The following is a 107,625-nucleotide window of genomic DNA, read 5'->3' as shown; positions in this document are numbered from 1 at the left end:
TCCCACGTTCAGGAGAGGGAAACCGTTACATGATTGCGTGGACGCATTTACGTGTTTGGTTGATCCTACTCTTGGTACTATGTTCCAAATTACTATCAAATGCCTTCAGTCAGTATTTGGAACGTTTGATCCATATAGGGTGCTAGCTTCTGATAACACTCCGAAGTTCACCTTTGCTGTTTTTTGAAATTTCTGTTTGCAGTCTGGTATTACAACATCGGCGTATTATCCAAATCATTGGCCCGCTGGACGAGTCAACTTGCGAGCGGCCCTCATTGCCTTTCAGCACAGTGATCGCACCGTAACCACCAGTGATCGTTATCTTGTTAGGGTATGCTTTCAATACAGCTTTGCACGTGGCACAAGAACGAACATTGGCCGCCATGGTGCTCGCTTTTATGCAAAACACCCGTTTACCTAATTTATGGACGCTCAATGACCTCCTTCATGAGAAAGTTGACGCTGCGCAAATTCGGTCAAGCCGGAAGCGCGCGAATAATAATCTGAAGCTCGCCGATGGGAAGCTATGATGTTGGCAGGTTGCTGATCTCATTACGTTCGGGGGACACGTTCTGGATTAAGAAATTTGGGGCTATCAGCCGGGGGAAATAGAAGGCGACAGGAAATTACAGCACAGATTGGAAGGGCCGGTGCACATTTTGCGCTTCATGACGCCAGTGCTCTTGCTCGTTGAAAATCCTAAGACCAGAGGAAATTTTCGAGTCCCCACTTCCAAAACTAAACCCTTTAAAGAGTGTGGTCCTTCCTAATAGGCACTGAGATGTTTGTTAGTCTTGTGCTGAAGGTAGTTAGTTCCGACATGGTCACAATTTTACGTTACAAGACGAACCTCTTAAGATGTTGTAAGTAATTGGTGAATTGATTTTTGAAGGCCCCTTGAAAGATTGGAGGGGGAGGTCGTTCCAACATGGTGAAATAACATTCTATGCTGGTGATGTGGTAAACGGTGTAACCACATTACTAATAATATGTACAAATTTCAGAGTTCTTTCTTCTTCTTCGCGGGCCTGTGTGTCTAAGGAGAGGTGAGGGGAGGAGGGTGTGACAGTTCATAACTATGTTATTGGCAGAACACTTAGAAAATGTAAAAGATCTACTAAAGATTCTGCCTACACTACGATTGTCCGTCCTCTTTTGGAGTACTGCTGCTCGGTCTGGGATCCTTGCCAGACAGAATAAACGGAGCATATTGAGAAAGTTCAAAGAAGAGCAGCAAGTTTTGTATTATAGTGAAATACGGGAGGCAGTGTCACTGACATGATACAGGATTTGAGGTGGACATCATTAAAACATAGGCGTTTTTCATTGCGGCGGAATCTTCTCACCAAAATCACCAACTTTCTCCTCCGAAGTCGAAAATATTTAGTTGACGTCGACCTGCATTGGGAGAAACGACCATCATAATAAAATGATGAGCATCAGCATACCCGTAACAGGTCAGAATTGTCTGGCATATCCTGTCGGTGTTGCTGATGTGCAGGAGCTTGCCCATGTTGCAACTTGTGAGTGCACATTAGCTTGCCACAGGTGGTTATGCCCTAGCTAGCAATGTCTTTGGCCACATATGCTTCCACCCATGTTTGTGATCGTAGTTTCCCAGAGTAAGGATGAAAGGGTTGTTTGAATCTCTTTAGTTCCTGTATAGTCGTGTGATGAGTTTTTTGAATACTGCCTTGAGAGTTTCAAGGTGTTATTCATTGTGAATATGTCCGCCCCGGTAGCTGAGTGGTCAGCGTGACAGACTGTCAATCCTAAGGGCCCGGGTTCGATTCCCGACTGGGTCGGAAATTTTCTCCGCTCAGGGACTGGGTGTTGTGTTGTCCTAATCATCATCATTTCATCCCCATCGACGCGCAGGTCGCCGAAGTGGCGTCAAATCGAAAGACCTGCACCAGGCGAACGGTCTACCCGACGGGAGGCCCTAGCCACACGACATTTCCATTTATTGTGAATATTCATGACATGAGTGGAGCATTGCTAATGATGTGTAGCACTTTGTTCTGTGTGATCTGCAGGTGGTGCAGATGTGTAACAGCTGCATATCCTCAGGCAGGAGCTGCGTGTGTCATCAGAGGCCTAATCAGTCTCATATATATGGACCTCAACACCCTCCGATTTAGTGTGCTTTCCCTGTTGAGCACTGGAGTAGAATTGTCCGAGCATTGCTTGCACTCTGTCGGCAATGTAATCTGGGTGGTCCCCCCCCATTTAAATTTCTAGTCCAGCCAGACACCGAGGTATCAGACTTTCTCTCAGAAAGACCTTACCACAAATTCGAAATCGGCTTTTCGCGGATGATGCTGTAGTATACAGAGAAGTTGAAGCATTAGAAAATTGCAGCGAAATGCAGGAAGATCTGCAGCGGATAGGCACTTGGTGCAGGGGGTGGCAACTGACCCTTTACGTAGACAAATGTAACGTATTGCGAATACATAGAAAGAAGGATCCTTTATTGTATGATTATATGATTGCGGAACAATGGTAGCAGTTACTTCTGTAAAATATCTGGGAGTATACGGTCGGAACGATTTGAAGTGAAATGATCATATAAAATTAATTATTGGTAAGGCGGGTGCCAGGTTGAGATTCATTGGGAGAGTCCTTAGAAAATGGAGTCCATCAACAAAGGAAGTGGCTTACAAAATACTCGTTCGACCTATACTTGAGTATTGCTCATCAGTGTGGGATCCGTACCAGGTCGGGTTTTGACAGAGGAGATAGAGGAGATCCAAAGAAGAGCTGCGCGTTTCGTCGCAGTGTTATTTGGTAAGCGTGATAGCGTTACGGAGATGTTTAGCAAGAGAGGCGCTCTGCATCGAGGTGTAGCTTGCTCGCCAGGTTTCGAGAGGGTGCGTTTCTGGATGAGGTATCGAATATATTGATTCCCCCTATTTATACCTCCCGAGGAGATCACGAATGTAAAATTAGAGAGATTCGAGCGCGCACGGAGGCTTTCCGGCAGTCGTTCTCCCCGCGAACCATACGCGACTGGAACAGGAAAGGGAGGCAATGACAGTGGCACATAAAGTGCCCTCCGCCACACACTTGAGGAGTATAAATGTAGATGTAGATATAAATGTAGATCCTGTGTGGTCAGCAAGTGAACACGGCAGACAGAACTTGGACTGCATGGGCACTTCTCGCTGGATGTGCCAATCTGACACGACCTGGTAGTCGTTAACGGATCCTCCACCCACGATATGATGTCAGAACCTGAGCCTGGACTGTTCTTTTTTTCTCTGTATAATGTTTGACTTCCTGGAAAATTGTACAGTGGCAAGCTGTACCGGGTTACTGACACTTGCGTTTAATCACACAAGATGAATGCGTCCACTACACACTGTGGTCATTTACCATTAGCTGACGCTGAGAGACTCTTGTTATCTTGTGCTGCCTGTTGGATGGCTGTCACTGTGTGTTAATCCAAGAACATTCAGCAGTGTTAGTTGCTTCGTATATTAATTTTGATCGCTGAGCCCTTTTATTTAAACTGAGGTTCTGTCGCATTTAACGTGGGGGCCAATTTCAAGTGACTGGTGTATTTGTGTACTTGTTATTTAAACTTTTTGAGAGTGATATGTACTGTTATTGTTTAAAGACCGTGTGAGCGTAAAATTATCTCCTAAATTTGCGCGACTTAATAAGTAATGGACTTGCGTATTGTTTTAAACGGTTGTACATTTCGGGAGCCATTTTAAATGTTCATTGTAAGATTATAAAACTCTCTCTCACCTTTTAATTGGCTTTTTGTGTTTAATAATAGTTGGTTCTTTGTTGAATGTTATTAAGCACACCTCCCGAATCCGGAATCACGTCTCTTCTACCGTCGCATGTTTCGTTCTGAAAGGCACCTTTTAGTCGGTTCTTTTATTTCATTACAGGTTACCCTGCCTTCTGTGAATTATAATATTTATTTTATTATCTTTGAGGTCCTGCACTATCCAGTTCCAACGAATAGGGTGGGGCAGCAAAGACAAGCCACCTGAAATAAATGTAGGCTGTATAGTCGCGGTTTTCACCAAACTATCCCGCTATCCCGGACAATATGGCGAAATTAGCGATATTCGCAAGTAATTTTTATCGTTTATAGTCTTCAAATAGCGACTCTAGCTTCGTTTTTTATTTATTTTTTATAGAGCTGTATAGTTCCTTTTGTGGTATTTGAAAGAAGCTTCTAAAAGAACTTCAACAACGTAACATGTGTGGGGCTTGGTCAACTAGTATGAAGATAACAGCACCACAGACCACTGCCGCGCCATGAAAAGTTCCACAAACGTCTTCCCCATAATACCAAATGTAAGCAGTACGTAACTCAGGCATGGTTCTTACCTTTCCTCTGCGCTTGAAGCCCATTAGTCAGTGTTTCACTGTTGGAGCAGTCAGATAACTTGCTCGTTAAGCTGTTTAGACGTTCAAGACGTATAAGACAGTGAATGTAGTTCATGGTACATGTCTCTAAACTATTAGAGCAGTGATGTTGTTGTATGCTGAAGAGTTTCCATATCGTACCAAGCACTCACTATCTGACTTCGCAAGCATTATAAAGAAATTATTTAAATGAAAGTTCTGCCATTTGACTATAAGGATTGTTCATTCTATTGTTTAGTCGTGAATTCGGCATTTGCCGTTTTCATGTACAATAATGTTAAGCATCATTAGGGTTCCATAAGCGAAGTCATCGTCAAAATACACTGTAAGACAAAAAGAAGCGATGCATCACGCAGGAACTACCCGAGTGGGAAGAAAAACTGCATAGGATTTTTTAACATTTTCTTACAGGTTTTGACCTCCCAAAAACAGGAAAAATATTTAAAAAATTCTATCACATAGGTTTTTATGTATATTGCAGTATTTATTTTCATTAGTAATAAAGCCATGTGTTTTTTTAAATTTAATAATTATTAAAAATTATACCAATTATAATTGATAAAATAAACTTAAATTACAGAATTTGCAATGTTAACTATTCTTTATTACCACTTGCGGGTTTTACCGTGAACTCCTGGACGCCAGAAGCTAATGCAAACAATCTTATTGTTCAGTTTTATCGTGTTACGACAAGTCAAATGACGTATCTCGCATGAAATGAAGAGAAAATCTCAGTACACATATTGCTATTCAAGTGAACAGTGCTTTTTGTTATATCTGTGGTGAATACACTATTAAAAGTCAACAGAGGAACATAAGTGATTTTGTGAGGACAGTTTATTTTGCTTACTTTAAATTAAAACTTGGTGATTAAGATAAACCATGGGCTCTGCATAACGTGTGTAGAAGATGTGAAGAAGATCTTTGTTTGTCGTTTAAGGTTAAGAAAAATGTGTTTCGATTTGGAATTCCTATGATACGGTGTGAGCAGAAAAACCATATCACTGATTGCTACATTTGTTCAGTTGACGTAAAGGGATTCAATTCAAAAAACAAAAGAAGCAAAAGTTATCCTAACCTTGACTCAGCTGTACGTCCACTGCCCCATAGCTCTGAAATACCTATTCCACAGCCACCTTCCAGTTTGGATGAATACCCGAGTGAGTTGGAGGACGAAGTTACGTTACATCCTCAGGGTGAATCAAGCTCAGATTTCTCTTTAGTCGAAGATGAAAGGCTTCAGCTATTTTCCCAAAGTAAGCTCAATGATCTAGAAAGAGATTTAGGTCTTCAAAAGTTACAGCCGAACTGTTGGGTTCCAGATTAAAAAGTAAAAGCTGTCTGAAGCAAAGCTGAAAGAGGGAGTTTTCACTGGCCCTGACATAAGAAAACTTTTAACTGACACCCTCTTTGTGGAAAGTATGAATGAGAAGGAAGAAACAGCTTGGGTATCGTTCAAGGATGTAGTGCGAACGTTTTTGGGAAATACTAAGGATCCTGACTACAAAATCATTGTTCAATAGATATTAGCAGCATACGAAGCTCAAGGCTGCAAGATGAGCTTGAAGGTCCATTTTTTACACTCCCACATAGATAGTTTTCCTGAGAACCTGGGAGCTTACAGTTAAGAACAGGAGGAGCGGTTTACCACAATGTCTGTGATACTGAGAGACGGTACCAAGGAAGATGGGATGTAACTATGTTTGCTGACCACTGTTGGATGCTTAAGCGGGAAACTAAAGATGGAAATCGGAAAAGGACTCGGCGAAGTATCAAGGAAAAGAACAGATTTCATAAAAAACATGAATAAGTATAATATAGTTACTATATGTCTGAAAATAATGTTTCATTGCTTGTAAAAAAATATTACGTATAAACGAGTGCTTTTGCCAAGTTTTTGTGTTTCAATTTGAAAAAAAAAAAATCCTTACGTGACATCAATTCTGAGATCAGCGCATTCTAAAACATATAATTCAGTAAAAATATCTCATGCAGCTGACAAAATTTTTTGCAGACCTGTGAAATCGATAGCTGTGATACACAAGTACAACAAACAAATGATTAGAATATGATAAAATTGAATGATTTGTTAAAGAGAAACAGCTCCACAATTTGAGCAAGTCATGCATAAATCCACATCTAACCCTTACGCAAGCCTCTATTCAGCTGGGGATTGATTGATGGAGTTATTGTGGATACCCTTCTGAGGTATATCATGTCACATTCTTTCCAATTGGTGCGTTAGATCGTCAGAATCATGAACTGGTTGGAGGGCCCTGCTCATAATGCTCCAAACGTTCTCAATTGTGGCGAGATCTGGCGACCTTGCTGGCCAAGATCCGATTGGGCAACCACGGAGACAAACAGTAGAACTATTGTCGTATGAGGGCGAACGTTACTTTGTTGAAATGTAAGCTCAGGATACCTGGCCATGAAGGGCAACATAACGGGACTAGAATATCGCCGACGTACCGCTGTACTGTAAAGGTGCTCTGTATGGCAAAGAAAGAGGTTCTGCTATGAAAAAAAAAATGGCGTCCCAGGCAATGAGGGCGACAGTCAGACTGGTATATCACTACAGTCTGAGGTGTCTCCAGGCACATCTTGGTTCGTCGTCGCGGCTCAGTTCGAAATGGGACTCATCACTAGAAACAGATCTACTCCAGTCAATGAGATTCAAACCCTAATGCCTATCTGGAGACGTCCTGGACAGTAGTAGACCAACGCGTTACAGAATGAGATTTTCACTCTGCAGCGGAGTGTGCGCTGATATGAAACTTCCTGGCAGATTAAAACTGTGTGCCGGACCGAGACTCGAACTCGGATCCTTTGCCTTTCGCGGGCAAGTGCTCTGCCACCTGAGCTACCCAAGCACGACTCCTTCCAAACTTTACAGAAGCTCTCCTGCAGGAGAGCTTCTGTAAAGTTTGGAGACGAGGTACTGGCAGAAGTAAAGCTGTGAGGAGGGGGCGTGAGTCGTGCTTGGGTAGCTCAGGTGGTAGAGCATCTGCCCGCGAAAGGCAAAGGTCCCGAGTTCGAGTCTCCGTCCGGAACACAATTTTAATCTGCCAGGAAGTTTCAGACTAACGCGTTATCGACTTACTCAGTTTGTGAAGCTCTTTCTGTTGAATAAATCATTCAATTTTTCTAAAACTGTTATCATTTGTTTGTCCTATATGTATTATATCACATCTAGCGATTTCCGTACAATTCAGATTATTCCTTCGTGGCGCATAGTTTTCTTTTCTTTCTTTTTTTTTTTTTTTTTTTTTTTTTTTGGAGTGTATTATCTTGTATTCTTGCTTTATTCTTCATTTAAATGTGCCACGCTACGTGAGCCATCATTTTTCTTGCCACGTAGCTCATTACGGTATTTACTGTTACTTTGATAAACTGGCGCTCAACTGCAGAGTAGGAAGCGAGAATTGTAACCAATAACCAACAGCAACTCTATATATGCTAGCTAAATATCAGGAACTGGACGCCAATATCTGAGTTGTGGTTGCCGTGCTTCACTGGTCTATTATGATAATATGTACGGCAGTAAGTTAATAGTTTATTAAATGATCTTTCAGCTAGTTAACTATTTCTGCCTTCTGAATTTATACTTGCATACCCGAGGAGACTGTCCCGTTGCGCAGCTGGACGCAATAAGCGTAAAAATAACTCATCTTCGAAGTAATCTGTTACTTTCTTGGAACTATTTATTGCCCTAATCCATACTATATTAGATATGAGGACACAGCCTTTCCATAGCACTGATTTTATGTAAGTATGCTGCGTGTGATGACTTTGCATGTATATTCAAGATAGACAGCGTTACTAACTTTGACCTCTTCGACATTACATAGCCTACGAGTGTTTCTGTTCTGCCTATCCTTGACGTTCCTCACTTCCTTTTGAAAGAAGTCCATACTTCCCCAACGCACAGTAAGCTCACAAAACGATTTGTTGCGATAGAAAAAGCATCTGACCTTTTAAATGAGCCAAGATGTTTGAAGTTATCAAAAAGAGTTAGAGACGAGTAACATACAGTAAGCAAAAGAAACAAGAGGGAATAATAAGAATGTAAGACCAAGGGAAAAGTGCCCGCGTGCTCGCATCAAAAATGGCGTAAGACAAAGGCGCAGCATTTATCCTCTAGATATCAAACAGTACATCGAAGAAGTGCAGCAGCAGTAAAAGAAATATTCAGAAGTGGCATTAAAATTCGGGGGGGGGGGGGGGATATTAGCGACAAGAGTCGTTAACGAAACTGCTACTACACATATCTTCTGATAAACCTTCCGGGATGTAAGGTCGTGGTCCATGAAACACTTCAGCTCCTAACGTTTCGTCCAGAGCTGCGCTGGACATCTTCAGAGGGGTGTTTCTCCTCCGGTGAGTCTTGCCGACTGACCCGTCAGTCGGCAAGACTCACCGGAGGAGAAACACCCCTCTGAAGATGTCCAGCGCAGCTCTGGACGAAACGTTAGGAGCTGAAGAGTTTCATGGACCACGACCTTACATCCCGGAAGGTTTACCAGAAGATATGTCATCCGGTCGTGAAAGCTTTCATACTATGCTACTGCACACTTTGAGTACAAGAAAGAATTACAAGAACTATAGTAAGGAAAAAAGACTACTGAGCAAAGAGCAAAGAATATTCATTACGACTAATCCAAAGAAAGACGAAAGAAATGAGCAGCAAAAAAACAAAAACAAAAAAAAAGAAAAAAAAAAGAATTAGCTACGAACTCGACCTCAAAGTTTTACAAAAGTTCGAAACATAGCGCGTATTTCAATGCGAGATGCTTTTAATAATTTCCACAACGAAATTCTGTCTCGAAATCTGGCAGAAAATCCAAAGAGATTCTGATCATACGTAAAGCACACCAGTGGCAAGACGCAGTCAATACCTTCACTGAGCGATAACAACGGTGAAGTCACTGATGACAGTGCCGCTAAAGCAGAATTATTAAACACTGTTTTCCGAAACTCCTTCACCAAAGAAGACGAAGTAAACATTCCTGAATTCCAATCAAGAGCAACTGCCAAGATGAGAAACATAGAAGTAAATATCCTTGGTGTAACAAAGCAGCTTAAATCACTCAATAAAGGCAAGGCGTCCGGTCCAGATTGTATACCAGTCAAGGTTCCTCTCAGAGTATGCTGATACAATAGCTCCATATTTAGCAATTACATACAACCACTCGCTCACAGAAAGATCCGTACCTAAAGACTGGAAAATTGCTCAAGTCACACCAGTACCCAAAAAGGGAAGTAGGAGTAATCCGCTGAATTACAGGCCTATATCACTAACGTCGATTTGCAGTAGGGGTTTGGAGCATACACTGTGTTCGCACATTATGAAGTACCTCGAAGAAAAAGATTTATTGACACATAGTCAGCACGGATTCAGAAAATATCGTTCTTGTGAAACACAACTAGCTCTTTATACTCATGAAGAAATAAGTGATATCGACAGGTGATGTCAAATTGATTTCATATTTTTAGGTTTCCAGAAGGCTTTCGATACCTTTCCTCACAAGCGTTCTAACCAAACTGCGTGCCTAAGGAGTATTGCCTCAGTTGTGCGACTGCATTCCTGATTTCCTGTCAGAAAGGTCGCAGTTCGCAGTAACAGACGGAAAGTCATCGAGTAAAACAGAAGTAATATCCGGCGTTCCCCAAGGAAGTGTTGTAGGCCCTCTGTTGTTTCCGATATATATTAACGACATAGGAGACAATCTGAGTAGCCGTCTTAGGTTGTTTGCAGATGATGCTGTCATTTACCGTCTTGTAACGTCATCAGATGACCAAAACGAATTGCAAAATGATTTCGATTAGATATCTGTATGGTGCAAAAAGTGGCAATTGACCCTAAACAAGGAAAAGTGTGAAGTTATTCACATGAGTACTAAAAGAGCTAAATTTTGATTACGTGATAAGTCACACAAATCTGAAGGCTGTAAATTCAGCTAAATACTTAGGGATTACAATTAGAAATAACCTAAATTGGGAAGATCACAAAGTTAATATTGTGGATAGAGCAAACCAAAGACTGCGATTCATTGGCAGAACACTTAGAAGATGCAACAGGTATACTAAAGATAGTGCTTACACCATGCTTGTCCGCCCTATTCTGGAGTATTGCTGTGCGGTGTGGGATCCGCATCAGGTGGGACTGACGGATGACATCGAAAAAGTACAAAGAAGGGCAGCTCGTTTTGTATTATCGCGAAATAGGGAAGATAGTGTCACAGATATGATACATGAATTGGAGTGGCAATCATTAAAACAAAGGCCTTTTTCCTTGCGACGGTATCTTCTCATGAAATTTTAATCACCAGTTTTCTCCTCCGACTGCGAAAACATTCTGTTTCCACCCACATACATAGGGAGAAATGATCATCACGATAAAATAAGAGAAATCAGGGCTCGCACAGAAAAAATTAAGTGCTCGTTTTTCCGCTTGCCCTTCAAGAGCGAAACGCTAGAGAGACAGCTTGAAGGTGGTTCATTGAACCCTCTGCCAGGCACTTTATTGTGAATAGCAGAGTAATCACGTAGATGTAGATGTAGAAAAGGAGGACTACGTAGGAGATTAACTGAAGGAATCCCACCACCTAGAAAAAAAAAAGCTTAACGTTCGAAGAAAAGAGGGCGTTCGAAACAGGTTAGCAAAGGCAAAAAAGAGCATTCCTCTCAAAAGAAAACCAGAAAAGTACAGAATCCGTGCGATAGAGATATGGTGTCACAAAATGATTCTGAAAATTAAGTTGACAGATGAGGTTATCGGTAGAATCGATGAGGAAAGGAATACGGCAAGAACGCTAATTGCCGGCCGGAGTGGCCGTGCGGTGCTAGGCGCTACAGTCTGGAAACGGGCGACCGCTACGGTCGCAGATTGGAATCCTGCCTCGGGCATGAATGTATGTGATGTCCTTAGGTTAGTTAGGTTTAAGTAGTTCTAAGTTCTAGGCGACTGATGACCTCAGAAGTTAAGTCGCATAGTGCTCAGAGCCATTTGAACCATTTTGAAGAACGCTAATTACAAGAAGAGACACGGTTACAGGATATGTGTTCCATGATAAAAGAAAGTCTTACAGGTTACATACTGTAGGGGAATATTGACACCGGATCGCATGCATCTGTGTGTGCTGTTCTCAGATTAAGTGGCTGGCACGGAAAAGGAAATCATGGTGGATGTAATTTGTCAATAAATAAATAAATAAAAGAAAGAACATAAAAAATAAAAACAAGAAACACTGAGTCTTTCTTTTAAATAGTTCCTTAAATACTGTTTCTCCATTAGAGATCTTTTGGAGTAATCTTATAACACTTACTGTTGTTTGTTGTTGTTGTGGTCTTCAGTCCAGAGACTGGTTTGATGCAGCTCTCCATGCTACTCTATCTTGTGCAAGCTTCTTCATCTCCCAGTACTTACTGCAACCTACGTCCTTCTGAATCTGCTTAGTGTATTCATCTCTTGGTCTCCCTCTGTGATTTTTACCCTCCACGCTGCCCTCCAATGCTAAATTTGTGATCCCTTGATGCCTCAGAACAAGCCCTACCAACCGGTCCCTTCTTCTTGTCAAGTTGTGCCACAAACTCCTCCCCAGTCCTATTCAACACCTCCTTATTAGTTATGTGATCTACCCATCTAATCTTCAGCATTCTTCTGTAGCACCATATTTCGAAAGCTTCTATTCTCTTCTTGTCCAACCTATTTATCGTCCATGTTTCACTTCCATACATGGCTACTGCAGAATTCTTTATTCGCATACTTCAGTACAAAATTTTCGGCTTTCATCTTGGGATTCGGGAGAAAATGCAAAAACGTGCGCATGCCCTTTTGTTGTTTAGGAATAACTGCGTATGATGGACAAATAAATATTTATTTTTCGTACATTACATCTTTTTCAAAGAAAAAAACATTTTTTGCGGAATTCTTCATCCGTCAGACTTCATGAAGGAGGAGTTGAGTAGCGACCTGCAAACAGCACAGTGCGTGTTTGCTGGTCCAGTATAAGGAACACGAACGGGTGGTCTGCCTTGAAGATGATGGGGGGGTCGGGTGCAGGAACGGACAGTGAGTAGCCGACCATCACGACAGCTGGAAATACAGAAAATACACGAGAATGTAATACAAAGTATTATTTTATATCCAATCTTATGTGCTATTGTACACCTACAAGTAGAAGTATGAAAATAAATTTAACACATTTAGTGGTACGTCCTGAAACAATAGTATGAGCGTCTGGAAACCACAGATAATAAAATTTTATGACATCAGTAAATCAGATTAGGATTTCACTACGCGTTCATAACCGTCGGTTCCGCAATTTTTGGCAAGTACACAATGTTCAATGATTTCTCACGCCGATACTGTTGCATCCAGACATCCACTGATTGCGCTAGCTAGTTGACGCAATACACAATGCAAACTGAACAAGCTAGTCTATAATACGGGTATCATTTTCCAACAAAGACCCTCCAATGACACAGATATCCACATCTCAACTATTCTCATGTGAATACTGTGGCGACTTAGAGGCGTTGTTTGTACAAAATCATTAGCGACTAAATTAATAACACTCTGCGCCAACTGTGTACTGCTGCGTAGAAAATTAACACCACGCTACGCTTGGTTTTCTCTGCCCTAAGCGTATTACAAGTTGAAAAGCTCTTCAACACAGATGCTTTTCGCGTCTATTGACAGAGCATCACAAGTGGTAATATCATAATCACTACGAGTAAATGATTATTTTCGTTCTTTCAGTATTTGTAGACTGAATGACAGATTTGCTTGAAGATGACTTTATTGACAGTACTGCCAGCATTCTGTGTTCCTTGTTACAAGTTCTGGTGACAACTTCTTCTCATTTCGTGTTAGCTGACTTGATTTGCTCCACTCACCGAGCCCGCTTTCTGGCGTATGGTTCCTATGCGCAGTAGACTACTTTGATTTGAAACTTTATTGTTAGTAGGTTACCAAGTCTCTCTGAGGATGTTCACATTTTGCAGTCAGTACTGTGTTGTTATCTTTTCATCTTGTTCCTCTATTTTGGTACTAGTGCCAGTGACAGTTTTTTGTTGTTTTTTGTTCTTGCGATCTTCAGTTCGAAGAATGGCTTCACGCAGCGCTCCATGCTACCCTATCCTGTGCAAGTCTCTTCATCTCCGAATAACTAATGCAACTTACATCCTTCTGAATCTGCTTACTGTATTCATCTCTTGGTCTCTCTCTAAAATTTTTACCCCTCCACAATTCCCTACAGTACTAAATTGGTGATACGTTGATGCCTCAGAATGTGTTCTGTCAACCGATCCCCTCTTCTAGTCAGGCTGAGTAACAAATTTCTTTTCTCCCCAGTTCTGTTCAGTACCAGCTCAGTAGTTATGTGATCTACCTATCCAGTGTTCAGCATTCTTCTCTAGCACCACATTTAAAAAGCTTCCATCTCCTTCTTGTCTAAACTGTTTATCATCCATATTTCACTTCCATACGTGGTTACACTTCATAAAAATTCTTTTAGAAAATACTTCCTAAAACTTAATTCTAAATTCGATGTTAATAAATTTCTCTTTTTCAGAAACCCTTTACTTGCCATTCCTAATCTACGTTTTATATCCTTTTCTACTTCACCCTCCATAATTACAAACTGCAAAACTCAAGTACTACTTTGCCTCATTTGTTAATAAAATTCCCTTAGAATCACCCGATTTACTTCGTCTACATTCCGTTACCCTTGTTTTGTTTTTATTGATGCTGATGATATTCTCCTTTCAACACACTGTCCATTCCATTTAGCTGCTCTTCCAAGTCCTTAGGTGTCTCTGAAAGAATTACCATTTCATAGGCAAACCTCAAAGTTTTATTTCTTCTACCTGAACTTCAAATCCTACTCCAGTTTTTTTTTTTTCGCTTTACTTCCTGCTCAAGGTGCAGGTTGAATAGCATCGCGGATAGTCTACAACCCTGTCTCACTCCTTTCTCAACAACTGCTTCCCTTTCATGTGCCTCGACTCCTATACCTACCTTGTTTTTGTGCAAGTTGTAAATAGCCTTAACTCCTTGTATTTTACCTTACTGCTTTCAGAATTTCAAAGAAAGTATGCTAGTCAACACTGTCAAAACCTTTCTCTATGTCTACAAACGCTATAAACATAGATTTCTCTTTCCTCAACCTAAGATAAGTTATAGGGTCATTAGTGCCTTGCATATTGCTACATTTTTCTAGAATCAAATTCACCTTCCCTGTGGTCGGCTTCTAACAGTTTGTCTATTCCTCTGTAAATAATCTATGTTAGTGTTTTGGAACCAAGACTTGTTAAACTGGTACTTCTGTAGAAAAATATTTTGAGAGTCTATAATGATCAAAAGACGTGTTGCCTACTCATGATGTTTATTCTCTAACAACTGGAAAATTAAAAAAATATTAATCCTGTCTGGTGAATGAGCTTTTCAGCTTTCGGTGTACTTAAGGTAGACACGAAAATAAATGTTCCATTGTTGGTTTTGCTGTATTTGTTTGCAGTCAGAATATCTGAATTATTAGAAACTATGCTCTAGTGCCTAAATCTAGTTACAGAAATGGGAACAAAAGTCTGTGGCATATACTTTTAGTATGCTGACCTAAGGAACCACTTCGTTGAGATGCAGCCTATAGTACCATGTGAGTCCATTCAAGGAAGACATCGGCTGATATTCTTCTTGCTGCTAGTATATCTGAACATTGGCGACAATGTAGAATAAGTTGGGAAACACTGTGATCGACAAGTTACTTCCTCGATGCGCGGAATTGACCTGCTAAATTTACTTGACTTTTTGTGTAGTTTCCATTGAATAATCTTCGTGATTTTTCTCTTAAGGTATGGCATAGGGTCATCAGTTTCTGGTTATAACTCCAGGAAATTCGTTCTTCACCGAAATTGCAACTAACCTCGTCTTTCATGTTACGATTTATCTCTCATAGTCACCACCTGGGCAGAAGTAGAGATAAATACTTCATCTCTTCGCTAGCTCTGAGAATAGGTGGCCATCTGTAAAGTGAAAGCTGGTTTGCGTCTCGGTTCCAGTCTTGATGAAGGAGAAAGTTTTAGCAGTTCACATCTAAAATCATTAGGAAATCTTAAGAAAACTTATCTATCAAAACTTGTCTTGTTCCTCCCAGTAGCTCACAGTTCAAAAATGTTCAAATGTGTGTGAAATCTTATGGGACTTAACTGCTAAGGTCATCAGTCCCCAAGCTTACACACTACTCAACCCAAATTATTCTAAGGACAATGAGCCGTGTCACGGCTGAGCTCATTTGATTTACCCGCGAGATTATTTCACTTGTTTTCGCCGCAGCGATAGGGGGCGTGATCGCTGAGCGCTGTTGGCCCTGGTGCGCGAAGCAACAGTTTTGGAAGGACGGCTCGGTCGGTATATGGCGACAGGACGGAAGCGGCGGGGAGTCAACTGGTGCCTGCCGATCAAGGACTGCGATGAGCGTGGCTGTTTGCGAGCATGTGGGGAGGACGGAATGCTCGCTTGCTTAGCGTGGTTCTCCATGACCAGCTGTTGTTTGTTGGGCCTAGCACTCGAGTGTAACAGGAAACTGCATTGGTGTGGTTCTCGTCACCTGGCTAAGGCCGAAATTTTCATATACTTTTATTATATTTCATGATCATTACTTTATTATGTGGTTGGTACTTGTAGCCAACATTTTGTGATTTGAAATGCTTCAGAGAATATCATCATGTGCCAGGTGTTTACTGTGAATAGTTCTTAATTTGTTTCATAGTCTATGGCACGGTATCCACTATCATCGATCATTTTATGAAAGTTCTGTCCAAATTATTATTACATTAGACTTCGTTAAAATTGGTGCGTTTAAATTGCAAATTTCTTAATTCTACTAATATTGTTTGGGATAAACCCATCTATTCCGTGATATTGCCATATTTGTGTATTAAGTTGTGTTTCTGCTCGAGACTGACTGAATTAATTTTGGAACACGTGGGGGCGAGTATTTTAATGAAAATTTGCTAGTTAACACAACCGTCGTGAAATTGAAAACTTTACAGTGTTTACTCATGTCACCTGTCGTTAATGTTACTTCTGTTTTGTAGCTTACTTAACTGATATAAAATAATTTAGAAAATTTGTGCATTTGGCACGAAAAGTGAACTGATATCACATGAGAGGAAAATAAGTGACATTTGTGTAGGGTTTACGTAAGCTTAAGTGAAATCTGGAGGTAAAAAAAAAAAATCCTGATTATCATTGCCACATTTTCTTTTTAAGCAGGCAGTAGGGAATTTGTTGCACTCTTGCCAAATTGGATTTTTTAAAGGTTTGGTTTACATGTAGTACGAATCACAAGTTCAATATTTTTCTGGTGTAGTTGTTAGTATTTGTACATGTTGCACTATTGTACGATATAATATACCTTTTACTAACAGTACCTTTATGTAATGGTTCAGAGTGGGGTTGCATGTTCTTCTATAGAATGTTTTAAAATTTTTTTTATTGCTAAAATTTCCTTTTAAACTGTTACTTGTATTAACTTACATGTAAAACCAATTACTGTTAAATAATAAATTTGTGTCAACAAGGCTTGGACCAAATAAATGTGCCTACACCTTCCCCATCCTGGCTCTGCTACCGTCTGTACATCACAGACAAACACACACACACACCCATGCCCGAGGGAGGACTCGAACCTCCGCCGGGACCAGTCGCACAGTCCATGACTGCAGCGCCTAAGACCGCTCGGCTAATCCCGCGCGGCAGCTCGTAGTATAAGGGCGACAAACTAACGATACTGAACATTGGATAACATCTCTTTCCACTTCTAAAAGATAAAATAAACTCCGTCCGAACAGGTCCAAGACACTAACGGTAGTGAGCGACCGTCATGTCAGTCTCAGTTAAAGACATCACTGGATGTGGATGTGGAGGGCGTGTGGTCAGCACACCACTCTCCCAGCCGTTGTCAGTATTCGTGACTGGAGCCGCTACTTCTCAATCAAGTAGTTTCTCAATCTGCCTCACAAAGGCTGACTGCTGCCCACTTGCCAACAGCGCTCGGCAGACCGGACGGTCACCCATCCAAGGGTTAGCCATGCCTGACAGTGCTTAACATAGGTGAGAGTATTATTTTTGAAATGCCACATTACCACACTACTTGAGTATGAAGGAGGTCAGTAAGTAAACACACAGTTTCGAAGACCAAAGTGATTAATATCTTACTAACTCACCGCAATAAAGTCACGGTTCAGTTACAAACGCTTCACGTTTTATTAAAACATTGAGGTAAGTTGTATTTTTATTAGTGCAGTGCACATTGCAATAGAGATTTCCATTAATTTATTCAACACAACCCAAAACATCGGTGAGAAATTAATCATCAACAATATATTCTCTTACATTATCCAAAATCGTCTGGCAAAGCTCAGGTAGTTTACCAATTCCATGCCTGTAGAGATCGACCTCTTTGAGTCAGAGGCGTCATCTAACCAAATATGAAGCGTATTTTCGTCTGGAAACCAATTTTCTTGACGGTTGTTAGATAAGGACTGGGAAAAGTAAACATCTGACGGCATAAGATCAGAATAACACGTGCGTGAGGAATGACTTTGCACACATAATCCCGAGTAGTTTTGTTAATGAAATCAGCAGGGTTCATTATCGTGCAGTAGCAACATGCACTGTAGGTCTGTCAGTTGATTTATCTCATTACGGCCAAAAGGTGTACCTGTTATTCGCAACAAATACCAGATACGACACTCATATAGAGGTGTTTGTAGTGCACAGTACCCTTGTTGAGACATCACATGCAAAATTTTGTGTTGAAAAACTGATATTTGTTCAAGTAAATGTCTCTTGTAAGATCTCAGTCGTTAATTTATTTTTACGACCGTAAGATTAAGGCATACTCGTCCCCAGTAACAGCATTCCATATGAATCCTCAATGACGAAACTGAGGATGCTCAAGCAAACTAACTCGTGCAATGCTAAGTACCGTCTCCCATGAAATGCACAGTGGTTTGCAGAGTATTTATTTAGATGGAGACGCAGTGAAAAGCTCAGAAAGTTTCTTCGACACATAATACTGAAACGTCCTGTCCTATGGCTTCCACAAAATGCAGCAGCTCAAGATCAAACCAGATTCTTGATGCTACATCACGTCAGATAGCCTTCCATCTTTTAGCAGCTTCCATATACAATGCAGTGATGAAGCATGTGGCTTGATCAATTTTTATTTTGTACTGATGGTCGAACTCTCGCATCAGTCTGCAGACTGGGTAGACTTCTTACGTCACTGTTTGGCAACGCTAACTTTGTAAAGCCATACCTCATGGAATAACGATAAAACGTTAAAAATGACAATTGCTTAGGTGACGTAAAAGAAGCATTCGAAGCTAATAACTGATTCAGCAACTTCGATAGTTAATGAGTGTGAAATTTTGCAAATCAGGTTTTTTGCGCGATGCGAGATTGGGCGAGTAATGTCGCAGATAATGGTGATGTACAGGTATACAGATATTTTGTCTGATTCTTGTGCCAGTAACTAGTTGCTTTAAAAAGCTGCTGCTATCGCGATGAAGGCGGTTGCGTCGTCTCTTGAGCATCCTCAAGTATTTGACCTAGAGACACGACGCTACCTGGGCATGTGACGTTTTGACTTGCGAAACAAACATCCACAACAGACACACTATCTTTTTTCTAGCCTGACGAATGTAGTAGTAGTAGTAGTAGTAGTTTACAGTAGTGGATAGTCAGTTGACGGAATCGTCACATAGTCCTATGATTAGTAACTTGGAACAGAGATCATAATTCATTTGTCAGTGGTGAAAGGTTAGAATGCTCATAAAGTGATGCATATTGGAACCGTCTTAATAACCGTGGTAGGAAGAATTTCGTTGACGACGACGTAACACTGCACGTGGAGTTATGCCAAAGAAGTGTTTCCAATTTACTTACCAGTTGCCGCTGCTGCTTCTGTGCCTTCTTCATTGACTTCTATGAAAGCCTTGTGCAGAACTTTGGAAACTACCAGTGGCTCATCACTAATACCACTCAAATTTGCCCTGCTGGCATCGAACATGTCAGTCACACCAAGCTGAAATTGGAATCAGAAAGATGTTATAAGCGAATTTTTAACTATGTTTAAGATAAAAGACGCCATATTTTATTTCAGTACTAGCAACTAACACTAAATAAGAATGAAGAAACACAACATGGATTAGGTATTATTCTGCTCTTCAATATTTCAAGATTGTTATCAGTGTAAATAGAGCACAATACCCCACATCCATTTTGAAATAAAGGCTCTGTAGAGCAATCGAGTGATCACACAACACTTCCTTTTGGTGTAAATCAAACTGGCAGTCAGCTATGCCATATCATCTTACTGAAGCAGCTGAGGGGAAAAAAAAACAAAGCTTTCTCACGTTACGAAGATGATTGGTATCGTGGAGTGTTAGTACAGGACGTTTTCCGGCCTTTAAGTGTGGAAATAAGAGAGGTTAAAAAAGAGATGTGGGGGAATGAGACGTAAGATGGTAGAGACGAGGGCATGCTGAAAGGTAATGCCTCCGAATTTATTATTCTGTTCCCAGTATCGCTTGAGTTATTACGTATCATGCACATTATTCGGTGGACTTTCCTGTTTCGCTGATGTAAGTTCCAACCTTCTGCCTCTCGAGGGCTCTGAATTGTAGCGCGTAACGTGGAGGTGGTAACTTAATGATATCGGTGCGTGAGGAACAGTGTGCTGTAATAGAGTTTGCGAAAGCACAAATTCGTAGAGTTCGTCCACACATGGAGCGCCTTCTCCTTCAGCATTACAAGCCAGATTACATAAGAGCGCTGTTACATCTGCTGCAATCAGAGGCATTGGTTTCGCTGTCACCTATCATCCGCAATACAGTCCCAACTTGGCTCCATCCGACTTTCATCTATTTCCAGAAATTAAAGAACGCCTTCGAGGTATTCACTTTGAGGTTGATGAATCGTTGCAAGCAGAGGCGAGAATGTAGCTCCCTCAAAAATGTCAAACATTCTACAGTGACGGTATCAACAAATTGGTCTCTCTTTGGAAGAAATGTGTTTGTCGTCAAGGTAATTATCTTGAGAAATAAATATGTAGATATCACTGACATAGATGTAGAATGTCAATAAAGTTCGTTTTATTTAAAAAGCTTGGAGTTTTCACACAAAAAAATTGGAGCCGTTATTTTTCAACACGTCCCCGGAGAAGCCTGTGGGGCTATAAAGATAGCAGGACCTTGAAAAACATTGAAGAGTGTAAGAAGAGTTGTGAAGGAAGGGTCGTATATAAAAGTTATGGGCATTACAGAAGGGGAAAACCGCTTCCAGACACTGTCAACGGAAGAGAGAACTGGCTGTAAGGATACAGAACTGAGTTTCAAGACTGGATTATCTGCAGACCCAACAACTACAGTAACTAAGTTTTTGGTTCCAGCATCAGGATTTCCAGTTATTTTTTGGGAACAAATAGTGCCACTATTCTTATACGTACCCACCACCTGGTGGCAATTTCTGTTAAGTTTTGTAACACCGTCTTTCTGTCAGATGAGTAGGGATGCTGACGGCTGACACATGTGACTCCATACGTCGTCTGAAGACTTTTGTTTTTGGTAAAATGGAAATGAGCGTATGGCATTGTTAGCCAGGAGACCCCAGTCGGGGAAGTTCGGCCGCCAAGTGCCAGTCTTATTTCATTCGACGCCACGTTGGGATACCTGCGCGCCGGTGATGAGGATGAAATGATGATGAAGACAACAACACACTGTCCACGAGCGGAGAAAAATCTCCAACCCTGCCTTTTTTTTCATTCTGTTCGGTATTGTTCGTTTCGCTTGGTCTTGGCAGACGTCACAAGACATCCGTTCAAGTTGATCGCTGATTCCTTTACTCAGTTTTTTTTTTTTTTTATTACAGAGGGCGAGCAGTCCTTTGACCGACACGCTGATCTACCGTGCTGGCGAGGCCTGGAATCGAACCCAGGCCAGCTTGCATGGGAGGCAAGCACTCTACCACCTGGCTATGCAGGCGGGCTCTTTTTGGTATCCTACTTTTTGAGCATTCTTTGTAATACCTTGTGGAAATTATTATCGTCAATTACGCTTGTACTAATAGCTGTACTTTTCTATAGCAGTTGTTCCGGCGATAGGCTGTGCCTCGAATGAGTCAAGAAACAAGGGTTTCTGAATAGCAAGTAAACAGTTATTATATGAATGAGTGATGTCTGTTCTTCGGACATGCCCGAAAGAACGACATAAGGTCACGATGCAGCTAACGTCTATAGTTCCCTCCTTTTGATATCTTTATCCACTTAGCACTTCCAATTTACATAACATGGCCGGTTATTTTGGCGACCTATTCAGCAGTGACAAATTTCCTCAAGTATACGTCATGGCCGCGGGCCTCCTGCGCGACTTCATGTCTCACTTTCAATTAATGGCTGGCTCTGAGCACTATGGGACTCAACTGCTGAGGTCATTAGTCTCCTAGAACTTAGAAATAGTTAAACCTAACTAACCTAAGGACATCACAAACATCCTTGCCCGAGGCAGGATTCGAACCTGCGACCGTAGCGGTCTTGCGGTTCCAGACTGCAGCGCCTTTAACCGCACGGCCACTTCGGCCGGCTCACTTTAAATTATCTGACAGGTCACGGCCCCTATGCTACTTGTATGTACAAAATCAAGAGACAGATGAACGATAGTAGCGGCTGCGGCTTTCTAGCCACTCCAGGCCGTCAAGCATTAAGGACGCAGGATCCCAAAACAGCGCCATGGATCTGGCCCATCTTGGACTTCACTGAAGCCACAATATCCAGAAAAGCTGCAAACCGCCCTTCTTATTTTATTGCTTTTGTTAGTGAATATCACTGATTAGAAAAATTAGGCATCGGAAATTGTCGAATAGCCAGATATAGAGGGCGAACTTACTCCCATTGCACATGTGCCAATAATTATAGTTGTGACAGTGGGCCTACGACGCACGCCTTATCTGTTTTCCCATACTTTACTATAGTTCCGTGCTTTCCGAGATACTCTAATAGCAATAATGAGGTTGTAACCTGTGAATACGTTTGTGTGACATAGTTAATTTTATTCAACTTTAAATTCATACAATAGGTCCCTACTGGTTCTGATTGCACTCACTCTACATATGCCGTGCGCTCATTTTTCACGAACTGGTATGTGTTTACCATGGACGGTTCAATACTGTACAATCTCCTTTTCATTACGTAACAATTACCTAGATATGAAATTTAAGCCTGACTTCAAAATTATCACTTTTATACATTCAGGATCTGCTGTACAATCATGCTCTGGTTCTACTGACTATATTCGGCAATATCACAAAACAAATTCACTTTTTAATGCGAGATGCGCGGAAAACTAGCTCCAGGGACTTGTCCCGCTCTGCTCGACTGTCTTACTTCTTCGCGTCGGAAGATCTCCAGGCGCGTCTCTCCCTTCTAGAACGATGGGGCATCACCGTCGCGATGACGCTGCGCTTTAGCTATAGAGCGTGAGGGAAGATTGGATACTCCACGTTTAGGATCAAAATACGTACGCTTACAAGACCAAGGAAGGCTTCGCGCGACATTCAGCCACACGTCGGCATGCTGCCATCCCGGCTAGACAATAAATACGAGGGCGATTCAGAAAGTAACCTCCGATTGATCACAGTGCGGGTTGTGGGGGGAGTAGCGACCCCATCTGGGCGTTCACGCACTCAACAGGTCAGTCGGCATCAAGCCATGGTCGAGTGAACGTCGTACCTGCGCTAGTTTAGTTTTTGTGGCAGTTTGAAATGTGTGCTGCAATAGAAAACCCCGCCAAATGTGAAGTGCGTGCTGTCATAAGGTTTTTTACAGCCAAAGGATATTCTGCAGCAGCTATTCATTGTGAGCTTTGTGCCGTGTACGGACCAAGAGTTATGAGTGAAGGAGTTGTCCGTGAATGGGTACGTTTATTTAAAAGTGGACGAGAAAACGTTCATGATGAAGAGAGGAGTGGTAGACCATCATTGGTGACTGACGAACTCGTTCAGACAGTTGATGCAAAAGTTCGCGAAAATCGACGTTTCTCAATGTCGGAGTTATCTACTGGTTTTCCACAGATTTCTAAGACTCTCTTGTACGAGATAGTGACAGCAAGATTGGGCTACTGTAAGTTCTGTGCACGATGGGTGCCCAAAATTCTTACCGACCACCACAAAACTCAAAGAATGTCCTCTGCATTAGACTTTCTGTCACGTTATGAGGACGAAGGAGAACCATTGTTAAACAGAATCGTGACCGGTGACGAAACCTGGATTAAGTACGTGAACCCTGAGACAAAAGAACAATCAGAGATGTGGGCACATTCAAATTCGCCTACCAAACCAAGAAAAGCCTCGCAAGATTTTTCTGCCAGAAAACTGATGGCAACGGTGTTTTGGGATGCCAAAGGGGTGTTGTTGGTTGAATTCATGGAACGTGGTATGACCATTAATCAAGACGTGTACTGTGAAACAATGAAAAAGTTACGACGGGCTATACAGAACAAACGCCGTGGTATGCTGAATTCCGGTATCGTTTCTTTGCACGATAACGCCCGTCCTCACTCTGCTCGCAGAACAACGGCCCTTCTTGAGTCCTTCAAGTGGGACGTTATCAACCATCCACCTTACAGCCCAGACCTGGCGCCAAGTGATTATCACCTCTTCATGCATTTGAAGAAATGGCTCGGGTCACAGCGGTTTGATGACGACGAAGAGCTCAAAGATGCGGTCACAGGCTGGCTCCAGGCACAAGCGGGTGATTTTTATGCAGAAGGAATTTCAAAGCTTGTGAAGAGATACGATAAGTGCCTCAATCGCTATGGAGACTATGTAGAAAAATAGTGCAAAGATGTAGTTCTAAGATGTATATATTAAAATATTTTTATTTAACTTGGTGTATTTTTTTAAATCAACCGGAGGTTACTTTCTGAACGGCCCTCGTAGATGCAGAGAAGACAACTTAAATCTACAATTTACATTGCGTTTGTGCAAGCGATCACAGAACTGTGAATTCTGAGACGTTACAAACTATTGTGGAACCGCTTGTTACAGCAATGTAGCTGATGCGCTGCACTATACCCAAGGAATGCAGTAGGCAATGGCTGCAGACCAGAGGTAGGTAGCAAGTGGGCGGATCCAATAGCAGAAACAACCATCCACATATGAGATGCACTCTAGCAAACGAGCAAATATGAGTAGAATCTTTGAATATATCAGTAACTGGGAAGTTGGCTAAAGGAATTTATTCCAGTGGTCTAGCATAGTCGCCACGGTAGCTCAGCATGTTTGGCCAGAGGGTTAACTTCTCTCTGTATTAAAAATAACTCAGTGAATGGATCAACGATGAACTTGAACCGGGGTCATGGGACGTCCACTCCGAAAAAATGCAACGAACGATAAGAAACAAAATGAGACAAAAAAAGCGGCAGAGTCTTTGACTAGTAATCAAAACGTTCTCAGTCCCGGGTTTGTCCCCAGTCACCCCTTAAATTTAGAATAAGAATCACCATTGGCAGCCGAAGACTTCCGGTGTAAGAATTCACCCTCATTCTGTCAACGGTTTGTTCAGGAAGGGCGGTGTAGCGGACACAGACTCAGGTTACTTTCTTGTCCCTTGGGTGGGACGTTTCCCATAAGGGGCAGAAGAATCAGCAATGATCAGCATAAGGATGAAGAAGGCTATGGGAACCATTGCAGTAAAGCGACGTAATACGTATCCACAGGACATGTGGCCTGTAATTGAAAAACTGTCAGGATTAACTCTTCATTGGCAAAAGATTCTGGAATAGTCCCCCATTCGGATCTCCGGGAGGGAACAGCCAAGGGGGAGATTACCTTGAGAAAACGATTCAATAACGAACGAAAGGATAACGTGCTACGAGTCGGGGCGTGGAATGTCGAAAGTTTGGAAGTGGTAGGGAAACCAGAAAATCTGAAAAGCTTAATGCTAAGGCACAATCTAGATATAGTGAGGAGCAGTGACATGAAACGGAAAGAAGTCAAGGCTTACTGGTCAGATGAGTATACGGTAATATCAACAGCAAAAGAAAACGTTATAATGGGATTAGGATTCGTTCTGAATAGGAAGGTACGTCAGACAGTGTGTTATGGTGAACAGTTTAGTGATAGTTTTTCTCACCAGAAACGACAGCAAACCAGCACCAACAGCGATAGTTCAGGTCTACATGCCGACGTCGCAAACTGAAGATGAGGAGACAGAGAAAGTATACAAGGATATTGAACAGGTAATGGAAAAGGAGATGGAAGCGGAGATGGAAATCTAGTAGTCTTGGGCGACTGGAATGCGGATGCTGGGGAAGTAGTAGAAGAAAGGGTTACTGGAGAATATGGGTTTGGTTCTAGGAATGAAATGAAATGAAATGAAGAAATTGATGAAATGTATGATGAGATAAAAGAAATTATTCAGGTAGTGAAGGGAGACGAAAATTTAATAGTCATGGGTGACTGGAATTCGAGAGTAGGAGAAGGGAGAGAAGGAAACATAGTAGGTGAATGTGGATTGGGGCTAAGAAATGAAAGAGGAAGCTGCCTGGTAGAAGTTAGTGCAGAGCATAACTTAATCATAGCTAACACTTGGTTCAAGAATCATGAAAGAAGGTTGTATACGTGGAAGAAACCTGGAGATACTAGAAAGTATCAGATAGATTATATAATGGTAAGACAGAGATTTAGGAACCAGGTTTTAAATTGTAATACATTTCCAGGGGCAGATGTGGACTCTGACCACAATCTATTGGTTATGAACTGTAGATTAAAACTGAAGAAATTGCAAAAAGTTGGGAATTTAATGAGATGGGACCTGGATAAACTGAAAGAACCAGAGGTTGTACAGAGTTTCAGGGAGAGCATAAGGGAACAATTGACAGGACTGGGAGAAAGAAGTACAGTAGAAGAAGAATGGGTGGCTCTGAGGGATGAAGTAGTGAAGGCCGCAGAGGATCAAATTGGTAAAAAGACGAGGGCTAGTAGAACTCCTTGGGTAACAGAAGAAATATTGAACTTAATCGATGAAAGGAGAAAATATAAAAATGCAGTAAATGAAGCAGGCAAAAAGGAATACAAACGTCTCAAAAATGAGATCGACAGGAAGTGCAAAATGGCTAAGCAGGGATGGCTAGAGGACAAATGTAAGGATGTAGAGGCTTATCTCACTAGGGGTAAGATAGACACCGCCTACAGAAAAGTTAAAGAGACCTTTGGAGAAAAGAGAACCACTTGTATGAATATCAAGAGCTCAGATGGAAACCCAGTTCTAAACAAAGAAGGGTAAGCAGAAAGGTGGAAGGAGCATACAGAGGGTCTATACAAGGGCGATGTACTTGAGGACAATATTATGCAAATGGAAGAAGATGTAGATGAAGGTGAAATGGGAGATACGATACTGCGTGAAGAGTTTGACAGCGCACTGAAAGACCTAAGTCCAAACAAGGCCCTGGGAGTAGACATTAACTCTACCATCTGGTGAGCAAGATGTATGAGACAGGCGAAATACCCTCAGACTTCAAGAAGAATATAATAATTCCAATCCCAAAGAAAGCAGGTGTTGACAGATGCGAAAATTACCAAACTATCAGTTTAATAAGTCACAGCTGCAAAATACTGACGCGAATTCTTTACAGACGAATGGAAAAACTGATAGAAGCCGACCTCAGGGAAGATCAGTTTGGATTCCGTAGAAATGTTGGAACACGTGAGGCAATACTGACCCTACGACTTATCTTAGAAGCTAGATTAAGGAAAGGCAAACCTACGTTTCTAGCATTTGTAGACTTAGAGAAAACTTTTGACAATGTTGACTGGAATACTCTCTTTCAAATTCTGAAGGTGGCAGGGGTAAAATACAGGGAGCGAAAGGCTATTTACAATTTGTACAGAAAGCAGATGGCAGTCATATGAGTCGAGGGATATGAAAGGGAAGCAATGGTTGGGAAGGGAGTGAGACAGGGTTGTAGCCTATCCCCGATGTTATTCAATCTGTATATTGAGCAAGCAATAAAGGAATCTCAAGAAAAGTTCGGAGTAGGTATTAAAATACATGGAGAAGAAATAAAAACTTTGAGGTTCGCCGATGACATTGTAATTCTGTCAGAGACAGCAAATGACTTGGAAGAGCAGTTGAATGGAATGGACATTCTCTTGAAAGGAGGGTATAAGATGAACATCAACAAAAGCAAAACGAGGATAATGGAATGTAGTCGAATTAAATCAGGTGATGCTGCGGGAATTAGATTAGGAAATGAGACACTTATAGTAGTAACGGAGTTTTGTTATTTGGGGAGCAAAATAACTGATGATGGCCGAAGTAGAGAGAATATAAAATGTAGACTGGCAATGGGTAGGAAAGCGTTTCTGAAGAAGAGAAATTTGTTAACATCGAGTATAGATTTAAATGTCAGGAAGTCGTTTCTGAAAGTATTTGTATGGAGTGTAGCCATGTATGGAAGTGAAATGTGGACGATAAGTAGTTTAGACAAGAAGAGAATAGAAACTTTCGAAATGTGGTGCTACAGAAGAATGATGAAGATTAGATGGGTAGATCACATAACTAATGAGGAGGTATTGAACAGAATTGGGGAGAAGAGGAGTTTGTGGCACAACTTGTGTAGAAGAATGGATCGGTTGGTAGGACATGTTCTGAGACATCGAGGGATCACCAATTTAATATCGGAGGGCAGCGTGGAGGGTAAAAATCGTATAGGGAGACCAAGACATGAATACACCAAGCAGATTCAGAAGGATGTAGGCTGCAGTAGGTACTGGGAGATGAAGAGGCTTGCACAGGATAGAGTAGTATGGAGAGCTACATCAAACCAGTCACAGGACTGAAGACCACAACAGCAACAACAACTACGTATGAGAGAAAAGAGAGGCTAAATAAGTTCTGGAATAAATTTCAGCTAGTAACTGCGAACGCTCTGTTCAAGAATCGCAAGAGGAGGAAATATACCTGGAAAAAGCCGAGAGATACGGGAAGATTTCAGTTACTTTACTTCGTGGTCATACAAGGATTCGAAAGTCATATATTGGACTGTAAGACGTATCCGGGAGCAGATATAGACTCAGATCACAATGTAGCAGTGGTGAAGAGTAGGCAGAAGTTTGAGAGATTGTATTGTATTGTATTGTATGTTAACCGGGGACCTAGAAACGACGGAGAGGCTCCGTCGCCGCCACAGCCGCAGTGGTCCACAACCCCACGACGGCTACCGCAGTCCACTTCACCCCTCCGCCACCCTACACCGAACCCAGGGTTATTGTGCGGTTCAGCCCGCGGTGGACCCCCCAGGGAACGTCTCACACCAGACGAGTGTAGCCCTATGTTTGGGTGGTAGAGTAATGGTGTTGTACGCGTACGTGGAGAACTTGTTTGCGCAGCAATCGGCTACATAGTGTAACTGAGGCGGAATAAGGGGAACCAACCCGTATTCGCCGAGGCAGATGGAAAACCGCCTAAAAACCATCCACAGACTGGCCATTTCACCTGACCTCGACACAAATCCACTGGGCGGATTCGTGCCGGGTACCAGGCGCTCCTTCCCGCCTGGAAAGCCGTGCATTAGACCGCATGGCCAACCGAGCGGGCTTAAGAGATTACTCAGGAAGAATCAATACACAAAGAAGTGCTTACGGAAATACTAAGGAATGAAAAGAAACGGTTGATGTTCGCTAAGGCTATAGGTACTGCAGTAAGGAATGGCTTAGAAGGCAGTACAGCTGATATCTCTAAAAAGGGCAATCACAGAATTTGGAACGAAAAACATAGGTACAAAGAAGGTAACTGCGAAGGAACTGCTGGCAACAGAAGAAGTAGTTCAGTTGATTAATGAAAGAAGTGAGTACAAAGAAATTCGGGAATACAGAAATACAAGTAGCTGAGGGATGAAACAAACAGGAAAGGTGAAGAAATCTAAAAAGAAATGATTTTCGGAGGGACTGACTCAGTATACAGAAAATTAAAAAAAGCCTTGAATGAAATTAAAATAAAGGGTGGTAACATTAAGAGTGCAACGGATTTCCACTTTTAAATGCAGAGGGGAGAGTGGATCTACATTTACGAGGGCATTTTGAAAAGTAAAGATACGATGGCTTGCAGTCCTTAAGTAGAACATTTATTTCGAAAACGTCAGTTACATCTTATTAACTGGATTATTTGTTATTTTTCAACATAATCACCCCTGTTATCCAAACATTTGTTAAGTTGGTGCACAAACTTTTGTATCGCACAGTCATAGAAGGTTGCTGCCTGTTGTCGGAACCACATTTCAACTTCAACTTTGATCTCCTCATCGTCGTGGAATGATTTTCCACCAAGATGTCACTTCAGGTAACAGAAGACGTGGAAGTCGGTGGGCGCAAGGTCCGGACTGTATGGCGGATGGCCAATACATCCCATGTGAATCTTTTGAGTAGTGCTTTGGCTACGAATGCTGTGTGAGGTCGAGTGTTGTCATAAAGCAAGAGGACTCCACTTGTCAGCATTCTCCTGTGTTTGTTTTGAATTGCCCTTCGAAGACGTTTCAAAGTCTGGCAATATCCAGCAGCATTAATTGTCGTTCCAGGAGGCATAAATTCCAACAGAAGAATGCCTAGTCCGTCCCAAAAAACAGAAGCCATGATTTTCTTCGCTGAAATCGGCGTTTTGCATTTCTTGGCTTTTGGTGAATTCGAATGGCGCCAATGTATTGACTGTTGCTTGGATTTGGGTGTATCGTGATAAACCCACGTCTCATCACCTGTCACAATGTGATCAAAGAACTCATCACCTGCTTCAGCATAGCGTGTGAGGAAGTCGAGTGCAAAGTCCATTCTTTTCTTTTTGTGTTCTTCCGTTAACAGCTTTGGAACCCAGCGCGCACACAATTTCCTGTACCCTAACTTCACAGTCACAACATCATAAAGAGTTGTCATTGACACGCCCGGTATGATCTGATGCAATTTTTTCAATGTGAGACGTCTATTCACACGAATTGCTTCCTCCGTTCTCCGAAGAAAGGCATCAGAGACCACAGATCGCCGACCTGTTCTTTGTTCGTCATGAACATCGATACTACCTTCAGAGAAATGACGACACCATTTCGTTACATTTTGTCGATTCATAATGTTCCCATAAACAGAAACAATTTCTTTGTGAATATCAGCTGGTCGCTGACCTTTCGCATGAAGAAAACGTATGACGGAGCGCACTTCGCATTTGGAGGGATTCTGAATTGGTGCAGACATTTTAAACACGACCTACTCCAACCAGAAGCAACGTTCAACTTCCGAACGACCGTGAGGAGAAAGCTACCGGTTCAAGGTTAACACCAGTGTTGCCAACTTGCTCGCCAAAACTCTTCTGTTCCTCTGGCGTACGGTGTATCTTTACTTTCCGAAATACCCTCGTACATCTACATCTACATGTATATAGATACTCCACAAGCCACCCTAAGGTGTGCGGCGGAGGGTACCCCTTACCTTTAGTAGTTACTTCCCTTCTTGTTCCACTCGAAAACAGAGCGAGAGAGAAACGACTGTCTGTACGCCTCCGCATGAGCCCTAATTTGTCGTATCTTACTGTCGTGGTCCTTACGCGCGATGTATGTTGACGACAGTAAAATCATTCGGCAGTCAGCTCCAAAAGCCGGTTCTCTAAATTTTCTCAATAGTGTTTCTAGAAAAGAACGTCGCCTTCACTCCAGGGATTCCCATTTGAGTACTCGAAGCATCTCTGTAACACTTACATGTTGTTCGAACCTACCAGTAACAAATCTAGCCGCCCGCCTCTGAATTGCTTCGACGTCTTCCTTCAGTCCGAACTGGTACGTATTCCAAACACTCAAGCAGAACTCACGAATAGGTCGCATCAGTGTCCTATATGCTGTCTCCTCTACTAGTAAGCCACCGGTTCCTAAAATTCTCCCAATAACCCGAAATCGACCGTTTGCCTTCCCTACCACAGCTTTCATATCCTCGTTCCACCTCATATCGCTTTTCAACGTTATGCCCAGATGGAAAGAGTACATTGAAGGCCTCTGTGAGGGGGAAGATTTGTCTGAAGAGACAGTAGCAGATTTAGAGAAGCTAGGGGATCCAGTATTTGAATCAGAAAGTAAAAGAGCTTTCGAATACTTAAGATTTAATAAAGTTGAATGGATAGATAGCGTTCCATCAGAAGTTCTAAAATCATTTGGGAAAATGGCAACAACACGACTATTCACGTTGTAGTGTCGAATGTATGAGTCTGGTGATGTACCATCTGACTTTCGGAAAAAAAATATCTTCAACACAGTTCCGAAAATTTTAAGAGCTGTCGCGTACGGAAAGTCGCGCACAATCAGCTTAACAGCTCATGCATCCAAGTTGCTGATAAGAATAATATGCAGAAGAACTGGAAAGAAAACTGAGAATCAGATAGATGACGATCAGTTTTGCTTCAGGAAAGATGAATATAGCACAGAGGCACTTTTGATGTTGCGGTTGATAATGGAAGCAAGAATAAATAAAAATTAAGATGCGTTCATAGGATTTGCCGACCTGGTAAAAGTATTTGACAGTGTCAAATCGTGCAAGATGTTCGAAATCACGAGGAAAGTAGGAATAAGCTATAGGGAGAGACGGGTAATATACAACGTGTACAGTAACCATAGGGGAATAATAAGAGTGGAAGACCAAGAACGAAGAGCTCGCATTAAAAATGGTGTATGGGAGGGAGGTACACTTTCGTCCCTACTGTGCAATCTATACATCGAAAAAACAATGATGGAAATAAAACATGGTTCAGGAGTGGAATTAAAATTCCAGTTGAAAGGATATCAATGACTCGATTCGCTGACGACATTGCTTTACAGAATATGGAGTGATAGTAAGTCGAAGAAAGACAAAAGTAAAGAGAAGCAGCAGAAATTAGAGCAGCAAGAAACTTGACATCAGGTTCATAGTAGATGAAGTTAAGGAATTCTACTACTTGCAAAATAACGAATAACTAATGGAGATGGAGGACATCAAAAGCAGACGTGCTGCCGGAAAGGAAGTTCTTCCTCAAATTAAGGCTTGTGTTTGAGGAAGAACTTTCTGAGAATGTATGTTTGGAGCACAACATTGTATAGTAGTGAAACATGGACGGTGGGAAAACCGGTACAGAAGAGAATCGAAGCATTTGAGATCAGGTGCTATAGACTAAATGTTGAAAATTAGTTTGATTGATAAGGAATGAAGGGGTTCTGCGCTGAAGCGAAGAGGAAAGAAGTGCATGGTAAACGTTGACAAGAAGGAGGGATAGAACGATACATTAGGGAATAATTTCCATGCTGTAGAGGAAGACAGACACTGGAATACTGGAATACATTCAGTAAATAATAACTGTGGATGTAGACTTCAAGTTTAAATAAATAAATAAACACTTTATGCAGGTATTCTATTAGAGAGTTACAGGTTAGTGTCGACATAGCTTGGAACGTTTGCTTCACCTGACAGCGTGAGTCATCTGAAATACTGTTAGTAATTTAAATTACTTCTGTATTCACTTACTGCTTGTAACGTTGCTGAAAGCTCCTTTTCATACTCCAGTTTGAATTTTGGCAAAAACACAACCACCTCCCGTTTGCTCATTCCGGATAGAATTTCTTGAAGGTTTATGTTGACAAGTTTCTTCTCAAGATTCGGAAGGCCGTTTTGCTGTCTGGGCAGTATTATCATCATACTCACCCTCTCCCCCTGTTTCGTGAAAAAGAAAATTAGCGAATCTCAAATGTTACTTGGCTCACAAGAATTGTGCTTCGTATGAAGATCACACAATTCCGCACTAATACTGCGCCGTCGAAAGCTCACAACTCCACACAAGGCACAGAAGCGGGAACGCCTTTTAGATAACACACATTTAAGATAATACATTCAATGAGCAAAATAGAGATGGGAAAAATTAAACTCTGAGACGGAGTGTAGACTTCATGATATCAAAACGAAGTTAATTTTTCCACTTCCGTAGTCTCTGTTTTTGTTTTTCACCAACAATGCAACAATGACCTTACATTTATCTCCGGAAGAGAAATTTTGTCATCCGTTTCTCACACGTGAAAGGATCGTAATTAGTTATAGGAACTCATAGAAGATTTATTCCTTTGTAATAGTATTCTATAGCTTGTAACTTAGCGAACAGTTATTATAGGTAAATGTTTAGTGCAATACCTTGTATGGGAGAAGCAAAACCTGAGATTCCAGTTGAGGTACGTCAGAGTATTTGAACTGTTCCTTAATATTCATCATGTCCACATCTTTTGTTGATCCTGGGGCAACATGAAATGGTGTTGGTATGGTTAACTCTTTGTTAAACGTCTTTAACCAATCACCCTTGAAGTAAATGGCATTCACCAACACCATCTGGGTCAGCTGACTCAGAACACCTGAAATAGAATTCGCCTGCTTATGAAAGTGCTATTTCACTAAGATTACTAATGCGATATTTATTTCGTTCCCTGGTCAGCTGTATCTGTACTGGAGCTTTTGACTAAAAATTGTCTATTCGGCTGGAGCACTGTTAAAGCTGTCTCACTAAACTTCCTTTATTTGAAATAACGGAGCTATTATTCAGCTGTAAAATGTTAAACGCCAGTACTCAACCATGTACCGTTCTAAATACGTCACGCTAATTGCCTTTCAGAAGAAAGATCAGTAAGATTATTTACTATATAATTAACTGCAACGTCAACGGTAATTTAGGTGATGTGGTTATGGTTTACGCTACTCATGCGCGTCTTTTTCTCTCATATGACTACAATACAAATATATTTCCTCACGCAAATGACAACTGTTGTAGTGTCTGCGATATTCGCTGAAAAATGACTTTCTAGTAATATATTTACTGACGTAACGATTTCCGTTATCCAGCTAGAGAATCGAAAGGTGAGGGTTACGTCTTAGCTACCTCATTGTCAAACAGATCAAAAACCTTACGGTGGATATCAGAATGGACTCGCATTCGTCAGGAGGAGTTCAAATCCCCGGACGTCCTGATGTAGGAATCCATCACGACATCGTTCCACTGAGAAACATCGTACTACAGGTCCTTATTCCAAGTGCTGAACGAACGTGTAATGAAATAAGTTAAGAGTTTGCATCCCCAGTAAAAATGTTATTTGGACTCGTTATTCTTTGTCTCGAGTGGCGATTGTGAGGGGGAAGGGGGGGGGGGAGTATCATAGCATCTAGCTACGATGTCTAGCTGTGTGAGGTTATACATGAGTGCAGTAATATTTAATTCAGCGGAAAAATACTCTTATCGGAGCAGAAAAAATTCTAATACGTTCCTGTTTATTTTAAAAGAGTCTGACTTAAAAGTGGTATACCAGCTGCCTCATTTTAGCTTCCTCAGCACCTTTAAAAATTTACCCAAAAATTTTGGCATGCGAACATATTCGAGCTTTTTCTTAAAATGCAACTAACCTCAAGTATTGCCCAATTAAGTCCTAGTAGTCAAAGCTTGGAATGACAAATTATCTAAATTTAAGGCTATCCGGTGGTGGATTAGGTTGTCTCTTGAAATGATTGCTACACCTCCCCCTCTTACATCATCTCGGTCAGCTCTATCTGTACTGGAGCTTTTGACTAAAAATTGTCTATTCGGCTGGAGCACTGTTAAAGCTGTCTCACTAAACTTCCTTTATTTGAAATAACGGAGCTATTATTCCGCTGTAAAATGTTAAACGACGTTAAACTGTATTAGCTGGTCATCAGTCGACGATTTCCTTAATTTCGTATTTCTTCTGTCCAGTTAAGCATTAAATTCACAGCTTTCAGCCCAAAATATCACTGAACGACACCATTTGAACGTGACTTAGTTCCCATAACCGTAACGTATATAAGTGATACTAGCTTTGGGGCACTGTTCCTTAGAGCGTTGATCGCCACATAGACAGCAACGATATTGCGACATTGCCAGTAACGTAAACACTGGAAACATTGTTTAACTGCTGGAACTTATGGAGTTACTTCACAGTGCGTGCTATACATGTCAAAATTGCTGCAGAAGGACTGAAGAGTTCAACGTCAGGACACATGCCTGCAAATTTATAACGAGTTATACGCCGTTCTGGGTGACACGTTTCGTCTTTCACATTAATTTGATGACGCGAACGTCGGGTGACATTACTTCCATACTTGTGCCTCAGAAAGTCCAGTACAGACACATCTGATTACTTCCTTTTAAACAGCTTCTTCTTGTTGATGTGGTCTTTTGTAATGACTCGTTTGATGCAGCTCTCGACGCTACTCAATTCCGTGCAAGCCTCTTCATCTCAGAGTAACTCTTGCATCCAACATCATTCTGAATCTGCTTACTGTATTCATCTATTGGTCTCCCTCTACGATTTATACCCCCATTCTTCCCTACAATACTAATTAGGTGATCCCTTGATGTCTCAGAAAGTGTGCTCTCAACCGATCCCTCGTTCCAGTCATATTGTACCAGAAATTTCTTTTTTGCTCTGTTCTGTTCAGCACCTCTTCTTTAGTTGTGTGATCTCCCCATTTAACCATCAGCATTCTTCTGTAGCTCCACATTCCAAAATTTCTATTCTCTTCTTATCTAGACTGTTTGTTTCCCATGTTTCACTTCCATACATTGCTACACTCCTCACAAACACTCTGAAAAATGACTTTCTAGCACTTAAATCTATATTCGATGCCAACAAATTTCTCTTCTTCACAAACGCTTTTCTTTCCTTTGCCAATCTACATTTTATATCCTCTCTCCTTCGGCCATCATCAGTTATTTTACTGCCCAAACAGCTAAACTCATCTGTCTCGTTTCGTAATCTAATTCCCCCAGCATCACTCGACTTAATTCGACTACATTCCATTATCCTCGTTTTGCTTTTGTTAATGTTCATCTTATATCCTCCTTTCAAGACACTGTCCATTCCGTTCAATTGCTCTTCCAAGCCCTTTGCTCTCACTGCCAAATTACAATGTCATCGGCGAACGTCAAAGATTTTATTTCTTCTCCATGGATTTTAATACCTACTCCGAGTTTTTCTTTTGTTTCCTTTACTGCTTTCCCTGGTCTTTAATTCTTTTACTGCTGTTTCAGTGTACACACTGAATAACATCGAGGATAGGCTACAAACCTGTCTCACTCTCTTCTCAACCACTGCTTCCCTTTCATTCCCCTCGAGTCTTATAACTGCCATTGTACTTTTACCTTTCCTCAAACTATCTTCTAACAGAAGTCGTAGGTCAATATTGCCCCGTGTGCTCCTACATTTCTCTGGAATCCAAATTGATTTTGCCCGAGGTCTTCTTCTACGAGTTTTTCCGTTCTTCGGTAGAGAACCTGTGTCAGTATTTTCAACATTGACTTGTTGTTGTTGTTGTGGTCTTCAGTCCAGAGACTGGTTTGATGCAGTTCTCCATGCTAGTCTATCCTGTGCAAGCTTCTTCATCATCGCCCAGGACCTACTGCAACCTACATCCTTATGAATCTGTTAAGTGTACTCATTCCTTGGTCTCCCTCTACGATTTTTACCCTCCACGCTGCCCTCCAATACTAAATTGGTGATCCCTTGATGCCTCAGAATATGCCCTACCAACCGATCCCTTCTTCTAGTCAAGTTGTGCCACAAATTTCTCTTCTCTCCAATTCTATCCAATACCTCCTCATTAGTTATGTGATCTACCCATCTAATCTTCAGCATTCTTGTGTAGCACCAGATTTCGAAAGCTTCTATTCTCTTTTTGTCCAAACTATTTATCGTCCATGTTCCACTTCCATACACTCCATACAAATACTTTCAGAAACGACTTCCTGACACTTAAATCTACACTCGATGTTAACAAATTTCTCTTCTTCAGAAACGCTTTCCTTGCCATTGTCAGTCTACATTTTATATCCTCTCTACTTCGACCATCATCAGTTATTTTGCTCCACAAATACGAGTAGCAAAACTCCTTTGTTACTTTAAGTGTCTCATTTCCTAATCTAATTCCCTCAGCATCACCCGACTTAATTCGACTACATTCCATTATCCTCGTTTTGCTTTTGTTGATGTTCATCTTATATCCTCCTTTCCAGACATTGTCTATTCCGTTCAACTGCTCTTCCAGGTCCTTTGCTGTCTTTGACAGAATTACAATGTCATCGGCGAACCTCAAAGTTTTTATTTCTTCTCCATGGATTTTAATACCTACACCGTATCCTACTTTGACTTATTAAACTGATATTTTGGTAATATTCACACTTGTCAGCACCTACTTTCTTTGGAATTAGAAGTACGACATCCTTCTTAAGGTCTGAGGGTATTTCGCCTGTCTCATATATCTTGCACACCAGACGGAAGAGTTTTGTCGTGACTGGCTCTCCCAAGGTTACCAGTGTGTCTGACTGTATGTTGTCTACTCCCGGAGCCTTGTTTCGACATAGGTCTTTCACTGATCTGCAAAATTCTTCTCGCAGTAACATGTCTCCCATCTCCTCTACTGACATCTGACTGTTCTAAGTAATCTGCAGTTGGCGGGTTTCCACTGATCATAATTTTTACCATTTTTTCGGTTATTCTGTCTGGTAATGGCAGTAGTGGAAAACACACTGCCTGCTTTCGACATAAATTGACTGATTGTGTAGGGGAACGATAAAGTGTTGGAGATACGGCTAAAGCTGGGGTCAGTACGAATGCCGTTCATATCACATCTTTTCTGTGTGGAAGGTTAGGCGCCGCCGCCGCTGAATCGACAGAGCTGCCCGATAGCGCTATCTGGCAGCCTTGTGAGTGCCTGTCGTTGTCATATTGTCGTTGTCATATGACTTAATGTGTAACATTTGTCATTATACATTACTACTAATTTTTAAATAGGCAAATTGCTACAAAGTGGAACTGGTCAATATTGAAAGTGAGTGTTCTAATGCACACTATGGTTAGTAAAGCGGTTATTGCATAGTGTAAGTAGCGTTTGACAGGAGGGGGAGGATCTAATACAAACTATTGTTTGCCAGTCTGTAATTTTAGTTATTTAACGTGAGAGTTGGTTAAACAAATTTGTACAGTTCTTGTGATAGGATAAAATAATGTACGTGGGGACGGTTACTATAGAGAATGCATAAGCGTGAGTTAGAAGGGGATGGAGAGTGTAAATCGGTTGTGTACTTTTCCTAACACGTATCTGGCAAGGTTACCATACCGCACAGCAGTACCCTAGGGGTAGATAGATGAAATGGAAAGTGTTACGTCTTGCAGTATATGGCTGATCTTATTATACTAATCTGTACGTGTTTGTACCGAAGTCTAGATTGCTCATAGTGCTTTGTCGAAATTTTGTCTTAGTTCTATTCGAAAAGAAAAGTGGTATCTCCCAACGTTAAAACTTGGCCGGAATTAAATCGTTTGTTACTTTCGTTCTTCTGTACAATTGCCGGGCGCAATGAACTGTTTGCACTTTAAAGACATCGGAGCTGATACTTTGATAAACGTATGCCACTAAATTTCCTCCGTTAGTATGGGTTTGGGTGTGTACATGTAAAAAACACAAGGAAGTTGCTTGTTGTTGCTGGTACACCCTACCCTTGGCCTTGGGGTATCCACGACATAGTACACACAAACGTAGAGTAACTGGGCTAGGAGTTTACAGCTGCATTGCGAATACAACCCTATTTAGAAGGTATGCATGAAAGGTGATGCTACCACAAGTGCTACCATCTTGGCTCTTTAGACTATAAGGACCATACGTGACACTACTGCCATTCTGACGTTACGTCTACTGGCGGGAATTCTGTCAGCCTATAGTTTTTTGTTAAATTTTACACATACAGGGTGTTACAAAAAGGTACGGCCAAACTTTCAGGAAACATTCCTCACACACAAATAAAGAAAAGATGTTATGTGGATATGCGTCCGCAAACGCTTAATTTCCATGTTAGAGCTCATTTTAGTTTCGTCAGTATGTACCGTACTTCCTCGATTCACCGCCAGTTGGCCCAATTCAAGGAAGGTAATGTTAACTTCGGTGCTTGTGTTGACATGCGACTCATTGCTCTACAGTACCAGCATCAAGCACATCAGTACGTAGCATCAGCAGGTTACTGTTCATCACGAACGTGGTTTTGCAGTCAGTGCAATGTTTACAAATGCGGAGTTGGCAGATGCCCATTTGATGTAAGGATTAGCACGGGGCAATAACCGTGGCGCGGTACGTTTGTATCGAGACAGATTTCCAGAACGAAGGTGTCCCGACAGGAAGACGTTCGAAGCAATTGATCGGCGTCTTAGGGTGCACGGAACATTCCAGCCTATGACTCGCGACTGGGGAAGACCTAGAACGACGAGGACACCTGCAATGGACAAGGCAATTCTTCGTGCAGTTGACGATAACCCTAATGTCAGCATCAGAGAAGTTGCTGCTGTACAAGGTAACGTTGACCACGTCACTGTATGGCAGAACCAGTTGTTTCCGTACCATGTACAGCGTGTGCAGGCACTATCAGCAGCTAATTGGCCTCCACGGGTACACTTCTGCGAATGGTTCATCCAACAATGTGTCAATCCTCATTTCAGTGCACATGTTCTCTTTACGGATGAGGCTTCATTCCAACGTGATCAAATTGTAAATTTTCACAATCAACATGTGTGGGCTGACGAGAATACGCACGCAATTGTGCAATCACGTCATCAACACAGATTTTCTGTGAAGGTTTGGGCAGGCATTGTTGGTGATATCTTGATTGGGCCCCATGTTCTTCCACCTACGCTCAATGGAGCACGTTATCATGATTTCATACGGGATACTCTACCTGTGCTGCTAAAACATGTACCTTTACAAGTACGACACAACATGTGGTTCATGCACGATGGAGCTCCCGCACATTTCAGTCGAAGTGTTCGTACGCTTCTCAACAACAGATTCGGTGACCGATGGATTGCTAGAGGCGGACCAATTCCATGGCCTCCACGCTCTCCTGACCTCAACCCTCTTGACTTTCATTTATGGAGACATTTGAGAGCTCTTGTATACGCAACCCCGGTACCAAATGTAGAGACTCTTCGTGCTCGTATCGTGGACGGCTGTGATACAATGCGCCATTCTCCAGGGCTGCATCAGCGCATCAGGGATTCCATGCGACGGAGGGTGGATGCATGTATCCTCGCTAACGGAGGACATTTTGAACATTTCCTATAACAAAGTGTTTGAAGCCACGCTGGTACGTTTTGTTGCTGTGTGTTTCCATTCCATGATTAATGTGATTTGAAGAGATGTAATAAAATGAGCTCTAACATGGAAAGTAAGCGTTTCCGGACACATGTCCACATAACATATTTTCTTTCGTTGTGTGTGAGGAATGTTTCCTGAAAGTTTGGCCGTACCTTTTTGTAACACCCTGTATAAGCAAGTGGTAGGAGATTGTTAGCAAAGATGACATAGATATTACGTAGTACTGTCGAACTTATATGCAGACTTCGTTTGTCATGGAGTAGGATTCTAGACCAAATCATTAAGGCTCGTTTCGCGTAGTAAAGTCCAGCAAAACACCTATAAATTACATTATGTGGGATGGGAACACTACTATCTGCTGACGTTTTGTATGTGTTACAAATATAAGATGAAAACTATGAACCGGGTGTTTTACTATATTTCATATGTTTAGGAGTCATGTCATACAGGATGCAGACAGTTAAAGAGCGGTTACTGATAGTGTGGATTACTGCAGTGCTGATGGAGTGAGTTTGATTGAGGGGTTGTTAATTGCTAATTTAGTCATGTTACACAGCCCAAGTGTGTTGGAAGGAAAGTGTAAAAGTGTATGTAGAACAGGAAAATACGCCCCCCCCCCCCCCACACACACACATACACATGTACACCCACTCGCACATAAATCACATCGGAAAAATCTAGGACGTTAGAGCTAAAATGTGTATTGAACAAAAAACAATTACTCTTTAGGACTGTATCCGAGGTTTTTTTTTTTTTACCTGCGGAATAGTTATTGGTGGAGTGTTTAACTACGTGAAAAACGATTTCGCAGTCAGCCAACTTACTGGGTCATATCCTTACTACGTAGCCTATTGGCTCAAGACTGGGAAATATGTTTGTTTGTGGCGTCATAGTGGCAACCATGGTTAGCATCAGCTCCACCTCCCCAGAGGACACAGTCATAATAATTACATGGGAAGAAAAACGAAGAAATGTAGGCAGTAATATACGATCCATTGACCTAGCGCTCTTGAAACTAATCGCTTAACACTTTTTCCCTTCCTCGCTTTCCTGGTTGTACAGGAACTCATAAAGAAGTTACCACCACTCTGACACTAAAAACAAAAATAGCTGAACAACTTCAGACGCTGGCCTCTAACTACGCCTATCCCAACAGTTCCATCTAAACTAAGAAAGGAGGAAAAGAAAGAAGGGAGATGTTAACAAATGTATATAACAGGGAAAGTTTTCTTTATTTTTTTATCGTTATTATTTCTTCCCTTCGCGTATGTGGGGCGTTCTTGAAAGCTGCCCGTACCCGTGGAGAAATCCGTGCGCATCTTCTCCAATTAAACGGGAATACAGTTGGTGATCGTAATATCAAAAGATCAACAATAGTGCAGCAGATCAACTGCTTATTGCAGGGACATTCCAATTGCACTGTTGTTCTAAACTGTTTTGAGGCCCACTGCTAACTTACTATTCCTTAAAATACAAAAGTAATTTTTTTACCTGTTTGGTTTTGTTAAATTCGCAAGTTATTAAGACTTAATATTTGTCCAGCACCTATATATCAATTCTGTGGTTGTTCTAATTTTCATTCAACACTGCCTCAACTAAGAATTTTAAATTTTTGTTCTCCCCTTTGTTTGAACTTGTAATGTCATTAACTGTTTTACAATCCTTCCAATTCTTTCGGCCAAATTAGCCCTTTTTCAGTTGTGATTATCTCCCTAAAAAAGTAAATCCAAATTATGAGAAATGTTGAATGATCTCATAACCGGAGCTTATCATTGCACGAGGAGTTACAGTCGTTGTCCTAGTTCTGGGGATTTCATGCACAAGCTGCAGTCGGTCGACAATCGTGGCTAACTCTCCACAAGGCGAATGACGCAGCAGCTGATCTTTGCGTGGAGGGTGGAATTAAAATCACCACCCAGCACCAGTTCAGGTAAGGCGATGAACGCAGAGCGTTCCTTTCGCCTTCCCGATCCTGAAGGTGTGTAGATGTTACTAATTCGGACACCAAAGAGTGTGACACCCTCGCCCCTCGCATCTGGAAGATACTGGACGTCGTCGATGGGCAACCTTTCACAGATCATGATCGTCACACCGCTATTGGTATCTGACGCCTGGGAAACGAAAAGGATGTACCCAAACAGGTTAAGAAAACTAATGGTATGCACTTCTCGTAAGAGGGCCATGTCTAAGTCATCCGCTCGAAGTGTATCATGGAGCATTGACAGTTTATGTGGGGCATGAATAGAATTAACATTGATAACAGCTAGGTGGAATGTCTGTTCCGGTACTCCTACTGTCGCGACATGGGGTCTACGAGTGGCATCCAGCCATGGCAGACTGCATAAGATGGTCGAAGCCACGGTAGTTACTGTGATGAGGTAGCGGGTGGCACAACTTACGAAATGCACCCGCCCACGACATTCACAGGCCAGGCCATCCCGATTCCTCCACCATATCGCCCGCCTAAGAAACGGAAGCAGCACCAGTGCATCGTCCACGGGTAGGATCGTCAGGGTACTGTCGCATGTCCAGAGACAGCTTATTAACAGAGGACGGAGGCGCCGGAGAGGAAGGCGTCACAGGCTGCAGAGGACAAACCATTGAAAAAGTTGAGGAAGGAGGTACGCTCAGCAACAGGTCTTCAGAGGTCGAGGCATTTTCTGAAGTCCATCGACGACGTGATCATTAGCGAGGAAGTACAATTTCAGACTGAGGAAGGAAATGGGCTGTGCCCTTTCAAATGGACCGTCCAGGGATTCACCGTCGGCGATTTAAGGGGTTAGGGAAAAACATAAATTTGGATGATAGGACAGGAATTTCAATCGTCGTTCTCTCTGATAAGGGTCACCTGTGTTACTATTGCCAAACCTTACTCGGTACCAATTTTGTGACATGGCTAAGCACTTCCTAAGAAACACAACTGAAATCGTTCGTTCTTAAGCGGAAGAAATAGTCAAATGGCTCTGAGCACTATGCGACTTAACTTCCGAGGTCATCAGTCGCCTAGAACTTACAACTAATTGAACATAACTAACCTAAGGACATCACACACATCCATGCCCGAGGCAGGTTTCGAACCTGAGACCGTAGCGGTTGCTCGGTTCCAGACTGTAGGAGAAATAGTCGCTTGTATAAGTAAGTACGTGCGTACCCCAAGGGAACCCTGTTGTTGTTGTTGTTGTGGTCTTCAGTCCTGAGACTGGTTTGATACAGCTCTCCATGCTACTTTTATCCTGTGCAAGCTTCTTCATCTCCCAGTAATTACTGCAACCCACATCCTTCTGAATCTGCTTAGCGTATTCATCTCTTGGTCTCCCTCTACGATTTTTACCCTCCACGCTGCCCTCCAATGCTAAATTTGTGATCCCTTGATGCCTCAGAACATGTCCTACCAACCGGTCCCTTCTTCTTGTCAAGTTGTGCCACAAATTTTTCTTCACTCCAATTCTATTCAATACCTCCTCATTAGTTATGTGATCTACCCATCTAATCTTCAGCATTCTTCTGTAGTATCAGATTTCGAACGCTTCTATTCTCTTTTTGTCCAAACTATTTATCGTCCATGTTTCACTTCCATCCATGGCTACACTCCATACAAATACTTTCAGAAACGACTTCCTGACACTTAAATCTATACTCGATGTTAACAAATTTGTCCTCTTCATAAACGCTTTACTTGCCATTGCCAGTCTACATTTTATATCCTCTCTACTTTGACCATCATCAGTTATTTTGCTCCCCAAATAGCAAAACTCCTTTACTACTTTGTCTCATTTCCTTATCTAATTCCCTCAGCATCACCCGACTTAATTCGACTACATTCGATTATCCTCGTTTTGCTTTTGTTGATGTTCATCTTATATCCTCCTTTCAAGACACTGTCCATTCCGTTCAACTGCTCTTCCAAGTCCTTTGCTGTCTCTGACAGAATTACAATGTCATCGGCGAACCTCAAAGTTTTTAGTTCTTCTCCATGGATTTTAATACCTACTCCGAGTTTTTCTCTTGTTTCCTTTACTGCTTGCTCAATATACAGATTGAATAACATCGGGGAGAGGCTACAACCTTGTCTCACTCCCTTCCCAACCACTGCTTCCCTTTCATGTCCGTCGACTCTTATAACTGCCATCTGGTTTCTGTACAAATTGTAAATAGCCTTTCGCTCCCTGCATTTTACCCGTGCCACCTTCAGAATTCGAAAGAGAGTATTCCAGTCAACATTGTCAAAAGCTTTCTCTGTCTACAAATGCTAGAAACGTCGGTTTGCCTTTCCTTAATGTTTCTTCTAAGATAAGTCGTAAGGTCAGTATTGCCTCTCGTGTTCCAACATTTCTACGAAAGCCAAACTGATCTTCCCCGAGGTCAGCTTCTACCAGATTTTCCATTCGGCTGTATAGAATTCGTGTTAGTATTTTGCAGTTGTGGCTTATTAAACTGATAGTTCGGTAATTTTCACATCTATCAGCACCTTCTTACTTTGGGATTGGAATTATTATATTCTTCTTGAAGTCTGAGGGTATTTCGCCTGTCTCATACGTCTTGCGCACTAGATGGTAGAGTTTTGTCAGGACTGGCTCTCCCAAGGTTGTCAATAGTTCTAATGGAATGTTGTCTCCTCCCAGGGCCTTGTTTCGACTTAGGTTTTTCAGTGCGCTGTCAAACTCTTCGCACAGTATCGTATCTCCCATTTCATCTTCATCTACATCTTCTTCCATTTCCATAATATTGTCCTCAAGTACATCGCCCTTGTATAGACCCTCTATATACTTCTTCCACCTTTCTGCTTTCCCCTCTTTACTTAGAACTGGGTTTCCATCTGAGCTCTTGATATTCATACAAGTGGTTCTCTTCTCTCCAAAGGTCTCTTTAATTTTCCTGTAGGCAGTATCTATCTTACCCCTAGTGAGATAAGCCTCTACATCCTTACATTTGTCATCTAGCTATCCCTGCTTAGCCATTTTGCACTTCCTGTCGATCTCATTTTTGAGACGTTTGTATTCCTTTTTGCCTGCTTCATTTACTGCATTTTTATATTTTCTCCTTTCATCAACTACATTCAATATTTCTTCTGTTATCCAAGGATTTCTACTAGCCCTCGTCCTTTTACATACTTGATCCTCTGCTGCCTTCACTACTTCATCCCTCAGAGCTACCCATTCTTCTTCTACTGTATTTCTTTCCCCCAGTCCTGTCAATTGTTCCCTTATGCTCTCCCTGAAACTCTGTACAACCTCTGGTTCTTTCAGTTTATCCAGGTCCCATCTCCTTAAATTCCCACCTTTTTGCAGTTTCTTCAGTTTTAATCTACAGTTCATAACCAATAGATTGTGGCCAGAGTTCATATCTGCCCCTGGAAATGTCTTACAATTAAAAAACCTGATTCCTAAATCTCTGTCTTACCATTATGTAATCTATCTGATACCTTCTAGTATCTTGTAGGCTTTTACAATTCAGTTGATTCACAAGTTCGCGGCGTTTCTCCGTAAGTTTAATAAACACAACAGATTCACATATTGTCATAAAAAGTATTTTCTCCTTCACTATTTATAATAGTCGGCCAACCCTGGGGTAACTCGCAAGATCAGGCGAATAAGGTGGATGTGGAATGACTTCCCAACCTAACTGTAGTACAGTGTTTTATGTCAGTGTAGCAGAATGCGGAAGAGCGTTATCGTGGAGTAGTGTCACTTCACACCGTCTTCCTGATCTTTGTTCTTCGACTGCGTCTGCAAGACGTCTCACTTGTTGACAGTACATGTCAGCAGTGATGGTTACACCTCGGGAAAGAAGCTCGTAGTACACCACACCGTCGTTGTTCAATCAGATAAATAACATTATCTTACTTGGATGCGCGAAGGTATTTGTACGACGAGTTGCTGCTTTGTTTGGCCTCAACTATTCCTTCCTTTCCTTGAGTCAGCATAAAGACACCATTTTTGGTCACCAGTAACGTTACAAGATAAGGATGGTCCGTGTTATTCACGTGCAAATTGATGACGAGCGACCAGATATGCACATACGTCCACCCGCTGATCGCTGTGATTTTGGCTTAGAGCACATGGTACTCATTCACGCGATCTTTGAACCTTCTCCATTGCATGCAAATGTCGCATGGTGGTAGAATGATGACAGTGAATCACATTTTGAGTACACAGACGTGAATCATTGTGTATTAATGCGTTTAAACGATCTTGACCAAACACCGAAGATCGTTTCTGGCTTGTAGAGTCACTAATGTCAAAATAATACTCTCTAAAGCGAGAAATCATTTTCTTGCAATCCCCTTACACGGACCACTCTGCTGAACTCAAACAGGCCTATGTCGGAAATGTTCCGATTTCTCCACGTGGCAGTCCATTTTCTTGCGTCCACAGCTCCACTCACTATCTACAATTAAATAACTGACAATATATAAACTCAAATAAACAGTGACAATCGATAAATAAACCGAAATACCAATATTGAAAACATAAACACTACGAACTAAAGATACGAACCTAATATTTATGACGTGTATGCAGAGTAGTCAGAAACAGTCCGAAAAGCTTTTAAGGGTGTTACAGGGGAGGTTTCGCTGAGAGATTATTGCTACGAAAAAAATTCGATACGTTGCGCCGTTTCCGAATTATTTTGCGTTCAGATTAGCCAATCAGGTCGCGCGCGTAAACTCAAGCACGTGTACAGGCTAAAATGCGGTAATTGACAGACATTTCTGTGTCTGTGAGCTACCACGTGTTGAAATGCTCACTACCAATTAAAATGTTCCTACTTCGGAAGTGATTGATTTAAGCTAGGTGAACAAAAACTTTTTTGTTTGTTTGACGAAACCAAACGGAGAACATTTTTGGAGACACAGCTTCTGCCATACTGCTCTGACTGTTTCTAATCACACCGTATAAATGATCTAGTACAAAACGTGGCTAAGTACGTAAGGCTTACGCCCTTTCTTACAAGAAATTCTAAAATTGTAGCGAAGTGAAGACACAGTTTGGCAGTCCATAATTGGTGTCGAGTCTGGCAGCTTAGACTCAACTTAGACGTCTAACATATTGCATGTAACTTAGGAAATATTATAGACCCACAAAATCGAACACGAGTTTTGGAAATAGCACCAAAGTTGCTGCAACACTACACACTTTTCACGCAGATTCTGTCACTTAAAATTTCATAAAAAATTCACCTGTTATTTTGATAAGGTGGCAGACAGGTTTGTGGAAATTATTGTGTACTCGAGCAGGGTTGCTGCCTTTCAGACAAATGTCATATGGTACAAAGAAACTCTTAACACCAACATAAATTACATTAGTAGTAGCCTTCAGAAATCTTAATTGTGTTATAAAATACGGATTTAAATTTCGGTTTGTGACATCAAATCATTTAAACTGGTGGGGCGAGGAGTACCTTTAAATAGATTTTAGAGAGACGTCGAGTGTTACTTGACAGTGAATTAAATCTGTAGTAAGTATGGTAGACCTGATATATAATTCAGTTTTGAGAATGCCAACAAATTATGGGTCTGCAACAGTACATAAATATGTCCGATGTCAGTCGTGAGAATCTTTGTTGTTTGGGAAATAAAAATTGAGCCATGAAGACATGTTCTAATGTATCAATATTTACACTATACATAGTCACAGAAACGTGAAAATAAAACTGGGCTTCGGGACCAGAGACCTGAAATTGAATGCAGCTTTTAAACTCATAACATCTCATTGATGAAATCCAAAAGTCGGATTCGTGACACGCTATACTGAATTGTGGATGGTACTCTTTCTGCATCGACTCCATAAATAGCGCTAGAAGCTCCATTACTTACGATACGTCATGTCATGACAGATGACAGTCACCGAAAGCCTATTGCACGAAAGCAGCTAGGACTGAAATATATGGGAATCAGACTACATTGTAAAGGATAGACAGAAACGGAGTAAATATGGCACTTAGTTGAAGCAAATTCAGATGCTAGACATATTTATAGCTTGGATGCTATGGAAATATAATTCATTTACGAAACACGTTGTTTCCAAAATCTCGTTAGCAAATACCTGAGTGTTGCTTTATATCTCGTGTGTTTGGGAACCTTACAAGGTTGGATTACAAGAACTGACAAAGACAATACAACGAAAAGAGAAAATTTCGGAACGAATTCGTTCACAAAGCACGAGTGCGTCACGGAGATAGTCGTGCAACTCCTGTAGAAGACGCTGGAAGACAGCATTGCGTCACGAATAGGTTTATTTGCAATATCCCTAGAACGCAGGAGTAGCAAGCAACACTGATTCTTTCTACATCCATCTCGTGGAGTTTTCATGATGGCGAAACAGTTAAAATTTAACTCATATGACTGCTTACTGACAATGAGTCTTACCACTCGCCATTCGCAAATGCACGTCAGAGGGCAGAAGTAGAAGTGGCACCGAAACTGCCATGCAGCGTAAGGTCTCTTATGGATTAGGCTAAAACAGTCTGGTAACCACACTAATGTACTGTACTTATGGTTGTAAGCTGAAAAGTGCCCATTAACAACTGGTCAGTAACCGGAAGCAGTTCATTCCCATAAATTATCTTGGAGTAGGCATTAGGAGTGATTTAAAAGGGAATGACCATATATTTATTTATTTATTTATGCATTTATTTTACCTGGCAAGATTAAGGCCTTCAGGCCCTCTCTTACAACTAACCAGGCATACTCAAATTCAACAAATTTCAGTGTCTACAGAAAATTAGGACATATAACATGTTATACAGTATTAATGTTAAAGAGAAAAAAAATAGAGATTATAAAAGTAGTACAATGATAATTATAACAATCAAAAAATAATTATAACAATCAAGAATAATAAAAATAATAATAATAATGATAATAAACAACTACAGAGGCATTTCACTTTTACCAGTTACCTACAAAATTCTATCTGCATGTCTCCTAAAGAGGGCACAAGAACAACTAGAACATACAATTTCAGACTACCAAGCAGGCTTTCGTCCTAATAGATCATGCCCGGAACAGATATTCAACCTTAAAACTATTTTAAAGATTAAAGCAATCAGGTCAAAACCAATAATCTGCACATTCGTTGATTTCAAAAAGGCATACGATTCCATAGACAGACAGTCTCTATGTCACATTCTCGAAGAACGAGGCCTAGACACTAAAACCCGAAAACTAATTGAACAAACACTAACAGAAACCAAATCAAAAATTAAATTCAGAGGGGAAATTTCGGAACCATTCTCAATTAAAACAGGAGTAAGACAAGGAGATGGGATCTCACCACTATTATTCAATATAGTTTTGGACAAAGTTATGAAAGAGTGGGAAGTAACACTAAGGAAACAAAGCTTTTGGAAGCCAATTGAACTAGGAAGAGGTAAAGGAAAATTGAACATCCCTTATTTAGCGTTTGCAGATGACTTGGCAATTATAACTGACAGTGAAGAAACAGCAGTAAAACAAATTGAGACACTTAAAGAATGTGCTGAAAAGGTTGGCCTGCAAATCTCCTTTGAGAAGACAGAATTCATCTGCTCAAAATTAGATATTTCGAAACTAAAAACAAAGTATGGTGAAATAACTAGAGTCAAGCACTTTAAGTATCTCGGTGAAGTTATTGAACCAACAGGACTTGAGAAAATAGCACAAAAAAACCGATTACAGAAAATCAAGAAAGCATTCGGACTTATTCAAAACATATATAACAAGAAATGTCTATCAAAAGGCACTAAAATCAGACACTACAACACAGTCATCAAACCAACAGTCACATATGCAAGTGAAACACTCTCCCTGAATAGAAAATTAGATTTACACGAAATTAAGAAAGTAGAGAGAAAAATTATTAGAAAAATCCTAGGACCACGATACACACAAGATGGATACAGGCTGCAGACTACCGAGACAACCGAAAAAATATCAAACATCGAGGCAGATATCAGGAAGAGGCGGATGAAGTTTTATGGACATATAGACAGATTACCTGGAAACAGGTTAACTAAACGTCTATTGGACTATATGACATCACTTAAGGCAACAATACCCTGGGTAACTGAAGTTAAGAAGGATTTGAAAAAGGCAAAAATTGACATAACAAACACATCAGACCGGGATACATTCAGAAGAAAAATCGACAAGTGGAAGTTTACTCCAGAGACGGAATCTAAGCCTTTCCGACCAAAGTGGACCGAAGAAAGGAAGAAGGCCTTTGGGGAGGCAATGAAGAAATACTGGGAAAATAAGAAGAACATTAAGAAATGTTAATCACCTGCTTATCGTTCTCCCATGGGGACATTCGCTAATAATAATAATAATAATGATAATAATAATAATAATAATAATGACTATGTATATGAAAGTAAACATATTTTTCTTTTATGAGTGTCAGTCCTATTGCTAGTTGGGAATTTTCTCGTTATATTCTTGCAGCTTGTGAGTTATTCTCATCAAGCAGAGACATAAGACGATGGAATGGGGTGAAAGAGATATAGAAGAGGTAGATAGGTTAGAGGAAGGGAAATAGAATGGTAAAATTCGAAGCTATGATGGAGAGGAGAAAGAAAAAGATGAGGGGGGCACAACAATGGTGGCTATACCGTCCCTAATATGTAAGTCTTAAGTTCCCTCTTGAATGTTGAGTGGTTTTGGATAAGACGCAGATCACAGGGGAGCGCGTTCCATAGTCGTATGGCTGAGATGGAGAATGACACGGAGAAAGATTTTGTGTTATGTAAAGGTACAGCCAAGATGCTAGACGTATCCGATCTGGTATTGCGGTAGTGGAATGATGATATGTGTTTAATGTGAGAAGATAAGTATTGGGGGCACCAGTGGCTAAGAAATCGATGAAGTAAGCACATCGTGTGGAGATCGCGTGCCTTATGTGGGCGTATCCAACCTAGCTGGGAGTATGAAGGACTGATATGATCATACAACCGTATGTTGCATACGTATCTAACACAAGCATTCATCACTAGTTCGAGGCATCTCGAATTTTCATTATTTGTGCCATGTTGAACTACATCACAGTAGTAAAGATTAGGCAAGACTAGTGTTTGGACTAATTTTTGTTTAACATGGGTTGGAAATATTTTTCTAAATTTTTGAATTGCATGTAGGGAGGAGAGCGATTTCCGGCAAGCTGTGACTGTTTGTTCTTCCCAGTTTAGGTGTTCATCCAAGATTATTCCAAGGTCTTTTACTGTTTTTTGGTATGGTAGTTGGGTACCATTGAGGAGTATTTGAGGGACTGTTTCGCGAAAGTACCGACTGATTAACTTTGGATGAGATATAAGTATGACCTGGGATTTCTTGGGGTTTAGTTTCAGACCTAGGTTCTGTGCCCATCGAGAAACAGAGCAAAGATCTGCGTTCATACTCGCTACTGCGTCAGCAATGTTCTTGGGGCTTGCACTTATGTACAGTTGGATGTCGTCGGCATATAGATGGTAGTTGCAGGAGTGAATCACTGAAGAAATATCATTAATGTACAGTCAGAATTGTAATGGACCAAGGACGGAGCCTTGGGGAACTCCAGAGCGCACGTTTTTCCATGATGACTTTTCCGACCCACAAATGACTTGTTGACTTCTGTTTTTGAGGTAGCTGTCGAACCAGTGTATTGCACTGTTTGAGAAATTCAGCTGCTTCATTTTAATTAGTAATATATCAAAGTCAACTGTATCAAAAGCCTTGCTAAAGTCAAGCAGTGTTAGGATGGTAGCTTCACGTCTGTCCATAGCATGTTTAATGTCATCAGTTACTTTGATTAATGCAGTTGCTGTGCTATGGTGCTTTCGAAAGCCTGACTGATATTTGTCGTGGATGTTATGAGTTTTGAGGTAATCCGTCAGCTGCTCATGGACGATGTATTCTAGGGCTTTAGATATTGCAGGTAGTATGCTGATCGGCCTGTAGTCACCTGGCGACTTAGGGTCGTCAGTCTTGGGTATAGGTTGAATTAAGCTTTGCTTCCACTCAGTAGGATATGTACTTCTGACAAGAGACAGGTTGAAGATGTCTGTGATAACTGGAGTAATAGTGTTTACGACGTTCTTAATCATGCCAATGTTCACTCCATCATTTCCTACTGCCTCGGAAGAGATTCTCATAATTGCCTTGTGTACTGTGCCGGTAGTGACATGTTTTAGGAAAAACTTGTCTCTCGAGAGATTGATATCTTGGGGCTGGTAATTTGTCGCTGCGTGGCAGTTTACGGCTGTTGAGAAGAAATCGTTTAATTCCTCTGCAGACGCTTGATAAACAGCGTCAGATCTTCGCTTCCCTATACCAAAACTGCGCAGCTTTATCCACAGTGCAGCAGGTTTTGATATGCCGCATACGACAGAGCGGGCATGTCTGATTTTGGCATTCCTCACGCTTTGCTTGGTTCTGTTTCGGAGTTTCCTGTAAGCTTCATACGCCTCGGGAGTTGGGTTACGCTTGAAGGCCCTATGTGCAGCATCACGTTTATTCGTTTATTCGTCGGTAAAGCATGAGATTCATTGGGAGAATCCTAAGGAAATGCAGTCCGAAAACAAAGTAAGTAGGTTACAGTACAGTTGGTCGCCCACTGCTTGAATACTGCTCACCGGTGTGGGATCCGTACCAGATAGGGTTGATAGAAGATGTAGAGAAGATCCAACGGAGAGCAGCGTGCTTCGTTACAGTATCATTTAGTAATCGCGAAAGCGTTACGGAGTTGATAGATAAACTCCAGTGAAAGACTGCAAGAGAGACGCTCAGTAGCTCGGTACAGGCTTTTGTTGAAGTTCCGAGAACATACCATCACCGAGGAGTCAAGCAGTATATTGTTCCTTCCTACGTGTATTTCGCGAAGAGACCATGAGGATAAAATCAGAGATATTAGAGCCCACACAGAGGCATACCAACAATCTTTCTTTCCACGAACAATACGAGACTGGAATAGAAGGGAGTACTCAAGGTACCCTCCGCCTTACACCGTCAGGTGGCTTGCGGAGTATGGATGTAGATGTACATGTAGAACAAAGCTAGGGAACACTGAAATTTTTTCAGTGTCATGCTAAGTGTGAATAGTGATCGGATGTGAAAAATTACTTACCACGAGGGATTAGATTTTTTATCTTCTGATTTGTCTTATTTTCTACCCAGTCATTTATTATTTTCCGTGCTTGTTCTTCTTGTGAAAAATCCACTACTTCTGCTCCAGCCTTGAGTTTAACAGCGGAATTGTTAAATTCTTCCTTAACGTCAAAGCCATTTTTAATAAATATTCTGTTAGCTATGCTAAGCAGCACGTCATTGTTTTCCTGAAATACAAAAAAAAAGAAACACTTGTTAAAAGCTGAAGTACTAAATGGTATTAGCTATAATTTTTATTTTTGCTTAATAAGGGTCGAGATGAAGCATTACATTTTTCATTATATCGTATGACAGTGTTTTCGTCGTCACAGTCCTGATGTAAAGGAAGAAAGCTTAAATGGAATAAAATCGAAGTTTGAAGACAATGTGTCACGTTGTTTACTTCCACAGAGCATGATAATTAATTAGTTAATTGGTTACATGTTCCCCAAATAATTTGAACGATTCTGTCATCGAAATGACGTGCAACGAGTCAATTTACAGGATATGTTTGCACGATTACTGTTAACGTCAACGAACACATTACTATTTTTTAGTCCTACTCATGCAACTATACTCAAAATTTATTTATTTTTCTTTTTTCATTACGGGCTACCAGATTTGAAGTAAAAATTCATGAATGGAATAGAAGTTACCCAGGTGAAACGGTTTTAAATTAGACTTATGACGTGGTTCGCTACCTGTCAGATATCTTATCTTATTGGGCAAACGATAAATTTTTTTTACTGCATATTGAACTCCTTTCTGGATTACTGATAGCTATAATAATGGGTAATAAAGGTAATTTTCCCATCTAGTACTGTAGGTATGTAGACCACTGTTCTTCTCAAATTGTGATGGATTATTTATTTCGAATTTCAGTAGGGAGTATATGTATTGCGACGACGCAGTTAAAATGTCTAGCTCCTTGAAAAGTTACCTATACGACGGCCGTGGTTGAACATCACATTTTATTCTTCCTGCTCGCTTTTGTGTAATCAATACTTTCTTTCTAAGTGGTGAGTTCCTCATAAAATTATTCCGTATGACATTACTGAGTGGAAATATGCAAAATATGTCAGGAGGTTGATATGTTTGTTGACAAGATTATCAATTGTAAGAAGAGCAACAGTAGCTGGACTTAATTGTTTTAGAAGTTCAGTAATGTGCTTGTTCCAGTTCAAGCTATCTACCCTATTTACTGACTCCTGCTCAGGTGCTACATCAATTGTTGCTATGACTCTGTTTGTTGTAAAGAACTGAATTGACGTGTTTTTTCAAAATTTAGAGAGAGTCCATTTTCTGAGAACCACTTAATAATTCATTGGAAAATATTATTCACCAACTCCTTTATTGCTTTCTCTCTAATGGAATTATACCACTAGTACATGCTGATCTAATGTCAGCGCAATACTATTTTCGTCCAGTTTTCCCTCTATCTGTTACTATAATTTGTACCAGTCAAAGGCAATCATATGCAGTGTTTTCTTTACCGTGCACAGTCGAAATTATTTTATCTGCTTAAGCATGTCGTATTCAAACGAAAACTTCGCCTTTTATCGAATGAAGAGTCTGTACCGTTTAAAACAGAACAGGCGCTTTTTATTGTTTCGGACTGACTTTCTGGCAGCCGGTGATAAGTGAACCATTGTTTCCTTTAAAGCTGTCTCAATTTCAAAATCTAACAGCCTTGGTGTATTTTCCAGAATATTGCATCTTTTTTGTGGTATTCTAGCTTTTAAAATACTGGTTCGGTACAGAATTTGTCTTACTCTGTTAAATTAATTGTTCAGGTACTTAATGAGTGACTAATTAGGCGGTTTTGAAACATTCAGAATGTATTTCCTGCTGGTGATTTCATTGGATTTCGATGGAAAAACAAAAGCAGTATGTTAGAGAGTAACAATACTCTAGTGGTACTGGCTACAGGAGGGACTGTATACTTGTCGTAAAGAACACTTTGAAGCGTCAGAAATTGCAGAGACCATGTCTTCAATTACTTGCACACAAGAGTAGAAAATATCGCTTTATAAGCTATAAACACTTTTTGTTTATATATTACCATCGCCAAATGAAACCATCGTCGCCACCCCCAGCACTCACCTGACTGCGGTACAATTTGCGCAACGATTGATAACGGAGTACAGCTACGCCGTTAAGTAACTACTATAGCCACCTTATAACTTCCGCAAAAGCAGTCACGTTGTATGACCAACCAAAGCCCATGAAATGCGGCGGGTATGAATCTAGCAGCAAAAGAACCGAGATTTTGTGTGTTCCTCAAGGTAATTAAATTCACCGTCAGTGTTCTTTGATCCATTCCTATATCGATAAGACGTAACGGATACCTGTGTTGAGCGACATTTTAAATACAGATAACGAGTTTCTAGTGACAGAAGTTCAAAGAGACATTGTTGCCATAGACACGGAATTTCGTCAAAAATATAACTTTAGAGAGTCTGATAACGATATTTACCTGTAGGCGCGTCATTATTTCACTGGATCCATCCTCCGTCACGTTTCTGTCTTCAGGTAGACGAAGACCCCTCGCTATCTGCTTGGCTGTATCTCCACGAGCACCCAGAAACACAAGTGCTAGGATCACTTGTATACTGATAGGCGAGAAGAATACATTATCTGTTCCATTTGCTAAATCCTGAAATTGAATATTTAGCTCCTTTAAAGCGTTAGTCAGGGATTCTAAAATTTTCCTGAAACACAATCACAGAAATGTTTAAAAAATCCATATACTCCTTAAGGTTACATCACGAAGTTTAGCTAAAAATACAATAACTAGGACCTAAAAATCTAGTTGCTTTACTATAATTTAGTTAGGACGAATAAATTGCTGAACTCTGGGACGTGAAGGTACGTTAGTGGACTTGGGAACGGAATCAAGCAAAATCAAATGCGAGACGTGAGCTTTGCAAGAAGTGTGACAAAAAATCGTAGACGAAACAGAAATAAAGTCGAGACAGATGTTTTCTACTGAGGAACAGAGATGCGAGGAAATTCATGTGCAGGCTATATTGAAATGAGGGAATTAGAAACAACATGGATGATTTAATTTTATCCACTGCCGTCAGTGTTTCTTCCGCGATGTTATTACTTTCGTTAAATAAGGCAAACCGCGTTCAGTCTCAAATTGTGATTTTATTTCAGTGCACGATGCATTTCGAACCCTGAGGCCTCATATTCAGGTACTTGATAAGTCCACATCATTTTTCAAATTTTGTTTAATAACCGTCCTGGTAATATAACATACGCGTAATCACAAAGAGACACACTGTGAGTACACGTTATCACAAAACTATGACAATATTGAAAAATTACTTAATGTTTACAGTACAGGCTACACTGTATAGTGTATAGATGCACATAAATATGACAACTCATCTGTACTTCAAAATCATGTAACAAATGTTAGAGACAGTAAGTTATCAATGTTGTCTTAGTTTTGCAAAAACTCGTATTCAGTTTGTCATTTTTCATAACCCCTAAGTAGTCTTAAGAAAACAACCTTCGCTGAAACTAAAAGCAAGGGCGGTATCATTAAGAGTAAATGGGAATGCCACTGTTAATTGCAGAGGAGAAAACGAAAAGGGGGAAATAGTACATTGAAGACGTCTATGAGAGGAGGTCTAATGACGTGATAGAAGAAGAAACAGACGTCGATAGAGGGTAGATAAGGGATCCAGCATTACAATCAGAATTAAAACATTTCTGGAAGTCTTACAATAAAATAAGGCAGAAGCGATAGATAACATTCCATCACAATTTCTAGAATCATTGGGCGAAGAGGGCATAGAAGGAGTATTCATGTTGATGTGTAGAATGTATGAATCTGTCGATATACAATTTGACTTTCGGAAAAGCATCATCCACACAATTCCGAAGAACAGTCCTGTATCCAAGTTGGTGACAGGAATAATATACAGCAGAGTGGAACAGAGAATTCAGGATGTGATCGATGACGATCAGTTTGGTTTTAGGAAAGGTAAGGGTACCAGGCAGGGAATTCTGTCGTTCCGGTTGATAATGCAAGCGAAACTAGAGGAAAACCAAGAAACGTTCAAAGGATTTGTCGATCTGGAAAAAACGTTCGACAGTGTCAAATGGTACAAGATGTTGGATCTTCTGGGAAAAGTAGTGTTAACCTATAGAGCAAGACGGGTAATATACAATATGTACAAGATCCAATTGGGAATAATAAGAGTGGAAGATGAAGAACGAAGCGCACGGATTGCACAGAGCATAGGACAGGGATGTAGTATTTCGCCCCTACTAGTCAATCTGTAGATCGAAGAAGCAATGGAAGAAGTAAAAATTCAAAGTCGAATTAAAGGTGAAAGGGTATCAGTGAGGAGTTAAACGTGAACATTCGCTGACGACATTGCTATCCTCATCGAAAGTGAAGAAGAGTTACAGGATCTACTGAATGGAGCGAACAGCTTAATGAGTACATAATAGGGATAGAGTAAATCGAAGAAAGACAGAAGTAATACGAAGCAGCAGAAATGAGAACAGTGATAAACCTAACTTCAGGATTGGTGATCACAGAGTAGATGAAGTAAAGAAATTCTGCTATCTAGGCAGCAGGACATGAAAAGCAGACTATCACTGGAAAATAGAGAAGTCTACTAATATTAAATTATTAATTAATATAATTAATAATATTAATTATAATTAGTATTATTAATTGGAGGAGGATATTTCTGAGAATGTACGTTTGGTGCACAGTATTGTATGGTAGTGAAACATGAACTCTGGGAAAACTAGAAAAGAAGAAAAGCGAAGCATTTGACATTTGGTGCTATAGAAGAATGTAGAAAAGTACGTGTACTGATAAGGTAAGGAATGAGAAGGTTCTGCAGAGAAGTGGCGAGGAAAGGAATATAGGGAAAACACTGACAAGAAGAAGGGACTGGATGATAGGATATACGTTAAGACATCAAGGAATAGCTTCCATGGCACTAGAGGGAGGTATAGTGGAGAAAAACTGAAGAGAAAGACAGAGATTTGAATACATCCAGCAAATAAGTGAGGATCCAGCAAATAATTGAGGCCGAAGGTTGGAAGTGTTGCTCCTAGATGTAGAGGTTGACACAGGAGAGGATTCGTGGTGGGCCACATCAAATCAGCCAGACGACTTGTGGCTCGGAATAAATAAATAAGTGAAATAAAAAAAAATCTTAACAGAATGAGTGTTAGCCTAGATTCAAAAATTGATGTACAATTATCAAGTACCTGAAGATGAGATCACGGAGCTCGCAGTGCATCGTGCATTGAAATAAAATCGTGATTTATGCCCGAAGGCGGTTTGGTTTTTGTTTTATGAACATTCGGGGTATGAGATAGTCTCATACAGAACAGTAACACTTCAAAAATTGAATATTTTCCATGGAAGTTATCCACGTCCATGCCCACCTTCTGTTAGGTAAATACCTCCACGAAGAGCTACACAATCTCATGCCTGACACGTAATCTCACTACAGTGTCTTAATAGTGTGACTTCACTGAAATATCAGGGTGAGAAATAAACAGTGGTCCTATAGTGGTAAAATTTTAGCGTATGATAGTAGAAAGCACAAAGGTTATACTTAATGGAATTTGCTCGGTAGAAACAGGTGTTCTGCATTAACATATTCTTACAGAAAAAAATCAAATAAACTATATAAGAATCGGATTAAATTAGTAATGAAACCGCTACATTATATATATGAGTACAGGAATTATACTCTTTGTTACAGTGTATTTCAAATTTTGAATTTCTAAAGAAGAAGTATAAAAATAGACAAGACTAGAAAGAATTGTTATAATAATTTATTTAGTACAATTATAGTAATTTATTTAATTATACGTGGCCATAACATATTAAATCAAGCAACACGATCTGCTTCTTGGAAAGCAAAGTGAATACATATGTATACGAGAGGAGTAATTGTTTAAGAATAAGTACTTAGGCACCTACCTTAAGATTTATCAGAAACGAATGAAATGAAATTCTCGTGTGCAAAACGGCAATTATTAAGGAGAATATGAGAGCTTCAAGTGAACCATCATACGGATATGACAGAATAAGCTCAAAATTTTCGGACATAAGGCGTTCTGATGAAGTGCATAGGCAAGCAAAAAATAGTTCCAGTAACTTCATCTCAGTATTTTACGTAATATTCACAATTATCACCCACCGAATGAAAAAAGTCGATTTTAAAGAAATATGGAGAAAGGTTCTCTTACTAAATTGATCGACAAACGGACCATTTCCATTTCGAGAAAAAAGTTAGAGAACGGAGTGATCAATGAACTGGAAGAGGGAACTCATCTTCTTTTGAGATAAATTTGATTTAGTGTCAATAAATTGGTAACAGTCCTTGATAAAGTCACTAATACAGCATATGTTAGTATGCTCATGAATATACTGTACTGCACAATGATGCTCCAGTTTCCATTAACATTGGATATACAGGGTGATCCATTGATAACGACCGAGTCAAATATCTCACGAAATAGGCATCAAACGAAAAAACTACAAAGAAGGAAACTCGTCTAGCTTGAAGGGGGAAACTAGATGGCGCTACTGTTGGCCCGGTAGATGGCGTTGCCATAGGTCAAACGGATATCAACTGCGTTTTTTAAAATAGGAACCCTCATTTTTATTACATATTCGTGTAGTACGTACAGAAATATGAATGTTTTAGTTGGACCACTTTTTTCGATTTGTGATAGACGGCGCTGTAATAGTCACAAACGTATAGGTACGTGGTATCACGTAACATTCCGCCAGTGCGGACGGTATTTGCTTCGTGATACATTACCCGTGTTAAAATGGACCGTTTACCAATTGCGGAAAAGGTCGATATCGTGTTAATGTATGGGTATTGTGATCAAAATGCCCAACGGGCGTGTGCTATGTATGCTGCTCGGTATTCTGGAAGACATTATCCAAGTGTCCGGACCGTTCGCCGGATAGTTACGTTATTTAAGGAAACAGGAAGTGTTGAGCCACACGTGAAACGTCAACCACGACCTGCAACAAATGATGATGCCCAAGTAGGTGTTTAAGCTACTGTCGCGGCTAATCCGCACATCAGTAGCAGAGAAATTGCGCGAGAATCGGGAATCTCAAAAACGTCTGTGTTGAGAATGCTACATCAACATCGACTGCAACCGAACCATATTTCTATGCACCAGGAATTACATGGTGACGACTTTGAACGTCGTCTACAGTTCTGTCACTGGGCACAAGAGAATTTACGGGACGATGACAGATTTTTTGCACGCGTTCTATCGATGGCAATCTAAATGGTGCAATGTATGCTGAGGTCCCACGTAATGTTCTACCGATGTTACTACAAGATGTTTCACGGCATGACAGAATGGCGATGTACTTCCAACATGATGGATGTCCGGCACATAGCTCGTGTGCGGTAGAAGCGGTGTTGAATAGCATATTTAATGTCAGGTGGATTGGTTGTCGAAGCACCACACTATGGCCCGCACGTTCACCGGATCTGGCGTCCCCGGATTTCTTTCTGTGGGGAAAGTTGAAGGATATTTGCTATCGTGATCCACCGACGACGCCTGACTACATGCGTCAGCGCATTGTCAATGCATGTGCGAACATTATGGAAGGCGAACCACTCGCTGTTGAGAGGAATGTCGTTACACGTATTGCCAAATGCATTGACGTTGACGGACGTCTTTTTGAGCATTTATTGCATTAATGTGGTATTTACAGGTAATCACGCTTTAACAGCATGCGTTCTTACAAGGGAACCTCCCCATCGCACCCCCCTCAGATTTAGTTATAAGTTGGCACAGTGGATAGGCCTTGAAAAACTGAACACAGATCAATCGAGAAAACAGGAAGAAGTTGTGTGGAAGGATGAAAAAAATAAGCAAAATATACAAACCGAGTAGTCTATGCACAAGATATGCAACAACAAGGAGAAGACCATGGTTCAAGTCTTCCTTCGAGTGAAAAATTTAATTTTTTATTTTCAGACAGTTATTATCTGTCCGTCCGTCCGTCTGATGCGATCACTTTTTTGGGAGTGATTATCATATCCACAAGAAAACCTAAATCGGGCAAGGTAGAAGAATCTTTCTACCCATTCGTCAAGTGTACAAGTTAGGCGGGTCGACAACATATGCCGTCACCAGTGTCGTATAGAATATATCAGACCTGTTTTCCTGTGGAGGAATCGGTTGACCCATGACCTTGCGATCAAACTTTTTCGGTTCCCATTGGAGCGGCACGTCCTTTCCTATACTAATCGCACGGTTTAGTGGTGCGGTCACAAAACACAGACACTAAACTTATTACAGCGAACAGAGACGTCAGTGAACGAACGGACAGATAATAATTGTCTGAAAATAAAAAATTAAACTTTTCACTCGAGGGATGACTTGAACCAAGGACCTTCCGATCCGCAGCTGCTCACGCTTACCACGGGACCACGGCGCTCCTTAACACATACTCTCCTTGATGTTGCTTGCCTTGCACATGGACAACTCAGTTTGTATATTTTGTTTGTTTTTTTCATTCTTCCACACAACTTCTTCCTGTTTTCTCGATTGACCTGTGTTCAGTTTTTCAAGGCCTATCCACTGTGCCAACTTATAACTAAATCTTAGGGGGGGGTGCGATGGGGAGGTTCCCTTGTTGGAAATGATAAGTTCACATAGGTACATGTATCATATTGGAACAACCGAAATAAAATGTTCAAACGTAGCTACGTTCTGTATTTTAATTTAAAAAAACCTACCTGTGCCAACTGTTCATCTAAAATTGTGAGCCATATGTTTGTGACTATTACAGCGCCATTTATCACAAAGCGAAAAAAGTGGTCCAACTAAAACATTCATATTTGTTTACGTACTACACGAATATGTGATAAAAAATGGGGGTTACTATTTAAAAAAACGCAGTTGATATCCGTTTGACCTATGGCACCGCTATCTAGTGGAGCGGGCCAACGATAGCGCCATCTGGTTTCCCCCTTCAAGATGGACAAGTTTAGTTCTTTGTAGTTTTTTCGTTTGACGCTTATTTGGTGAGATATTTGGTCCGATCACGATCAATGGACCACCCTGTATACAATGAGGTGAACAGCGATATGCACATATACAGATGGCGATAGTATCGCGTACACAAGGAAATAAAGGGCAGTACATTGGAGGAGCTGTCATTTACACTCATGTAATTTATTCGAAAAGGCTTCCGATTTGAATATGGCCCTACTACGGGCATTAATAAACTTTCAATGCGGAATGGTAGTTGGAGCTAGACCCATGGGACGTTCCATTTCCGAAATCGTTAGGTAATTCAATATTCCAAGATCCACAGTGTCAAGGATGTGCCGAGAACACCAAATTACAGGCACGACCTCTCACCACAGACAATGCAGTGGCCGACGGCCTTCGCGTGACGACCGACAGCAGCGGCGTTTGCGTGGAGTTGTCAGTACTAACAGACAATCAACAGTGCTTGAAATCACCTCAGATCAATACGGAACGTACGACGAAAGTATCCGTTAGGACAAAGCGGGAAAATCTGGCGTTAGTGGGCTGTGGCAGCAGATCACCGATGTCAGTGCCTTTGCTGACAGCACAACATCGACCGCAGCTCCTCTCCAGGACTAGATGACTGGAAAATCGCTCCCTGGCCAGATGAGTCCCGATTTCAGTTCGTGAGAGCTGATGGTAGGTTTCGAGTGTGGCGCAGACCCCACGAAGCCACTGACGAAAATTCTCAACAAGCTGGTGGAGGCTCCATAATGGTGTGGGCTGTATTTACAAGGAACACTGCCTGGAAATGGTTATGTTAAAGTACTTGGAGACCATTTCCAGCCATTCATCGACTCCCTGTTTCGAAACAACAAAGGACTTTATACTACGCGCCAAGTCATTGGGCCACAATCGTTCACCGAGCGAGGTGGCGCAGTGGTTAGCACACTGGACTCGCATTCGGGAGGACGACGGTTCAATCCCGTCTCCGGCCATCCTGGTTTAGGTTTTCCGTGGTTTCCCTAAATCGCTTCAGGCAAATGCCGGGATGGTTCCTTTGAAAAGGCACGGCCGACTTCCTTCCCCATCCCTCCCTCATCCGAGCTTGCGCTCCGTCTCTAATGACCTCGTTGTCGACGGGACGTTAAACACTAATCTCCTCCTCCTCCACAATCGTTCGCGAATCGTTTGAGGAACGTTCTGGACAATTCGAGCGAATGGTTTGGCCACCCAGATCGCCCGACATGAATCCCATCGAACATTTGTGGAATCTAACCGAGATGTCAATTCGTGCACAAAGTGTACACCGGCAAGTTTTGGCCGTTACAGACGGCTTTAGAGGCAGCATGGCTCGGCATGTCTTCAGGGGACTTCCAACCACTTACTGAGTCCATGCCATGACGGGTTGTTGCATTACGCCTGAAAAAAGCAAGACCGACACGATATTAAGGGGTATCCCATGACTTTTGTCACTTCAGTCAACATCGTAGATGTTTGAGACATGAAAAGGTCTCTGGAACCATATAGTTTTATTTGGTTCAATTAAACTTCCTATCAACTGGAAATCCGGAACGGAGTTTCGCAAGGAGATTTTAAGTCTCAAAAACCAATCTCAACATTCCCCCAATGCAGTTTGCAGATCCCTGATTATCAATAAGCACCCTAATTTTGGTCATGAAATTGTACCATTTCCCATTTTGAAACTCGTACATAATTTTTAATGATCAGCAGAGGATTTAAACACAGCGTGTTTGAAAATATCCCTGAAAATCAATGATACGAAAAACAGAATCAAGTATAACCTATTTAATGAAAAGGAAATGGGGGAAATTAAAGATGGTGTTCTGGAGACAATTGTGGAGAATTGTTTTGTGGTGACGGAGGAATGTTGGATGGGCAGCAAAATAAAAGGAATATAGTGAAAGTTAAAGTGCATGTTAAAGTGCGTATTCAAAACTGTGTTTCTGATGCATGTGAAAACTGTACTTGCAGTTCTGACGTAAGGCATTTCGACATGGACTGTTAGTGTGAAAAGCATTCGCAAACTGAGGTTTACTCAAATAGTAATGGATAAATACATGTTGAGAAAGAGAGGAGGAAGGGAGATTGTACCCGACGACAAGTAAGTCATTAAAGATGAAGCCCAAGCTCAGATGGAGGAAGGATGGGAAGGGAATCGGCCGGGACCTTTCAAAGGAACCATTCCGGCATTTACCTTAAGTGATTTGGGGAAATTACGGTAAACCTAAATCTGGGGTTTCGGACGGGGATTTAAAACGGGGTTTATACCATATGTGAGTCGAATGTGGCAACCACTGTTCATCCTCACTCGGTGCCTGTTGAGAACTACTTGAGAAAATAACCAAGTGGGTCAAGGCGCAGACACGACTGGAAGACGTTATTACGACTAACGGGAGTGAAGTGGTGTTGGCAGGGCCTGAAGCCAGGTTAATGGTTTATGCTGACAGATAAGAAAAGAACCAAGGCATAGCCTAACTGAAGATGAGTGGATGATATTAGAGAACATGGAGACAGGAACATAATTCATGGAAAAGTATAGAGGAGACATTCCATCAGTTGATGTTCAGTAACGATAAATTAGAATGACAACTTTTTATTAATTTATTTCCTCATGAATTACACAGAATATTTTACTTTGGATATGTCGCGGAACACCTTTTTATGTCACAAAAACTTACCTTGTAGAGGTCGAATGTAAATAAGGAGTTTGCTTGCGATATCGTCTGCAGCGCGACGTTAGTTTCTCCATCGGCCATCTTTATGTTTATCTGCACAGAGGAAGATTGTTACAAGAACTGCAGTCTGTGAGAGAAGAACGAGAAATTATCGTGTCTATCATGTCAAGAGATCACAGTAAAACATCAGACAGGGAACTAAGTTATACGTTTGCAGGTCCGTTGCAGTCTCTGTAGCCGATGTCGCTAGCTCACCCGCGTGCGGTGGCGCTCCAGTCATAGAGAAAAGTTTAGAATTCTGGTGGTGAAAGGAAATTTCATAGCAAATCATTGGGCGGAAAGTGGAGGAGAGGCGGTCTTTATCTTGACGCTATCTGCTCTTAACGCCAGAGAATGAAATTTAAGCTTTGCGTATAATGGAATGACACCACTCAATAAACGATTTTTAATGGAATTAGTTCATAAACGACTAACCATCATTTTCTTTGAAGGTGTATTATAACTTTCCCTCCCTAATTACCCAACTAGGCATAAAATAATATAAATTTGGCAAAGTGCTCTGCATTCAGGCCGACTGAGACGCAACAGTAAAAGTCAAACAAAAGGCAAGGAATGACTTTATTGACTTTCGGAATATATCCATCATCAGAAAGCTACAAAAAATCAGATACAAAAATATTTTACGAAACATAGTAATGGACAGCTATAGAACTCCACTTCAATCGAAATCACCTGACGCTAAATTATACTACATGTACTCGGAAATTTGGCGTTTCAAGATGTATCTGAAACAAACCCTTGAATTCTAACTACACAGTGGAAGCTATAAGGAACGCTCTTCCTTAATTTCGTATCGAGTTGAAGAAATGTGGGATTTCTCCAGCTTTCTTTTTGTGCTCGAATATGCAAACAGATCCGTATGAATCCAAAACTACTAGTGCTTCAGTCACAAATAAAGCTCCATAAAAGTTATTTATTAATGTGTCCAATCATAGATGGACTCCAAGATCCAAATTATGAATTTATGACATTGGGAGTGTATCACGATTTTAATATATGGCGATCTGACAAACCCCGATATAGTTGTCAATCCTCACACAACATAAGAAAAAAAATTATGTAACTGATCCTAACTGGTTAATGTTCGTAAATGACCTGTTCGGGATCAGAGGGACAAAGATTAATCCCAGTTAGATAAGAATAGTAGGTTTCTATCAAGACATTTATTTCAAAAATCAGCGGAATTGAAAAACAGAATCTGTACAATTACAGCGTTCGGTTAACTGTACTGGTCGACTAAGTTAAAAATTAACACAACACTTATCCTCTATGCAAAAATCCCGTCCCCCGTTTTCATGACAGGAATAGTTAAATGGTTGATACTGTCTAGCCTCTTTATTAGTAAAAACCGCCACCCTGACTGGCGCTGACAAGAAGAGAGCTCACACAACAATCTAGCGGAACTGAAAACATTTATCACTACCGTTTTCTGTTTCTCTAGGCGTGGAACAATATATCATCATAAATAGTGGAGTGGACAGCATGTCTGTCACGTCGATCTGTGGAAGGCTGAAGTCGTCGTGGAGATGAAGTATGATGTTATAGCGTCCCCAATGAAATAATAAGAAAAGGCTTAAAAAACAGTATTTATAAAGAAGAGACATTTAAAAATTGAATAATATACATTTTTCTCATGTATCCGTATTATAATAATTTCTCTGTGTAAGTTTCGAGGGCAAAGTAATATAACAAAATGATCTAAAGAGACAAGATACGTTCTTTTGTTAATTTTTTAGTCGTCTTCACTTCTCTTGTCTTGATAGCGTGTAAGACGGACATCTTGCGAGAGCTGCCAAATGTAAGCATATTTGTACTAATTAAGCAGATAATATATTTATTTAATATCATTGTTCACTTTTATTTTGTAAGAGGTGATCCCGATTTCATGTCCGACTTCCTTGAATTAACCTGCATTCGAGTAATTTACAGTGCAACAATCGCAGCGGCCGATGCAGCCAACGACGCCATTACGTGGCGACATTAACTTATAAAAATGAGCGGAAGCGAAAAACTCGCCCGCTATGAACATAATATACATTTTTGTTCTACAGCCGCCCGACGTTGCAGAAAATACGTAGCTTCAGGATTCTTATTTTCAGTAAAACAGCCGAGAGCCAGAGCCAGGACTCCGACTACAATGCAATGGTTAACGGAGGTAAGAAAAAAATAGTCTCGCGCATGTGTGGGCCGCAATTATAATTAATAACTAAAGATTTTTTGCTTTAAAGTGAACTGACTAGCCGAGGAAATTAATATGAAAAGTTTATTCCATTGTTCAACATATTTGCTCATGTTTTAAGATTCAGCGACACTTAACGTTCATTAGCGTAACAATTTCCACTGAAGATTAATATTGTTAAAAAAGAGAACTTCATAAAAGCATTTAATTGTAAATCAAAATTGAATGAAATCATTTTGATTAAGGCCCACCACGTAAGTCGTCAACAATCACCATTACCAATCAATTTCTGTAGTAAATAATAAATTAAATTACGACGGCCGACGGACGCGAGAAAGTGCAGATGTGAAATAATTACACAGAGGACGTGAACTGCATCCACAAACTTCTACAATCGAAGTTACTAATCTACAAAGTCCGTTCATGAGTCATGACAGTGTGTTTGCAAACTTACCACGAGCAGACACTCGCCTCAAGTGAGCGGACGTACGTGGGAACTTCAGAATGCCTGAAGCCCCACGGAGAACCAAAATGATTTCAAGCGACCCAATCACAACTTTCTCTGACTAAGTTTGAAAGTGATGGCTGGACGCTTTGTCAGCGATGTATCTAAGAAGCTATATGCTCTCGAGCAACATGTGTCGGCTGGACACCCACCGCAGAGATCCCACAATACTTTCTGCCTCGATATTAGCAAATCTTGGTTCACTAATGCGGAGTCCTGACCAAGCCAATGACGCCCTTCGTTACAACCTGATTTCCTCTCACACTTTGTAGACATGAAACCGCTGACCAACCCCGAGTTGTTCATAAAGAGTGATCTAGAAGCTTCCCGAACAATTGAAAGCACTATGTGCCCGAAAAGGCGTCCCGTATAAAGCAGCAGTACAGTGCTTTGCATTCTGCGTAGCAAGAATTCTTAACCGTTGACTCTGTGTGGCGACAGGAGACACATTCCAGTGCAGTTGAAAACACTGCAGGCAATACTCGTTTGATCGTTTTCTTTACTGCACCCTTTCAACTTTCGCCCGCACCCCTGATAACTGGAGACGATGCTCGCTGGGCCGTTCCACAGGACAGGTTTGCGGCAGGCTGTAAAATTCCGCCATTTGGACACTGAAAAACAACTCCCATCTCACCCCCGACCTGCTCGAAGTCCGTAGCTTTCTCAGCCTCCATTGCCGTCCAATCAAGTGCACAAATTAGTTTTGTAAAGCACGCTGTACTACAGTTGTTAGTGTGAGGCTGTCCATTATCAACCAATACCATTAATAAACTGATAATCTCACCTAAGCTTCGATCACAAATGTTATAAATAAGTTAATCTAATCGACCAAATTAATTATATTAATTGATCATATAAGGAGTCAAAATACCGCCCCCTTACAAAATTAGCAGTTTTTGCAATGCTAAGCTCAAAGCTGCATTCACCTTTGAGGAAACATCGCCCATCAAAAACAGTTACAAGATATCGATGTTAAAAGAAACTAAAATTTCGCATGCGACAGTAATGGCATCCCTGGGTATCACCAGTTTGTAAACTAGTGTTCCAAAGAAAGAGACTCTGACTGGATCTTCTTAAGCGTATGAAACTGACAGTAGAAGCTACTGATTGGATTTTTTGCGTATAACGCTAGCCTTTAACTGTTTCACTTTCAATGGTAAGGCTTATCTTCAAAAGGATGGCTTGGCAATGGGTTGATACCTTTCTGGCCTTTTGGTTGACATTTCATTAATTAACTAGGAAGGAAATTCTTTGCGAATAATAGGGTAGTGTAGCATCAACGTGGCAGACATGCCCTTCATTCGAGTATTTATGGTGATATGTGCTACGACTTGAGACATAGACAACCGTAATGATGCAGGTTTTAGTCAGAAAGGGGCTACACAGTATCAACCATTTAACTGGGCCTGTCATGCAAAACGGCGGACGCGATGGGTGATTCTTCGATTTGCAAAGAATTACGTAAACTATTGAAATGTTGCATTTGTTACGCACAATGCTAGTTTTTAATTGTTTTCTGTTTTGCAAAGAATTATGGCAGTGTCTGCTAATATTTTTGTGGCACTTAGAGGAACAGATTTAGGACTTAGCAGGCTCGTTCAGTCTATTGCATTCAACAATATGCTTCACTTTAGAGTTCGAACCAAACAGAAGCCTTAACTACTTATACACGAATGTTAATAGCCAATATATTTGTTTCTCGTTAGATGTTTTCAGAAAACCATCCTCCACTGATGTAATTATTAATGAGGACTCTTGCCGCTCGCGCACGCATAAGCGTGCTTTTTTCCTGTCAGTATTCATCACGTTAGCTAAACTTAAGCTTAGTATGCCTTAAAAAATTGATATAATCACACCAATAGGTCTGAAAAATGGTTACACTGGAAGTCCTATACAGAGCATCTGTGAATCGGTTTTCAATAGAAGGAAAAATCTATTCATGGTCCTCCCGAGAGTCCGCCTACATTTCCATCTATATCTTATAGGGGTCATTTCTGTGGACGAATTGACAATGCGTTTAAATAAGCCGATATACAAATTGGGTTCCACACGTACAAGAAACTTATGACGGTTTTCTGCATGACTGTTGACAAAAAGTAGAATAAATTTACAGAGTCGCGAATGTATAAAATCATTTGTGGATCCTGTAATTGCGTTTGTATTGAGCAGACAGGGCGTGACTTACTAACTAGATTCAGGGAACACTTAATAAAAATACTACCGCTGTGGGTTGTCATTTCAGTCATAAGAAGTATCGTGTAGATACGATTGAAAAATCTCTAACAATCTTACACACAGAGCCAAAAGCTTAGACCTAAACTTTTTGGAAAAAATTGTGATTTATAAGCATATTACTGTCAACCAATACGCAGTCTTGAATAAAGAGTTCCGCCCCCACAGGAAACCGTTCTTTAGTATTTTCCAGGATTTGTTATCAGTGTGTCTGTGTGGTACCAACGTTTGATTCTGATAATCGATCCTTTTTCCGTTTAATTTTCTTATAATGCACTTCCCTTGTTCTTCTTCTCTTCTTCCCTTCCTCCCTTCCTTTTATCCCTCCTCTCATTTGTACTGCCCAGGTTTATACTTTATGGATGGGATGCACGCTTACATTTTGTACTTTATACTTTCAGTTTATAACTTCTGTAAAGGTTCGTGAGACGCTATGATTTTAAAGTTTGACGGTACATGGCATCGAGTAACGTTTCCTGTATTTCATAAAATACTAGTTTCCTCCTCTTCTTCCTCGCACTGCCCCCTCCCTCTCCCCCACTAATTTCTATCGCCTGTGTTTTATATTTTACGGGTTGAGATATACGATTACACTATGTACTTCAGACTTTGAGTTTATAGTTTTTGTAAAGGGTCAAAGACGCTGCTATTTTAACGTTTGACATCATATGGAACCAGGTCATATTTCCTCGTTTTGTATGGAGATAACATGTAATCGCCCACGACTGATTTTGGTTATACGAAGTATTTCCCATGTTTCATTAAAAAATTGGTTGTACTCGTTAGCACAAAATTCTTCTATTTGATGTAAGTGCAGTGGCGCATATTTGATACTTTCTGGTACCGTATTTGGGTATGACAGACGGACTCTTCTACTTTTAACGAAAATACAGTATTCCCCTTCACCTGTCTTACTAACTTTATTTAAATTTGTGGCATATGTTTGTATTGATATTTTGTCTTTTAATTTTACTTCGCGTGTCGTAAGGCATAGTTGTTGTGGTTGTACGTAGCTTTTGACGATTTGTTAGACCACGTAATACTCTTGAATTTAAACAAATATTTGGTGCAACCCTTTATCACTGAAAATTCGTCACTACAATTTGTAAAGAAAATATTTCTATTGTAATAAGTTGGTTCACAGCCATTAGACACACGGCATGATAAATGCACATTACTTGATGATCTTTGGTCTCACTATACGTTTTGTAATGCCACAAGGTGGAAAAAAGTTTTCTTCGTCCGCACCAGGTGATTTCACTGAAAGTGGAGTGCTGAAACTATCCATTACTACATATAAATATTTTTGGATTTATTTTTTGTAAATATCTGATGATGGATAAATTCCGAAATGCGTCATATTTGAAGTAAAGTCATTTCTTGCCCGATGTCTTTTTACCATTGCGACCAAATCAGCCTGACTGCAGGATTACTGATTATTACAATAATTATCGCCTGCATCCTGCATGACTTTATGTCACACCTAAATTACGTCAGTTTTTGCTACAAGATATGGCTTTTCGACAGTGTATAACATGGAATGACATTATGAATAAAATTTTAAGAACTAGAATAGTAAATTCTGAGCAGATTTTCGTTTCACAGTACTGTCACGAAATGTACTACAAAAAAAAGTGGATGCTTCAGATAGTCTTATTTACATCGTGAAGGCTTGTTCACGTAGCTTCGCTTGCGTACGCATATGTTTCACACACTTTGTACACATCTTTCATACATATTTGTAGTTACTTTCGCCCTACTGTTTTATCTGAATCCTGAGGAAACGTAGTTCTGTCTAGGTAAGATGTGTTCAAAAAATTCGTGGCAAGTGTCTGATGCTCCACGGTATTACGATATGTGACTTCTGAGAGGTAGTTAAATATGTTTGCGTTATTCAGCCGTGTGGCATGAGCATTGGCACCGAAACACTCAGACAAACGTGTTGGCTTAAACTGTAGCGTTCATAATCGAAACTTGGCTGACGCAATGAGCAACACAAGTAAGAGACCGTTACATATCCAAGCCAACTAAATACACGAAAGAAATGCCGAGAGGTAGTTCTTGAACATTTTTTCAAGTCACCCCTTCTGATTGCCACCCCACCTCTACGGGCAATAAGCGTATCTTGTTCCTACAGTATTTTTATACACATACTGAGTCATGTACATGGCATATTTGATAGAAATCGCTCCAGGCGTTCCTTAATTGTGCTTTTATTCCACCCATTTTCCGCCCTCAACCATAGGGTTGATAAGTGTGTCTTACTGTCACAATATTTTTCTCTTTTTTCTAGATACGTATGATATGTGTGCCAAGTTTGGCAGAAATTGCTTCAGGCGCCGCCTTACTCCGAAAACTATGATTTTGATACTAATATTGTTCCTTCTCGAATCCTTTTACGTGCGATGGCTTCTCACCGCATATGTCCATGCGTGCCAATAGAGATGATAAGAGTATATTATCCTAACTGTATTTTTATAGAAATAATTACATTATACAAATAATGAGTATTGCATATAGAAAATGTGGGTGACTATACTCTACTTACGCTTCTGATGCGAAAAATTTTCACTCACGACCCCTGTCTACACTACTTGCCATTAAAATTGCTACACCAAGAAGAAATGCAGATGATAAACAGGTATTCATTCAAATGGTTCAAATGGCTCTGAGCACTATGGGACTCAACTTCTGAGGTCATTAGTCCCCTAGAACTTAGAACTAGTTAAACCTAACTAACCTAAGGACATCACAAACATCCATGCCCGAGGCAGGATTCGAACCTGCTACCGTAGCGGTTTTGCGGTTCCAGACTGCAGCGCCTTTAACCGCACGGCCACTTCGGCCGGCAAACAGGTATTCATTGGAAAAGTATATTATACTAGAACAGACATGTGGTAACACTTTCACGCAATTTGGGTGCAAAGATCCTCAGAAATCAGTACCCAGAACAACCATCTCTGGCCCTAAGAACGGCCTTGATACGCCTGGGCATTGAGTCAAACAGAGCTTGGATGGCGTGTACAGGTACAGCTGCTAATGCAGCTTAACACGATTCCACAGTTCATTAAGAGTAATGACTGGCGTATTGTGACGAGCCAGTTGCTCGGCCACCATTGACCAGACGTTTTCTAATTGGTGAGAGATCTGGAGAATGTGCTGACCAGGACAGCAGTCGAACATTTTCTGTATTCAGAAAGGCCCGTACAGGACCTGCAACATGCGGTCGTGCATTATCCTGCTGAAATGTAGGGTTTCGCAGGGATCGAATGAAGGATAGAGCCACGGGTCGTAACACATCTGAAATGTAGCGTCCACTGTTCAAAGTGCCGCCAGTGCGAACAAGAGGGGACCAAGACGTGTAACCAATGGCACCCCATACCATCATGCGGGTGATACGCCAGTATGGCGATGACGAATACACGCCTCCAATGTGCATTCATCGCGATGTCGCCAAACACGGATGCGACCATCATGATGCTTTAAACAGAGTCTGGATTCATCCGAAAAAATGACGTTTTGCCATTCGCGCACCCAGGTTCGTCGTTGAGTACACCATCGCAGGCGCTCTTGTCTGTGATGCAGCGTCAAGGGTAACCGCAGCCAAGTTCTCCGAGCTGATAGTCCATGCTCTTGCAAACGTCGTCGAACTGTTCGTGCAGATGGTTGTTGTCTTGAAAACGTCCCCATGTGTTAACTCAGGGATCGAGACGTGGCTGCACGATCCGTTACAGCCATGCGAATAAGATGCATGTGATCTCGACTGCTAGTGATACGAGGCCGTTGGGATCCAGCACGGCGTTCCGTATTACCCTCCTGAACCCACCGATTCCATACTCTGCTAACAGGCATTGGATCTCGACCAACTCGAGCAGCAATGTCGTGATACGATAAACCGCAATCGCGATAGGCTACAATCCGACGTTTATCAAAGTCGGAAACGTGATGGTACGCTTTTCTCCTCCTTACACGAGGCATCACAACAACGTTTCACCAGGCAACGCCGGTCAACTGCTGTTTGTGTATGAGAAATCGGTTGGAAACTTTCCTGATGTCAGCACGTTGTAGGTGTCGCCACCGGCGCCAACCTTGTGTGAATGTTCTGAAAAGCTAATCATTTGCATATCACAGCATCTTCTTCCTGTCGGTTAAATCTCGCGTCTGTATCACGTCTTCTTCGTGGTGTAGCAATTTTAATGGCCAGTAGGGTATTACGGGAGATAGGTAGATTGTAACTGGCAGATGTATCTAGTTTGGTTGAAGTCGACGCAGTGGTTTAGAATGTGAGGAAATTGTACACAAACATACAACGGTTTTTGCACATATGTCGATATATGTAACAGATAATAGTAAATGAAGCAGGATTTTAAAAATTTTGTGTTGCAACTATTTCTAGCCCGGAATCCTGTTGTGTACTACAGACCCCGGTGAATAGCATGACATACGTGAGTAAATGACAGAAGAGAAGCTAAAGCAGAAGCATCGATGGAAACCATACGTATTCTTGGAAAATGTTTTAATTTAGAAATGCGTTACACACCGTAAAATGAAACATTGTTTTGATTATGAATGAACTGTTATTTTAACATTATGACAGGTGTCATTGCACTAACAGACTTTCGACACTTAGTAAGCGCACAGTATTAAGATTTTCTGCGTGAATGTAAAATTGGAAAATTGGAAATTTGTGGTAAGATCCTATGGGACCAAACTGCTGAGGTCATCGGTCCCTAAGCTTACACACTACTTAATCTGACAAACTAAATTACGCTAAAGACAACACACACACCGATCCCCGAGGTAGGACTCGAACCTCCGACGGAGGGAGCCGCGCGAACCGTGACAAGGTGCCCAAGACCGAGCGGCTACCACACGCGGCTGTGGATGTAAACTGGTACGAGAGTCATACAACAACAGAAAAAGAATGTTATTAAAGGCTGTATTACGTGAATGCAATACAACATTTGTCGATTTTTCTACGTAATCCCCCTTAAGTTTCATACACTTGTACCAGCGATGGACAGGCTTCTGAATCCCACGTGCAAAGCGTTCTTGGTGGGGGCGTGTGAGTAACCAGTTATGCAATGCTGCCTGGACTTCCTCATCATTAGTCTCACATTCTTTGTTAATCTATGCCATTCTTTTCTTTTGTTTTGTACCTTTTGTAGTCTTCTTCTGATGTACGTCGCCGACGCAAGACGCGAATCGATTTGATGTCTGCTGAATGAAAAACATTTAACGTAAAATTATTGTACTATTATGTTCGTTTGCTGGTAAAAAACAAATAGAACCAAATGCGTTAAAACTATTTATAATTAATTATTGAAAAATCACTTTCTCTTCTAATTACACTCCTGGAAATGGAAAAAAGAACACATTGACACCGGTGTGTCAGACCCACCATACTTGCTCCGGACACTGCGAGAGGGCTGTACAAGCAATGATCACACGCACGGCACAGCGGACACACCAGGAACCGCGGTGTAGGCCGTCGAATGGCGCTAGCTGCGCAGCATTTGTGCACCGCCGCCGTCAGTGTTAGCCAGTTTGCCGTGGCATACGGAGCTCCATCGCAGTCTTTAACACTGGTAGCATTCCGCGACAGCGTGGACGTGAACCGTATGTGCAGTTGACGGACTTTGAGCGAGGGCGTATAGTGGGCATGCGGGAGGCCGGGTGGACGTACCGCCGAATTGCTCAACACGTGGGGCGTGAGGTCTCCACAGTACATCGATGTTGTCGCCAGTGGTCGGCGGAAGGTGCACGTGCCCGTCGACCTGGGACCGGACCGCAGCGACGCACGGATGCACGCCAAGACCGTAGGATCCTACGCAGTGCCGTAGGGGACCACACCGCCTCTTCCCAGCAAATTAGGGACACTGTTGCTCCTGGGGTATCGGCGAGGACCATTCGCAACCGTCTCCATGAAGCTGGGCTACGGTCCCGCACACCGTTAGGCCGTCTTCCGCTCACGCCCCAACATCGTGCAGCCCGCCTCCAGTGGTGTCGCGACAGGCGTGAATGGAGGGACGAATGGAGACGTGTCGACTTCAGCGATGAGAGTCGCTTCTGCCTTGGTGCCAATGATGGTCGTATGCGTGTTTGGCGCCGTGCAGGTGAGCGCCACAATCAGGACTGCATACGACTGAGGCACACAGGGCCAACACCCGGCATCATGGTGTGGGGAGCGATCTCCTACACTGGCCGTACACCACTGGTGATCGTCGAGGGGACACTGAATAGTGCACGGTACATCCAAACCGTCATCGAACCCATCGTTCTACCATTCCTAGACCGGCAAGGGAACTTGCTGTTCCAACAGGACAATGCACGTCCGCATGTATCCCGTGCCACCCAACGTGCTCTAGAAGGTGTAAGTCAACTACCCTGGCCAGCAAGATCTCCGGATCTGTCCCCCATTGAGCATGTTTGGGACTGGATGAAGCGTCGTCTCACGCGGTCTGCACGTCCAGCACGAACGCTGGTCCAACTGAGGTGCCAGGTGGAAATGGCATGGCAAGCCGTTCCACAGGACTACATCCAGCATCTCTACGATCGTCTCCATGGGAGAATAGCAGCCTGCATTGCTGCGAAAGGTGGATATACACTGTACTAGTGCCGACATTGTGCATGCTCTGTTGCCTGTGTCTATGTGCCTGTGGTTCTGTCAGTGCGATCATGTGATGTATCTGACCCCAGGAATGTGTCAATAAAGTTTCCCCTTCCTGGGACAATGAATTCACGGTGTTCTTATTTCAATTTACAGGAGTGTATAATTTTGTATTAATTGTTTTATCGTAGCTGCTAGAAGCGCAGCCATTGTTAGTTGCGATTATATAGCAACTTCGTCTGTACTTTTGGTCGAAATATCAAGGGTTTGTGTTTAACTAATTTGCAAAACAGTATTAATAATTTTTTGATGGCATCAATTTAAATGATTAATTATTTATTGAGCAAAGGAAAATCTTAATTAAAAAAGAAATCCTCTAGCTTTTGTTTGCCGCCATCTTAACTTTTATCTCACCGGCAAATTTAAATTACTTGAAACTGCAAACAATATTCCGATGTGTAAGAAATAAATGTGCACCGGTGGTACTGAACTCTATTTATAAAAGAAAAAAAATTAATCGAATCAGACTGCATTTTCTAAGAACAGTGCTGACGGTATTTATTGTTGAACACGATTTCATTGCTGATGCATGAGGCCAAAATTAAACTACGCACGAATCACGGAGAAAAATATTTCTGCTAGCATACGTCAGTGTTGTGTGCGGGTGGTGTTCTGTGGTTCCTTTTCATGATCAATTTGCTAAGAATAATTAAATCCGTCGAAGACAAAAATTATAAAAGCTCTGATGTACGATCTGTAATTTCAGTGATATGAACACAACTTACAGTCAACATTATTACAATTCGTCAGGTGGAATTCTTGTGCAATTTGAACAAAATAAGTATCCGGAAGAAGTTGTATGAATATTGCATTATACGTGTGTATAATATTGTCAGTATCATTTACAAAATCAAATCAATGCAACTGATAAATAACAGAGTGAATTCAAACCGCAGAATACCATAGAGTATCATATCATCCATATTCACTGCATTTGCCCATGTTGATGATACGCTAAACCGCCACACACCAAACTTTCATCTCCCGTTGCAGTAGGGTGAGGAAGTGCCTTCCCTTCCGCCTCGTACTGTCGCAGAAGCACCCTGCGCACATCCATGCGTCTTTCATTTTTCATATCAAGTGTTTTGGAACTCATCTCGCCCACAGTTTCTTGAATATCAGTACGTCACGAATAATATGTCGAACACTAATGTTCATCGTTACTGTAAAATCACTAATCGTAATATGCCTGTTTTCCTGTATCAACTCACAAACTCTCGCAATGTTGTTCTCCGTGACTACACAGAGCGTTCTGGTCGTGTCGAATCTTCAACACTCGTTACATCCCTCGTGCACTTGGTTTTGACTACAGCAACTTTCACCATTTTGCACTGACATCTGACGGTGAATTTCGATCAGCTAACAGAGATGTAATGGCACTCCGCTCAATGTGCGATTTGTGCTTTTACCAGGGGGGGGGGGGGATGTCTTAGGGGGTTAGTATAATTACATATGTTACTAGCTTGGACCGTGCCGTTACCCATGGTTAAACATTTATTTATAAGTAGATGTTAAGGCCGAAACTCACTATTCGCGCGTATGCACTATCAGAAAAGCCATCCCTTGTTATATCTTTAAAAGTACATTATAGGTAAAGCTTGTTTACAAAATCATCTACATACAGGTATACTACGGGAATCCAAATGTAAAGGCACATTTGTGAAAAGCTGTACTTATTCTGATGATAGAAAACTGAAACATGAGTTATTTTTCTACGTAACCTCCCTGGACTTCAATGCAGTTTTCACGACGTTTTACGAGTTTTTTTTATTTCATCCGAAAAAAATTTTTTCGGTTGCATTTGTAACCAATTTTGCACCGCAGCAATGACGTCTTCATCACTTTCAAATCTTCTCCCCTGTAGTGCTTCCGTTAAGGGTCCAAACATGTGAAAATCACTTGGAGCCAGGTGTGTACTGTATGGTGGATGTTCCAGCACCTCGAATCTCCAACTCCTTTATTGCGTCGGCTGTCCGTTTGGCAGAATGTGGGCGAGCATTATCTTGCTGCAGGATGACACCTCTTCACAGTTTTCCACGACGTTTGGATCTGTTTGCAGGTTTCAATTTCGTACGCAGCACATCACATCCACCATACAATACAGATCTGGCTCTAAAGCCTCGTTTACGCTGGGGCGACGTCTTGCAACATTGTGGCATGCTACGGAAATGTGGCGTGCGTCGTCTTGTAGCATGCTACAGCAGGCAACATCTTGCGGCGTACGTTGCATGCGGCAGGTTAATTTATACCAAAGCAACAGAATTTGTGCCACACGTGTGTCGGTCTTGCAGTATAAAGGATGATAAAGTATCGCAGCGGCGGCCTACTTGGTACTTGCACATGCAGCTAACAACGGAAATGAAAACCAAAGGAAAAGAAAACGATGGTGGAAGAGAAGAGTATTTAAAGAAGGTCCACGAAACAGTATCCTAGGAACTAGAAGCAGACGATGGTGCGTGATTTAGTAAAGTGTGCTTTCGTCCCAGGAGCGTTAGTCCGCGCCATACCGTTGCCAAAAGGTGACCTAATGGTGAATGTTCGCACAGGTACCTGGCCGGTCACCATCCTGTGTCAGGGCCCGGGGTGGGACTTTCAGCCCCCAGCTCACCCAACTCTGCGGTACGACTGCTGCGGCATGACTGCCACACTACTTCCCTCGTAAACTCGCAAGTAAACGGATGACGCACCTTAGACGAAAGTAACAATGACAACATGTGAATGATGATTTAGTTCTAAATGTTTTGAAATGCTTAACTACTACATAACACTTTTTGAAAATTAATAAGCAAACATATTAATAGTATTAATAGTAAGACTGTATTAAAAACCTTCAGTGTTCGGCTCCACAAATTTAAATTATATGTAAAGTTTTACTCCAGTGTGTGGGAAATAAACATCCCAGGTTGGGATGCATAAACTACAGCCAGAGGAGGGGATGGTCTGATGCAGAGGGGGGGGGAAATTCCCCCCCTCCCATCCCCCCTGCAAATCGCACACTGACTCCGCTACTCCACGTTGGTGCAAACCGGCGAGGATGCCGCCATCTTCTTTAACTGATTCCCGGCACCCCGTTCGTGAGGCTGGCATGCCAGGCCCACCGATAAGAAATCTAGGAGACTACACAAAAAAAGAAAAATATCATAAACGTTGTCGAAGTTTTATATTTTCATAACGTCTTTTCCGCTGGCTTACCAGGGCCATAGATAACAGTTCTAGGAGACCACACAAAAAAGAAAAAAAATCATACTTTGTCGAAGTTTTATATCTTTTTAACATGTTTTCCGCTTATTTAGTGAACGAACCTTTTACATGCCGCTGGTCGCTTGCGCCGTTACAGAAACTGGTTGAGTTTGTAAAACTAGCAGCATTAAGCAGGATTATAAACTATAAGCAAGGACGTAAGTATATCGCAAACTATAGCTGCTCCTAGGCATAATGTGCGATCAATTTTTGAGAGTGACAAGTAAAATATGGAAAATAAAAGTATTTAGTTGGGTGTTATAGGATAGGTATTACTCTACATGTAACTCAGCCGAGATTTTCTCTTCGCACTAGAGAACAATAGGCAGGAGTTAAGGCTCCATAACATTTTTAACTTAATGTTGTCGTTAACTATGTGCCAGGGTACTCGATTTCTGAAGACAAGCTACTCACATACAACACATCTGATTCGTACATATCGATGGCAGGCAACGATGTGCTCCATTCAGTTGGTACCTTGTGCCTACACTATGTACGCTAGTGGCCTGCAGTACGTACCTCGACGCGCTCACGGTGATCCTATGTCTGCGCTGCCGCGGAACTCAATTGCAGTCCGTCTACAGCGCTGTAGTATTTTAAACCGCCGGCTACAGCTCATCTTGTTTTTTTTTTTTTTTTTTTTTTTTTTTTTTTTTGTTGTGGAAGTGACATATGCCCTCTTTCCTGACCGCAAACGGCAGTAGGCTTGTGACGCAACCGAGTCCTTGAAATCCCCGCTAATGACGCGATGCGGGTTGCGGGTCTCCCGGGGCCGCGCAGCACGACTCCAGATAATACGCGGCAACACTCCTGCTCCAGGACGTCCCACTTGCAACGGCGTAGTAACTTAAACGTATTGCTATTTTTTTGTACTTATCACTAAACGCGCAAAGCAGGAAACTCCATCTTTTCTGTATAATCTGCACGTTGACATACCCGCCCGTCACTCCAGGCCAATGTGCACGGAGTTCGGAAATTCCTGTTACAGACTTCTAGGATTTGCAGAGGGGAGTGAGTACATAATATTTTGAATAGACATGCATGTCCGGAACTGCAGCCGTTTGAAACTAGGTTTACTAGGTAAGTATGCAACGGGGCGGGGGCAGAATTACGACGGATCAGCTGATGTCATATGACGTCTATCTTACATCTCTCACCTGGTTCGAGACTCATGCATGTGTCTGTCAGTGTAAGAGCAACATGGTTGTGTACACGTTTGCAGAACACAGTGCAGTGACTTGATCCTTCTGAAAGGGGAAGCTCACAGTAATGGAAGAGCGGTTCATGGTTCATCGCCTTTATCAAGATCGTTCTTCGACTCCTTTTCGCCACAATTACGCAACGGCTTCAAGAAAGGGCACCTTCACCGTCAGCAGGCGTGACTTTCGTGCTCCGCCACACACCCGAACTGGAATAGCCCGTACTGCATCACGCTGAAGAGAACCTGTCAAAGAGTGCACGAGCGATTTCTTTCGCTGTTAATGAGTGGAACAGAAAAACAAATGACGTATTGGGTCACGCCTAAACAATTACATTTAAAAGTGGCTGCCTTACCAACATGTTTTCTAATAGTTCTAGCACGGGAACCGTACATTCCCGGACACGGGTTACAATTCAGAATATTATTTACTCACTTCCCTCTACAAGTCATACAAGTTTCTAACCGGAATTTCGGAACACCCTGTAAAAGCACTTCACTAGCCTTAAACTCTGTTTTTAATTTAACGATCTTCAAAGAAAAAGAAACAGCCCGTCAGCTATTTAACTCATCAAAATTATTTTATTCCTCCTAGTAAAGAAATGAACATTTACTTTTTACGCCCGTGCAGTGACGAACTAACCGAAGACAGTATTCTGTTGTTTCTCAGGTTGTTTAAGATCTAAAATATTTTATGATCGCTATCATGAGTCAGATACACAGGTAGATTAGGAATCTATTGAAACGGCAGGAAATATTACTAACACAGTACCGACATTAAACTCGACCGATTACATTACGTTTCCTCCAGACGTAGTGATATCGCAGTTTGAAGAAATGTTGACACCTACTCTCGTAACTCAACATGCAGAGTGCAATCTGACGATAGGGAGATGAAACAGACTTAGATCGTATCTGCATACAGAATTAAGGGATAGTAACGCGAGTCAGGGTTTTCCGGCGGGTTTCCACTCGGTTAGGCTAATGCAAGGCTGTCTCCAAAAATGTCTCAAAAATCACGATACACAAACAGCTAAAATACGATAACACAGTGGAATCAGTACACTGGTAGTTTAACTGACTCTGGTAGCAAGAAGTGCATCAAGATAGCAAGTTCAGAAAGGGCAATCACAGAAGTTGGAAAAACACACAGATAAAAGAAAGGTAACTGCAAAGAAACGATGGTAACAGAAGAAATGAATAAAGGAGGTACAAAAATGCACAGTGAAATTCAGGGGTGCAGAAATACAAGTCACTTAGGAATGAAATAAATAGGAACTGCAGGGAAGCAACGGCGAAATGGCTGCAGGACAAATGTGGAGAAATCAAACAGAAATGATTATCGAAAGGACTGACTGAGTACACACAATACTCAAAACAATCTTCTGTAAAATTAAAGGCAAGGGCGTTAACATTAAAAGTGCAATGGGAATTCCATTTTTAAATGCAGAGGTGAGAGCTGATAGGTGGGGAGAGTACATCAAAGGCCTCTGTGAGTGGGAGGACTGATCTGATGACGTGATAGAAGAACAAACAACAGCAAGAAGAAACAACAGTCGAAAGAAAATGATAGGTGATCCCTTATGAGAATCAGAATTTAAAAGAGCTTTAGAAGACTTAAGACCAAATAAGACAGAAAGGATTGATAATATCTCATCGGAATTTCTAAAATCATTAGGGCAAATGGCACAAAACGACTATTTACGTCGGTGTGTGGAATGAACGAGAGTGGCGATATACCACATGATTTTCGTAAAAACATCTTCCACACAATTCTGAAGGTTGCAGGAGCCGACAAGTGCGAGAATTAGCGCTCAATCACCTTAACAGCTCATGCAACAAGTTGTTAACAAGAATAATATACAGAAGAATGGAAAAGAAAATTGGAGATGTGTTAGATAATAAGCAGTTTGGCCTTAGGAAAGGTAACGGCACCAGGGAGGGAGTTCTAACGTTACAGCTGATAATAATGGGAGTAAGACTGAAGAAAACTCAAAGCCCATTCGTAGCATTCTGTGATAAATTAGGATAAGCTGTAGGGAAAGATGGACGATTTATAATATGTACAAGAACCTAAGACTGGAAGACTAAGAACGAAGTGCTATGGTTAAGGAATAACTGCTCGTTGCACCATTTTGACATGGTTTCCACATGTTCGGAAATACCATTTTTCGCTATGTTACGAAGATCTGAAAATGGGTCTCTGCTCGAAACTAGTCATCGAGTGAATAATAAAAGAAAAAACGAAAGAAAAGAAGAAAAGTAAAATTTGCAACTTTGGACTGACTTTTCATTTTACTGATTAACAGAACTTACTGACCCACAGCTATACCAGTAAGCTGGAAGTTCGTAAAAATAAGATTAACCAAAGTCAGCGGCGGGTACAGTTTCAAAGCTGTTTCTCGAGTTCTTGCGTTGTGGTCGTAATTTACTTCCTGGGAGTTGCAGACTGAAAGTTCCTTTATGCTATCGGAATATTCCTATGACAGTTACCTTAGTGTAATTGCTAGAACTCTCTAAGAACTTAAGTTGTTCTCCATTTGTGTTGAATATGACTCGGAATTCGACGTCAATTTCACTTGTAGTCCATTTTCTGACACTGTACTGAATGATTTCTGATCTGCGCCGCATGTTATGTAGCCCACCTCACGAATTTTATAAAAGTGATGTGGCAGTTGGCTGTCAGTGCTGGCAGTCGGTGCTGCATGCATACGAGGCAAAGGTCTTGGCTGTTGTATGTAACTTCCTTGCTGCATTTTCGCGCACTAAGTCAGGCGTCACTGGTCTATGGCTAAAAAGAGCCTCTGATCTGAATCTAAGGTACCCTCCATATACACTTAATAGACGGTGAGTAGCGTGTACCATGTTGACGTCAGAAATGATAATGGGAATAAAGGGGTTCACCTCCATACAAAAAAGGAAGCGCCACGATCAGATCCTGAAGACCACCGCCCAGTTATTCCTTATCGGGTGCAGTATTCATCTCCATATACGGAACTGACAGGTAGTTTGCTTAGACCATCATTTATTACACTACTGGCCATTAAAATTGCTACACCAAGGAGTAATGCAGATGATAAGTGGATATTCATTGGACAAATATATTATACTAGAACTGACATGTGATTACATTTTCACACAGTTTGGGTGCATAGATCCTGAGAAATCAGTGCCCAGAACAACCACCTCTGGCCGTAAAAACGGCCTTGATACGCCTGGGCATTGAGTCAAAAAGACCTTGGATAACGTTTATACGTGCAGCTGCCCAAGCAGCTTCAACACGATACCACAGTTCATCAAGAGTAGTGACTGGCGTATTGTGACGAGCCAGTTGCTCGGTCACCATTGACCAGACGTTTTCAGTTGATGAGAGATCTGGAGAATGTGCTGGCCAGGGCAGCAGTCGAACATTTTATGAATCCAGGAAGGCCCGTACAGGACCCACAACATGCGGTCGTCCATTATCCTGCTGGAGCGTAGGGTTTCGCAGGGATCGAATGAAGGGTAGAGCCACGGGTCGTAACACATCTGAAGTGTAACGTACACTGTTCAAAGTGCCGTCAGTGCGAACAAGAGGTGACCGAGACGTGTAACCAATGGCACCCCATACCATCATGCCGGGTGATACGCCAGTATGGCGATGACGAATACACGCTTCCAATGTGCGTTCACCGCGATGTCGCCAAACACGGATGCGACCATCATGATGTTGTAAACAGAACCTGGATTCATCCGAAAAAATGACGTTTTACCATTCGTGCACGCAGCTTCGTCGTTGAGTACTCCATCGCAGGCGCTCCTGTCTGTCATGCAGCGTCAAGTGTAACCGCAGCCATGGTCTCCATGCTGATAGTGCATGCTGTTGCAAACGTCGTCGAACTGTTCGTGCAGATGGTTGTTTTCTTACAAACGTTCCCATCTATTGACTCAGGGATCGAGACTTGGCTGCACGATCCGTTACAGCCATGCGGATAAGATGCCTGTGATCTCGACTGCTAGTGATACGAGGCCTTTGGGATCCAGCACGGCGTTCCGTATTACCCTCCTGAACCCACCGACTCCACATTCTGCTAACAGTCATTGGATCTCGACCAACCCCAGCAGCAATGTCGCGATACGATAAACCGCAATCGCTATAGGCTACAATGCGACCTTTGTCAAAGTCGGAAACGTGATGGTATGCGTTTCTCCTTCTTTCAACGTTTCACCAGGCAACGCCGGTCAACTGCTGTTTGTGTATGAGAAATCGGTTGGAAACATTCCTCATGTCAGCACGTTGTGTGAATGCTCTGAAAAGGTAATCATTTGCATATCACAGCATCTTCTTCCTGTCGGTTAAATTTCGCTTCTGTAGCACGTCATCTTCGTGGTGTAGCAATTTTAATGGCCAGTAGTGTATAGCACATCCCAGGGGAAACAGCATACGATTAACAAATGTAGTGGTTAGCGCTCTCGCACAGTGTATGATTAAAGCAATTTACAAAAACTGTGCAGCAAATACGATGGGGAATGGAAGAAACAACCTGGTGTCTAAGTTGAGTGTGAATCAAGTACACAGTTTCGGATCAGTCATGGTGGTTGGATCGATCTGACATGTAGGATACCCAAGTAACTGTCATGAGTAAGCCATCAAATGGGAAAGTGTAATTAAAAACTCCTGCACAGTCACTCACGTTTCGCCTCGTGGTGCAGCCTGAATTTACCAACGTCGAGTTACCAGAAGATGGCCTGCTACCCAGGCGGCTGCAGAAGATGTCTGCACCGCAAGTCCTGTCTAAGGATGCATGCAGAAGTCGCATACCTCGCATGCCGGTATCGAGGCAGAAAAAGAGTCAGACTCTGTTCCGTGCCAGTCCACATCTAGATGATAAGTAAAACTCTGCTCCACCTTGGTACCCATCACGACGAACAGTGATATTAAAAATGACGTCCCTCTAAGTACTCTGTAGAGAAACCGCCAAAAATTGCTAGTTGTCCAATAAGAAGGAAAGTTTGAAAGATGGCCTGTCAGAGGCCGCGTAACAAGCATTTCCCTGTATCTTCCGAAAAATTTGTTCTTCCTTGAGCCAATCTCTTAATTTTTCACTTTAAACAATTCTGTAGGAGACCCACACCCTAGAAATGATGGCGGCTGAGACCAACACAAGACAACTCGTACATCTTCCCCTTTAAAAGGCGATCATCGTTCTGCCATTCTGACTAATTTTTTAGATTCTGTCGGACGACTACCCTACTTCCCACATCAAACCTCGCATCATTAGTCTCCGAGTCTTCGCAACAGTATGGCGCAGCGGTGAAATACCGAAGTGGATGTACTGTAAGCGTGATGACATTGCCGCGGTTACTGAAAGCTCTTACCTGACCCCATAGGTCCGCCTATATTCTACAGAAGTGTCGTCTTCACTCGACAAAGTGGCGCCATGTGCAGGACGGTGAAATTATCCTGAAGTGGGCCTGATGTACGTGTGACTGCACTCCAATATCCCATGCAATATCTGCAGTCCACGCAGCTACCCAGATTCTCAGGGAACAGTCGCTTTGTTTTGCAAAGTGGACAAAGCGGCAGTACCGAGCAAGTGGTCAGTGGCTGCCGGGAGTGGCCTACATAGGAAGGTGGAAAGGGGGGGGGGGGCGGAGGGGGGAGGGGGGGAGGGCCAGACGAGTTGGCTGGCAGCATGCCTGTCTATCTGAAGACACTGGGTAAGTTGTAAGTGCGTCCCCCTGTTCCCTCCCTCCCCCCCCCCCCCGCCTTCACCACTAGGTCTCGGTGCCGATGGCTTGGCTTACACCACTTGCACCACTTGTATATCCGGCACAAGAATTAATGGTAAATATTTTATTACGAACATTGTAACCCCTGCAATCATCATGTATGTTAAATATTAAAATCTACAGTGGGTAAACACGAAAAACGAAAATATCTGCTTGTCACTTGATTAACTAGTATATGTGTTTAAAATGAAACCGACCGGCTGGCTCCAGTCTGACCCATCTCATAACCGACAACCACACTCAAAATTTGTGCCAATGATATCGTACTTACATTGACCATAGTATGGCAACCATCAAGCAAATGTTTTAGTTCAAATCTGCTGTCGCTATTCACCATCATGGTATAAGACTGACAGTGGGTAGTGCGACTTATTTTTCTTTATTGACTCCGTTTCTTTCTGCTGTTACAAGTCGAATTCCAGTCTTCGACTGCTTTCAGTTTCTTATATTGGCGCAGGCGATTGGCTGAAATGTATCCACTTACGACTGGGAGAAGTATCTAAGCTGGGTAAGTATTGGAGTAGTAATCGAAGTGCCTCATTTTCAGAGACTGTCTCTAGAATCGAAAGATTTGAAGAAGATAATTGCGTTAGCGTTCACCGTAATTCCTAGTGCAGCACATCCCCTGTCAGTATAGTGCTTTCTTCCACGGAAGCTCTGTTTTTGTTGTTTCTTCCAGATTTCTCACGTCAAATAATATGAACATTTGCTGAGAGCGGCCGGTATGCGATAATCAGTTATACCCTTTAACGCAAACAAAAGCCATAGTTCTTTATAAAAAGATAATTCTTCGCTGTCAACAGCACTATTTCCGTTAATGTTTCTTTTTTCTTCCGAGACCAATACCGCCATGGAAGAACAGGTATTGAACTTCAAACTTTTTGGAGTATTTTCTGCTTTGGATATGTATTTGAAGTAAGTACATTTTGTTAATTCTTTTGTGTAATTAATTAATAAAAGTTGTGTACGACTGTTAATAAATTGCCCTATAGCGTATTTTAAGTGTGATCAATCGCTGGTATTAGCTGTCACCAGTACTGTAAAGACTGCCAAAAGACGATAATATCAAGAACAAGTAAATAATAGTTTAAACAATATTGAACGACAGTTCGTTATCATTTAATGTGAGTGCATTGGAGCAAGACTGATGGTTTATATATTTATAAAGAAACTATCATATATATTTATTGTAAATGATCAGAGCGTGACCTAATGCTTGTAAGACTTCTTTTAGTTAAATATTGTTTCAGTATTTTAGTTCAGTGTGGAAACTGGTCAAATTTAGTCAAACTGTAAGTAGGCTGTTTAGGTTTTCTTATTGGTAACGCCACGTAGCACTCTGTATGAAAATCACTGGCTGTGCTGTGTGCAGTCTGTGGTTAGTTTGCATTGTTGTCTGCCATTGTAGTGTTGGGCAGCGGCAGCTGGATGTGAACAGCGCGTAGCGTTGCGCAGTTGGAGGTGAGCCGCCAGCAGTGGTGGATGTGGGGAGAGAGATGGCGGAGTTTTGAAATTTGTCATGAACTGCTATATATATATATATATATATATATATATATATATATATATATATATATGATGATATTAAGGTAAATACATTGTTTGTTCTCTATTAATATCTTTCATTTGCTAACTATGCCTATCAGTAGTTAGTGCCTTCCGTAGTTTGAATCTTTTATCTAGCTGGCAGTAGTGGCGCTTGCTGTATTGCAGTTGTTCGAGTAACGAAGATTTTTGTGAGGTAAGTGATTTGTGAAAGGTATAGGTTAATGTTAGTCAGAGCCATTTTTTTTGTAGGGATTTTTGGAAGTCAGATTGCGTTGCGCTAAAAAAATATTGTGTATCAGTTTAAGGACAGTCATGTATAATTGTTCAAAGGGGACGTTTCAAAACCATGTCTTTAAAACTTTAGAACGATATATTTTTGTTGGGGATGGCCTTCAGCCAATGGAGAAGCAGGCAGTCCCGGAACACCATGGGAGTAAGGTGGAGAGAGACTCTCTTTTGGGAGGTGTACTCAAAGAAGCTATTCTGAAACAAGGCAAACTTGCCTGTGGTAGCGTGTGAGATTCAGTCGTGTAGGTGTTTCATACTGGGTGGTAAACAGTTGCCATGATACTCTTAACTTTTTCCACTTGTGTTACAGAATTGAGGATACACAGATTATGAGTTTCTATTCTTTATCTGAAATGTGTTGATTTGTAAATCATGATGAACTCTGAACTATTCTGACCTCGTAAATATTTCGTGTATTTTGATCACAAAATGGACCTAATTTTCACACATCTTGGATAATTATTTAGCTTGGAGATTTGTCCACCATTCTTTTAACGCTCTCAAAGCAACTTCATTGCATTTAATAAGGTTATTTGCTGTCTGTATTATAACTGGTGTCGTAGGATCACTTTGCGAAGGAGATTAGTATTTAATGTGCTGTCGACAATGTAGTCATTAGCGATGGAGCACGAGCTCTGATTAGGGAAGGATAGAGAATGAAGCGGCTGTGTCCATTCGAAGGAACCATCCTGGTATTTGCTTTAAGCGATTTATGAAAATGAGGGAAAACCTAAATCACGATGACTGGACATGGGTTTGAACCGACATCCTCCAGAACGCGAGTTCAGTGTGCTAACTACCCCACTCGGCCCCACCCTGTTTGAGATTTACCTTCTGGAATAAACATCATTCAACATAATTCTCTGGTATCAAGTGTTAAAGTAGAAACCTTTTTATTAATTATTCATTTTTCATTTAATTAATATTCCTGTGTATCTTATTAATTCATAATTTTATCAAATGCATAGACTATTTGACTATAGGACCACAGCTACAGATTATATTTGCAGCGACTTAGCTGCTGGGTATGAAAGCAGACGTGTGTATAAATCATTCGACTCAGTGATGACTCATGTGCTGTAACTAGGCTATATATCATGCCACCAGTGTGATTAGCTGTTGGTTGAAACACTAAAATAATTCTGTTAGATATTAATGTAGGTGTTAGAGATTGCATAGAATGTTTGTTCGGTTGTTCCAGACATTGCCTACGATGCTCTTACTTTGCATAAAACGGTTGCAACACTCGTAATTCAGTCAAAAAAATATATACTTGTACTAACCAAGTTGTGAAAGGCCGAAAACCAGGAACACTTATTAACTTCAGTAAAAATAAAAACGTTACTGTCTGCTTAATTCATTCCACTTTGCTATAAGGTTCCTAAAAAGGCACTCTGTTGGCTGACAGGTTTCCCACTAGGTTTTTCTTTATACATACACGGTCCAGACTCATTAATGTGACAACCGACTATGCTCGTCGTCAAGGTACAACAACCACTCACAGGTGGTATGCGGCAGCACTGACAGTGGCGCATATATAAAGTTCACATGCGGTACGCGGAAAACAGTGCAGTGGTTGTGGTAATGCGGAAACGGGGCGATTTATCTGCCATCCACAACGGCATGATCATTGGCCTCCAGGCCAAGGGTGGAAGCAGTTACGAAATGGCTAAGTTTGTAGACCGCTCGCGTGCCGCCGTCGTTACAGTTTACCGTGCAGGGAAAAATGGCGTTGTCCGTAACAGGCGCCGTGGCCACCGTGGTGAACTACGGGCCACAGAAGACAGGGGAGATGTATACGGGCGGGTAGGTGTGCTACTGACCGCTCAGATGAACCAAGAGGCTACCAACTACAGTGAGTCCAAAAAGTATTCGTCTAGTTGTAATTTTTTTTAAAAAAAGAAACTAAGTATTGTCACGTGAAAGGATGGGAACATAAAATGTGAATATCCAGTCATATGCAACGAATATTGGTGAGTCATTTTTATTGATGGACAAGGAAATGAATACATCCATAGCGATAGCAAAGTTGACAAAACGGAGAATTTGTTTATAGGCTACTTCAAAAAGTATTCGTCTACTCATATTGTTTTTTAATTTACAATCTGAAAATATAATTTCAATTACAAAAATTAATATTTTGTGGGTTTCCATTTGCAGCTACAAGGTGCATTCAAGTTCTAAGGCCTCTGATTTTTTTTTCTCCGAACTGGAGAGAGATAGAAACATGCGCATTGTTTTAAAGTGAGGCCACGTTCATTGTCAATACGTCCCAGAGATGGCAGCACCGTATGGCAGAAGGAATTTTACCGCCAGCGGCGAGAATGAGAACTGTTTTAAATACTTAAAATGGCGACGTTTTCCTTACTTGAACAGCGTGCAATCATTCGTTTTCTGAATTTGCGTGGTGTGAAACCAATTGAAATTCATCGACAGTTGAAGGAGACATGTGGTGATGGAGTTATGGATGTGTCGAAAGTGCGTTCATGGGTGCGACAGTTTAATGAAGGCAGAACATCGTGTGACAACAAACCAAAACAACCTCGGGCTCGCACAAGCCGGTCTGACGACATGATCGAGAAAGTGGAGAGAATTGTTTTGGGGGATCGCCGAATGACTGTTGAACAGATCGCCTCCAGAGTTGGCATTTCTGTGGGTTCTGTGCACACAATCCTGCATGACGACCTGAAAATGCGAAAAGTGTCATCCAGGTGGGTGCCACGAATGCTGACGGTCGACCACACGGCTGCCCGTGTGGCATGTTGCCAAGCAATGTTGACGCGCAACGACAGCATGAATGGGACTTTCTTTTCGTCGGTTGTGACAATGGATGAGACGTGGATGCTGTTTTTCAATCCAGAAACAAAGCACCAGTCAGCTCAATGGAAGCAAGATTCACCGCCACCAAAAAAATTTCGGGAATCCGCCAGTGCTGAAACAATGATGGTGTCCATGTTCTGGGACAGCGAGGGCGTAATCCTTGCCCATTGCGTTCCAAAGGGCACTACGGTAACAGGTGCATCCTACGAAAATGTTTTGAAGAACAAATTCCTTCCTGCACTGCAACAAAAACGTCCGGGAAGGGCTGCGCGTGTGCTGTTTCACCAAGACAACACACCTGCACATCGAGCTAACATTACGCAACAGTTTCTTCGTATTAACAACTTTGAAGTGATTCAAATGGTTCAAATGGCTCTGAGCACTAGGGGACTCAACATCTATGGTCATCAGTCCCCTAGAACTTAGAACTACTTAAACCTAACTAACCTATGGACATCACACAACACCCAGTCATCACCAGGCAGAGAAAATCCTTGACCCCGCCGGGAATCGAACCCGGGTATGAAATGATTCCTCATGATCCCTACTCACCTGACCTGGCTCCTAGTGACTTTTGGCTTTTTCCAACAATGAAATACACTCTCCGTGGCCGCACATTCACCAGCTGTGCTGCTATTGCCTCAGCGATTTTCCAGTGGTCAAAACAGTCTCCTAAAGAAGCCTTCGCCGCTGCCATGGAATCATGGCGTCAGAGTTGTGAAAAATGCGTACGTCTGCAGGGCGATTACGTCGAGAAGTAACGCCAGTTTCATCGATTTCGGGTGAGTAGTTAATTAGAAAAAAAAAAACCGGAGGCCTTAGAACTCGAATGCACCTCGTATTACTGCTTGTAGTTGTCTGGGCATCGACTTAACCAAGTTTACCGTCAGAGAAGCTGGAATTTGTCCCATTCGTCTTGAAGTGCTTCTTTTAGGTCTCTCTTGTTACAAATGTGTGCTGATGCTGTCTTTCAGTACTTTCCAAAGGTATTCAATAGAATTAATGTCTGGGCCTGAGGAGGGGTGTTAAGTTGTTTATGGGCATTGTACGGGAACCACAGCCTTGCACTTAGAGCCGTATGCTTTGGGCATTACCCTGGTTGCAGGGTATTTGCTTTGAGACGTTTCGTATCGTACACGAAGCGTAAAACGTAATTTATCTGAAAAGGCCATTTGTCGCGATACTGGCTTGAAAATTCCAGCCTTTGTGACCGATGGACAGCAGTCACCATGGGTGCTTGAACAAGGCACCAACTGCGGAGGCCCATAGGAAGCAACGTTCGCTGAACGGTCGTTGAAGAGACATTGAGTCCAAAAAGTATTCGTCTAGCTGCATGTCTTTCAGAAAACAAGGTCTGTGTAACATGAAAAGAAATGTATACAAAATCTAAAGAGCCAGTCATGCAAGAAGTACCTCTGTAAGTCGCTTTTGTTAAAAAGCAAGGAAAGAAATACATCCAAATCGACGGCAAGGTTAACAGAACAGAAAATGTAATACAAGAGCTAGTTCATAACGTATTCATCCACCATCTGAACATGCCGAAATTCTGCGAGCAGTTGTTAAACTATAACGCTGATCCACGGCACACATTTGCCGGCCGGTGTGGCCGAGCGGTTCTGGGCGCTACAGTCTGGAACCGCGCGACCGCTACGGTCGCAGGTTCGAATCCTGCCTCAGGCATGGATGTGTGTGATGTCCTTAGGTTTAAGTAGTTCTAAGTTCTAGGGGACTGATGACCTCAGAAGTTAAGTCCCATAGTGCTCAGAGCCATTTGAACCATTTTTTTCCACGGCACACACTCTGGTCAACCGTGCGCGGCCTAACTGTATCACCTGTTGTTGTTCTGAACGGCGCTGATACAGTGCAATCTGTGCCGTGGGCCGTAAGGGTAGTGAGAAGACGCTGATCGAAAGGAAACTTACTCTGCGCTTACGTAATGAGTGAAAATCTTCTTAAGAAATTGCTAATGTAGTCGGTAGACCTAGATCGACGGTTCAGTCGATAATAGATCGATTTTGCGCAACAAAATCATTAAGAAACCAACCACGTACCGGACGCCCTCACACTTTGACTAATGCAGATTTGAGATTTATCATGAGGGAAATGAAAAAGAAACCTAAACTCAGCGCTCCTAAGTTGGCTGGGGAGTTAGAGTCTAGGGGAAAGAAGGTAAGTGCCAACACAAACAGAGATACCTTCAGAACGTATGGGTATCATGGCAAGATAGCGCGCAAGAAATTTTGGGTCAGTGAACAGAATCGAAAGAAACGTCTTTATTTTCCAATGGAACATAGATTCAAAACGGAAGACCTCTGGAATAGAGTAACATTTTCAGATGAGAGTAAATACAACGTATTCGAGTCGGACGGCAGGCGAATGGTGTGGCGTAAGAAGAATGCGGAGATGTTGCCACGCAATATTGTGCCAACGGTTAAACACAGTGGTGGCTCCCTGATTGTGTGGGGATGTATGTGTGCTGCAGGTGTTGGAAAATTACAATTCTTAGTAGGTACAATGGATGTACATCAACATTTTAAAGGACAATCTGAATCCTAGCGCCCAAAGACTAGGTCTGTAAGGAAATGATACTTTTCAACATGATAATGCCCAAAGAATACGGCTCTAAATACAAGGCTGTGGTTCCTGTACAGTCCCAAAAACAACTTAACACCCCTCCTCAGAGCCCAGACATTAATCCTATTCAATACTTCTGGAAAGAACTGTAAGACAGTTTTTCTTACAACTAGACGAATACTTTTTAGACTCTCTGTATATTCCTCAGTGAATGCGGAACAAGAATGAAAAGGTCGTCAATGAAATGAAAAATCACACCCACATCAAATAAGGTACTCTGAAAGTATTGACTGTGATCCTTCCATTGGATGAGTGTGTTAATGTTGCGTCCTCCAAGGTGCTGTGCGGCAGGAATAGGCTGTTTTCTGGCACTGGGTTTGCCATCTCCGTTCTCTATCATTACGAACAGCGTAAACATAGTATTATTCACGAACTCACTACTTCACTTACAACATTCACACACCAAGAAAGGAAAACGTGCTAGGAGACAATCTACCCCTTCGTGATCCTCTAGGCAACAATACTGCCGTAGGGTGCACGCAGAAAGAAAATGGGTTACCTGCGTAGTGGAGGTAAGTGTGAGGCAGCTTGAACCTAAGCCTATAATGTCCCCTTGTTATTTAACGGGGCAGCATGCAACAGCAACGGAACCGATTGGCGCGGACACGCAGTAGGCTCCGAGCACGACTGTATGAGACATACTTTGCCAGCGTCAGTGCCGCTGGTGGGTGACACACCGCCCTGAGGAAGTTTTCTCAAACAATTTTCCATATCTGTTTGGTGAATAAATTTGATTTTTTCATACCTTATAGATCTATACGTCAGCAGCCCCAGATCTAAGATATTTCAGAACCGTGGAAAAAGCCTGATAGTAGCACCCCGCTCTCCCTCCACCTCAAGCGTTTGAGATAAGACGTCAAAATTTTTAAAAAACTGGCGTGCCACGGCTCCTCGTACAGCATTATTTTATCGCACCTCACTGTATTTCGCTCTCTGGAATTCAAACGTGTATATTTTTTAATGGAAGCCATCGAACGTAAATTAGGGACAGTGGAAATTAAAATGTCCTGTCGTGCCTCCACTGCTCCCAGTCGGCCGTTTTGACATCCTACCCCTCTTTAATCAAAAATCACAATTCATACTGAGTGGGATTATTTGTAACCGGGAGAATAAGAACTCTTCAGAAAATTTGAATTCCTTCTTGCTTATTAGCTAATAATTTTCTGTTTTGTGTGACGTAAAGTTAAATATAGTAAACATAAAATCAGTAAAGACAAGAGACAAGCGAGACAGTACACATTTCTTCAATTCTTAGGTCCCAGCATTTTTTCTCTCTAATCTTGCTACAGCTTTACACGGCGTGCTTTCCCTTCTGCGAAAGAATCTACTACCTCATTAAAGTTCGTCAAACGTCTTGCTACAAGAAAAATCAAAATGTCGTTTTCTCATACTGAAAATACTGTTAATAAATAGTACGCAAGACTGATGTCGTTTCTCCATTGCATGACGTCTATTTTGTCACTGCCTCCACGATAAAACGAAATCTACCTCATTTACATAAATAACACGACACAACGTAAGTCACGAAGTACTAATATCAAATGCCTGTTAGGCCTAGTACAAGCAAAATGTTTTATTGGGTTAGATAGAGCAGCAATCAGTCGTAGAATTAGGTTGCTTTAATATGACATTTATGGTCACAACGCAGATCAGATTTCGACCTGTGTCAGGTCATTATCAATGCAGTGCGGAATTGTAGCAGCTGTTCGTGCTCAAGTGAATTAATGTACAATAATGGTTGAACTGTGTAAGCATTCACCTGAGCACGAACAACAGCTACAATTCCGCACTGCATTGATAATGACCTGACACAGGCCGAAATCTGATCTTCGTTGTGACCATAAATGTCGTATTAAAGCAACCTAATTCTACGACTGATTGCTGCTCTGTCTAACCCAATATAACCACAGTCGTTGCGTGCACCCACCCCATGGAGGGCAACCTGATGAAAATGTTTTATGTTAGTAAACAGTTTCACATTTGATTAATATGCCACAGTTTCTGGAGCATGAGACCGAAAAGTAGTAGTACGAAATTTTTATATAAATTTGGAATGGTCATGTTCTCCCATATAATTTGTGTGATGTTCCCGTTTCTTATCCTTCCTCGTTCTAAAAATCTTGTCATCATTAATTCTGTACCTATTCCTGTTATTGTGAAAACTTGGTCCCCGTTTAATTTCACTAACCCTGCCAGAATCACCGGTTTAAGTTATCCCGCATTTATTCTACGGTTAGGTGTTAACACATGTTCGTACAATGCGTTTTCCGCGCTATTCCGAAAACAGATCTTAAGCGGCCGCTAACCGGGAATTGTACGATTGGCCCTGAGTAGTGTAGTGATGTGGCAAAAAATTTATTTCAAAATTTATTTTTCTTGGACACATCGAGAAAATAATACGTAATCCTTCTTACCTGTTATTCTTGTTAGTCGTTTATTTCCACTCTGGTGGTCTGAATCTGTGGATTTCGCTAATAATTATAGCGACGTTGATCATTCGTACACCCAATCAACCACGTAAACAAACAGCGACTGGCATTCACACGTTCGAGTTTATTCGGCCCAGCTCGTGTAGAATGTCCACTTTTATCTGCGGGAAAGTTTTTTATTTCTGGATGCAACGGGGATTCCCCTGGTAGAGAAGTCCCGTATACAATGAACGCACTCAGAAATAAGCTTATGATTCGTTCAGAAATATACTTAGAATGTGATCAAAAATGTTCAAAAGCAACAGGACTGCGTTTCAGAATCATATGAATAATCGATAGACCAACGTGCACTGGATGCTACACTCTTTGCCAAACAAGGATTTTCTATTCAAGAATATGAATTTGGTGCCCCCTGAAACCCCCGCCCGGGATAGATACCCCGGTCCTGTACGTCAGCTACATTCGAAAGTGACCATTATTTCTTTCATTGTCATAGCTATCGTGATAGTTCACATTTAAGTAAGGCAATGCGCGATAATCGAAAATATTGCAGTGAAAAATAGAGGTCGCTATGATTTTGCGTTTCGTGTATATTACATCATCGAATGCTCCATATGAAATTTAGTTAACATATTGAATTATTCTTTAGATTTCGGTGGAGGTCTCCGTCTACAGTCTTGAGAAAATCGATTTTTTAGCGCACTAAGATCCGATCGAGCGTGCCAGCTATGAAGCCAGAGTGAAATATTTGGATCGCAGCTCACCATTGGGAACGAATAATGTACCACACGATCGTCTCGATCAGGCAGAATGGTCACATATCATTGGCACTGATACGACCTGGCAGAGTAGCTATGGAGTCCTATGTCTACCCAGATCATCACTTAATGACCGCCATGTGAATTCTTGGAGTTTAAACTTGGTGGGAAGTGGGAAACATTGTGAAACAAGAGCAATTCGCCCAAATGACATACTTCTATTGCTTCATAGCCCAGGTTTTATGAGTTGGCACATCACATTTATCATTCATTTCCGTGTCGGGTCAGCATTTCCTAAAAATAGCTGCTGCGATAGCTTTGTCATTTCCTTCGTAAACATCTTGTATTGTTCACGGGTTGTCCAGGAGGGCGCATACAAGTAGGTGTCTTGGATCTTTCTTTTTCAGCCCCGCAGTCGCAAGAGGTGTCAGTGCTCGGTGGAAGGATTCCCCATTTCTTCAGGTTGGTCTTGCATCGGGGGACGCCCACTCTTAGGCGGTTGAGGGACCTCCATACAGGGTATTATAGGCTTGCGCCAGGGGGGGCTAGTTCTTGTTTTGGTGAGACGTCTACGGGCAGTGAGCTCTTCCGTGTCGCAAGATGAATTGCCTCTGGTGCTCCCTCCAGTGGCGCAGTCCTACCAAGGAAACTCCTGCGGAATTTAAGGCGTGATCTTGCTGCCTGATGACCAGACAGATTATGTCGACGTCATTCTCCTGCTTTGTTCTCTCACTGTCTGCAGCAGTGGCCCTCCGGATGCTGGGTGGGGCTGTTCCAACAATCGGATACAATTTCTGCGCTGGTGCTGGCGTCAGGCATCCTGAGACGATCCTTGCAGTGTCGTTGACCGCAATATCGACTTGCTTAGCACGAGCTGAAGCGTTCCACACAGGAACAGCATACTCAGCGGCTGATACTCAAAGCGCAAGTGCAGAAGTCCTTAGGAGCTGCGGGTTGGCTCCCCAGTTGCTGCCAATATGATTCTTAAGTATCCCTTTGCGAGCAGTGACTTTCTGTTTCACGTTTAGGCATTGTTGCCTGTACGTTAGAACCCTGTCCAGTGTGACACCTAGGTAGATTGGCGTTGGGCAATGTTTCAGTTGCTCTCCTCGCCATGTGATGTCAAGATTGGCGAAACTTTCTGTTTCACGTTTAGGAATTGTTGCCTGTACGTTAGAACCCTGTCCAGTGTGACACCTAGGTAGATTGGCGTTGGGCAATGTTTCAGTTGCTCTCCTCGCCATGTGATGTCAAGCATTTGCTGCGCTTCCCTACTTCGTAAGTGGAAGCCCATATCGTATTTACGATATGGGCATTTGTATAACTGGTGAGTAGCTCAAGTATTCCAGCTCGCCCTGTAATTGCCTACTTCTAGAACTACCTCTGTGTCGTTTTGATTGCGGCATTCCATTGTGCAGTGACTTCTGTAGCTGCCGTCTTATTACTTTTCCACGCAATCCTCCTCATCAATGACTGTCCGTCGTGGTCGTTCACCGCACACTTCCCTCGGCGTTGTGACTTACCGGATGATGTTTTTCCGCTTCCCCTGTATGCGCCATAAATCTTCCATACGGTGCCCCTTGAAACACCAAGCCCTTCGGCTGCCTTGGTTACGGAAGAACATACCACACGAGCGCAAACAATTTGTCCACTTTCGAATTCAGTTACCTCCGGCATAACATACTCACAGCTACACAGAACGCTGTTCTGAACACAACTGGCACTTCAACCTACTGAAGACATTCTAAAGATGCCGTTTGTGGTCAAATACAGCAGCGCAACCTGCATTATTGGCTAGCTCCTGCATTTATGTTCAAGCATGCATTTCTCGCGATGTTTACTTATTTTGTCCAACCCCTGTATCATAGTAACCCCACTTTCGAATTCAGTTACCTCCGGCATAACATACTCACAGCTACACAGAACGCTGTTCTGAACACAACTGGCACTTCAACCTACTGAAGACATTCTAAAGATGCCGTTTGTGGTCAAATACAGCAGCGCAACCTGCATTATTGGCTAGCTCCTGCATTTATGTTCAAGCATGCATTTCTCGCGATGTTTACTTATTTTGTCCAACCCCTGTATCATAGTAACTATGACTATTAATGAAATGGTGGTCACTTCGCCAAGAAGCTGACATATAACGCTGTAAGTAACGCAAAACTCAGTTTGTTTTACTGAATGGACCCCGTAAAATTGTGTGAGAAAGACTGCAGAATTATCGGAGCGCACAGCACGTACACTATGTGATCTAAAGTCTCCGGACACCCAAAGAAACATACGTTTTTCGTATTAGGTGCACTGTGCTGCCACCTGCTGCCAGGTACTCCACATCAGCGACGTCAGTAGTCATTAGACATCGTGAGAGAGCCGAATGGGGTGCTGCGCGCAACACACGGACTTTGAATGTGGTCAGGTGATTGGGTGTCAGTTGTGTCATATGTCTATATGCGAGATTTATACACTAATAAACATCCCTAAGTGCACTGTTTCCGATGTGATAGTGAAGTGGAAACGTGAAGGGACACATACAGCACAAAAGCGCACAGGCCGACCTCGTCTGTTGACTGACAGAGACCGCCGACAGTTGAAGAGGGTTGTAACACCACAGTTTAATACTGGAAATAATTTGTATTGATTTATTATGAGTAATGCAAAGCATATATTCTTTACTATGTAATGTCTCTGATATACTTTAAAGAAATGTAAAGGTTTTGTGACATGTTTACTCTTTGCAAGTCAAGTTCTTTGTATTATTTGGAGGAGAGTAGCATTTATTATGTTTATTTGTGTTGACTTATTAATACGCTTAAATTGTGGTACCGATAGCCACGATACCACGGCGCTGGTGCAAGTGCTTAAGTTGCCACTACGAGACACCGACGACAGCTCCCTTTAGCAGGTGCTGTTCATATCTACGAGCTCCGCTGCAGATTCAGCCCATTTGATCAAGAGCAGACGGATGGGACACCTCGCTTCAGCTTCGCTTCATATACTTTGCTCTACTTACGACGGGCTTAAGGCTTGCTCATCATTACAAAGTTATGTATGCCCTGTATATATTCATGCACCAGTAAACCACTTTTGCTTTCTTTCAGTACCGACGTGTATTACCTTTTCCTGCTCCTACTCACTTCCTACATTCGGCCAACCTTTCAGTTTTCAGGAGCAGACCCACGCGCCGCCTTCCAGGCGGGATACAAAATAAATGACGAAATTTTTTAAAATATGTTCGTTGGTAACTACACTGTAACTGGTTCATACATAGGGACTTCGCATTATATAAAGAAAAACCCAATGTAGTTCCCCTCTGCAACAGAAGCGAGTTGGCGCGCTAAGAAAAGGTGGATGTGGCGCTCGTTTGGACGCCAAACGAGAGAGCACAGTGGGCAGTCGACAGCAAGTAACTGACGAGCAAACAGCGCAGATGCCGAGTGAGGCTTGCAGTATTACAAGTGGAATGGAAAGGCATCGGATTTAATTTGCGGCTGTAAAATGGTGCTCTCGATTTGGGAAAAGCTCTAAAATTATTATTAACAACGCCAAGAAGAGGTAAATAGAGCTTATTATTTGCCAATGGAAAGACCACCCAGTCGCCACATACTCGCCACCTCGATTGCGCAACCACTTCGTCACACTCACGAAAGGTCAGAAATGTATTCATGTGTGAACCAGTAATGTTGTGTTTGGTTCTATGGAAATATAATCCTAATGTACAAAAATGTGTTTGAACAAAGTGTCCGTCCTATGCACTTTTCCAAGAAGGATTCTCTCCGATAAGTAATGAAATCCGAGAATGTCCTTTCCATAAAAAGCATTAACAATTCTATGGTGCATTTTTTTTACTTGTGCAAAGTTTTATGCCAGTACACTTAACGTGCTGGGCAAGAATAACTTGTCTCTCATACTTATAACAGTGACTGTGCATGTTTGAATGTTTTGAAACTTAACTAGAAAATGAACTTAAAATTCAGTTTGGGAAGGAATATTACTTGGAAAAGAGAGTAGTAATGTTTACAGTTTCACAAGTGGTACTATAAAGATTTTGTCTAGAGGTTGTTTGACGTAAAATTTTACCGGAAATTGTCTGTTTTGTATAGGTTATTGTCTGGGTAAAGACTGTTAAAATAGTGCAAACTTAATGATCTAAAATTGAAAGAGTAATCCAATCCTACCTTAATGACACATAAATTTGAAAGTGTATACAATTTTGTTGTTGCTATGAAAGTTGCTATGTTGTTGCTAGTTTGTGGGATCACATTTCTTTTCCATCATAACAAAAAGAGTAAATCAGCTTAGTAGGTTTCTAGCTAATGATTATTGAAGTAATCACTGAGAAACAAAGATAGAAGGTGTATATACTGTGTGTCCTATTCGCTTCTGTATAGTGAATGTGTGTATTAATTGTACTTGACTATTATTATGTGCTTGTCTGGTTAGTGGTTCAAATGGTTCAAATGGCTCTGAGCACTATGGGACTTAACATCTATGGTCATCAGTCCCCTAGAACTTAGAACTACTTAAACCTAACTAACCTAAGGACAGCACACAACACCCAGCCATCACGAGGCAGAGAAAATCCCTGACCCCGCCGGGAATCGAACCCGGGAACCGGGGCGTGGGAAGTGTGTCGTTAGTGAAGGGCAGGTTTAAGCAATATTAGTTAAAAACGAAAGTAATGATTAAAGTAAACAAGAGAAGGGCTCATTTGCAAATCTAGTGACTACTTAACTACTAAAGTGATAACTACTACTACCCACTGTGTAATTTGTCCATTTGGGTGTGTTCATTGCACTTCATAGTGCATTTAATGAAAGTTCGCCTTGAAGTAGTAAAAATAGGTTCTTGATGAATAATGCTTTTACATTGTTATGCCTAATTAGGCTGGCGACTGTATAACTATTTCATTTAACAGTAATCTCTTACTGTGGCTCCTTGCAAAATTATTTCTTTCTGTCATCTACCTACAGCTACCTACAGTTAAGGTTCGATTCCAATTTTCCGTTACATAAGCTCAGTCAAATTTCTAAATTTCTCTCAGATGGCAACATTTACTGCAAGTTTAGGCCACATTCGGTAAATTTACTACCGCTGTAGTGTTATACGTGGCTGCCTTGTGACAAAAATAAACCTTGTCGTCACTAGGTAAACTGCATGCCGGTATAACAAGCGGAGCAGTAGCGTTATAGGGTCATAATGTGTAATAGGACGACATCTGTCCAGAAGATCACACAGTAATTCCAAACTGCAACAGGATCCACTGCAAGTACTGTGACAGTTAGGCAGGACGTGCGAAAATTTGGATTTCATTGTCGACCGGCTACTCATAAGCCATGCATCACGCCGGTGAATGCCAAACGCCGGTAAATGCCAAACGACGCCTCGCTTGTTGTATAGAGCGTAAACATTGGACGATTGGACAGTGGAAAGACGTTGTTTTGAGTGACGAATCATGGTACACAGTGTGGCGATCCGATGGCAAGGTGTGGGTATGGCAAATGCCCGGTGAACATCATCTGCCAGCATGTGTAGTGCTAACAGTAAAATTCGAAGGCGGTGGTGTTATGGTGTGGTCGTGTTTTTCATGGAGGGGGCTTGCATCCCTTGTTGTTTTGCGTGGCACTATCACAGCACAGGCGTACATTGGTGTTTGAAGTACCTTCTTACTTCCCACTGTTGAAGAGCACTTCGGAGATGGCGGTTGCATCTTTCAACACAATCGAGCACCTGTTCATAATGCACGGCCTGTGGCGGAGTGGTTACACGACAATAACATCCCTGTAATGGACTGGCCTGCACAGAGCCCTGACCTGAAGGCTATAGAATACCTTTGGGATTTTTTGGAACGCTGACTTCGTGCCAGGCCTGACCGACCGATATCGATACCTCTCCTAAGTGCAGCACTCCGTGAAGAATGGGCTGCCACTCCCCAATAATCCTTCCAGCACCTGATTAAACGTATATGCCGGTGGAAGCTGTTATTAAGGCTAAAGGTGCGCCAACACCGTACTGAATTGCAACATTATCGATGGAAGGCGCCTCGAACTTGTAAGTCATTTTCAGCCAGGTGTCCGGATACTTCTGACCACGTAGTGTACTATCTGTAATGGAGCCGCCACACCTTGACCAGCGGGCCGACCAGCACTCGTAGCCGCATACCGGTACAACTGTGCTAGACAGAGCGGTGAGTCGAAACGCAGACTGACGGTTTCGTTTGTCAACAATAAATTTTATCACTGACAATGAATACTTGTGGGTGCCCTGTGAAGAGAAACGTGGGTTTTGTTTGTATTCTTACATTTACGAAGCATGACGTGGTGGTACGTACCTGTGGAATCCACTCCAGCTGACCTGCCTCGGCGGAACAGGACTGCGTCGTGTTGCGCCGCGCTCCTGTGTTTAAGCATCCTCCCACTAGATAGCTCTGCCGTTTTACGCCAGCAATCGTGACGTCATCGTTTCCCGAGCAGAGTTCTCTGCCAAGGCCGAAGCTACAAGACCGTGAAAAGTATTCATTTCGATTGACGCATACGCATTGTCAGCGACCGAAATACATTTGGGTTACGAATTAGCCTTTTATGTTTTACGTGAAGCTGATGATCAAGCCGTGTCAAACTCTCGTTTGCTTCACAGTATCACTTCATCGTGTTTCTTACTTTCACAGTGTTGTAATAATGAACAAACAGCTTCTCCAAAGAGAGTATCTACATATACATGGATACTCTGCAAATCACATTTAAGTGCCTGGCAGAGGGTTCATCGAACCACCTTCACAATTCTCTATTATTCCAATCTCGTATAGCGCGCGGAAAGAATGAACACCTATATGTTGGCGTACTAGCTCTGATTTCCCCTATTTTATCGTGGTGATCGTTCCGCCCTATGTAGGTCGGTGTCAACAAAATATTTTCACATTCGGAGGAGAAAGTTGCTGATTGGAATTTCGTGAGAAGATTCCGTCGCAACGAAAAACGCCTTTCTTTTAATGATTTCCAGCCCATATCATGTATCATTTCTGTATCACTCTCTCCCATATTTCACGATAATACAAAACGTGCTGCCCTTCTTTGAACTTTTTCGACGTACTCCGTCAGTCCTAAAAAATGGCTCTGAGCACTATGGGACTCAACTGCTGTGGTCATCAGTCCCCTAGAACTTAGAACTACTTAAACCTAACTAACCTAAGGACATCACACACACCCATGCCCGAGGCAGGATTCGAACCTGCGACCGTAGCAGCAGCGCGGCTCCGGACTGGAGCGCCTAGAACCGCACGGCCACCGTGGCCGGCCCGTCAGTCCTACCTGGTAAGGATCCCACACGGCGCAGCAGTATTCTAAAAGAGGACGGACAAGCGTAGTGTAGACAGTCTCCTTAGTAAGTCTGTTACATTTTCTAAGCGTCCCGCCAATAAAACGCAGCCTTTAGTTAGCTTTCCCCACAACATTTTCTATGTGTTCTTTCCAGTTTAAGTTGTTCGTAATTGTAATACCTAGCTATTTAGTTGAATTCACGGCTCTAAGCTTAGACTGATTTATCGTGTAACCGAAGTTTAACGAGTTCCTTTTAGCACTCATGTGGATGACCCCATACTTTTCGTTATTTAGGGTCAACTGCCAATTTTGGCACCATTCAGATATTTTTTCTAAATCGTTTTGCAGTTTGTTTTGATCTTCTGATGACTTTATTAGTCGCTAAACGACAGCGTCATCTCCAAACAACCGAAGACGGCTGCTCAGATTGTCTCCCAAATCGTTTATATAGATAAGGAACAGTAAAGGGCATATAACACAACCTTGGCGAACGCCTGATATCACTTCTGTTTTAATTGATGACTTTCCGTTAGTTACTACGAACTGTGACCTCTCTGACATGAAATCGCAAACCCAGTCACATAACTGAGACGATATTCCATAATCACGCAATTTTACTACGAGCCGCTTGTGTGGTACAGTGTCAAATGCCTTCCGGAAATCGAGGAATACGGAATCCATCTGAAATCCCTTGTCAATAGCACTCAATAGCATGAACACCGTGACGCACTAATTAATTAATTGAAAATGCATTCGAGATTAGCACTCGTCAAGTTTTCGCTTTTCTGTGGTACCGTAAAGGTACTCACTGGAAGCGTTGGTAGTTTTCTTCCTTAAATTCCATGGTCGAAATGACTCTCCATCCCTACCCGATCCCCACTGTGTTGTGTCTCTGATAACCTCATTATCGATGGGAGATTAAGTCACTAATGCTGTTCTTAGCCCGTACAGCAGTGAATTTCTAGAATCAAGATCACGTTTTGCCATTTACAGTGTATTTATTAAGAGCTTCTCTTAGTTACTCAGTTAATTCGGCTTGAAAAACCAATTTCGACTCTTAACTCTATAAAAAGCACGTTATATTACTGCCACGAAACGGAAACACAGTAATGTGAATGTAACATAATGCAAGGAGAGATGTGCAGAACAAGTTGATAAACACATGAAAACGGTAGTGAAAACACACGATACACTAGCGTTCATAGTTATTTACACTATTCGTGATGCTTTGATGGTTCAAATGGCTCTGAGCACTATGGGACTTGACATCTGAGGTCATCCGTTCCCTTAGAACTTAGACCTACTTAAACCTAAGTAACCTAAGGACATCACACACATCTATGCCCGAGGCAGGATTCGAACCTGCGACCGTAGCGGTCGAGCGGTTCCAGACTGAAGCGCCTAGAACCGCTCTGCCACAACGGCCGGCGATGCTTTGATAATTACTCGGCGCTCTTACAGCGGGAAAAGATGGGCAATGATATGACGTCGACCAAAGAATAATTTTGAGGATTGTCTAACTATTTGAGAGATTGAAACTTCCTGACAGATTAAAACAGTGTGCCGGACCGAGACTCGAACACGGGACTTTCGCCTTTCTATTGGAGAGATTATCCACGTATATTTATGCCTACACGGAAATAAGAACTAATAAAATGAGTATACACACGAAATTATTTAAATGTATGGGACTGTAAAGTGTGACTACGGATTCAAAAATTTAAAATTTCAACCCAGAGTATACACGATACAAATAATCCTGCTTTTCACTGTAAAAGCTACGAGTAGAATATTTGCAGCGATTTTTGTTAGCTATATGCAGAATGTGGCTAAAATTACGAAGTAACTTTCTATTTTGTGTATGAGTTTGATCATTGATTTTCAAATTTACACATACTTGGATCTCGTCTAGAATATATATTTTCTTTACCTGCGTGATTAAGGGTTAGCTCCTCCTTGTGTTAAACACTTTAGACTTCTGACACAGCAGGAACTCCCTGGCACACAGCACAGTTATAAATATATTCAGGGAACCATTTCTGAAAAGTATTTAAAGACTTAGGTAATCACAGCAATTCTTTACTAAACCCTGTCGTAATGGGGTGGTATACCCTTGCTTCTCATAGACAACGACTCGTTTCATCAAGCCTGTATTTGAGAGGAGGAGGGAGAATGCGCAGCCAAGACGGAGAGAACTGTACAGTTCAATGAGAAAACTAAGTGCCGCTTTTACAGAGGTTGAAGTTCGCTACCTGAAACACCGAGTCCCAATTGTAAAGAGAAACTCTTATTAGTAACAAGAACCACCATATTACTGCGTTTCTATCTGACGTTTGTTCACACTCGACCGGATACTCAAAAAAGCTGTTATGAAGAATTCGTTTCCTACGAGCAACCGAGGACAGCGAAGAACAACCTTAGCTTGTACTTCAAAAGCCCATAGCTGGATGGAGCCATCAGAAAACTAGCGCCCTGGCCATCACGAAAGGTGATAACTCTAAAAATGCCTTAACACACAGCGGACAGGAAC

At 41.7% G+C, this 107,625-nt stretch overlaps 1 protein-coding gene across 1 annotated transcript; it reads right to left on the bottom strand.

Moving 5' to 3' along the window:
• Positions 1-12,248: 12,248 nt before the first annotated feature.
• LOC124775159 (serpin B6-like) lies at positions 12,249-80,920 on the bottom strand. The gene is made up of 8 exons (XM_047249999.1): positions 80,852-80,920; positions 65,450-65,539; positions 56,215-56,394; positions 53,719-53,926; positions 33,635-33,849; positions 32,978-33,163; positions 19,349-19,493; positions 12,249-12,487 (listed from the first exon to the last, which is right to left on the bottom strand). The coding sequence occupies exons 2-8, from the start codon at positions 65,525-65,527 to the stop codon at positions 12,339-12,341; spliced, it is 1,161 nt and encodes a 386-aa protein (XP_047105955.1). The 5' UTR covers positions 65,528-65,539; positions 80,852-80,920; the 3' UTR covers positions 12,249-12,338.
• Between the last annotated feature and the right edge of the window lie 26,705 nt (positions 80,921-107,625).

This window comes from Schistocerca piceifrons, chromosome 2 (genome assembly GCF_021461385.2).
Source record: "Schistocerca piceifrons isolate TAMUIC-IGC-003096 chromosome 2, iqSchPice1.1, whole genome shotgun sequence".
Taxonomy (NCBI): domain Eukaryota; kingdom Metazoa; phylum Arthropoda; class Insecta; order Orthoptera; family Acrididae; genus Schistocerca; species Schistocerca piceifrons.
This window is presented reverse-complemented; position numbering and strand designations above follow the sequence as displayed.

Coding starts and splice junctions, on each gene's coding strand:
- LOC124775159 (XM_047249999.1), bottom strand. CDS start 65,527: ATGGCCGATGGAGAAACTAACGTCGCGCTGCAGACGATATCGCAAGCA. Junction 53,927..56,214: donor AAATAATGACGCGCCTACAG/GTAAATATCGTT, acceptor TTTGTATTTCAG/GAAAACAATGACGTGCTGCT. Junction 19,494..32,977: donor TTTCAGCAACGTTACAAGCA/GTAAGTGAATAC, acceptor TTCTGATTCCAA/TTTCAGCTTGGTGTGACTGA.